Source organism: Sinohyriopsis cumingii, chromosome 4, assembly GCF_028554795.1.
Source record: "Sinohyriopsis cumingii isolate HCF-2022 chromosome 4, ASM2855479v2, whole genome shotgun sequence".
NCBI lineage: Eukaryota > Metazoa > Mollusca > Bivalvia > Unionida > Unionidae > Sinohyriopsis > Sinohyriopsis cumingii.
This window is the reverse complement of record NC_142964.1, coordinates 15,617,306-15,761,484: the sequence shown is the minus strand read 5'-3', so window position 1 is coordinate 15,761,484 and position 144,179 is coordinate 15,617,306. Positions and strand designations below refer to the sequence as shown.

General features: G+C 35.7%; 2 protein-coding genes and 1 long non-coding RNA gene across 5 annotated transcripts; 2 read left to right on the top strand and 1 right to left on the bottom strand.

The window, feature by feature from the left end:
* The first annotated feature begins 42,940 nt into the window (after positions 1 to 42,940).
* LOC149800665 (uncharacterized) lies at positions 42,941 to 92,864 on the top strand. 3 transcript variants are annotated; one of them, XM_089954703.1, is made up of 8 exons: positions 42,941 to 43,025; positions 68,117 to 68,194; positions 70,756 to 70,791; positions 75,252 to 75,357; positions 78,215 to 79,118; positions 80,865 to 81,042; positions 84,104 to 84,157; positions 85,931 to 92,864. In XM_089954703.1, the coding sequence occupies exons 2-8, from the start codon at positions 68,164 to 68,166 to the stop codon at positions 86,053 to 86,055; spliced, it is 1,434 nt and encodes a 477-aa protein (XP_089810829.1). In that variant the 5' UTR covers positions 42,941 to 43,025; positions 68,117 to 68,163; the 3' UTR covers positions 86,056 to 92,864. The 3 variants fall into 3 exon arrangements, with proteins under 3 accessions (XP_089810829.1, XP_089810828.1, XP_089810830.1); XM_089954702.1 differs by lacking the exon at positions 42,941 to 43,025 and adding an exon at positions 47,359 to 47,579; XM_089954704.1 differs by lacking the exon at positions 42,941 to 43,025 and adding an exon at positions 67,205 to 67,223.
* A 6,779-nt stretch (positions 92,865 to 99,643) lies between these two features.
* Positions 99,644 to 104,717, bottom strand: LOC149800664 (uncharacterized). Its single transcript, XR_016420542.1, has 3 exons — positions 104,593 to 104,717; positions 102,066 to 102,257; positions 99,644 to 101,219 (listed from the first exon to the last, which is right to left on the bottom strand). It is a non-coding gene; the product is annotated as an uncharacterized LOC149800664 (long non-coding RNA).
* Positions 104,530 to 137,777, top strand: LOC149800663 (F-box only protein 33-like). The gene is made up of 4 exons (XM_089954701.1): positions 104,530 to 104,915; positions 118,951 to 119,639; positions 135,220 to 135,383; positions 136,442 to 137,777. Exons 1-4 carry the CDS (start codon positions 104,530 to 104,532, stop codon positions 136,577 to 136,579), a joined length of 1,377 nt encoding a protein of 458 aa, XP_089810827.1. The 3' UTR covers positions 136,580 to 137,777.
* Positions 137,778 to 144,179: the final 6,402 nt, after the last annotated feature.

Below are 144,179 nucleotides of genomic sequence, written 5' to 3'. Positions count from 1 at the left end.
AAAAGAAATAACCATCAATTTGCCAATGTGTGTAGGTAGAGTAGTGTGAATATAAATAATAACTCTTTTTTTAAAATAGTGTGAGGGTATGTGTTTGTGTGTTTGTGTTTGTAATTGCTCACGTACGTTGGTATGGATAGTAGATTAAAATGATGTCTTTTTTGGTGTTTGAGGTGTATATTTGGGGTTAGATTGGATTGCTTTGGGTATGTAAATAGTCTATTGAAGTGATTTATAAAAAATTTTAAAATAGTGATGGGTAGCATAAAAAAGTGAGTGAGTGAGTGTTTCTTTTAGGTCCGCGCGTTGTTTTTTTGGTCATGATCTAGGTAAGATCAATTTTATGTTTTTTAGGGGGATGCTTTCCTTCACGTCCGCGCTTTCACTATAAATTAAAACTCGTTCGGCAGTCTAGCTACCCTTGTTGATTGATCAACACCAAAAATGAACACGAGATTGGCGAAACTGTTGAACTTCATGTGCATCTGGAATATGCCAGGCGCCTGTTGAACGAACTGGCCGCGGAGGCCATTGTGGAAGAAGGAAGGATGAGAGAGGAGGAACAAAGAAGAAACAAAGAAGAGGAGGAGAGAAGATATAAAGAAGAGGAGGAAAGAAGATACAAAGAGGAGGAGAGAAGATACAAAGAAGAGGAGGAGGAAAAGGAGAGAAGAAGAAATTTCAGAATCCCAGAAACCGAAAATTGGGATTCTGAAGCCACCTATCCTGCCTCTGCTCTCTCCCCCAAAAAAGTAAAAAGTAACTGGGGAACAAGATGTGTATGTGGCGCCAGGCCTGGAGGTGCCACCATTAACCAGGTGTCCTTGAAGTTCCAAAAAAAACAGCCCTTTTCAGGGCTACCCAATACTCAAGAAAAGAAATAACGATCAATTTGCCAATGTGCGTAGGTAGAGTAGTGTGAATATAAACACTAACTCTTTATTGATAGTGAGAGTGTATGTGTTTGTGTGTTTGTGTTTGTGTTTGTAAATGCTAAAGTAAGTTTGTGTGAATAGTAGATTATGGGTTTCTTTATTGTTTCTTAGCGTATGTGGAGAGTATAGTTTGGGTTATATTATATGAAATGAGAAAAGTGGGGGATGTTTTCCTTCACGTCCGCGCGTTGTTTGGTCATGATCTAGGTAAGATCAATTTTGTTTTAGGGGGATGTTTTCCTTCACGTCCGCACTTTAAGTATAAGAACCCACAACGTTCGTCGTTCGCACCATTCTAAGGAATAAAGGAAAGAAAATGGTAGCTGTAACAGAATTGTTTAACCAGTTAAAGGACATTTGGTATTGGATGGTGGATGGAGCTTATGCAGTGGAAAGGATTGAACGTGAATGGAAGTATGAAGTAACCAGGGATTTTGTAAGAAGGCAAGTGACAAACCTAAAATCAGCCATGGATCTGGTGGCAGAGATGATAGAAGAAGAAGTAAAAAGACTAAGAGGCTTTATAGATCCAGAGTATGTAAAGATTGGCCACTTGAAAGAAGCGATGGATAATGTGATAGAAGTAAGGTGTTTTTTGGAAGAAGTAATGGAATGGACAGAGTGGTCCTTTGTCAAAAAAGGCCTGGACCAGATTAAGAAATCGGAACAACTTATGAGAAAAGTGATGGAGGAAGAGGTCATGAAGATAAAAGACAAGTGGAGTAAAGAAAGAAAGGAGAAAGAAAACTTAAAGAAAAAAGACGCATTTGAAAAACTCAACAACAATTGGATAAAGATACAAGAGAAGTTCAGGGCTATGGGGCACCCAGACTGGTTACCAGAAAAAGAAAAGAGGAAGAACAAGGGAATTTTGGGAAAGATTAGGGGCTGGATGAGGAAATGGAGGAAATAAAAGAAGAAGCAGAAGAAACCCAAAGGCCCTTTTCAGGGCCACCCATATTTCTCGAAAAGAGAATGACTTTTCAATTGCCTACCCCTTTTTTTAAAATAATTTTTATTTTAAAAATTTTAAAAAAAAATCCCATATTCAATTCCCTTTGTCCCTAGACAGACCCACACTTTATTCCCCCATGTTCAATTTCCCCTTGTCCCTAGACAGTCCTAAACTCTATTACCATGTAATGCTAATTCCCCTTGTCCCCAGATTGTCCCACGATTTTTTTCCATGTTAAATTTCCATAGTCCCCAGATTGTCCCAGGGGGGATCTGTAATGCTAATTCCCATTGTCCCTAGGGTATCCCTATTCACTACTCATGTTCCAAAATAAGTTTCACTGTCATTCTGACTTGGGCCTTTGATTGTGTAAAGAACATGACAGACGGCTAATATGTCTTTGTAATAATAGATTAAATGTTAGGATCATTATCAACGGAAATAAACATTTTTATCTTAATCTGAGCCTAGGACATTGAAATTCCACATGGAAAAGCCTGTTTTACCTGATGTATGCCATGTTTCATATTATAATTTTTAATAGACCTTATCTTGTTGAAACTTAGATTGTTCTAGAAATGAACGTTCGACCCTCATCCTGGTTCTATGTTGTTTTTTATAGGCTTTTACATGATGTTATTTGCTTGAGAAATTATTCATTATTGCCTTCACGTCTTCAAGCAGAATCAGTCATTGTTGTGTTCATATTTTCGTTTGCATGGAATTAGTTATTCAAAGTATTATTCACTGGAAATGCAAGTGCTCATCAATAATATTCATAGACAGAAACATTAATTTTGAATTATAGTAAATTCAGAAAGAACATATCTGGATTATAATATTATGATACATCAAAAGAATCTTAGCACATTGTCACAATCAAGGCTAATGGCATAGTATCACGTTCGAGACTACAGGCAAATAAACCCATTTAAGACTATTTTAATTGGAATACCACTAGAATTCAGTTGGAACTATATACAGTTGGCCTTGTGACAAATGTTAGGACTATGCGAGATTTAATTCGTTCTATTGTAAGTTCTTTTTTTAATTTCGGCATATTCTTGGGAAATAAATTATTTGTTGAAATTTACAAAACGTTTTTGTTTTCGTTCTTTACTGTTACTTAGGTTAAAACCATAAAATCGTAACAGTACTCGCTTGTGAGCATAAAACACAAACTAATACAACCGATATTTATCGTACACATTTTGTAGATATATCTGATGAATATCGATTGATGCCACTTGAATAACTTTGGCTTGTTGGTGTTGATTTGTTGGGTGGGTTGTTGTTTTATGTTTCGAGAAAAAATTAAAATCATATATCTAACCAACGTTCAGTTGGGTTATATCTTGCAATTGCTTGAGTCAAGTTCTGTGATTTTGTATCCATGATACCAGGTCCAATGTCACGGTCAATTTGAAAAAGCCTCGACACCGACATGAAAGAAAATATTTTTGCTACCAAATTTGGTGTATTGGATGAATGTCAGAAAAGGACATGTATCTTGGATACCAAGAAAATTATGTTCGGGCAGTAGAATACGAGTCCCTTTGAAGGTTATTTTTAATGACTAGTTTTCTCCGATCACAAATGACTTACCAGCGACACTGCACTCTTTCCAGCAGCCTAATGTCATAACTGCCTATAACTCTTATACAACTGAGAAATAAACCCGCCACAAGAAAAAAAAAAAAAAAAAAAAAAAAAAAACACACTGTTCCATAATGTGCCAGTAGATCAGTATATCTGCTCTTAATTTGAAATAAGGCAGCGAAAATGATAGACTCTGATCTACTTGATCATTTTGCCATGGTAGATCTGTGCCTATGATGGTTGCAGTTGCGTGCATGCTTTGCACTCCCAACGACGGTGTTGCTGAAGGTTACAATGTTTTGGTCTAGAGCAGGCTGCTTGAATGTATTGTTATAAACATTTCAATGTTCTCATCAGCAGTGTTTAAAAAAATGCTGTGACATAAAGGACACCTTTCTATAGAGGCATCGACGCTTGAAGGACTACTTTAGGTCTCCCCGTATAAATCTCAACATAACTGAAATGTATATGGAACACCCGTCTATTACTGATGCCCCAAAATGTCCACTCTTATAATTGGTATAGGAAAAGACATTTTACTTTCTCTAAATAAGATAATTGTAACATACAATTTTCAAATTGTAAATTTACACTTGCTTGCTATAAACAGTTACGGGAATGTTGTTTGAAACAGATTTACGTAATATGCTTGTATGTAAATTAAATTCGTCTAGTTATCGTTATCGAAACAGCAGATATATACATACGTGTGCATATAAATTTAAAGAAATAGAAACGACCCTTCCACCACGCGTAAGGGCACTATCATGTATATCTATATTGGTACATGATTGTGCCTATAGTATTTGTAGTTTATTCGTGACTATAAATTGTAATGATCATCTATAGTTCAGATATTAGATAGTTACTTTTTGTACACGGGTATACAATTTTATTTTAAGATATGAAGAGAGTGTAAATTGCGTATCATCTATAAATAGTTGTTAAAGTAGGTGTTTACGACCATTAATAATAATAATAATAATACCTGTTTACGAGTTTGGGGTTGTTTCTCATTGGAGAGGTATGTTAGGTGTTGTGAAATATAAGAGTAGTAAGATCTGTCATGTGGTGTATATTGCGACATATAGTCGTAATAAACTCTTGAAGGTGTATATAAGGAGAGAACTGAACAATCAGATTCATTCCTGATATGGATTCATTCATATTTTGGAATATTATTACTGTGTTGAAACCAGTATGCAGATGTGTTTAATTTGTCTTTAGATAATTTGACAGGAGACTTTTTTTTAGAATTCTTCATTGGAATTACAAAGTGCTCATTGGACTAGAACATCATTTTGGGACTATTGTGCATTATTCAAGGGAATTCCGGAAAATGCCATTGTGATACGTGCATTAAAAGGATCTGAAGTTCTTTCGAAACATTCGATTCTTTTGGAGTTGAATAGCACTTTGTAGGATTATTTTGGATTCAGTTCATAATTATATAGGTTCCTCTTACATTTTAATTTTACAACCTTGATAATTAAATTACTTGTTAAATTTTACAAAGCTTTTTGGTTTTGCTTTTTCGGTTACTTTGTGACCATATTGTCGAAATAGCACCTAGTAGCAAAAGACAAGTGTCCTTTACCTTGATTGTCCCTTGTCAAATTCTGATTTTTCACAATAGTTTTACATGAAACATAATGGGGGCTAGTGTTCGATGAAGAACACATAAACTCCACAGAAACACCACCCGAAACTGTTCTTCCTACAGATCCAAAACCCTTTTTCGTGGAGTGTCATCTAACCACCAACAATCAATCCCTGACCATGATTCTGGATTTGACAATGCAGGTATTTACAAACTGATTTTTATCTGACCAGCCAAAGGCATGTTGCCAATGGTTAACAAGACACTTCATATTTCCATTTCCTTTCTTCAAAACTTTTATGTCGGCATAAATCTTTATTAGTTATTTTATCGATCAGTCAGTCAATTTATCAATCAATCAGTGAATATGTTGGGCAATTAGTCGGTTTGGTTTGTGGCTAAAAATCGAAGCTGACACATTGCGATTTGTATGGTGTGTGTAAGGGTAATTTGATGGTATAGGTAGTGTGTCATTGTATTTTTGTGAGATTTCATCCCCTGCTCTTACACTTTCAGCTAGCACAGGGAATTTTGGTTTGTGTATGTATGGGGTATAGGATTGTACTTAATTGTTGGATTGTATAGGTGGTGTGATGGATAATATTTTTTGTTGCTGTAGTAAGATGGATAGCAGGTAAGAGAGATTAGATGTGGTCTGAATTAACCTTTGCCCGCTAGGTGTGTGTGTGTGTGTGGAGACTACACAAGACGTTTTGGATGTATGCATCTATTATTTGTTTATTTGGACAACTCTATCTTAAAACCCATTACCCATTAATAATAATAATAATGAGGACTTTGTATAGCGTCTAACCTTTAGAAGCTCTAAGCGCTTTACAACATTAGACAACACCTATAAGATAATAAACATATAATAATATTATTACAAAAACAAACACCATGAAATTAGAAAAACATTAAAAAATAAAAAAAACATGCTGAGAATATACCCTTCCCATGTGACTACACAAACCCATTTGTCCCTTTAAACCCTTATGACCCTATAAACCCATTTAACCATCTAAATCCTTATGACCCTACAAACCTATTTAACACTATGGAACCCATTTGACCCTTTAAATCCTTTTAAGACTATAAACAATTAGCATAGCATTTGTCATACCTTCCTAGAGTAGCGCTATTGAGGTCAACTCGATCACTGTTCATTAGTTCCCGACCGTTTGAGGCCAGCCCCTTGTTCCCATTTTGAGGTTATAAATCCTCTTGAGACTACAGTAGATTCCCATGTGAGGCTATATTGCCGTTCTTGTGTTAATTCCCGTTTGAGCTATAGTGCCATTCCGATTTTTATTTCCCGTTTGAGGCTAAAGTGCCATTCCTATGTTAATTTCCCGTTTGAGACTATAGTACATGGGTGCATAACCTCCGGCGTGTTCTGTCCGGCCCTCGGCGCAAGTTAAAACACAGAAATCTGGCCCGTGAACATTATTTATATTAAATAAATCATTATTTGCGGCTCTCGAGTGGTCTTAGAAAAAAATGCACTCTGTCTCTCGGCCGAAAAAGGTTGTGCACTCCTGCCTTAGTGCCATTCCCGTGTTAATTCCCGTTTGAGGATATAGTGCCATTCCCATGGTAATTTCCCATTCGAGGCTATAAATGTTTACCACCATTTCCCTTATCTAAGGTCATATGAGGGTAAGGTCAGGCCAGACCCTAGGATGTGCGGGTCCCAAGGCAGCACGCGATGAGTGCGGGCCACCAAGCCAAAAAATAAATAAATTGCATTGCCTGAAAGCCCGGGCCCAAGGCGGTTGCCTCGTTCGCCTTGCCTTAGCACCGGGCCTGGGTATGGTGGCATATATCACTATTTATTTCTGCTGTATGCCACAGATTATGACAGAAAAAGACCTAGCTCTGTTTGTCTTAGGATTCGCTTATTATTATCTAGCTACTAACTGATATAATAATCCAATAACACAAAACGCCAAATAACAAATAAAAAACAACAACCCCCACAAAAAATAACACAAAAGGCGATTTCAGTGACAGATCACACAAGCAATTCAGCTGATAATTATAACCAATAACAGTACAGAACCAGTCAGTATATGTCAACCATAATGCATATTCACAACCCCACCCCAATCTCTCCTCTCTCTCTCTCTCTCTCTCTCTCTCATAATGAAACTTGCTGCCACGTTTTGTGTTTTTTATTTCAGGCAGGTAAGTGAAAAGTCGAACTCGATGTTAGCATAACTGGTGGCCTAACTTCATTCACACCTTCGATCAATGCGATATGCTTATATGGAGACGGAGAAAATTGTACGTCTTGAACTAGTACATCAATAGAGAGGAAAATGTAGGCCTAGTGTTCTATAGAAACATGGAACTTAATATTTAATTGTTTAAGTATCTCACAGAAAAGTACTTATTTCACCTTTTAAAAATACAAAGAAAACACCAAACAATAAAGCATACATTGTGATGCATTGTACCAGTCTGTATATTTGTCATGTCTCCTCTATCACTGGTCAGAATTTCTCTCGGTGTACTAAAATGCTGCCCAAGTAGTACCAACGTGCGAGAAAAGTATTATTTCCTAGGAACTCCAAACGGAAGGGTATGGCCTTTGGTGATGATGACAGGTAGAATTCATGGAAATTGTATTTTCCATGACGTTAAGAAATATTATTTAGATAATCAGAAACATATTTAGATATTCAATTGTGCTGGAATATGACCATTGGATCCTCACCATTTATAAATGTAAAAAAGTATGTCTTAATCGTTTAATGTAACCTTTTTGAACGCTCTTGTATTTATCGTAATTCTCTATTATTCTGCGCATTGTACCCGTGCTATAGTGGTCTTTGCATTTATGATCGTTTCCCAGGACCGCTATTAGCCACTGTATGATCGGTCGCTTGACATGCGTCTCCGCGAACGAATTCCTCTTGGCGGTTGTTAAGGCTGCACAGACTCAATATTGCAAATGACGTGTTTGTGGCTTAGAGGTGAGTTTCCTGTCGAGTTTGTACTATGTACATGTCTTTTCAAATCCATCCTCTCCACATCGGTAAAGTTAAGTAAACTTGACCAGTAATGCTGGAGGAACAAATACGCCAAATGCAACACAATTCGGTACGCAAACGATGTCGATTGAACATACAATGTTGCATTCCCTTCAGCGTCTGTACTTTACTCACTAAATTCCCCTTTGGTAATCTTCTCGAATTTACCGAGAATGTATAACTGGTAACTCAACAGAGTTTTACCGAGTTCTTCCAAGTTCATTTACCCATGTTGGGATGCCTTTATTATCATTATTATTATTATTCCAATCCGTGTTTCTTGCAATAAATTTAATTACTTTTGATAGCTTTAACCCATTTGGAGTTCAGTGTATTACGGTGGTAGTGAAATTCCGACCTGGCCTAGTTTTACAGAGCTCCATCGTACATGTAAATGGCGCTATGCCGGTGTGTCCCAATGACGTAGGGGGAATCTTCCTTCTGTTTCTTAAACTGGCATGTACTTTTTACATAGACTGAAGTGAGGTTTTCCATGTAGTGAACAAGTTTCTTGCGAAGCAATTGTGCACATATTGAAAATTCAAGTGAAAGAATTCTAATTTGAATGAAATACATGAATAAACGAGTCATTTAACCTTATTTCACTCTTTCTCTTTATTAGTATCCCTCGAGCCCCATATCTTAGTCAATGTTATTGACTATTTTTGTAACGTCATCTCCTAAAAGTTTTGGTGCTCTGTGTGTACCACTTTTTGTGATGAGCATCCTATTAGTTTGAAGACCATAACGCCGAAAGCGTTATTTAAAAAAAAAAAAAAGAACTAATGAAACTGACTGATTGCGTTAGAAGGATTTATCCACTATCTGGTCGAAATGCGGATAGGGATTGCCTTGTTTAATTTAATTCGGTTATATCAAAGTTGATAATATCAGGGTTTGCATTCAGCGATTTTGATGGCAATATGAATCTCTTGACCCGAACAGCCACGTGTTCTTAACGTCACAGATTGAAATTCCCGTCTCTGATTTCTGGCTACAATGAAAGAAACGATTTATTCTACTCATATTCTTAACTTCATGGAATCAATTTCCCGTTCCCGATTTCTGGCGATAATGAAATAAACGACTCATTCTATTTCTTTTCCTATTTATCTACCATTTATAACTTGTACTTTACATAAGCCCCACAAAATACCTTAGGCGTCCGCAGGGGTTGGGGACGAGGGGTTGTTTCTAAATATGTCCCTCTAATTTTGGCTTATCCCCCACCCCGATTATTGCCCCCCCCCCCCTTAAATTTATGCAGACTGCCCTTGCAGATTACAACTCCACGTTTTTCCATCCATCCTTCCATCTATCCACCCATTAACCTACATATATGTCTGTTGTTTTTGTTCTAGGGTTTAACGCCATTTTTCAGCATAGGATAGGCTATACATGGCGGCTAGTATAACTGGTGGAGGAAGAACCCTGGAAAACCCAGGGAAGAACCACCGACCCACGAGAAGCTACTGGCAGGCTTTCCCACGTACCCACGCTAGCCGAGCCTTGGACTCGAACCCACGCAGACAGAGGTGAGATGGCAGTGATCCGGCCATTCGGCGCCCCTACATATATGTCTGTCTTCTATCTTCAACTATGTTGATACAGATAATGAAGTGACTAGTTCAAAACCAAATAGGAGGTAATGAATCAAGTAGAATTGATCATGCAGATGAATTCACTAAGTTACCTTCCCGAAATCCCTTAAACTACTATAAGTTGTAATTTGATATAAGAACCAGCATGTCTCCCGTTCTGGGTAAACACAATATCCTTTTTTGAACAGTCTTAAGATTTTTCTCGTAACACAGGATAAGGTTACCTTATTAATAGAAATTCGTATTGTCTTTGAAACGGTTTTAAATATTTATCATTGACAGTATAATAAATGGTTCATGAGTTTAATACAATTGCCTTACGAGGAGGCATATATATATATATATATATATATATATATATATATATATATATATATATATATATATAAGCAGCAGAGAGGGCGAACAGACCATAGAATTCCGACAAACAAATAAAACAAACAAAAAAAATAAAATCTGTAGAAAGGTCCAGATTTTCACAAATAAACGTTTCCTGGGAGGTTTTTATTTTTTGTTGAAACCAACCCCATCAATAAAACCTTAGTTTGAAAAGGTAGCTGAAAAATAAAGTACTCTACGTGTTTATTTATTTTTTTGTTTAATTACTGGACGACCAACGTTGGTAGGCACCCTCTCTGCTGCTATTAATTAAAAGATTCTATCAAGACCCACACGATATCTTGTTCTTGGATCATGTAAATTTATTGTTATAAATCCATGCGGAGTAGCTTGCGCTCGTGAGAAGAAATTTCTGAATTTAATTATATCCATGTCACCACCACACCAAGTTTGATGAATATTTCGCAGCGTGTGTGTGTCTACGCCATTAAACACAACTAAAATATTGCAATTGTCTCTAATCACCTTCGGAATTTGTGTATATCGTTGAGTAACACAGATCACATCTGTATTTTTATGTCTACCGCGAGAAAATATTCTGGCTGGATTTGATTGTTTATCTAGCATCACATCGTCGTATACAACTAGATTATTAATAAATCCGTCTAAAACATCTACGGATGGTGCTTCATCAATATCGGTTATAAACTCTATAACATCATTACCTTCATCCAGTAATCGCGCGTTTTCATTGAAATCTTTAAGTACATCATAACATCGTTGATCATCAGCGGATGGTGCTACTAAATACAATTTATCCCATTTCAACCATCTCATTATTAAATTAAGTAATAACTGCGTCTTACCCGATCCAGATGGTCCTATGATAATCATTCTGATGGAATTCGGTAGCGCAGGGTGGTGTTTAACTGGCTCTCGTTTTCTTGTCGCTGAGAAATCAATTATATCCATATATATATTATATCATGAATTTATATTGTTTACGCTGTAGAGTTAAAACTCCAACTACTGATTTAGCTACGGTTACAACAAAAAATAAAAAATAGCGTATGGTGGAAAATGTTCTGTGTGCGGTAGGAAGAAATTTTCGTTTTTACCTAATAGGCGCGGTGGTGATATTGCTAATTTGATGTCAAAGTTTCCAGGTACTCCATGGGCTAAATACAGCGGAGAAAAACTTCTACCAGGATATAATTATTGCGGTCCTGGTACCAGACTTGATATCAGGCTCGATAATCAAGATCAACCAAAACCAGGCGAGGAACCAATAAACGCTATTGATCGAGCTTGTCACGCTCATGATGTAGCTTATAAAAGTAAAAATCTACAAGATAGACATATTGCGGATGTGAAATTAATTCACGCGCTAGATTCTATAAAAAATAAAAATATCAAAGAAAAATTAGCTAATTGGTTAGTAAGATCCGCGATGAAAAGTAAATTAGCGTTTGGGGCTGGTAATATATAAATGGAATCGATTTATTATTCACCAAGAGGATACTGGAGAGGCAAAGCAGCAATTGGTAAACTTGCTGATGCAGCAGCGGTTAAACATTCTACTGCTAAAACGTGGTTATCCAAACAAGCAATATGGCAAATTTATCTACCACCACCGAAACGAATTCAGTACGCGTATTTCGATGTCAGTGTTCCTAATGAAGTTCATCAGGCAGATATTCTATTTTTACCGCATGATACTGTGCGTGGAAAAACGTACAAATACGCGTTAACCGTAGTTGATGTTGCAAGTAGATATAAAGAAGCAGAACCGTTATCGACGAAAACATCATCTGAAGTAGCCGATGCGTTTGAACGAATTTATCAACGAGGACCCGGACCACAAGGTGGTCTGCGATGGCCACAATTATTACAGGTTGATCCTGGTAAGGAATTTCTTGGTCCAGTATCATCGTTGATGAAACAACATAATACCAAAATACGACGAGGTCATACTGCAATTCACCGTGATCAGGCACTTGTTGAGCGATTTAATCGAACACTCGCTGAGCGGTTATTTGAATATCAATACGCGAGGGAATTTATTCAGGATAAAAGATCTCGCGAATGGGTTGCAAGATTACCAAACGTGATAGCTGCATTAAATAATGAGATTACACGAACAACCAACATGAAACCCATTAGCGCAGTCACAAAAAAAATATACCAACACAACGAAAAGATGTTGAAAAACAAAAAATATTGGGTGATGTCACAGTCAGATATTTATATGAGCCTGGTGAACTTGAAGGTGGTAAAGCGAGAGCGACTGATCCTATTTGGAGTGTTACCACACACAAAATATCCACCGTGACAAGATCCTCAGGTAGACCTGCAATCTACAGATTAGATTCGGCTGCTCCTCAACGTGGATTTACACGTGAACAACTACAAATAATCCCCACGGATACACAACTACCACCGCGATCACTTAACTAGCACTAGCGCCTCTACGTGGATTACATTCGAGACAGGTCAGCATGGTATTTTCTCGTGTATGACCGCGACTATTATCTTTTCTGTCTACGGTAAATTGTCTTGAATCATTACTCGAATACCGCCATAACATTATACAATTGCAACTTGTGCAATGATTATTCTGCTGCTGTTTTAACTCAATAATAAATTCAACATCAAGATCAAATTCGCGTTTATTTTTTTTATCAGATTGTTTATATCCGATTAATTTTTTTCTTATTATATCATCATCAATGATGTTAAATTTATCAACGATTTCAGGAATTATAATTCTACGTAATTGAGATATCTTTCTGACCCACGATACCGCTAAATAAACTAAATTTGACCACTCGATACGATCGTCTACAATCCAGACTCGTGTGTCAGAAATAGTTAATCCCTGAGACGAGTGGATCGTCATAGCGTATCCCAACACCCATGGAGATTTGTCAGCGTGTAATGCATCTTCGACTACACTGATATCAACGGCGACAATATCATTTAATACGAGATTTTGTTTTTCAGTCTGTCCTGGAATATCAACATTAATATTCTGTTTTCGTGTATCTGATGGTCTATAACACAACGGAACAGGAAATTCTGAATATTTTTCTTTATGTAGTTGAAATAATTTCTGTTGTAAAGCGTCTCTGATTATTTTTCTGCTTGCTACTATCAAATCGGTGGGTCTCCATAAATTTAAAAAAATCACTCATTGAGGTCTCTGAGATTACTCCACGTATTATTTCACACTGAATTTTGTTTGATTGTAATCTGATTAATTTTTTAAACTCCTTTAAATTTGCATCGAGAGCTCTATGATCATCATCTATTTCTTCGTAATAATCAACGAAATTTTTTAACCAATCATGTGGAAATGGTCCAACAAAAGGCGGCGGTTGACCATGATCGCCACACATTATTATAGAGGGATTTTTCGTCAACAACCAATCAAGAAACGTTTTTAATGTATCCAATGACACCGTACATATCTCATCCCAAATAATTATTTTAGGTATATATTTTTCTCCCATTCGTTCAGGAGTCCATGTATCCCCGCGCCACCGAAAGAAATTATGATACGTGCACGATTGTACTTGCCGTTGTTTCAACTCGCGTGCAAGTCTATGTGTGGGTGTCAGCACGATCATATCTGAATTTCTAAAAACATTAATCGCTCGAGTCGTTTTGCCGCATCCACCAGGTCCATTGAGATATACTGTCTTATATCTAGTTATTGGATCACTCAACGATGGCGCTTTCGACATTTCTGATATTTTATTACCCTCACGATAAAAATCTCTCATTGGAACATCTGCTGATTATGTATAATTGTGTAATATTTCCTTTTTTATTCTCCACGAACCCCATCGTTCATCATTACTTGTGAATTTCATAACAGATTCTAAATATTTACTCGAAATGTAAAACGAATCTGTTGCGACTCTGACTGCGGTCTTGGGAAATCTATTAATCATCGATAATAAATTTATAGAAACATAAGCCAACATGGAGGATCTTAGATGAGTATACTGTGGGGAGACATCATTTATGTAACTAACGATCGTACCCAATTTTGTTCCGTCGGATAAATAAACACTTTCTCGATTTACAAATATATTTCTCGCTGTTGTATCAGCGATTATAAAATCGTACTCGGCATCATCTAGAATTAATCGTGCGTGATGTCTTTTATGATCATATGCACCACCTTGAGTAAATTTACCTATAATGTTTCTACCGAGATCTTTTGCGGTTTTGAGTTTAATCTCGAGAATTTTAGGAGCTTCTTTGATAATATCATCTTCGGAAACATCAGGACATTTTTCCGTAAACTCGCTAATAACTTCATCGAGATTGATATAATCTGGCATGGGCAACCAAACTTCGATCTGTGCATGATATAATATAATCGCTTCACTGACAACCAACGATGTCAGTACCGCACAATCTAGCATATATCGTAATAAAACTATAGGCACCCAACGTTTTTCACAAAAATGTCTGCCAAACCAAACATAACAAATCTTGTGAAGATTTTCGTTAAGCTCGAATGATTCAACACAAGCGAATCCAGTCAGATCAAAATCAGGTAATGGTCCATTAATTGCCACTCGCGTCATCTCGTTTGTAGGGTGACCGAATCTTTTAAAGTACACAGAACAATCTCCGTATCCTAGAAAACTTCCCGGATAACATGGAACCATATCAACCGAAATAACATCATTGTAATTATGTTTGGTATTCCATAATCCACCGTGTCCGTATTCGACGTAACTTGCGCGTACGTCCTCGAGTAAATCAAATCGTGTTGGTTTCCATGAATTTCTTTCTCTAGCGAAATGAGCCGCAACAGATGGACCGGTAAAACAATTAGTTAGTAATTTATCGGTATTTTCGCGAAAAACTTATCCGCGAGATTTTTCATCTCGTCATGGAGAGATTCTGTTCGATATATTTCACCATTTGGTCTAACAAACTGATCAAATTCACCTTCCTCATTACTTTTAAATAACCATACCGATACAGGATCGTTTTTACTTATTTCGTTGATAAAATCAAACATGTCTGCCCCAGAATTATCTGGGGGGTAAAATCTAACAGTTCGATCACGTGGAAATATTGTTACTGCGCTGGTCCATGCGTGCGCGTTATGATCAATAATATTTATTGAAGCTCCTTTCGATTTATATTTCGATTCGTACAATACCTCTCCCGTTATTGTTGATACTGCTATTGGAAATTTTAATATTTTTCCTAGTTCAGCAACATCTTTTATTGTAGCACCGGTATCCTTAACTGAATCAGCCCACGAGTTTATCTTTTTACGTCTTAAATCAGTTAATCCGTTTCCACGCATCGCGTTTGTAAAGTGTTCTATTACTCGTTCGGCTACACAATTTAACCTTGAAAATTTCATGGGTGCCAGCTTATCAACGTTGGGTTTTTTATTTATCTCATAAATTCCATAAATAACCGCTGTTACAGGATACGCTCGCTCATAATACGGTTTATTAATACCCGTCAATAGACCCGGTCTGGAATTTTTACTTAATATGACAGTTTTATTATTACCAAGGACAGGATCATATTTGTCACGGATAATCCAACTACCTGTTTCTGTTAATACAATAAATTTTACTTTGAAGAAATATTTTTGATTGCCCTCGTATTCAGTGATGTAGTTAATGATAGTTGCCGCTCGCTTGTCATTCATTGTGGCGTCCTTGACAGTACTGCGAATAATCTTGAACGTTAACCATGTATGAGATGCACCATCTGTGTACAATTCTTTCTTGGCGTCGTGAATTTTCGAGATCAGACTTTAATTTTTCGGATCAACCAGATCTCGTACTGGCAAGTCAGAAGATAATCTGTCGAGGTTGAATTTGTATTTAACAGGCCTAGTTTGGGATAATTTCTCAAACTCGTTCATATAATTAAAACAAATATTTAAATAAAAAATATTATATATACAATGTCTCAATGCAGATGGTTGATGATCGGTTCAGTAAATCGATGCAACAAATCCTGTAGAGGTGAATTTTGTTGGATGCACTTACAGGGCATACGGCGGGGGAGTCTAGGACCAATACCATGTCTGCGGTGTGGTATTGGAGTGCGAGGCAAAACAGAATTATGTGGAAAGTGCGGTGGAAAACGGTTCAGAGAGCTTAAAAGATATTATTACAAAAAAATATAATAATAGTGAAAACGCTATAAAATCCGTAGAGGATTATATATCAAGATTTCAGACAAACAATGATTTAAACAAATATTATTATTATAATGGAGCAAAATATATTTGTCCCACATCCCACAATAACAAATTACGAATCAGATCGTAATGGCATGATTAGAAATTGCATGTTGAAGAGACCGGTTGGTACTGTTTCTAATACTGGCTATCTTAGATTCACTGTTGGGAAGAAAAGGTATCTCTGTCATCGATTTACGTACGAGTGTTTCTTCGGAGTGATCAAAGACGATCTTGTTATTGATCATGTTGACGGAGATCCTCAAAATAATAGTTTATCCAACCTTCGTGTTGTCACGCAAAGCGTGAACTCTGCATGTGGTAATACTGGAAGATGTAAAACAATCGGAAAGAGGGCGGTAAATTCCACAAACACAGAAACTGGCAAAGTAATTATATTTCGTTCGATATGTTCTGCTGCGAAATACTTTAATATTCACCCGTATTCAGTACAAAAAGTAGCAGAAAATATATATAAAACCGCTTTCTCCAAAAAATATAAGCAGAAAATCATCTTTCAGTATCAATAATTATCATCACCACATTATTTAATATTTATTAACTATCATCACCACCTTGAATTAATTTTTTTAATTTATGTCACAGTATTTCCTCCATACACTACTGAATTTTTGATTATATAAAAGGGAAATTACTTCGTAATATATAGTTTTCTTCGTAGATTTTTGATTTTTTATGATCGTAATTAGTCAGTTTAACTAATTACGTCGTAATTAATTACTCGTAGAAGTATATTTATGGTTTTTAAATATTTCCCATCATACAACATTACGAGAAATCAGGGCAATTTTATAACCGCTGTTATTGATCCGCAAGGTAGCTGTATATGCTGCATTTACAATCAGCTTAGAAACCGTTGTTATGGTGTACAGGTGTATTTCACAATCCGTTATTGATTTCGCAGGTTTTGCAGTCTGTATAATATAGATATATTCAGAAACCGTTATTTGAATGCAGAAATAGTTGTTTAAATGTAGAAATTATTATTATTCAGAAACCGCTATTTCAGTATAAATATATTTGAAATTAGTTCCTTAGCTATATATTAACTTCCGAAACATATGTTTCTAACAAGATTCGATGGCTCAATCGGTACCGTATTGGACTGTGACGCTCGCGGTCCAGGATCGAATCCCCATGGCTGACAACTTGTCGGTGGTGTACGCATAATTGCGATTTTTTTAAATTAATTGGGGCTCCGCCAGCCCCTCTCCGCTCTGAGAACACCATCCTACCATGTCAAACGTGGTAGATACATGTTTTTGTATTTCCCACGGGTTGATTATTTGGTGGGTGTGTGTTCTGTTGAGCGGAGAAAATGGCCTCATTTCATTCATTACATCTCATTACATCTCATTACATTCATTCATTCATTACATCTCATTACATCTCATTACATATGTTTTATTCATTACATCTCATTACATACTTAATGAACCTGCTAAAAGACTCGAATAGAGGTTCATTCATAATATATGTTTGTGCCGTCATTCATTGCATACTTAAACCTGCTAAAAGACTCGAATAGAGGTTCCATTTTATAATATATGTTTGTGTCGTCATTCATTGCATAATCTGAGCTCGCTAAAGACTCGATAGGGGCTCTTCATTCATTAAATGTTCTGTGTGCCTGGTGAACTTGGTAGAATGCGATAGCAATCTGCGAGTTCTTGGCTGTACTGTAGGGGTTCTGTAGGGATAATTTTTTTTATTTTAAAGATTTATGTATTATATAATGAACCATGAAAATATCAAAGACATTATTTCTGCTATCAAAAAACTAGAAGAAAACGGAATTAATATATCTGATGAACTAAATCCTGAAAAAATAATATCTGATTTTGAAACATTAGAAGAGCTTAAGAATGAAAATAAGTACGTTCTATCATCTCAATATAAGTTCATAAAGCGGATTCAGGCAGCTATGTTTCAGTCACTGGCTATGGTGAGCGATGATCAAGTAAATAAATTTGTTCCTCTTTCTGTCGCAGTAGAAAAGGTCAGATCGGGATTATCCAGCGAGTATCAAACGAAAAAGACAATCAGTACCCGCATAAGATACTTAAGAAAAATTATGTCAGCGGGTAACAACCAAAGCAACTCTGTCTGAATTATTATCTATTTATTCTGGGATTATATTTATTCTGAAATATTTTATTTATTTCTGAGATTATATTTATTCTGAGATTATATTTATTTATTGTGAGATTATATTTATTTATTCTGAGATTATATTTATTCTGAGATTATATTTATTCTGAAATATTATATTTATTCTGAGATTATATTTATTCTGAAATATTTTATTTATTTCTGAATTATTATTTATTTATTCTGAGATTATATTTATTCTGAGATTATATTTATTCTGAAATATTATATTTATTCTGAGATTATATTCTGAAATATTATATTTATTCTGAGATTATATTTATTCTGAGATTATATTCTGAAATATTATATTTATTCTGAGATTATATTTATTCTGAGATTATATTTATTCTGAAATATTATATTTATTTTGAGATTATATTTATTCTGAGATTATATTTATTCTGAAATATTATATTTATTCTGAGATTATATTTATTCTGAAATATTATATTTATTCTGAGATTATATTTATTCTGAAATATTATATTCTGAGAGTATATTTATTCTGAAATATTATATTTATTCTGAGATTATATTCTGAAATATTATATTTATTCTGAGATTATATTCTGAAATATTATATTTATTCTGAGATTATATTTATTCTGAGATTATATTTATTCGGAAATGTTTTATTTTTTTCTGAAATTGATGGGTTAGTTGATACTCAGATTTATGTAAAATGATCAAATTTGCAATTTTGATGGGTTAGTTGGTACTCAGATTTATTATATTTATTCTGAGATTATATTTATTCTGAGATTATATCTATTTCTGAAATTGATGGGTTAGTTGGTACTCAGAATCATGCAAATCAATCAATTTTGGGTTAGTTGGTACTCAGATTTATTATTTATTTTATTTTCTGAATTATCCATTAGATCGTCGGGTAAAGTTGCCTGATTCTCTAATTGATTTTAATTGAATAAAATATCAAAACCAGTAAATATCAGTAAAATTAGCTCAAATATCAGTAAAATTAGCTCAAAAATATGTAATTTTTTTACTGATTTACTGGTTTGTACTGGTTTTGATATTTTATTCAATTAAAATCAATTAGAGAATCAGGCAACTTTACCCGACGATCTAATGGACAAAATCACCCAAGATGGGTAAAATACCCCTCAAAAACACGAAATTTGTTGATTTTTCACTGAAATTCAGAAAAAATAAAATATTTCTGATAAAATAAAATAAAATAAATAAAATAAAATATTTCTGATAAAATAAAAATAAAATAAAATAAAATATTTCTGATAAAATAAAAATAAAATAAAATAAAATATTTCTGATAAAAAAAAATAAAAAAAATAAAATAAAATATTTCTGATAAAATAAAATAAAATAAAATAAAATATTTCTTAATCCGCTCCTTATTTTATTCATTCTGGAATATTATTTTTTAAGTTGATCGACTTTAATGCAGGAATGTGCATAATTTAGAATTTGATCTCTGCTACAAATGATCTCGATAATATGTTTTTGACGGAGCTCATCTAACTGTTCTTGTGTTAATAAGAAATCCTCACTTCCGTATTCATCAATAACTAAATTAACGTTAAATTGCTCCATGTTTTGTGAAAACGCTGTTCGGATGGCGTTTTCAAGTACTTCTTTGTCGTGTATAAAAACCCTCACGTGCTGGTACATTATATAATATTTACTTGATTAATTAAGATTTCACATACAGATTTATCACAAGTTCTTCTCCACGTATGTCAATTAAGCGATTAAGGTGGTCTGTGAGCTTAAAATTTATTCGTGTTAACATATTATTGTGACACCGCAGATAAACAGGATTAGTTTGTTCTTGCACGATTAAACTTCCGGGGGAAACTTGTGGTGTAAATGTATATAAAATATAGCCTTGTTGAGCCTGATTTGATCTTCCGAGATCTATTTGATAGCTGCCATCGACTACGTCACAAACCAGATTGACCACGATCGTGCTGGTTATATTAACGATTTCCGGAGATACGTGTCTGCCGCCGCCATGTGGATCATTATTATATCTTAAAACAGTTGGAGGTGGTGCTAGTTTTTTCCACGCATCAAGTATTTTAGGAAAGTTCTCATCAATGACATCATTGACAGATCTTTTTAGTTCATTCGCATTATATCCGGAGAATTTAAAATTTGGTAGATCAGCTTCTTTTATTTTATACTTATCTAAAAAAAGCTTTTTGCCATGGTGGTCTGCTTCAGCATTAATTACTGCATTAATTAATCGCTGGTTGAGATATTCCATGTCGGAAACAAGTTGATTTAATATTTCTATACGCGTAATGATTTCTTTGCGTGAGCTTGTTATATCAAAAAGATGTTCTTGAAAGTACTGTTGTAGTTGCTCTAGTTGTTGTTTATGATGTTTTTTAATTTCTGTAAATATTTTAGTAAGTTCAATTGTGCTAATACCAATTAAGGTAACTATTCTGGATTTTGTTTTTTCAGAGTAAAATGTCCAAGAAAATATATCTCCATCAGGTAAATAAAAAACCGCATCATCACCAGCCTTTGAATTTTTTTTTTGCATCGATTAACGTTTTTTTATACACTATATCAATTTCGTGATATGATTGTCCATCTGTGACATAATCGGATTTTTTCGGTTCTGGTGGTATCGGTGTTATCGGTGGTGATATTTCAGGCCAACCTAGTACGGATCTTATCGTGGATTGATAAATATCAACGACGTAATCAGGAGAATGTATCTCAACCGTCGAAGATAGCGTCGGTTTATGAACGTTAATTGATATTTTTGCTTCTTTTCCGGTTATTGATTTTATTCTACGTTGAAATTCCTCATTGATATCTTCAATCTCATAACTACCAGTGGGTATTCCAACATCTATCCAGTCAGGAGTACCATCTTGTTTGTTCTTGTTAGCAAATACGAGCGAATTATTTGCTGGTGTACCATGAAATGATTTTGATCTGATATTTGGCCAGCTGTAATATACCCGTAATTGAGCTAACACTATTTCTTTTACTGGAATTGCAGTAGGAAAATTAATACTAAATTCAGGATTAGATGAACTTACCGAGATCATCGTTATCTTTGGCGGAGTTGTGTTAGTCACGATCTGCTGGAGTAATTCTGTCATTATTAATACTTGTATCTTTAATACCGATACCTTCGTCGTATATTTTAGTCATGATTGAAAACTCGAAATCAGATATAATTCCATCACCGAGACTCGCTGATAACAACGAGGATAATTTCGAGTATGCTACCGTCGCTGTGTGTAATTTTATTATGTAATCGGATAATTTTTCATTCGTGCAAGTACATATTTGTTTTGCGATGATATTGAGCACACCTGCAATCGTTGTTGCCGTTGAAATACAAATAGTTACAGTTACTGGTGCCTACATTGTCACCGCTGATAATATAACACCCGTTCCAGCAACAACAGCGGATACTGAATAAACAATCACATCAACGATAACTAATCGTCGTCGATATTTTTTTACTTTTACTGTATATTGTTCGACTTGATCTTTCAACGCCGCCTGCTATTCACGCGCTTGATTGTACCTGTATTGTGCACCATCCATATATTTTTATGCAGTAACCAATTGAGGTGTTTCAGCTACAAATTCCAAACACCACCAGTAAGATGTTGCGGTTAATTTCTTATCAGCTGCTTCCAGGATAAATATTTCTTCGGTTCCGCTATTTAATATAACAGATACAACCCCGGAAAACCTGTCGGTGGAATGACGCCATGGAAACGTTGTAAATATTTCAAATCGCGCAGCACTGAACACGGACAACCTGTACACGCCAGTGACTGTTGCGGTATATTTGATAGTTTTATTTTGCTGCGACCATGTTGCAAATCCCGATGATACCGTGTACACGATGTTTGTAATATGTCCGGGAGTTATTCCAGCTGGAATTTTAATTAAACTGGTTTTGTTAACGATCTCAGGAATCCCCGCTACGATGTTTTGCTGTGTTTGTTTAATCGTGTCTAGGTTAGTTTTGATATCAACGAGTTTCATGTCAATGGCGTGCGGAGTGCCGAAGAATTTATCTATAGATTCGTCGGTTTTTTGAAAATTTCTTCGAAATCTTCCAAAAGCGCCAACGTGAATATCATACTCGGCCCGCAGCGTGGATAGTTTTCCATCCACGTTGTCGACGTATTATTTTTTTGTTGCTGCGTCTTCGTCGGATGTTGGATCTCTTAAAACTACTATTTTATTTCCGTTCATGCTGAGTTCACCCGTCATTGTGTCGCCGGTGTTTGTCACACGATTAGCAACGCTTCTTGCAATTTCATCTCTGATAGTTTTAAACGATATACTTGAATCCCTGATTCTGCCGCTGTCAGTAAACACAGGAATATTATCTGTAACTGCACCGAGTACTCGTCGAACTATATCATTCCATCTGATATTGCTCGTTTTTAGTTTACCATGTCGATCCTGAAAAATAACAACCTCATCTGGGTCGACTCCAGCCAGGTTCATGATATCAGCAAGTTCATCTTTAGTCGCATACTTCGACAGATCAACATCGCCGGATGTTCTCTTAACACGTGAGAATCTTCTTCCGTAAATATCAACCATTATAATAAGACCTGTTGTTTAAAACGCTTTACGCGAAACGAATCGGTTACTTGTATAATCATGCAGGACTTTATGTGGTGGTTTGGATGATTTTGATATAGCGTCGAGTACATTAATTACTTCACGGCTACATATTGACGGATCTGTCATTGTTTGTGTGGGTAACGTTGAATACCAAACTTTGGAACCTCTGGTTCTTGCGTGGAGTGGTGCGACATACTTGATAAATTCAACGGGTGGAGCTAACCCGTACGAATCAAAATAAACGATTCCAAGTGGATCAACCGCATATGATACCCAATGAGTACCGGGTCCTGAATTCGAGTCTAGATTAATAATACCGGTTTCGAGTTTGTTCGGTTGTTTCGGTAATTGATCTCGCATAAAAACACCTCTAAAGGCTTTTATTTTTAATTTTTTAGCGGCATCAAGTAAATCAAAATTTGATGCTGGAGTATCTAACGTGGAAGCCTCAGACCTCTTCCCCAGCGAGATCCGGGTAATCTTAGACCGCGTCCCTTTTTTTGTATCCATTTCCAGTTGCTTTCTTTAGAGCCATTTCAGCAGCTGTTCCAACAGCACCTAACGCGGCTGCTTTTGCTACGGCTGGAGCAGCAGCAGCTATTAACGCTGGAATAGCCGCAAGAAGTGGAAATATACCACCGGTTTTAACCATGTCTTTGATGGCGCTCGCGGAAAGATGAAATTGAACTCCAGTTTTTGATTCTAGGGCTTTATTGAAATGTTTAATCTGATTATTTGTCAACGATAATTTGTTTGGACCACCACTAATCTGATCTCGTTTTAGTGATATTTTAGTTCCGCATTTGTTGGCGGTTTTTGATTGAAGCTTTTTTACCTGATCAGGAGTCAGAGTAACATTAACATGACCATACGACATTTTTATATAAATAATATTTTTCTAAATAACATGATTAAATATTTTCCACCGGTGCATCAACGACTCTCATTCGACCACTACCACCTTCAAGTAACATGGCTTTATCGCTAAGTATGACCGCGATTGCTCTGTAAGGACCATGAACAACTGGTGGACCAGCCGCGATTTGTGGCAGGGCATTAACACGAGCTCGAAAGTGTATATCAACGACAGATTGTTTGGATAAATCAAGATGTTCTAGCGAAAAATAATAAATGGGATATAAACCTGTAAAATCTAGTTGTGATATTTGCAAACCAGTATCTATATTTTGATCACGTCCCATGAATGACATTAAACGATGATATGCACGCGCTACGTGATTTTGATCAAAATTTAACAATATATCTTCAGCTGGTTCTTGATATCCATTTATTCGTAAGGAAACTTCATTAACTTCAATATTGTCAAATATCATATGTGAATGTTCTTGATTATTCGTCCGAGCATTATTTTGCAGCGCAATAAAAATGTCGTGGTGCAGAAACACCTTGCTGTGATGCTATATGCCATGTAAATAAGCCAACAACAGAACTTTGAATAGCATCTGTGGTTACTGTTAACCATGATAGCAATGATTTACCGCCTTGATCCATAAAAGAGAGTAATTTTTGTTCCTCAGTAATTGATGGTGTCATTACTGGCATTCACAACGAAAGTTTTGATATATTTACTTTACCATCAGCAACACCAGCACCTCGCCAGATTGCATCATTATCATCACCTTTTCTTACGAGTACAATTGTGTGTTTAGCTCCAAAGATGACCTTTCTAACATTTCTGCAAAATCCAAAGATGTGAGATAATGGAATTGCACACGAAAAATTTCTACTATCTCCCGACAATGCTGCTCGGCGTGTTGCAAACCCTGAGTTGTAAGTCGCATTAACACTTTTTATAATATCAAAATCAGCACCTGGTCTGTCTGCGTGTTCAAAATCACCTGGTTGTGGATTAACTGCAGTATTTTGTGGTGTCAGTAATTTAGTATACTGAACATGATCAGCGTGGTTAGTAATATCCTTAGCAAACATCATTGTTGGACCAGCCGATCTTGTAAAGTCGTCAGAATATCTCGCTAGACCAATTATTGTTGTAGCAACATCAACATCCTTCTGAATTGATTCAATATTTTTTCCATCAATCATGTATGTGGCGCTATCAAACAACGCCATAATCCCGTTGTTGACAAAACCAACACGCAAATTGATACCATATGGCGTATTAGCTACAACATTCGTTACAAGTCTACCTTCTACTTCAATAAACGCCTCAGCGGGCAAGAAATATCTACTTGTATCATGAACCTGTAATTCGATTCTCCCCCGCTGATTTGGTTGTATTGCGTCATAAGAATAAAACTGATAATCACGTATAGATTCATACTTAAGGACAGGTGCCTCCATATCAAATGCTGGGTCTGATTCGCGCTTGAACATTTTTATTATAATTACCATTTTTCAAATGATGATCATCGTCGACGAAGACCGCTTCCTGCTATTAAATTTGCTGTTATATTTTTTTCTGCTTCTTCAGATATCGCCGCTAGTTTTTGATTTGCAGCCTGATTTATTATTTTACTTACGTCTGCGGGCATCACCTCAGTACTTGCCAGTTTCACCGGTGGTTGTTGTTTTCGTCGCAATAATCGTGCTAGTCTTTCTTTGATCGCCGAGAACGCCTTACCAGCAACATTGACAATTGCACTAGGAGCTTTATCACGAACAATATCGATAGCTTTCATCGATAATTGTTTTGCAACAGGTACTGCTTTTGGAGCTATCCTTGTAAATAATCCCTGATTAACATCACCAAGTCCATCTCCGTAAGTAGCTCTGTAGATTGGTAATCGTGAGTTTACCGCTCTGACCTGCATGGGTTTACGATGATTATCATGTATGATCATCTTATTTTTATTTACCATTTATTTAACAACTAGTCATCAGCAAGTTCATCGATAAGTTCTCGGTAAACGCCGATATCCATGATACCACCTTGAAATAATCGCCGACAAATATCAGATACTTCATTAATTATTTCTGGTGAATTATTTCCGGCACGTTTTCCTCCTATGAGAACCTCTAACCGTGACACATCATTAATGATGTTATCAGGACAAATAAAATTATCTCCCAGACCACTGCCAGTAGCTCCTTCGTCTGATTTCTTAGATGGTGTCGCTCTAAACATTTCTTTAAGTTTCGACATCAGCGGCGAATAAGAAGATTGTTTTTGTTCTGTTTGTTGCAGAGGTGGAGGAAGCTGATACTGGGAGAGTTGTTCTTGTTCTAGTTGTTTCAGTCTCCCTCTATAAAGTCTTTTTACTTCTACATTGATAATTTTATATTCTCGACCTTTAGCTTGTTTTTTTTGTTGTAATATACGCGATATATATATTTAATAAGATTATCATCATTTACTTTTTCATGACGGGGTTTTAAAATACTAGATTTATTGAGTATACTATTTAATATTACCTCGGGTAATTGTTCTTTTTTAGTATTTCTAATTTCTTCAACAACTCCTTCCCTAAATTTTGCAATCAATTCCGCGTTTACTTCTACTAGTTCGGGTTCAGGTGCATGCTCTTTTTGCACGTCGGCGACTTCAGCACGAAGTTTTCCAATACTTTCAAGTATTTCCTCACCAACAGGTGGAGGTTGAGCCGCATCTATATCAACTGGAAGATCTCGTAAAATCTTCTTTGTTTGTTTAGTTCTTATTGATATTTTTTCGGTTTGTTCTTCTGTTTGTTTTGATACCGGAAGAAGATCCACTTTGATGACTGTTGTAACTTTCTCAGTAGCTGCAGTGACGGGCTTAAACAGTTTTTTAGTGTCCTCTTCGTACTCAACTCGTGCTTCTTGCCGCGCTTGCAGATTTTTTCTAAATGAATCTCGCACGGGAAGAAATTTTTTATTTGCTTCTAATCGTTCTCGTGCTATTCTTGCAGTATGAGATTCTGGATGTACCATTATTTTTAACATAACAATTTTTTAATTAATATAGCAGCAGAGAGGGCGCCTACCAACGTTGGTCGTCCAGTAATTAAACAAAAAAATAAATAAACACGTAGAGTACTTTATTTTTCAGCTACCTTTTCAAACTAAGGTTTTATTGATGGGGTTGGTTTCAACAAAAAATAAAAACCTCCCAGGAAACGTTTATTTGTGAAAATCTGGACCTTTCTACAGATTTTATTTTTTTGTTTGTTTTATTTGTTTGTCGGAATTCTATGGTCTGTTCGCCCTCTCTGCTGCTATATATATATATATATATATATATATATATATATATATATATATATATATATATATATATATATATGGTTCATTTAGCATATGTGATATGTGATTTTGGATTTTTAACGTAGCTTTAACAATTTTTCAGTCATATCGCTATGAGGTCTGCAATGTGTCAGTTTATAGTGATGTCTAGCACTGGGACATCATGCCGCAGACATGTAGCATGATGTCCCACCCAGTCAAATTATCCTAACACCAGGCCGACCAGTCATAACACTAGCCTCTTAATGCTGAACGCCCAGGGAGGCAGCTGTTAATACCATTTTTGTAAGTCTCTGGTATGACTCGGACGGGGATCTAACCCATAAGCTCCCGCATCCGAGGCGGACGCTCTAACTAGGCCACTGGAGCGGTCATTTAGTGTATCATAATCTGCATAATGTATATTCAATAGTGGTTCCCCCTTATTATCTGTTTGATAGAAGAGACTGTCGTACTTTAACCGATCCGCAGTCATATAAAACAAATTCAATAAACCTCTTAAGGACTCAGCTATTAGTATACAATAGATCCTTCTGGAGAAATGTATAGCATTATATCTTTTACAATATGAAAAAACATTGCATTTAAAATGTATGAGCGCACAATTATCAAACTCGGGAAATATCCATCTCACTCCACATGCTTTCTGTAAATTGTCTTTAACAAAAACCGATACCATCGCTGTTTCTACCCCAAAGAGACCGCGTTGTTCTTCTATGAATAAAACGTTTATATCCATTTAAAAGTTATAAAATGTACCCCTATTACTCCCCTGTTTTACATAAACCCACAATCAATGTCAAATTCAGAACCATACTGAAGGACACTACACATGACGGCTTATATTTCGAAAGACGTTCAATGTTCCTTACTAAAACATTGATGCTAAATGTGCTGGCTGCATCAGACTTTTTGTCAAACTTGGGCTTCGGTCGACGTACTATGAATTTTAAGCTCCTCTCACAGTCCATATTAACCCGGTTCTGGCCTCACTGGTCAATGTAGACGTTACATGTATGCTTCGTGAGTGAACTAATTGACCGCTGACACAATTACCATGCCCACGGCCGCGCTCTTGCCACCTGCCAGGTGCAAGACCACGAACACTTTGTTTACCAATACAATGCAGGTCAAGATTGTCCTCGTCACAACTAGATATCGAGCCATCATCAACGACTAGTTTGTCGTATTTCAGAAATGCAAAATGCTTGTTTTCATCAGCCTCGTTTCAATATTGAATTAATGGCTTCCTGGTAGCACGCACTCTATGTGTAAAGTTCCCAGATATCCCATGAGTCACACCTCTCCCAAGTTGTTCACGGGCTTTTCGCGCACGTTTATCTTGACCTTATAGATATTAAATTTTATCGGTCTGGCTGAATGTCTCCTGACGGCAATCTATGGAAACGCTCAATGTCAATATTCTCTGCGTGCGGCAGATCAAGTTTGTCCTGGATAAAGGAGCTAACCTTGGACTTGCAGCTGTCCCAGTTTTAGTTCGCAAGGCCCTGAATTCCATATAAAAACAAATTGTTTTGGCAAGAAAATCCTTCAAGTTTGTCCAAATGGCTATCCTTGTCTTAATTTTATCTTTCATGGTTATATTTTTACATCGTAGACTCTAGTTGTATCTTTCGTTAAAACATCACTGTAAGCCTTCAAATCAGTAGTAACAAGTTTCATATTGTCGCTTGTGGCATTCGGTTGGTCAGTTTTCGCATTCAAAATCTATCGTGAAATCGTAGTTCGGTTTACTAATCTCCCTGGTCATACTTTACTTATTACTTATTAGAGCTTTACTGAAATCTGGCGATCCATGAATTTCTTTCATATCTTCATTTGAGGTGGCTTTCTAGTCACACGTCTATCTTAAGCATTACAATAGTTTTGACTGTATAGGTGTCCGTGCGATGCGTTGCGGGCCACGGGTTAAACGTCACGATGCCGCTCATACTAAGAAATGACAGAACTAAGAAAACTCTCAAAGTCAGCGTAAATGCAAAACTATGTTCCTGTCAAGGTCTGCAACTTTTTCTTCCCAATCACTCGCTGAAGATATACATCAATCCTCGCTGTCCAGAGTAAGATGTTTGTCTACACGAAATAAACATCGTAATTCTTTATTATTCCGCGCATTGTGCCCGTGCTATAGCTGTGTTCTTTGCATTTCTGATCGTTTCCGAGGACCTCTATTAGCCGCTGTCTGATCGGTCTCTTGACATGCGTCTCCGCGAGCGAATTCCTCTTGGCGGTTGTTAAGGTTGCACAGACTCATGCCTCAGTACTGCTAATGACGCTGTGTTTGTGGCTTTTGTACTGTATACATGTCTTTTCAACTCCGTCCTCTCCACATCGGTAAAGTTAAGTAAACTTGACCAGTAATGCCGGAGGAACAGATACGCAAAATGCAACACAATTCAGTACGCAAACGATGTTGATTGAACATACAGTGTTGCATTCCCTTAAGCGTCTATACTCGACTCAATAAATTCCCCTTTGGTAACCTTCCCGAGAACATTTAACTGATAACACAAGAGAGTTTTACCGAGTTCTCCCAAGTTTATTTACTAATATTGGGATGCCTTTATGATCATTATTATTATTATTATTCCAGTGCGTGTTTCTTGCAATAAATTTAATTACTTTTAACAGCTTTAACCCGTTTGGAGTTCAGTGTATTGTGGTGGTAGGGAAATTCCGACCTGGCCTAGTTTTACAGAGCTCCATCATACATGTAAATGGCTCAATGCCGGTGTGTCCCAATGACGTAGGGGGAATCTCCCTTCTGTTACTTAAACTGGCATGTACTCTTTACATAGACTGAAGTGAGGTTTTCCATGTAGTATACTCGTTTCTTGCGAAGTAATTGTGCACATATTGAAAATTCAAGTGAAAGTAATCTAATTTGAATGAAATACATGAATAAACAAGTCATTTAACCTTATTTCACTCTTCCTCTTTTTTAGTATCCCTCGAAAGCAATATCTTAGTCAATGTTATTGACTATTTTTGTAACGTCGTGTCCTGACAGGGGTTTGGTGATCTCTGTGTGCCACTTTTTGTGATGAGCATCCTATTAGTTTGAAGACCATAACGCCGAAAGCGTTATTTAAAAAAAAAAAAAAAGAACTAATGAAACTGGCTGATTGCGTTAAAAGGATTTATCCACTATCTGGTCGAAATGCGGATAGGAATTGCCTTGTTTAATTCGGTTATATCAAAGTTGATAATATCAGGGTTTGCATTCAGCGATATTGATGGCAATATGAATCTCTAGTTGGTTCGTCTTTTGACCCGAACAGCCGCGTGTTCTTAACATCATAGATTGAAATTCCCGTCACCGATTTCTGGCTAAACGACTCATTCTATTTCTTTTCCTATTTATCTACCATTTATAACCTGTACTTACATAAGCTTCACAAAATACCTTGGGCGTCCACAGGGGTCGGGGGACGAGGGGGTAGTTTATAAATATATCCCTCTAATTCTGGCTTATCTCCTACCCCAAGTATGACCTCCGCCCTTTAAATATATGCAGACTGCCCTTGCAAACTACACCTCCACGTTTTTCCATCCATCCTTCCATCTATCCACCCATTAACCTACACATATGTCTGTCTTCTATCTTCAACTATGTTGATACAGATAATGAAGTGACTAGTTCAAAACCAAATAGGAGGTAATGAATCAAGTAGAATTGATCATGCAAATGAATTCACTAAGTTACCTTCCCGAAATCCCTTAAACTACTATTAGTTGTAATTTGATATAAGAACCAGCATGTCTCCCGTTCTGGGTAAACACAATATCCTTTTTTTCAACGGCCTTAAGATTTTTCTCGTAACACAGGATAAGGTTACCTTATTAATAGAAATTCGTATTTTCTTTGAAACGGTGTTAAATATTTATCATTGATAATATAATAAATGGTTCATGAGTTTAATACAATTGCCTTACGAGGAGGCATATATATATATATATATATATATATATATATATATATATATATATATATATATATTGCAGATCCTAGCCTCCCGCGTCTACCCAGAATCCCAGTGTGGATTTCGAGCCGGCAGGTCAACTGTAGACATGATCTTCTCAATACGTCAGCTGCAGGAGAAGTGTCGCGAGCAGCGGATGCCCCTCTACGTTGCCTTCATAGACCTGACGAAGGCGTTTGACATGGTTAGTCGGAGTGGACTCTTCAGACTTCTGCAGAAGATCGGCTGCCCCCCACGTCTGCTTGCTGTCATTATGTCGTTCCACGAGAACATGCACAGCACAGTGTGCTTCAATGGCGCAACATCTGAAGCATTCCCAGTCGTTAGCGGAGTCAAACAAGGCTGTGTCCTTGCACCGACGCTCTTTGCCATCTTCTTCTCCATGCTTCTCCAGTACGCATTCAAGGACTGCAGCGAGGGAGTGTACATCCATACCAGGGCTGACGGCAAGCTGTTCAACATCGCCCGTCTCCGTGCTAAGACTAAAGTCACAGAGGTACTCATCCGTGAATTGCTCTTTGCCGACGATGCAGCCTTGACATCACACACGGAAGATGGACTTCAGCAGCTGGTATGCTGCCTCTCCCATGCATGTAAGGAATTTGGACTGAGCATCAGTTTGAAGAAAACAAATGTCATGGCACAGGACACAGACTCCCCTCCCTCTGTCTCCATCGATGGGTACAATTTGGAAGTTGTCGAGAACTTCACATACCTCGGGTCAAACATCTCCAGCTCACTCTCCATTGATTCTGAGGTGGGCGGCAGGATTGCCAAGGCAGCAGCAGTGATGGCCAGACTTAACCAGAGGGTCTGGAACAACCCCAACCTCACAGAGAAGACCAAACTGCGTGTCTACCAAGCGTGCGTGCTCAGCTCACTTCTCTACAGCAGCGAAACGTGGACCACCTATGCAAGACACGAGAGGAAACTCAACAGCTTCCACCTGAGATGTCTGCGGCGCATTCTGTACATCCAGTGGCAGGACAAAGTACCCAACACAGAGGTTCTAGAACGCGCCAACATGAACAGCATGTTCTCCATACTCAGCGAGAGGCGCCTTCGCTGGCTCGGCCATGAATAGAGAATGGACCCAGGCCGCATTCCCAAGGACCTGTTATATGGGGAGTTAGCAGAAGGTGCACGACCAACTGGACGACCACATCTGCGCTACAAAGATGTTTGCAAGAAGGATATGAAGACAGCAAACATCAATGTCAACGACTGGGAGAGCTGTGCAAACAACCGTTCCAGCTGGCGTCTAGCTGTCAGGCAGGGAGTTCAAAACGCAGAGGAAAAGAGAAGAATAAAGCAAGCTGAAAAGAGAGCTAAAAAGAAGGAAAAGCAAAAGCGTACTTTGGAGCTATGCCATCGTCTCTCGTAGACGGACGGATGCCAAGATATATATATATATATATATATATATATATATATATATATATATATATATATATATATATAAAACTCAACTTTGAACCAGGTCGCATTTGATACTTCTTTGAACACGCTGTTCTTGAAGATGCTAGGTAGGTGTAATGGGGGTTGTTATAGGTAAATATCGGAACTGAGAGTCGAATGCGGAGGTGTAAATTGAGCACATTGCTGCAGCCTATTCAAACACCTAAAATTACCATTTGTTTTACTACTACTAACTACTACTCAGAGAGAGAGAGAGAACTAAGGGAGATAATAAAGATGATCCTACCTTTATCTTGTACTAGTGACCACTCTTTGTATGGACCTTTTCTCTCTCCCCCCACCCCCACCCCGTGGCCTAAGTGGTTAGAGCGTCCTCCTTGGATGCGAGAGGTCGCATGTTCGAACTCGGATTGAATCAAGACTAAAGACATAAATGTGGTACTAGCAGCTGCCTCGCTTGACGCTCAGCTTTCGGAGGTTAGTGTTGGGACTGGACGGCCTGGTGTCAGGATAATGTGATCGGGTGGGACATGATGTCACATGTATGCGACATAATGTACCAGTGCTGTCTCTCCAAATCACTCTCTCTCTCTCTCTCTCTCTCTCTCTCTCTCTCTTGTAACTGATTGTAACGTTAAGGCAATTTCCAAATATTTTAATAGAACAATAGTATCGTTGAAAAATTATTACATATCATTATGTGTTGTAAACTTTTTATATATGGACATCATTTCTTGTCCTTCTCTCTGCTAAGTTGCTAATCCGTCACAAATTTACTTACCCAGAAAGAAAAAAAAGAAAAAGATAGGGATCGCAAAATGATTTGATAGCTACTGGCTTATTCACAGAGTGTTACATTCGGGTTCAATAGACACACAAACACCAAGTAAGGGTCCTACTACTTTATGTAAAATAAAGCTAAAATCTTCACAAGATCTAAAAAACCAGTTTTGCTTAGAGTACCAAGCCTCAGCTACATAACTGCTTGCTCTACCACTCTGCTCTTGTTTGAGTGAGGGTTAGAGATAAGAGCTCTTAATTAATTTAACATTTGTGCCTTATCCAAGTGCATTAAGGGCTCAGTTAGCCATGGGAAGATAAACAACAGAACCCTGCCTGTTGACAGTCTCTGGTATCAAATATCCAGAATGCTGGGATTAATGTTCTGGCCAACTGTCACTACTAGCAATTAGAATCTAATACAGGCATTCCTACTTATAACACAGAATATGTATGTTGTTACGACTCTACGGCCTGAAACTAAGCAACAGAAAAGCAAAGCCAACAAGTTTAGTAATATGCAACAAATAATAAATTTTCCTAGAATATAATGAAAAACTGATATAATCCAGAATGTTCCGGAATGAATTCACAATAATCTTAAAATAAAGATTTAGTCCAAAATGGAGTGATCACTTTGCTCTTTCCGTCAGTGGAATTTGCCAGAATCCTTTCAAAATGTCAAACTTGGTGACATTTTACATTTGCAGTTTGTTAATGTGGTCATCGATTCTTGGAAATTAATCTGTTTTGGTGATGCTGTTCACTTTTAGTCAGTACACATGCGAGAAATATTATCTGGCTTCGGCACTCCAGTTACTTTTTCTTGGTTCTATGAAATCATTCTCCGAAAATACCGAATTTCTTTTTTGAAACATTCCAGTTTGAGAGGATTCATCCTGTAAGGATGCTGTTTCATAGGTGTAGAATCTTTAATTTCAACGTTTTGGTGGATTGTATTTATTGGTCTTGAAATATCTGGAAACAAGTTCTCATATTCAGGAGTGTTAACCTTGTAATATATAGCACTGCATTCATTTCAGCAGTATAGAGACCATACTTTTTAGCCAAAGAACGTTCTGAGGCATGGGCAAGATTGACAGAACCCAATTACCAGGCTGAAATCTCCTTTCTGTTCTATTTCTATAATACCTTAATTTAATTTTACATGAGCAGAGTGAAGATTAGTTCTTGCTAATTCACAAGCCTTTGACAACTTATATTTGAAATCAGGGACGTAGTCAAGCAGATTAATTTCTAAATCTTCGGTTGATAGATGTTTCTCTTTAATAACTTCAATGGTCCAGGGACAGAATGTCCAAAACCTAGTCGAAAAGGACTAAAATCTAACGATTCTTTAACTTCAACTAATATGAGTTGTCTGAAACAATCTTAGTCTTGATACAACCGTCTTGGCTGAGCACCAATTATGATTGCGACATAGGTTCGAGTAGTCTCTTTTTTAACAGTTCCCTAACATTTAGTATGACTCAAATACCAGCTCACAACCCTTCAGGGTACAATCCTTGTCCACACCATAATCAACACCTTGTTGTATAGAATAGACAGTGAAATGTAAATATGTAACTCTTCCAATCATTGCACTCTGTAATAACACAATCCAGTACTCTCTTTGTCATTTCAGGTACACACCAATTTTCCTAGAGTGAAGAAAATAAGAATCAACGAAATTTACCTAAAAAGGGGATACTATGTTAGTAACATCAAAACCGGAACTTGATTGCAATGGGGTGGTAGGTGGTGCACCGCCTGAGAGTTATATATATTTCTTTTAAATTTCAATTGCATTTATCTTTCTTTTCTACGAATTTGCATTTCTCTTTCCTCTTTCTGCATTTGCAACTGCCTCTCTTCTCACTCTCTGAATTTGTATTTCTCACTCCCCTTGTTCTCTTTATATCTGCATTTCCCCCTCCTTTTCACCTCTCTGAATTTGTAAGTTCTCTCTCTCTCTCCCTCCATTTGCATCATTTCCTTCTGAAACTCAAGCTTCCTGAAATTTAATTCCAACCTGAACTTTTGACTGTCATTCTTTTAATTTCCTAAAAAAACCTAAATCACTTTTATGAAATAATTTTATTTTCAACCAAATACTGGACCAAAATATTCTTTATCTCTTGCTACGCCAAAGATGCTTTTACTTCCGAAACGGAATAATGTCTGGCAAGCTCAAGCAATGCGCCCTTTTCGAAAGTCTCTAAACCTTCCTGTTTGGGATCTGAACAAAGTTCTCGACTTTAGATGACATTGTGAAAGCTTGTTAGTTTCACTAACGATTTCCCAAAAATGTGAAATTATAATCATTACCAGCGACAATGAAAATTAAAAAAAAAGTCACTTTAAATTTTAAAAGGAATTTAAAAATTTCGCTGAAACATTTTGAAAAAAGTCAGATCCTGAATGAGCGCCTCCAATTCAGTTACGACTTGATTTTCTTAAACTAAGTAAAAGAAAAAGCAAAACCAATAAGTTTAGTAAAATTCAAGAAATAACCCATTTCCCTAAATACAAAGTTATAATTTAAAAGGAACTTATAGTATTGTGAATTAAATCGCAAATAGTCCTGAACGTTCTGCCACAAGTCCAAAAGTATAGAGTGTTCCGAATAGATTCCAGTATTAAATGTGATGATGTGCCGATAGTCTTGGACGAGCTGAGGTGCCAACAGTCTTGATGTATCACAATTATATAATCCAGAATGTCCTCAAATGAATTCGCAATAATCCCAATATAGTGATTTAGCCCAAAATGTCAATGATCACTTTGTAATTCCAATGAATACTTTTAAATAAATAATCCCTCTCAAATAATACTAAAAGTGATTCCAATTGATAGATTTTAAATTATGAATAAATAATAGTGTTGTTCATAAGCCACATATAAAAACTAAGACACAGTAAGATGACCCGGATGTGGATCATTTTCCCGTCAAATGTTTTATCAAGTTCTCTCCTAGAACATTCTAAGGCTAGACCGTGAACTCAAATATCAGCAAACAACTTATTTATAACTTACAGACAAGACAGAAAAGATTGCCACACCTTCTAGAATATTCTAATGTAAAAAGTCCATGTCAAAATGTTTAAACTAATGTCATATCTATAATCATGGACAAAAGTTAACCATACTATTCAGATGTACATAACAATGCATATAGAGATTTGATTGTTCGAGAATAGCCTATACACATGCAGATTATATATGTATAGACACTTGACAATTAAATCCGTGCCTGGCCTATATAACGTAAGAGTATAGATGGTATTAGCTTTTTAACTAAAACTACCTTTCTCCTATACTCTGAGTATGGAAGTGTAATCACTTCATAACTAATTCTGCGAATGACCTATAAGCAGAGTACAGAGGTATAGATATTTGATCATTAATTCCACGACTGGGCTACACTATCAGACTATAGAGGTATAGACACTTAATAACTAATTCCATGAATAGCCTATACTAACCAGAGGATGGCGGTATAAAGACTGATAACTAACTCTCACGATCAGAGTGTAGAGACTCGACAACTAATCCCGCGATTGGCATGCATAAAGTCATAGTACAGAGACTTGATAACTAATTCCGCGACTGGCCTATACACAGATCACAGAGGTACAGAGATTTGATAACTAATTCCGGGACTGGCCTATATACAGAGTATATAGGTATAGAGACTTGATAACTAAATCTGCAACTGGCCTTTACTGCTTGACTATATAGGTATACTTGCTAACTAATTCCATGATTGACCTATAAGCAACCAGAGTATGGAGGTATAAAGACTCGACAACTAATTCCGCGATTGGCATACACGAAGTCTGAGTAAAAAGACTTGATGACTAACTCGGCGACTGGCCTATACACATAGTATGAGGGTACAGAGATTTGATAGCTAATTCCGTGACTGACCTATACACAGAGTATAGAGGTATAGAGACTTAATAACTACTAGTAATTCCGTGACTGGCCTATAAACCGAGTATGGTAATGTAGAGACTTGATAACTACTAGTAATTCCGTGACTGGCCTATACACAGAGTATAGAAGTATAGAGACTTGATAACTACTAGTAATTCTGTGACTGGCCTATAAACCGAGTATGATGGTGTAGAGACTTGAGAAATAAATCTGTGCAATAAATGATACAGCACATGCATCCTCTTGAACGAAATGGAATATTTAAAAATATGTGTAACTTTGTCATTTAGTATACATTGATGAATGATGCCTATGGCATACCCTAAGCGACATAAACATGAAATGATTTTGTACTCTGTTTCATTTAGAAGAAACGAAGGTTTGGGCTTTATTGCATGCTCATTTTATGATCTTTTTCATTAAAGACAAACAAACAAACTAAGTTAGAGGTAGACATATTCAGACATATTCTTTCTTTCTTTTTCTGTTAGCGTCGTATTTTTGTCTCGTGGATTAGGGTTTGATTCAGCTTACAGCAAATTGAAAAGGTAAATGGATTCAGGATTTGAAAATCCATTATCATCCTGAACCTAGACACAGTATATGATTATCTATCGAGGCGAATGTCTCTATCTGCCGTTTAAAAAGTTACACAGATTAATCGGATCTTTAAAATTATGTGACATTAAAACGAGGAGAATCCGTAAAATATTACACAAAATCCCCCCCCCCCAACGTTTCCAGTGTCCATTGTTTATAAAATATAATGGCGAAATGCACTATACTTGCACCTAATTAGATGTAATCCCACCTGATGACCCAACCCCAATCTGTCCCTCAGCTTATCAAATTCAATTAATATAATTACATTTCCTGCATCACTTGACCTTGAACAGCAGAGGATAGTAGTTGTAGAGGGCTATTGGGCCTCTATCGGGAATTAACATTAGTCCATTTGTTTACATTGTTGGGCCACAACAGCCTCTAATGGGAAAACCTATATTAAAACTGATGTTGTTGTTGTTGCTGGTGGTGGTGGTTTAGCGCCTATCTCACCACAGGATATAATATACATGGCGGCCAGTGTAACTGATGGAGGAAGAACCCGGGAAAATCCCGGTAAGAACAACCGTAACCGGGGCATCTATTGGCGTGCTTTCTCATATGTCCACATTAGCCGTGCTCGATACTCGAACCCTAGCGGACAGAGGTAAGATTGCTGTGATCGGTAAAGGTGAGCGTTTTAGACCACCAGCCACCTGGAGCTCACTGTAAAAATTGAATAATACTATAGCCTCGAAGTTTATACCCTCCAAGGGTCGAAAGCATATAGGCTAAAGCGGGAAATTAACATTACGTCCTAGGTTTGAGTCCATAGTGACGATACATGTATGCCTGGGAGTGTGAGAACTTATGACCACCAACGGGACTGCTAAACTTAAAGTTTTTATATACAATCGAACACGCACTTTAACTATCCAACACACACCTCTCGAAACCAGCAAGTGATTTGTTTTTAAAATTACAATCCAAACACACACCATATCATTCAGCACCCTCTTTTGATTACAATCCAAAGACACATCCAATCCAGCAAGCGCCGTTTGTCTGAGACTAAACTAACCATCATATCCCTGAATCCTATCTTTCGGTCAGCCGTCGAAACTCCGCCAAAACTTTACATCTGCTCCATTACTTGTCCGAAAGTGAACAAAATTGACACAAAGTGCGAAAGGATGGAGAAAAGAAAACTTAAATCTTTGGATGGTTAGAAAATCCACAGACGGTGTACGAACTACACTTATGTTTATTTCACGGATGATCCATCACTGAAACATGAAAGTCCTGTCTCGTAGTTCACCATGGAAGAGCAATATGAACAAACATAATCAAGACGCATGATTTTGTAAAGTCAAGGCAAACAAGTGGTAGAAATATGGGAGCACAATTACGATCGACGTTTCAAAACCGATCCAAAATTTAGACGCATTACCGAAAGCTACGACGTTGTGAATATCGAACACTTGAATCAACGCGACAGTTTGTTTCGAGAACGAACCAACGCAACACGCTTGCTGCACGACGGGGACGACGCTCAAGGAGAAGAAATCACACATATCGATGTGTCCTCCTTGTGTCGTTGAGTGTGCAAATATGCTCGATTACTTATCGATCACCATGAATTGGTGACAGAACACATCCACGTGGAACGCATTCGTCAATACAAAGGTTTGGTCAAATACAAAGTGTTACCCGCTAATATGTACTGATACTGCGATGCTGAACCTTGCGACCAGAGTGATTTCGTACTCTTCAACATCAGAAATTCACCACAACATATGTTAACCCTATCTAAACCTCGGCGGAACGAAACATATATTTCATTGTTTCGGGACTGTGAATTTCATTGGAGGCGGCGGCAAACTACCGCATCCAATCAAAATCAAGCTGTTCAAATTTGAACTATGTTCGTACATGCTCCTACAAAGGGAGCACACAACTGGAATGGATTCATACATAAGCCATTTTCCACTGCCGGTCCGTGTTTGTACAAATACATCCTTTTCCAAATATACATGTAAATGGCTTCTTTCTGGTACCTTCGAAGATAAACTTAGAAAGTATCCTTTGCCTCCACCATTTTCGGACGACGTGCAGATACCAATTGTACAACCCCAGGTGGGCAGAGCTTATGGTGTAGGGATCATTGTATTTAGAAATAAACAACAAAACTAGCTGTGATTTGTGCATTATGTAAGAGTTATACTTTCTGTTGGGCTTTACAAAATAGTTGAGCCTCTTGGCAACATGTGAGATTATGTTAATTCATATCTAGATCATATTTTTTATTTTTTTTTAAATGTGGTACACATGGCTGAAAATGTGTCTGTTGTGACTAGATAACTCTTACCGCTGTCTAGTTCCTGTATAATTATCTCTCTTAAATGCAATAGAGTACCTGGTTTCGTTCTTGTCAAATTGACACTCTAACATTGTTCTCTATGACAGTGTGAGACATGCATGCTGAGGTAGGTTAGAAAGTATATTTATTTCACAAAACATTAGCGTTGAGGTCTATGGAAAAAAATTGGTACCGTGATACCTGTAATACAATGCTGTTACGCGCCATTAGTTAGTTGGCATTGTATACTAAGGGAGACAATTCATGAATTCCAATAGATGTCTTGAGGAAAAAGCACTGAAATATATGTTGGATCCGGCAAGTTGTAGATACGTTCTACACATCGGAACCTTGGCTAGCGAAGATGACCACTCTACTAGCGAAAGCGATGTAGCACGACCTTTTTACTTTTTGACTAGTAAAAGTGATCCCGTGCGTTTACCTAGTCATGTATCTAATCAGTGCGCTCGCAAACCAATCCGAATACAACTAGCTCACCGAGATGCACACATCAAAGAATGCATGGTTCTTGTGACTTTGAAAGACGACTCAAGCTATGCAAACTATGGTCCAGATAGTACCAGATCGTGAGATAGAGGTTGATGTACCTAATCGGGACGAGGAATAATACAGATTTTCCAGTTACGTGGAAATCCAATCGAAAACATAGATGTTACATGTATTTGGTGATGAATATGCCAAAATTGAAAACAAAATAAAGCTTGACAATATTCGGCATAAATAGAATCGTATTCTGGTCTTTATTTAAAAGTTAGAGATCTTGAAATTCCGATCGATTTACAACTCAAACTTCATAGAAAGTATAAATGAGACGGATCATTTGATATGCTTCTGAAGTCTGGGTATTCGAAAACACAGATTTTATTAACAAACTCGAAACAGGTTTCCTGAAACAAATATTAAACATACAAAATAACACTTCGATTGAAGCTAGGCAATTTACCGTTAAATATTGTTTTCAAAATCGAAATGGTGAGTATTTATAAATGTAATGTTATGAAAATCGTCAAACTTGACTATTTGATACAGATGTGTGTGTGTGTGTGTGTGTGTGTGTGTGAGGGGATGGAGTATAGTCTCCGGCATAAGCATTGGTGCTACCATCCGTCATATCTCTCTCTCTCTCTCTCTCTCTCTCTCTCTCTCTCTCTCTCTCTCTCTATATATATATATATATATATATATATATATATATATATATATATCTGATGATTTTATATCCATTTCGGTGATGTAATTTTAAATTGTTACGACCCTATGGTCTTAAACCATGTAGCAGAAAAAAGCGAATCAACAAGTTTTGTCAAATTCAAGATACAATTTCTTTCCCAGCAATACAAAGTGAAAATTTGAAATAACTTGCAGTATTGCATTTAAATCCCAAATAATACTAAATGTTCTGTCGCAAATCCTAAAGAATATCTTGTTAAGAATGAATGTCAATAGTCTTGAATGTGCTGATGCATCAATAGTTTTGATATATCAGTGATATAATCCACAATGCCTCTTAATGAATTTACAAAATGCCAAAGTAGTTTTTAGTCCCAAAACTCAATGAGCGATTTCTAATTCCAATGAATAAGTTAAATGACTCCTTTCATATAATATCTGAACACAACAGTAAATGATTCCACAGACTGAACTTAAACACGGGAATGAACACAATTTTTTTTTTTTTACCTCATCCTACATATACCAATTTCGCTTGACCTAAGACACAATAAAATGTCCAGGATGTAAACCATTCTAAATGGAAAATTCCATCAAATTGTTAAAAAGTTCGCTTATAGAACATTCTAAGTTCGTAAAATGTTTAGGCCGTAAACTCAAATCCAGGTAAACATCTTTTTTTAAATCTCTATCTTCAATTACGGACAAAGGTCTAGCACACGATACATATAAAACGCACACAACAATATGTATCCACATATTCCCCGTGTGCGATACAGGGAATTGGAAGTCAATTCTTTTCTGAGGATGAAAACATTTAGTTCTGGCAAATGTCCTTGTTTTAAAAAATAATTTTTTTTATATTTGTTTTGAAGTAAATGTCGAACAAACAAGTAATGACTTATTCAAGGACATACTTTTTTCTGAGGGAAACAAATCACATGCACTTTCAATTACTTTTTAAATGTTTATTTGTCCCGGTTCATTTAATAATAATAATAATAATAATAATAATAATAATAATAATAATAATAATAATACAGTTATTATCCTGGTTGGTTTAGGTATAATAATAATAATAATAATAATAATAATAACGTTATTGGCATGAAATAGTTCCGTGTTAAAAATGTAAAGTCTATTATAGACAGAGAAAACAAGTGTTGGTCATACAGGATAATTTTTTTTGTATCTATTTGTGTGAATCCTGCTTTTTTAAACCTTGTTTATATACGTGTTGGTGAGACATTATAAGCTTTTTAATATATATTTGTGTGAATCCTGCTTTTTTAATGTTTTGTTTTGAGACATTGATCATAATGCCTTCTGACGTCATTAGAAAAATGCGTGATTCATTCCTGGCAAGATTCTTATTTATTGGGTTCAGCTGTGACGATCGACCAATAGAAATGCGGGTTTCATATGATATCGACGAACGTGAACAGATGTAAATACTTTGTTATGGCAGGTGCTTGAATGGACATACTGAACATTTTCTTTCGTATTTAAAGGTAAAATTTGAATAACAGAGGACACCATGTATTTAGTTACACTCCATAATGCTTAAATAATTATCACAAATCCGGAGAACGAGTTTCTCTGACTAGTGTACATTCATACTAGTGAACTGGTTGGTATTGGGTCTCGTTCACAGGGGTTCGTTACAAAGAAAAATTTGTAGTAGCCGTCCATGAATCAAGGAATGGGGGTTCTAACCTGTTATAGTGTTACAGTTTAGAACCCTCATCCCTTGATTGATGGACGGATTCTCCAAAATTTGTTTGTAACGATCCCCTGTGGGCCCTGGGAAATTCCTGGCCCAATATGTGTCAGTCACTGATCCTTTATAAAGCGCTTCATATGTTAAAAGATTTAGGACATCGTCTAGATTCCAGATACATTATTTATCAAGAACATAAGGATGGGTGTCGAACTGCACTTTAGGTTTACCTTTTTAGCCATCTATGTAAAAACACAGGGACTCGTTACAAAGAAAATTAGTGAATCGAGGGCTGAGGTGTCATATAGCATTGTTCCTGGTTAGACCCCTCGGCCTTCGATTCATTGACGGATACTCCTAATTTTCTTTGTAACCAGCCTCTTTGAATAAAATGCCACAATGAAAGGTCATTTTTAATGGAGGGGGAGGGGTCCAGATGTCAGTCTTAAAGGTAACTTACTCCTTTCTCAAGATGTATATGGTTCTGTTTGCCATAGAAATATTTAAAAGTAATATGGCTGAGTAATTAAATTTGAGAAAAGTATTGGATTCGTTCTTAGAAAAGAGAGTAACTTGTTTTATTTTTTATATTTATATGCCGTTATCCGGTTGTTGCATTTAGAGATCAAGTGGAAAATACAGCTGTGATACCTAATGGACCAGTATTGTTGACAGCATCGTTTGCTCAAAAACCGTATCATAATTTTGTGAGAAATACTGGACAAACCAGTATCATATATACAAGTGATATGGATCAATAATACTACTGGATGCTCGAGACAAGTATTGTCAAATCTAAGAATTCTGGTAACAACTGGATAACTTCATGATCCAGAAACACCAGTATCACCAAGTATTTTCCAGTGATGTTGATTATGCGAAAAATCACATTTTTGGTAGGGCCGAATTGTCAAAATTGGTTGCCTTTACTGGTTACTGTCATCTCTCCTCTGTCATTGTGGGTTGAATCTTGGGTTTGGCCAATGTGGTATGTGAGAAAGCTTGCAGGTGTCTTTGTTAGGGTTGGTGCTTTTTAATGGGGTTTTCCTGGGTTCTTCTTCCACCAGTTAAACTAGCCTGTCATGGTTTAAAAAATGGCAATAAACCTAAAACAACAACATTACTGATATACTAGTATTGTGTGTGGGATATGCCTATAATCTGTTTTATGAGACAGCAGTGATGCTAAATGTACCATTTTAATAGCAGCAATAATTTGCCCATTGCTATTGGGTAGCGTTTACTTCTTTTCATATCAAAAAACATCATTTGTTGTGGATACTTTAACCCACAGAGTGGAGAATTGCCAATAAGACACGGTCCACTCTTGCACCATGCATGCTAATGTGCAGTACAATGATCTTTTTGAAGTATGCCTTGCTAATGTTAGTGTCATACATAATATGACCAAGAGAAAATTGCTTTTTTGTGAGTTTAAAACCTAGAGTGTCTGATATGAGAAGTTGTAGGTTCAAACCCCTCCCAGGTAATACTGAAGATTTATAAAATGGTACCAACAGTTGCCTTTCCATGCACTCAGCTTTAAGAGGTTAGTGTTAGGGTTTGTCAGCCTGGTGTCAGGATAATGTGACTGGGTGGGACATCATGCTACGTGTCTGCAGCATGATGGCCCAGTGCTAGGCATCACTATAAACTGCCACACTGCAGACATCATATTGATTAGACTTGAAAATTACTAAAGTTGCATTAAAAATCCAAAATCACACACAGAGTTTAAATCCATTTTGCAGTTTTCCTTTCAGATGTTTTCTTTTTAGCGTTACAATTATCTATCTCATCTATTGTTTGTATGCCAGTAACCCATGACCCATTTTAGAAATTAGTTCTCAAAAGGGTTACTATATTGAATTCCACCCTTAGTGGTTAGGGTACACCCCTCATATTTTCAGTACACAGCTGGTTATGGGTGAGTCATGTGTATTAAATAATATTGCAACATAGGCCCTACATCAGTAGGAATTTGACCGTTCTGGTGGTATAGTGATTAGAGTGTCTGCCTCGGGTGCAGGAGGTTGTGGGTTCAATCCCTGGCTGAGTCGTACCAAAGACTTACAAAAATGGTACTAACAGCTGCCTCGCTTGGTGCTCAGCATTAAGAGGTTAGTGTTAGGACTGGTCGGCCTGGTGTCAGGATAATGTGATTGGGTGGGACATCATGCTACATGTCTACGGCATGATTCCCCAGTGTTAGACATCACTATAAACTGTCACACTGCAGACATCGTAGCGATATGACTGAAAAATTGTTAGACATTTGCTTAGAATGAATGGTATGCATATACATGTCCATACACATACATGTATGTAGTGACGATCAATATCATGACTATAAAGTCACTTAGAACATAACTTTGCATGGAAATGTGACTCTCATCATGTCTGAATGAAGTCTCATTTCCTTGATTACTGTCACTGTCATTTACATTTTGATGAAGTGTATAACCTGTGCCTACTAGGGGTATGGGAGATGATCCTTGTTAATTATTTAGGCAATGTGTGGTTTGTGTTGACATGATCAAGTGAGTTTTATAATGAATTATGGCCATGTTTGGCAGGTACTGCTGGGAATGGTGGTGTCAAGATGAAGATGTCAGTGGTGATATGGTTTTGGTGATACATCGGCTGTTTTTGTTTTGACACAGTTAAGTCCAAGCCAAGCATCCACTGGCCAAATTTAAAATGGTATTTATTGATGGGAATTAAGTACATGTAACTCTATTTTCATATAATATAGTCTTTATGAGTATTTGCAGAGTTGAAATTTCATGTGTTTATCTTGCACACATACCCATGTTACTATGAGTATTCATAGAATTGGAATTTCATCATGTAGTGATCTTGTACATGTAACCATGTTCCTGTGACTATTCGTAGAGTAGTAATTTCATAATGTATTGATCTCGTACACATACCCATGTTACTATGAGTATTTGTAGAGTTGGAATTGCATATAGTGATCTTGTACACATATTCACTGTTCCAGATCACTGGCATCTCACTGCATTTTGCGTGGGTTTGAGTCTCAGGCTTGGCTAACATTGGTACGTGAGAAAGCTTGCCAGTAGCTTCTCGTGGGTTGGTAGTTCTTCCCGGGGTTTTCCAGGGCTCTTCCTCCACCAGTTATACTGGCCACCATGTATAGCCTATCTTGTGCTGAAAATGGTGTTAAACCTGACAACAACAACATTAAAAATATTATACAATAGACCGGGTCATCAAAAAATTATAATATGTACATGTACCTGTTTTTAATATTTTGACATACAATGCCCTTACAGGTATTAGAGATTGATGGTTAATAGGGGGATGGATAATCAGAGTTCTGCTGTACACAAAATGTGAAGTAGAACGTCAGATTTATGACAAATTTAAGTATAACTGAGGTGGCATAAAATGCAATTTTGTTCATTAAGCCTGCCCCAGCAAGACCAGTATCACATCTTTAAAGGTTGCAGAATTGGCAATGAAAATCTTGTATCCTGGATTCTCCCCGGTTCAAGTTACTGTACTGATGATGTGATTATTGTATACCCTTAACATACATTTGGTACTAACATGACAAGTTCTTATGTTGTTCTTCTTCTTTCAGTTTGATTCCATTCATTACAGTACTGACACTGCTATCTTTGTTGTGTGACATCCTTGACAGTGAGAAATCACACTCAGTTATCATTTACACATATGCCAAGGTTTTGAATCAAGGCTTGGGAAAATTTGCTATTATAATGTTAAAAGTGTTTGTTCTGGCAGATTTGGGAGCCATTGTATTTCTGTTGGTAGAGCATTGTAAATGTAATATAGGGTTGCCAGTTCAATACCCATCCACTCATCCAGGCTCTCCCACTGGAAAGTTCTGTGTGCTCTTTTGAAGAGCACTTAGCACCATTTCCTTGGGATGACATAATGCATTGAAAACACTGTTAAAAAACACCAACAGTCTATCTCATCAGGCATATTTTAGAACAGTGAACCTATGTATAGTTTAGGTGAGTTGGGGTCAGTTAGTTGACATTCGACATATTTTTCTCATTTCTTCATCTGCCCAGGGCACAAAACTACCCAGGATTGATGACCTGACTTGTCAGGTATGCAGTTTGGACAGCTATCTGCATAGGTGTGCGTTAGACTGGACATTTTCACATTCTGCTTTGAACTGAAATGGTGTGATCTGTAGGAATATACAGTAACTCTCCTAACAGTTTTATTTCATTTGTGATTTGGTGAAAATCTTGGGAATTGTGATTGAAACTGATGTATCATATAAAGGTATTTTTCTCTTCCAAAATGAGATTCTCCAACAGTTACAGTTTTGAAAGGAACTCGGGTAAGTTTATATTGTTATTTCTGTTAGCTACAGAATAGGCATGTATCAGCATTCTCATACCAAATCATATTTTGAGTTGATCATGATAACTGAACAAAAAATCCATAATTCTTATGGATTTTTATTTATTTATTTTTTGTTTGCAGTTTGACTCAACTGATAAGCAAGACTGAAGTATATATGGTACTTCTTTGTTAAGTGAGAAATCGTAACACTGTACATGTAGTCATGGGGCCTTTGACGGAACATGTAATTGTCAATCATCAATTCATCTAAAGCATTTGTATTTATTTATTCTTATTCTTATCGTTCTTACCATATATTTTTGCTTATAAGTTGAGTCAAAATGCAAACAATACAGATCCTGACCTGCCGACGCATTGTGCGGTGGCTGATCTGGATCTGTGCAGTTTGGTCTTGTGTTATAAGCGAGTATACGATGTACACTTTATGGGAAAATTTAGGCACTTGTATGAAATTTGTTGAGTGTGTGTGTGATTTAGATTTTTAACATAGCTTTAACAATTTTTCAGTCATATCGCTATGATGTCTACAGTGTGACAGTTTATAGTGATGTCTAGCACTGGGGCGTCATGCCACAGACATGTAGCATGATGTCCCACCCAGTCACATTATCCTGACATCAGGCCGACCAGTCCATACACTAATCTCTTAATGCTGAGCACCAAGCGAGGTAGCCGTTAGTACCATATTTGTAAGTCTTTGGTATGACTCGGCCCGAGTTCAAACCCGCAACCTCTCGCATCCGAAATTTGTTGAGAATGAATTGAAGATGTGGGCAATATTCAAGGTATTTTGAATTTATGGTTAAGAAACTTCATTTGAAGAAATCCAACTGGTTCATTTACTCATAGAGGAAGCGTCGTGATGCAGTGATTAGCATGCAAAACTCAAAGCCAAAATGATGTGGTCTTGAATAATTTTGGTATCATTGCCTACAGTGATTTATCCCTTAATTTTGAATCCTACCATTGTATCATCATTGCCAACAGAGATATGTCCCTTCTTAAGGCACTGTTTAAATTGCCAGAGCGCTAAATAACATTGCTGTGTATTGAGTAAACAACCATACCAAGCATACTATGTAGTGAACAAAATATATTGATTCTATTTTTAACATAGATGTTGATCCCTATCCTATTGTAGAGCAAGATAATAGGTGTATCCAAAAGTGATTTTTATTTTCTACATTTATTGTTGTTACTAGAAAAGTTTGGGACAGACAGATAATTTTTGTTATTTGATATTGAACTCAATCTAGGCTGTGGTCGGGTAGGTTGAAATGTATACATGCTCGGGTAGCCTTTAAGTAGATCTTCTTCAAGTGTTCTCTTATTCTCGCTTAAAATTCCTTTGGATTTATTACATACATGTATTACCAGTTTTGTGATTGGGGAGTAAATAAACAAACATTACCTGTCATAAACTATTCTGTTTACATGGAAGTATATTTAAGGTTTGTAGAGATTTTGGATTTATTCATTTTTACATGGATAGTGCAGTTGACAATGTTGAAAATCAGTACTGTATTTACAAATGATTTACCTGTGGAAATTTTTTCTGGCCCTTTGAAAGGCTGCTTCATCGTCATCAGTTAAGCATGAATAAGGTCAGGCTTGTTAGTTTTTTAGTGTTTACAAAAGATATTATTCCATGAGAACTGAACTTACGTGCAATTTGTGAACCTTTGGGGTGTGTTCTGTTGATCTCAAGACCTCTTGTACATGTATTTTGTTTTCTTTTTTATACAGTTGGAGGTATGCTGTTACATTATAGGGTAACTTAATATGCCAGATAGGATTTTTAAGGTCTTTTTTAAAAAGGGATTATGTGGTTCAGAAGAAAAACTCAAAGCTATCTTAACATTCTTTTAAACATGGTACTGTCATGTCAAGGAAATGGAAGCCATGTGCCTTTCTCAATGATATAACCAGTCAGCCAACCCAGTCTGGTCTGGACAGGTGTCAAATAAGTAACCATTGGATTATAAGCCAGACACTCCCAAGCAAATGGAAACGAATGCATCTACTTTCCTTCTGATAAATGATATTTAAAACTGTATATAAAATATCATCACTTGAAAAGGTTTTAGGATGGAAGAATGGAATGTATTTGAATATAATACTTGGCTGTTTACGGAAGTGTGGCCATATTCTTTGTAGTGAGGGTTATTGCTTTTTAGTGTTCCAATGGTACGTCCTCCTGTGATCTGTTTTGTTACTGTTCGATGAATGTTAAGACCATCCATTTTATGGAGAAATTAGAGAGCTATGATATAGATTCATCTAGTCTGTTCTGTCAGCGAGGACAATCATGCACAAAGTATATATATGCTTCATTGTATTAGCATTTAGAAATTTGGACGAATCTAAGATCCTTTCATTAGCACTTAATAGACAATTCTTGGAAACCCCATTCCCTGACAGAAAATCAAAACTAAGAGGATGACATGAAATAATGTTATGACTCATCAGATGGAGAATTGGAAAGTTGTACAATAAAATGGAGGGAAAAAAAGGAAACTTGAAAGGGGCCCCATGCTCTTTGGCAGACAAGATAACTTATATACAAATAATCAGACAATGTCATCAAAGTGAATATGTAATATTGACAGGCATCTGTCAAACATTCACATATGATCGTTGTATAATTTGATGTAATGTATATCCAGGAAACAAGGCTAATTTGTATACAGGTACATGTACATGTGTTTGGTATTCATATGTGTTAGTTGGACAATCGGAACTAGATTTTAAAGCTATCGATGTTGATATTTTCTATAGGAGTTTGCATTCTATCCATTGTTTTCATTTGGATTTAATCTCTTTATTTGAGATAATGCATTAGACATATTGATGATTGACAATTACATGCACTGTCAAAGGCCCCATGACTACATGTACAATGTTAAGATTTATCACTTAACAAAGTACCATATTTACTGACTTATAAGTTGAGTCAAACTGCAAACGACAAAGATCCTGATTGACCGTAGCATAATGTGCCTGCAGATTAGGGTCTACACTCTATACTGTTTGTTCTATTGATTACTCCTTACAATCTGCACAGATCCAGTCTGTGCAGTTTGACTGGTCTTTTAAGCAAGTATATACTATATTTGTCATAACTAAAATCAGTTATAATCTGGAAAGAATTTATAGTCAAACTAAAATATCATAGGTCATTGTTTGTTACCCCACATAGCACCAGTATATTTCAAGATTGGCAGTTTGTGTCTGCTATCAGTCAATAATTACTGTTGCAAGGTTTTCTCAAAAACCTCCTGTCCAGTTTTAAAACAAACTTGGCACAGATCATCATGGCTAAATGCCTGTGAGGTTTGTTTACAAATGATGCCAATCCACCATCAATTATGGCTGCCATTACTAAATTTAGGAAAAAAAACTTTTTAAAAACCAACTTCACTAAATTTGGCCACTGCAACTTAAAAAGAGATTTTTTAAAAATTATTTCTTCCCCAGAATTGTGAAATAAAATTGGACCAAATATGACAGAATGCATCTTGGCATGAATTCGTTTCACATTTGTTCAAATGATGCTGATCTCCCACCAATATGGCCACAGTTACTAAAAATAGAAAAACTTTTTAACTGATTTGTTTTGATAGGAAGCATCCTAACATGAACACATTTCACAGTGTACTGCTGATGTTAATCTGAAATGGAATATAGCTGCAATTACTAAAAATAGAAAACCTAATAAGAATTTCCTCTACAAAAGTACTGCATAGAATTTGACCAAAAGTAACATAGCATACTGGTATAAAGTTGATTCAAATAAATTTTGATCTGCCATCAATAATAACCACTGTTACTAACCTGGGGAAAGCCTTGAAACAAATTTTCCAAGACCACTGAATAAAATTTTACCAAACTTGACAATGGTTCCTGATATGAAGATTTAAAAAAAATATTTATACAATTTATGCCAATGTTCCATCATGTATGGCTGATGCTAGTAAAAATAGCAAACCTTTCAGTATTATCTTTGAAATAACTATTTAACAGAACTTGCTCAAATTTGATACAAAGACTAAACATCCTAGCTTGAACAGCATTTTAGATGTATACACAAAATGCCAATTATTACATGTTTGACATATGACTGCAATTAGTAACAGTTTAAAAATATCTATATAGCTTTATGTGAAAATCAAATACTCCACAAAATTTCACACAAAGTATTCTGGGATCATAACAGTCTTTCAGTATCTGATAAATGATGATGATGTGGGATTAAACATGGATGTAGATACAAAAACAAAAGAAACCATGCACCAGTTGTTTTCATAACATATGAAGTCAATAGCCTTGGAGAAGATTCAGTACAAAGCATCATGCTATCCCAGATTTCATAGCTAACTGCTTTTACATTTGGTTAATAGGCAGATATGTGAGATGAGTGATCTCAAACCCACTTGGGACTCTTTTTGTTTTTAGCTCTACTGGTTGGCCAAAGGTACCAATTTCTCATTGCCAACCCTTGTAATTTTTCCTCCATGGTAAAAAAAATAAAAATAAAAAACCACATTAAATATTTGTTAAGATAAGAAAAACCCCAGGGCATACCCTAATTTTAAAACTAGTGCCATAGGAAACACATTTTTGTGGTGGTGGGTAGGTGGGCCTTAATGATTTTTCTAGGGACTACAATAGTATGCAATAAATGCTCACTGCCGTAATAAGTGTAGTGATACCAGTCATCTTTAAACAAGGAGAGAATGATGAAATAGTTGTGGTATAGATAACTGAGTTTGAGATTCGCAGAAGATGAAAACAATCAGAGTTATTGAAGAAGAATTAGTATAAAAAAAATTAATTGCAATGACTAATGCTTCTTCATGTAGTCTATCTCCACATTCATTAGCCATCAGTAGCTTTAAAAATTAGAGATATACACCAATTCAGTGATTTACATTGTTTTTAGAGAATTATGACGAGACAGTTCAGTACATGAGCACAATGTCAGTGTTATTATATTTTATTTTCTAACCTTTTGTGAGTTCTCCAAAAGAAATTTTAAGTACTTTTAAAACTATTTGGCTAAAATCTAGACATATCAGGATCAATCTAGGAGGAAATAATACTTCACCATACGCCAACGGATTTTGTCCACTTTTTTATGTAACCCAAGTTACTAGGTACAACATGAATAAATCATATATACAAGTGTCCTTTTGATTTAAAATTCCTGACCCTTTCCTGTTTTGTACAACCTATTTATAAGCTTGGTATTTGTGACATTGTCTGTCTGGCCATTAACACCTCTTTGTCCAGCAAATTACTTTGCAGTGGTTGGAAAGATTTTAATGAATTTCATCCAAGTATATACCATGACAAAATCTATTGCATACCAAGGCCATGCCCCCACAAATTCAAGATCTTGGAAAGGGAAAATGTTATTCTGCGACTTGTATCTTTCTATAAAGTATAACATTAGAAGCACTTAAGTTTGTATAACGTGTTTCTGCGTGTGGTTTTGATTTTAACGTAGCTTTACCACAATATTTTTAGTCATATCGTTACGATGTCTGCAGTGTGATAGATTATAGTGATGTCTATCACTGGCACATCATGCAACAGACATGTGGCATCATATCCCACCCAGTCACATTAACCTGACACCAAACTGACCAGTCCTGACATAATAATGCTGAGCGCCAAGTGAGGCAGGTGCTGGTACCATTTTTATATGTCTTCCATATGATTAGGTCAGGGTTTGAACCTTCGACCTTCCACATCCAAGGCAGACTCTCTAACCACTAGGCCACTGGAGCGGTACATAACATTTGAAGCACTTTAGATAGTATAACATTTGAAGCTCATAAGATATTTGTATGCATCTGTGCTCAAATATAAAACATGACTTGACAGTATGTCATTTCCTATAGACATACCTGCGGCTGCAAAATCATGGGCAAGACAAGGGAAATATAATTCTTTGTCTGGTATAATGAGTATAATTTGTGATCTACAAGTTATTTGTTATTTGTTATTTTAGGGTTTAACGCCATTTTTCAGCACACGATAGGCTATACATGGCGGCCAGTATTAATGGTGGAGGAAGAACCCGGGAAAACCTCAGAAAGAACCACCGACCCACGAGAAGCTACTGGCAAGCTTTCTCACATACCCACATAGGCTGAATCCGAGACTCGAACCCACGCAGACAGAGGTGAGATGGCAGTGATCTGTAACGGAGAGCGCTTTAGACCACTCGGCCACTCGGGGCCCCTGTGATCTACAAGTACTAAAGCTACTTTAATAAAACTTTGACATAGTATACATAATGATTAAGCCAGTAAGTATACATAATGACTAAACCAGGGAGTGCATCTTAACTGAACCATGGAGTCGGCAATTCTAATGCACTTGGTGAACATTATTTTCTTGCAAATTACCATGGCAATTGCATAATTGTGAAATTTAAAATAGAACATTTATGGGGGCATAATAATTTGTGAAGAAAAATACTGATATAATCTTATTATTAAATGTACCAGAAGATTTCATTAGCTCTACTGGTCATACCAGAAAATTGTCTGGGATGGTCTGTTGCCTATCGTTTGTCTGTCCATTGACACAAGTTGCTATACCTGCTAAACTACTTGGTGGATTGCTGTGAAACTTTAAATATGCATTCATTCTGTGGCCATCTTCAAAATCTTGCTATCACTACTCCTGAACAAGTATTAATATTGCCAGGTGTTTTCACAGAAGACTACTTGTTATGTCTAGTTGGTCCTTAATGAAAATGATGCCAGTGTTCTGTCCAATATGGCCACAATGGTAGCTATCTTTAAAATCTTGTTATTGCTAATTCTTCTGAATGAAAAGTAATATTGGGGGGTGCTCACCAGTTTTTATGTACTTTTGAGAGAGTGATGTACATAAGGTGAAATTGTTTGCATTTAAAACATGCACAGTGGAGAGAATGTTGGCTTACCTCTATGCTACATTAATGTAATGTGGATGGTATTTCTTTTGATATTGTACTTTTGGAAATTGTACATGATCTAAGCACACTGCTAACTAAAATGACTGCTCCCGTGTGCTAAAAAATAGCCTGAATTAGTCTAAAGTACACTATGCATAGCAGCCATTAAAATAGGGAAAATGAATTTTGCCAGACTAGACAATACCAGCTGCTGAAAGTGCAATGAATGAATTACCAAATATATAAAATGTAAAAAAAAGTTATTGGCTCTTTTTATACAATTTACCTCTGATGTTCATGAAGTGAAAATGACCAAGTGGAGCTGTCATTTTTTTTAAGGTGCGCATCTGGAGTAAGGCCAAGCTGTATACTCTATAACCCATATTACACCCATCAATCATACACTAAAATAAAGGGAATTAAAGGTTCTTTGAATTATACCTAAGATATACAAGGTCGTTTTTTAAATAGCCAGCATAACCAGTGAGGAAATCGGGGAAATTCTATTTCTTTAAAATCCTAACCCTATGCAAAATATGAAACTGTAGAGCGCCACCTTAATCTTCTGAATGAAAAGTAATATTGCCATAGTGTTTTTACCAGAAGACTTCTGCATTGTATAGTTGGTCCAAAACTTAAAATGGTTTTGATCTGTTGATCCATCATAAGATTTTTTTATCCTACTCCTCCAAAATCGATGATTGTATCAACAAGGTTTTTTTTTAAAACAACTTGTGATGTCTGGTTGGTCCTAACGATGCCATTCAGTATATCTGCCATAGTGGCCATCTTTAAAACCTTATCACTATTTCTCCTAAATGAATGGTCACATCAGCATAGGGTTTTCACTTAAAGACTACCTGGTCATAAATGAAATGGTGCTGATCTGACTTCTAATATGATAGCCGCAATTGCCATGCTAAAAATCTTCTTATCACTGCTTCCCCCTTGATGGTTGGTCATATTGATTGTTCTTTCATTGAAAGGCTTCGTATGATGTATGTTTGGTTTAAAAATGTAAATAGTGCCAGATCCACATCCAGTATGTTCACCATGGCAGCTAATTTGAAAATCTTGTTACCACTGAAGATCATCAAAGCCAGTCTCAGTGCTTCACTGATAAATTGGGTATTGGTCTTGTGATAAAATCATGCATGATCGAAATTCTTTTCAATCAGTAGAGCATTAGTCCCTATGAGGGACTCTTGTTTTGAATCTGGGTTTGCTGTTTTGTTTGAATTCAATAATATTCTTCCTTGATCTGTTGCTTTCCTCACAACCTATTTACTGTACTTATACAAATCATTTGTAAAAAATTTAATTATGGTATATAATTTCACCCAAGAACAGCAATTTATTCCACTCAACTGTTTTTAAAAATTAATTATTGATTGATTGACAACAAGCCAATTTATTACCGTGAAAATGTTTAACACTTAAATTTGCATAAAGAATTTGGTTGAAATATATCATATAAAACAGTCAATAAATAAGGAAATATTGTAAAATAGTCTTATTAATTTGCACACATATTCAGCTGTTTTTTCATATTTTGAAATTTTTTAAACAGTTTCAGGTTATTTAACATGTGATGAGGAATTTGCATCACTGAAAAGTATTTCATTATCTGAAATACTAATTGAAAATAAGGCCTTTTATATGATGAGAAATTCATAAGAATCTTTATGCTTATATAAACTAAATCATTTATTTAAAATGTGAAAAATAATTTCATGTGTATGTCATAAAAAAATTTTATTTCCATATATGTAATACTTTCTCATCTATGTAAAAACATGTACATGTCAGATAATTTGTTGATTTTATAATTTGTTTTTTTTGCATGAATTTCATTTTCAGTTGTGTGAAATTAACGTTAGGTGTTTTCATGTATGTGGAAAAGTATTTTAATTTTAAAATGGCTTGCAGTTCAAAAATTTCACTTTTTCTTTTACTAGTGCAGGAGCTGCTTTTTATTTTCTTATTTCATTGTTGATGTCAGAATTTGTTGTCATTGTTGTTTGCATTTTGTCATTTCAGTATAAGCAATAACTGCTGACATAAAGCTCCGTTATATTGGAGTTTGAAAGGCATTACCATGGACAGGCACATTTTGTTTGATTGGTATGAAACAAAATGAATGATATGAGTATTATATGGATAGACAGATTGTTGTGCCCATATAGTATTCTCTTTCCCTTATTTTTTAAAAGTAATAATTAAATCTGTATATATGTGTGTAAAAGGAGCAATATTTGTATTATTCCTTTAACAGATCCCATAACAACATTGCTTCATAATTTCCAATATTATCACAGATTTTGAAAATAGAGAAAAAATGTAAGACAAAATTTTGACTTAAGCTTCACTTCTACATCTTGATTTTGTTTTGTTTGGTCATATGGCATTGTGTTCAACGTATGGTGGGAGGGGCCCCGAGTGGTCTAGAACACTGACCATTCCAGATCACTGCCATCTCACCTCTGTCTGCATGGGTTCAAGTCCAAGGCTCGGCTAGTGTGGGTACGTTGGAAAGCCTGCCAGTAGCTTCTCGTGGGTCGGTGGTTCTTCCCTGGGTTTTCCAGGGTTCTTCCTCCACCAGTTATACTAGCTGTCATGTATAGCCTATCTTGTGCTGAAAAATGGCGTTAAACTCTAAAACAACAACAACAACGAAAAATCAAGGTGTGGTGGGTAAGTAAAAATTTATAATTAATGGGACATGGTCACTTTGCAACTTGTCCAGTTATCGCCACTGATAAGTCTGGACACATAGGTAGCTGACCTCTGTTAGGAGTGAAGGGTCTCAAGTTCAGGTCATGAAGCTCAAGCCTTAGTTTTGATGACTATAAAGCCAAGCTTGATTTTCTCGCTGGGTATCAAACCATTATTATGAAAAGAAAGAAACTCAAATGACAAATAGCCACAGGATAATTATCATATATTTATACTAGGGTTTTTGGTAATTGTTGATATTAGTTCATACACTGGGCACTTTGCCTCTCTGTTTTCCCTGATAAACTAATCTGGCAATAGGATAAAGGCCATAAAGCTGAATTAGGATCTGCTAACTTGCATGATTAAGAATAAATTTATTTCCAGTTTTGTAATCACTGTGTAATACATTTAATCAGTCTGTGATGAAAACCTGTTACAGTGTGATAGTTGCCAGTGGACTTGAATGTTGTTTTAGCATAGGTAAACATCAGGTTAGTTTGTCTGCTGACATCTGTCATTATTAACCTTTCACTTTTACTGCATGGAGACACAGTTTCAAGCTTAACCTACTAGCCTGGCATGGTTAATTATGATATGAGGAAACTAGCTGAAAATAATTCTATTCTTTTTTATGTAAGATTGTGTTGCTGGCATGAAATTTGTTTTCTTGTCCACTTAGCAATGATTGGTATTCACCTGGTCATGGGAGTATTTTTTTCAGAGTTACCGCTTCTAGGTCATTATATTGACAGGTAAGTAGACATCATTATTTAAATAGGACAGTATACATGAAAATGTAGAAAACATGGCAACCCACTATTACAGAAACATACTTTTTAAACAGTTATAGTTACATACAGGTAATGATATCAGCTTTGGCCATAAAATTAATTTTTGCTATTTGTGCATCTTCGCTAGCCAAGGTTCCGATATGTTAACCCTAACTACACATTGGCAGATCGATCAAATGTTTAATTACTTCATGTCTGTGAATTTCACTGTATGTGGTGTCAGGCCACCACAGCCATCAAAATTGACTTGTTCAAATTTGAACACTGTTCTAACATGATCAAGAGAAGGGGAGCACACAATTGAAATGGACTCGTAAATAAGCATTTTTCCACTGCCAGACCATGTTTTGTACAAATACATTCTTTTCCTCAAGTTCACCTATAATGGCTTATTTCTGGTACATAGTCATATGTTTTATGTTAAGCTTACAGAGTATCATTTGGAAATAATTGCCTATACCATTTTTGGCAGATGTACAAAACACAGATATTACATGCATAATCAATTGCCTTTACCATTTTCAGCAGATATACAAAGCCCTGATGTTACATGCTTTTTGTTAGTTGGCATTACATATTAAGGGAGACAAAAATGAAATCCAGTAGATTTCACATAGGGACAAAGCACTGAAGTGTCTGATCGATCTTCCAAGGTGTTGAGAGTTGACATATCGGAACCTTTTGTTTGCAAATAGGTTACTTGCCCAGAATTTGATAAAGATAAAAAAGGAATATTTGAAATTTTTGTTGTTGAATTTAATTGGGCCCATCATCAGATCCTTTTGCCCAGCATATCTCAGGATCCTTTTCAGTCTACTTTGTATCCTTATCTTTTCACATGAGGTGTTCTTGTACTGATGACTCATCGACTAAGCAGGATTTCATGCACATCATCATTTAGAGGAACCATGGTCACTAAATGCCCATCTTCCAACTTTGGTTTCTGTTTAAGGTTCTTTGGAGTACAAGGTAGTGAATGGAACCCTTTGAGACACACCCATCACTAATTGCTTCTAGGCAGGTTCTAAATTATTAATTTTTCTATCTTGGACTTCAAATAATTACCAGCTGTCAACATTTTTGTGAAACAGTACTATGCATTCAACAGCATGTATTACCTTGCTAATTCTGAAAGTTTGGTTCCAGTAATTCTTCATTTTTCTGCATATAGGTGCCAAAAAAATCTTTGCTTTTAATGTTTTAAGTTTAGCTTTTTATTGACATTTATGTCTTTATAATAGGAAACTGCCAGTTGGTGGTATTTTGTGACTGAACTTTCTTACTTGGTGCTTCATTCTTCCTGCTGGTCAAATGACATAGCAGTTAGGTAATCAAATCACATGCCATAGTTATCTTAAACATGCCATAGAATTCTAGGCCAGGGAAAGTTATAAGTACCTATCATATGATTTTAGTTTTGTAAATCTTGCACATCATATCTTTGTTGACAGTCACAGAGTAATGAGGTTATTGTATTTCATAGGTATCCGAAACATGCGATAATATTCTATATGAGGAACATGCCATTGTTTGGTATCTTTAATATCACTTTAAAGTTTGTACATCTTGCACGTGATATTGTTCAGACATTCATTACTTTGGCATCTACTTAGAAAACAGTAATTGATCCTTGACTGATTATAGCTGTTATTATGTAATTAAAATGTTATATGATTTTATAAGTTATTCCTGCCAGATGGCAGGTATATGGCTTTTTACTTATCTCAAATACACTATCAAACATTTGGATAATGTACATTGTTCTCAATTATTTTGTATCATATGGCACAGCAAGATGAGTAGGTTATTTAGTGCCAAGGGATAAAGTGCCTCGACCCAAGGAAATAGCACCGTAGTGGGGCCATTTGTTGCTTATTTAAAATCTGATATGATCTCACTTCATTCCTATTTAAACACAGTAGCTACCAGTGTAACTCTGTGACCTATAGTAGTGTTGCATTGTCAGCTACTTGTGATAAATGACTGAGAAGCAGGAACTTGAAATAAGTCAGCTAGGATCAGTACGCACATTTTCAGATTATGGGTTACTCTGCGAAAAAAGGAAATATGTCATTTTAGGTAATAATGGCTTTCTGTACTTGTGGTTCATATATTTCGTCACTTTGTCCCGAATACATTCTATATTGTAATTGCCTTTCTTATGTAAGAATGTTAATTATTTAATTATTTTAATACATTTGGGATGGGTAGCAAATAATACATAAAAAGGCTGTATCCCTGCCATAGGATACTGCTAGAGGCTCAAACATTTTTTTAGTCTAGTCTCTATTTTAATAAGATTAATTAATGTTTGCTGATATAAATTTTTTATGTACATATATTAGATAGATTCATTTAAGATCTGATGTCATATGACTATTGTATAATTACCCTAGTACTAGTGGATCCACAGTGAAACCCATCAAAGTTGAAAACCCTTTAGAGCAAAATTTAATTTTCAGTTTGAGAGGTTTTCCATTTACTGAGGCAATACATTAGAGAGAATATCTGTATTGGTGTGTGTAAGAGTGAAACAAATTTAAATGTTTTAGGCATTTTTTAATATTAAATGGAGAATTAGCTAAACACTGTGCATTCCTTCTATAAACTGTTTTGTCTGTCTCAATCAACCAAAAGCATGGTATTTAATTTAATGTTCTCTTGATCATTTACATAAATAAATAGCATCAGTCACAATTAAATTTCAAGTGGAAGATTAGCTAATAAACAAATATACATAATCTTTATTTTCGATAGGCATATTACTTTAGGACATTTCCAGGTCATTGAATTATTTATAAACCGCCTTGAGTATTTTGCTAATCATAACGATCTGGCGCAGCATGTCATATAGGTGCTGTATTTACTTAACATATGACCATAGGCTATTTCTAGACTATAATATAAGTTTTTGATGGAATATAATAGCTAAAATACATTTCCAAATTTGGAGGGAATTTGTGATCATTATGAGTCATGTCTTTGCGCAGAGACATGCTAATTTAGTGCATGAAAGTTAACCACTGTACATCATGTTAATCATTTATATACATTAATACATGTAACATCAATCACAATTTGATTATAAGCAGAGATAATCTCCCTTAATGTAGTTTCTATTACCATATCCCCTTGGAACTTTCCAGGCTATTGACTCACCTGTAAGCCACCTGTTTTTACTAACCTACATGTATCTGATCCAGCAGGTGTGTAATTAACTTAACACATGACCACAGACTATTTCTGGATCATAAATATAAGTGTTTTATGGCATTTAGTAGCTAAAATACATTTCCGAATTTGGAGGGAGTTCCCAGTCATTATAGAGTCAATTTAGTGTATGAAATGTGAACACCGTACCAGTGGTGAGAAATAAAACAGCCTTATGCATGCATGTGGCAAGGTGCCAATATGTTATTTACCTATATAGATGCACAAGGATGTTTTATTGATCCTGATCTGCTGTTATATAATGTTCCAGTAGATCTGAGTTGATGTTTTGTCTACTGATTGATCCTAACAAAATGCACAGACACAGATCTGCCAGTTCATTACATGATGGCAGATCTGGTTCTATGCATTTTGCAGTCCCTGTTGAAATGATCATGAACTGAAAATGGTCAATTTATGAAATTTTGAATTCATCAACTGTTCATGAACCAAGACTTTACAAACTGTTCTTGAACAATTCATGAATTTTAATATTTATTTTTTGACTCTCTTCACAGTACTTTTTGTATGTTCTGTAATTTTTCTATAAAATAATTTTTTTAAAGATATTGAGTCATTTGTGTTTAAACAAGTGTACAAACGTATTTAATTTTGACGCATAAAGGAATTGGCTTGGTGGTTTCTCCAGACTAATGATCACTTTCCCAAGATTGACTTCTTGGATAACTCGTCTTGTGTGAAGATCTTCAGAGCCAACAATTTTGTCATATCCTGCCGTTTGTTCTACTGAATGTCTCCATCTGTGACTTTGTCAGCTGTTCCAATAGATTACTGTTTGAATCTTTCACATTGCTGTCTCTACTTAATTTCTCTTTCATCTTAGTCAATTACAATTGTCCAGTTTTCAGATTTTCTTCCTTAACCTACCAACTTCACCCTCTAGTTATATTACTTTGTTATGGTCTGAAGTGAAAGAAAGATAAAGCTGGTTTATTATTATAACTCTGATTATTATTGTACCCTACTTTATTTACCTGGAACAATTATGTTCCAACTCAGAATTAATGAATCCTTTCGACTTTGAAAAAAATGATTTTATAAATCTGTACTCAGGTTACTGGGAATCAGTATGTATTATTCAGAGATGTTTGCCACTGTTTTCATTGCCCTTCTGTTTTAATTGTAGCCAACTAGCTGTATGGATAGTATAGTCACAGGGGTCTGACATTTTTATCAATAAAATGTGATGAACATTTGTACCAACACCATTACACTAAATACCCTTTATCTTTATACATATTTATAATACAGAAAAGGTTATTTCATGTTATCACAAATTTTCGCCATATTTCATTGATGAAACAAGTCCCTAATGCATCTACTCTGACTCCATATGTTGGCTATTGCTTCCGGTTTCATCAGGTTACTATTTGCATCTGTATTGTTTTGTACAATTTGATATATAAGTAAACAGTTGCTTGTATTGAAATTGAATGGTGGGGTACACCGCTGTTGGGCTTTTCTGTGCATATTAGGTTTCCATCACCAAAATTGGCGTAAAACGCATACTGAATTAAACTGATTGAAGAAAGTAAAATACTGCAATGCTTATCATTTAAAGGCAGTAATAGTCACAAATGCTAATTTTGGACATATGGGATACTACCCTTGTGTTTTCATGACTCATGGTTTGGCTGCCTATTCTGCAGATGGCTTTGAAAAGATGTAATGTTAATGCATGGCTCTTTGGAAATGAAACTACAAGTTCAAGGTCATGGAGTGGGTCTACTTGTTGATTACTTAGAAAATCACATTTTCATATGCATTTAGAACAGAAATGTGATATTCTTGTACACTTTACATTCCTTAATTAAAGGACATCATCCTTGATACAAATTTGATTTTCGACCCAAAACAACACATGATCCAATGTTTACAAAAATGACGTATCATTGTGCAGAATTACCCAATGTGCAGAATAGGCAGATACAGTGGTATGAATTAGAATTAGTAGGAAGCAGAGTAATGTTTAATGATTTTCAAAAATTCTAAGAGCAACTCAGTTAATGTATGATATTCACATAACTTCTAATGAACTGATGAATGACCAACCCTAACCATAACCCTCACTGGATTTTTTGCTGATCTTGATCTCAGCAAGGTAACCGTAATGTCCCCCCAGCCCCACCCCGAAGTTTGCTCTTATCAAATTATTTTCTTTAATTCTTCATAATCTGTTCTTGGCACTTCTGTTGACTTAAATGATACTAAAAAGGATTCTCTCTACATTTAATGCGAGTCCATGTATTTGGTTCGAAGTTTTTACATGTACATGTGCAGAACAAAGCTCTTTCGTTTGTATTAAAAGGAGGCTCAGCTGCTGAAATGATGTGAATATATTAACCAATCATGTTGCATATTCTTTCACTTGCATCCAGTGAGGATAATCATTGTTTACACGTTTTGTTTTGTACATCAAGAAGGTAACTTGGAATGCCAAAAATGTCAAAGACTTTGTTTCTAAGAATTCTATTTTATGCCATCTGCATTCGTTTTTAGAATGTATCTGTAGATTTTAGAACAATGTCAGTGAAAGCTTTTATTTACATTTTGTACTTGGGGGCCAGAAAATATTTACCCAAATTAGTCCGAAACTACTTGCATTAAGAATACAAAATACCAGAATAAAAATTTCAAAAAAAAATTAAACAGTATTCATATGATTTTTTTTATACCTTTGATTTTTGTAAATCCTTGTGGGGAAGTTTGTATAATGAATTTTCATAAACATTTTATAAATATAATGGTATAGAAATGTCATGAACATTCTCAATAAATATCTTAGTCATGCATCAAAATTCTTGAATTGTTTCATGAACCAAGTTCATGACATTTCAAGAACTTGTAAGTTATTGTAATATCTCATGTAAGTTTGTCATTATGTTCCTGAACCTCGTGCATGATTCATAAAAATGTATGAAGTGTTCATGAACTTAGTTGAGCAGTTTTCATGAATATTTCTTCATGAACTTAAATGGTGAACTGATCAACAACATTCATGAACAGTTAATGAGTGTTGAAGTCATTATTTTGTTAATGCATGGGGTTGCAGCTGATGTATAAGCAAGCAGAGGTAAAAACAGTTCAACCTGTAATTATCCTAATCCATAATTAGGTTGGCTGAATCAGACAAGGTGTTGTCTCAGCAAACAGCCTGGTTTCCAGTTTGGCTTAACACATTTGAAAACCAATACAACTTTTTCATGATCTTGTGTAAGAGTTGTCTCCCAAGCTGGCAGCATACTGAGGTTGTGGATACAATTGTCTCTGTGTGTGTGTGTGTGTGATTTAGATTTTTAACATAGCTGTAAAAAAAATTCAGTCATATCGCTACAATGTCTGCAGTGTGACAGTTTTTAGTGTTGTCTAGCACTGGGGCATCTCGCCGCAGACATGAAGCATGATGTCCCACCCAGTCACATCCTGACACCAGGCCAACCAGTCCTAACACTAACCTCTTAATGCTGAGGCCCAAGCAAGGCAACTGTTAGTATCATTTTTGTAAGTCTTTGGTATGTCTAGGCCGGGGTTTGAACCCGTGACCTCCCGCATCCGAGGCGGACGCTCTAACCACTAGGCCACCAGAGCGGTCGACTAAAATTTTAAAGCCACTGTCTGACAGCAGTGAAATGTTAAAAGTATGTTATGTCATTATACTTGGTTCTTGTATAATTTGAATTAATAAAACTAGAAATGATGATCTACTTATAGTATATATTCACATACAAGTTGAATCAAACTGCCAACAACAAAGATCCTGATCTGCAGTAGCTTAATGTGCCTGCAGATCAGCATCTGTGCTGTTTATGCTACTGATTACTTCTAACAAATGCACAGACCTAGATCTGCAGGTGCATTATGTGATAGTATGATCTGGGTCTGGGCAGTTTGCAGTTAGACTGGACTTATGAGTGAATATATACAGTAGTACGCATAGCCTAGTTGCTACTTGTATTTACAGGGTTAAAAGACAGATTTTGCACAAAAAAAAGACTTTTATCTGCATTTAAGAAATACAATTCTCATTTCAAGGCTGTCTGTAAAGGAAATTGTGAGACGTTATACAGAAACTTAATATACATGTAAATCTATAATCTACAATGCATTTGTTTATAAAACATCCTTCTTGATTTCATTATTTTAAAATACAATAGACATTTCAGAAAGCATTAATTAATAGACAGGAATTTAAAGAAATTGCCACTTCAGCAGTGTAAAGTTTTATTCTAAACAATGTGCTTTGTCAAAACAACTGTATTATACAGAAAATACATTTCATGTTAACAGATAGTATTTATCATTTTATATATTCATCATTTTGGCAGAGCCTATATTATGCTATGACTCAGTGTGTCCTGTCAACTTTTCCTGTTCTTAATGATCTACAGCATGTACTTCCAACAGACTTTGTGGATAGCGCACTTTGGCTAGAAACAATCCTGTCAGTTATGGAGTCATTAGTTTAAAAAGATCAGTGCCACTCTGAGCTAAAGTAGCAAAATGGTTTCCATATAGTAACCATAGCTCTACATTACAAACCTGGGCAAAACATTGTTTATGGCATGCCTTTGGGGTAAGAAAAACTCCAAGTTTTGTGGTCAAAAGAACAAAGTTGTTTTTTTTAACCACATGTCTGTCATGGTCCATAATTAGTCACATAAATAGTCATGCTGCTGACTGTATCAGGGAAATAACTTATGGTGATTATCTAATGTAGTTATCAACATTGAATGGCCGTTAAAGGTAACTGTATTTTGAACACTTATGACATGTTATTGTTCTTGAATGCTACTTTATTGTTGTTCGAGTTACTATAATTAATGAACAGTACAAAAGATTCCAAGAACATTTAATGTTTAGTTCAAGACATGTTCATAAAGTTAATGACTAGTTAATAAAGTTCAAACAACCTCAAACTGCTCGGGTGATTGAGTGGTTAGAGTGTCTGCCTCATAAGATGGAGGTTGCATGTTTGAATCTTGTCCATGCTTTACCAAAGACCTATAAAATTGTTACTGATAGCTGCCTCACTTGGCGCTCAGCATTAAGAGGTTATTGTTTGGACTGATCAGCCTGGTGTCAGGATAATGTGACTGGGTGGGACAAGATGCTACATGTCTGCGGCATGATTCCCCAATACTTGATATCACTGTAAAGTGGCACACTGCAGACATTGTAGCAGTATGACTGAAAAATTGTTAAAGCTGTGTTAAAAATCCAAAACACACACACACACACACACACAACCCCTCAAAGTTCAAGAATAGTTCATAATTGAAGAATTTCACATGGAAGGATTTACTGCATAATAAAATATTGAAGTTAAGTTGCTCATCAGTCTTTATACATGCAGTCATAGCAGGATTCTATATGATTTTGGGTACAGTATCAACCAGCTGGACCAGGATCCACACTGAAAATCAAAACATCTGTGTCATTGATTTATTTGTTTACAGATTAACTTTGTTTCAGCATAAATGTATTTGTGATTTATGTATTGGAATGTTCTTACTTAAGAGCTGTCGGACAGCTGTTTTCTTTCTTGATTCAAGAAAATAATTTATGGCAGAGAAAATGTAATTATCATGCAGTATTCATGTTGTGGTTTTCTACTCAAGTGTATTGGGTCTCTGACAGGCTATAGTTACATGTATGTATTTTATGGGATCATCATGCAGTATTCAGGTTGCTGTCTGCTTTTAAGTGTATCTGGCCTGTGACAGACAAGGTTATAGTTAGATGTGTATGTATTGGACCATCATGCAGTATTCAGGTTGTTGACTGACTGCTTTTAAGTGTATCTGGCCTGTGACAGACAAGGCTACAATTAGATGTGTGTGTGTTGGACCTTCATGCAGTATTCAGGTTGTTGACTGTCTGCTTTTAACTTATCTGGCCTGTGACAGACAAGGTTATAGTTAGATGTGTATGTATTGAACCATCATGCAGTATTCAGGTTATATTGTTTCCACTGACCTTTCCCACCCTATTCCAGCATAATAGTCAAATTGTATAAATGGAGTGGGAAAGGTCAGAGGAAATCCTTGAATTAAGGCTGTGGTCTTCTCATTAAGTGTTCTGTGACAGATAGGACTTAAGTAATACAATTGTATACATAGATACATACATACATATATATATATATATATATATATATATATATATATATATATATATATATATATATATATATATATATATATTGATTGATGATTATTATGCAGTATTCAAGTTGTGCTCTTCGAATTAAGTGTATTTGGTCTGTCACAGACAAGTCTACATGAATATACATTGTGATGGACATCATGTTGAGCTTGACAGGTGTATATATAAGATAGTACCTCCACCTTTATATGTACCAATGTATGTGTCATGTTGAACATTGTCTCTGGAGATTGTAAATGCATATGTAGGTGGGAGGATAAAGCTTACTAAAAATTTTATGTGTGCTGAGTATAAGTGTATCTCAGCTGATCGAATCATATGCAAGTTCCTATGTGTTAATTATGAAATAAATTTGTCAATATTTTGTCAATGAATCCATCTAATCAAAAACTTTTTGTTTAAGTTGACAGACTGTTCTTGTTTGAAATTTTATACACCATACATTTTATTAGTCATTGGGTATTTTTAAATTCTAACTGATTATCATTTAAATTTGAAAAATACCCAATTAGTTTATTAAAAGTCTAATTTCACTCAATTTAAATTTTGGAGTGACATGATACAATAAAAAAGGTCCTTTAATCAAGTTTACAGTTATGGCCACACATGTAATGGGTGTATTGTATTGTTTTTGAATTTGTTCTTGCTTTTCAGAGCGTGACTATTCTACAAGACAATCAGTGACAAGTTCCAAAGACGGCATGTCTGATCCATTGGAAATTGCCCTCCTAGGTAATCATAATTATCCTCTTTGATAATATTAACTATTTACATCATAAAGCAACTGATGGGGTGCTGTCTTGCCTGTAAATTCAACACAGTGTTATTTAGGTCCTTTCAAATGTTTTTTATAATGGGCATGAATATAGGCAGTTTTTGTAACTTTGAAGTTTGTATTAGCATTGAGTGTGCAGTTAGCATTAAGTGTGCCATTTGAGGATATCCCGGAGCATGGTTGAGGGGAAATGAGAAAACAGATAATACTATCCAGGTCAGAATCATGGACTATTGAAGAATTGAAAACTCTAGCACTTGCAAGCAGCAATTTACAACTTGCATCAACGAAGAATAGAAAATTCATGACTAGAATTATGAATGTAGCACTTGCAAACTGCCACGTACATTTTGTATCAATGAAGATTACAATATACATGGATAGAATTATGAAAGTAGCATTTGCAAGCAGCCATTTACAATAATGCATCAAGGAAGATTAGAAAATACACTTATAGCCATCTTGGTGACCTGGACCTATGACCTATTGTCCTCCAGATCAGTAGGTGCCTTTTTTTCTCTCCAAAGGCAAGATATTCACCAAGTTTGATCATGGTTTGTTGCAAATGACTTTTGTTATTTTCTGGAACTGTTTTCCTTCTTTGAATCCCTCAGATCTTGACATTTTTCTATTTACCCGCAAATTGAATCGGTATCTTTCTTGTCTCAAATGCACGCCATTGCATTGTTCACTTTTTTCAATGATTTATTTCAGAAGCTTTGTGTAGGATGTGATAGAGGTGTGTTTTTACAGAATATATTTCAGAAGTATTTGTATTATTATATGCTGATGACGTATCTAACTGTACTGACACTGTAAATTTACTAAAGCAATAAATTAATGTTATTGAATATTTTTTTATAAAACTAGAATGGAGGTTAATGTAGCAGAATTATTGTTTACTGGAATGTTTACTGGTACTCATTGAAATTTAGTATTATAATTGTCTGAAGTATTGAAACAGTGTCATTCCTGAAATATATGGGTTTGTTTTTCTCTTGAAAATTAAGTTGGATGAAGGCTAAGAAAATGTTGGTATCTCAGAATATAAAAAGTCTGTCAAAAACAACATACATCTTTTACATAAGACCAGAAGCTGTACATGCTTCGTGACTTTATTAGATCACCTGCTGTTCCCTTATACCAGTAAGTACTAAGTTGCTAAAATATCTGGAATTCAAATGTTACTTGATAACAGATTTGTGTATCTTTTATCTACCATGCAGTGTAGCTTTTGGGTAAATGTACTTTACCCTTAATGATCAGTAAGAATTTGCTTTGGGGTTGGCATTGATATAAATTTGCTGGATGGTTGTGCTTTGATGTGGAATTGTTTCTGAGATAAAATTCAAATTTGATTAATGATTAGCCGAAAGTCATTAGTTACTTTCAGTGCGTGAGGTACATAAAAATTAATGGCCACAAAAATGAAAGGCAAAGCCTATCTTTCTTATTTAAATATTTACTCTCTACATGCAGTCTTGACATGCAAGTTACTAAATGCAAACAGTGTTAATTCTCCGTTACAGGTTTGGTGAAAGAATAATAGGCTTGATGCACCATTCCTACATGTCATAAGAGTAGGTTTGATGCATGCTACACGTGTGTTTAGAATGGGAGATTTTCTCAAAGAAAGATCATATAAAACAAAAGACCGGTTTGGACAGTGAATGAAAGATTTCATGTATGTGGGTAGAAATTGGTGGATCAGATGGTAAATCTTCAATACTGCTAAATTTGGGGTCATATCTACATAGTTACCAAAGGGTAAGATCGGGAAGGGATGTTGTACGATTCTTAGAGCACTAGTACAATCAGTTATTTTTATTGTAGGAGCTGTAGCAGTAGTAGTTGTTGTAGTTGTGATTGCTTTTGTTCTTGCTATTTTGTGGAACATTTAAGGAGTAAAATTTCATGAAAACCTCTTACCCACGAATTGCACTTATATTCACATAGATACTCCCTGCAAGAGATAAAAGAATAGCTTCATTAAATAACCCTAAGTGGGTTGCTGTTCTATCAATTTCTTCTCAGCCAGTGTCAATCAGATGAGCAGTCTGAGGCCCACTTGGACCTTTTGTTTTCAGTTTATCATGGAAATACTGCTGTAAATTTCAATGCCTTACCAATCTTAAATCACATTATATTTAGAGGTGTATTGGAATTGCCTTTTTTCACTTCTAGAGCACTGTTTAAAGGTGATATATGGGCTCAAAATAGATTTATTTTGTTGTGATTGGCCTGTGAATGAATTTTTTTTATACATGTACTTACAAAGTTCTTAAATAATAACCATTGTGCCAATTTAAGAACACAGTTACACAAAAATTCCTTTTTCAAGCAGAAACAAATTACATGACATTCATTTAGCAAAGTAAACTGTACAAAATAGAAGTTCCTTAATTTAAGCATAATTTGACCTGATGGGGAAAAGAATGAATATAAATTAAGGTATGAATATGGGGGTGGGGGTGGCATATATTTCCAGGTTGTATACAATTTTTGATTTTTATTTCAGTTCATGGTGCTAAGGGATTGAAGGGCAGAAAGGCAGGTGAGTGTGTGCAGGAGGTTTGGAATTGGGAGGGGTGGAATGGAAGGGCATCGATGTTGTAGGATAGAGTGGGTGACTGAGAAATGTATTCAGACATTACTCCTTTGTATCTGATCTTTAATTCATTAGTACATTCTTGAGATGCCAGACAATATGGATTCAGGTGAAACTGAATGTTTACATGCACATAAAGTGGTGCATTTTATTAAATCAATTAGTTAAATGTTAAATCAAATTTTGTTGAGGTGAATTAGCATGGGTTGCCCAAATTGTCAAACTGTAGTAGGACTAACGGTGTATTACATGCCTTAGGCACAGATAAGATTGATGCTAGGAACCGCAGTAAGATAAAAGCCTCAGGCTGATCCTGATCTTTGTAATTTGTATGCAAAGATCACACATGGACTGCTGCTTATTGCACATTAACACATTTTTATGTGATGAATGATAGATGTGAAATACCATAAATATATTAGCCTTAGATCCAATGAATGGGTTGATACTTACATTGTGTTGTATCAGTGGAGTGAGCCATCACAAATAAGTGTATTTTTAGGAGACTTTTTTGTGTCTATTCTATGTTTCATATTCATATCACTTATTAATAATTTTCATTTTCGACTGCTTAAATTAGTAGAAGTATCTGATGTTAGGTAAACTTGTCAGGAATGAAAAGAATCATCATGAAAATTGTATGAGTTTACAAAGTGTAAATTTTCAGCAGTTACCATTGCCACTGTTTAAATGGTTCAGTTGGGTAGATCATTAGGCAGTTACAACGTACTGATGTTTCATTATTCATGATAGGTAAATGGACTGTTAATTATCATTTCTTAATCTTGTAATGTTGAATGGCATTGAAATCACTAGCAGAACATTTGTCAGGTTTTCAACTTAAGTTTAAGATTTCCACTATTTGGTATGGTGGAATGAACCCAACACTGATGAATCAAATTTTGTACATGTATGTCTCATCTTTAAGGTAAATTTAGACATGTGATAAAATTGGGTCTGGTCGGGATTTTACCAAAATAACTTAGACTTATGTCTGGATTACAGCAATTAAATTGCCCGAAATTAGGGTTATTTATATTTAACAAATAAAACATCTCACATCCACATTTACCGTACGTGCTTGCTTACAAGACTAGTCCAGCTGCAAATGGCACAGACTGGAACTGTGAGATTGTTAGGAGTAATCAATAGAAGTAACAGCACATAGACCCTAATCTGCAGGCACATTATGCTATGGCAGATCAGGATCTTTGTTGTTTGCAGTTTGACTCAACTTATAAGTGAGTAAATATGGTACTTTGTTAAGTGATAAATCTTAATGTACATGTAGTCATGGGGCCTTTGGCAGTGCATGTAATTGTCAATCATCAATATATCTAAAGCATCATCTCAAATAAAGAGATTAAATCCGAATGAAAACAATGGAAAGAATGCAAACACCTATAAAAAATATCAACATCAATAGCTTTAAAATCTAGGTCAGATTGTCCAGCTAACACATATGAATATCAAACACATGTACATGTACCTGTATACAAATTAGTCTTGTTTCTGGGATATACATTACATCAATTTATACATAGATCATACTTGAATTTGATAGACACCTGTCAGTATTACCATATTCACTTTGATGTCAATGTGTGATCATTTAGATATACATTATCTTGTCTGCCAAAGAGTATGGGCCCCTTTCAGGTTTCCTTTTTTCCTCCACTTTATTGTACAACTTTTCTTTTCTCCATCTGATGAGTCTAAATTATTTCATGCCATCATCTTAGTTTTGATTTTGGCTGTGAGTTCTGAATGCTAATCACTGCATATTGTGACAGCAAATCTGGGTCTGCGTAGTTTGTTAGAAGTAATCAGTAGAACAAACAAGATAGATCCTGACTTGTAGGTGCATTATGCTATGGCAGATCAGGATCATTGTTGTTTGCAGTTTGACTCAACTTATTAGTGAATATATATTGTAAATCAGACTCTTATGTTTGTGAAATTGAGGTGTGATCAAATAAATGTAAGAAAATAAGATAAAAAAGACTTCTGCCCCTTTTCTCTCAGTATTCACTTTTGATTAGCAATGTGAATTTAAATCAACAGAGGCAAGAGGATCTGAATTACTTAATTGACTGGAATTGTGGAACACTGACATATTCAGCTTGCCAGATTTCATTAATTCATATTTTTGTGGCCATATGACATGTACCGCAGCTTGTCATTCTGTGTAACTTCCTGTTTGACATGGCTGAATGACTAACTAGAGATATTAATAATTTTCCTCAAGCTAAATATTTAGGCATAAACATCCTGGTTGCTGAATGATCTTCTATTGTGGTCTTTTCACTTTGCTGCTTGCTTCAAACCCAGTACTGTATTTACTCTTGTAGAAAAACAACCTCAAAATTGTGAATGCTTTGTTTGTTAACACATAAATATAGTAATGATAGAAATAATAGAAAAATGGTTTGCCATGGCCAGACCATATGCTTTTTATTACATATATCTCCCACCCCCATGCATCTCCCAAACTCAGCTTGCCAGTGGGATCGCTTGGATGGTAATCCAACAATTGTTAAACATATTATGAATCCTTATATTATGACTGCATTCTCACAGCATGGTCAAAATGAATTTAAAAAACAAATAAAATATCACTATAACTGACCTCCCAAGGACCACATTAGAAGGGTCCCAAAAGGTAGACCCCTATTGCAGATGGTTATCATTTCTAGCAAGATTGGTACATCCATACATAATGGGGGTTTCACAGTACTGACAGTGAATTCACAATATTTCATTTGGCTACCACTTTTGGTAAATTTGTACTCATACCATATCATGAAGACTTCACATACAGTAATTTATCTGTTGAAATATTGAAATAATTCATGTTAAAATAACAGGACAACTTTCTATATCTGTAAATTGAAATGCTGATGAACTGTCATTTTTCTTGTAATCAGGAAAATTACTACATGCTGTTACTGTCGACTAATGGCAAAAAGAGCATTAAATATATTATCAATAATAACTATATATTCCGTCTTTGGTTATACTATGTATACATCTGTTGGTCCAATATTCAACTCTCCTTTCAGTCACTGTCTTTAATGTTTCTACATCTACAGGTCTAATATTCAACTCTCCTTTCAGTCACTGTTTTTATTGTTTCCACATCCACAGGTCTAATATTCAACTCCCCTTTCAGTCACTGTTTTATTGTTTCCACATCCACAGGTCCAATATTCAACTCTCCTTTCAGTCACTGTTTATACTGTATCCACATATACAGGACTAATATTCAACTCTCCTTTCAGTCACTGTCTTTACTGTATCTACATCTACAGGTCCAGTATTCAACTCCTTCAGTCAGTGTTTTTATTGTTTCCATATCCACAGGTCCAATATTCAACTCTCCTTTCAGTCACTGTTTTTATTGTTTCCACATCTACAGGTCTAATAGTCAACTCTCCTTTCAGTCACCATTTTTACTGTATCCACATCTACAGGTCCAGTATCCAAGGATGTACAGCAATACACATATACTGGTGCTATATTTATTTAAAATATTTCATAAAATCTTTTTTGGGAATGGTGAAAACTGATTGGTTAGTGTTGAAAACATAGTTTGTTCTAGGTTCTGAATAGTTAGAAGTGCACCAACTACATGTAGATAAGAATATAGGAGAGTGCTCTTCCCCTTTTCTCTCTCCCTATTGTTATTGTCTTTTCCTTGTGTTAGAGAAGTTCAGCTTGAGACAGATTTCACAGGCATGGTTCACTGAACTTCACTCACAGTACCCTCCACAGGACAAGTTAAATATACATTTGAGTTGACCCTAATTGCAGTTAGACATGCTTTATATATCAGAGCTGCTAAAGCAAGGCTTCTTCCATTATGGCTGCATTGTGTACATGGCTTAGTCTAGTGTACTGCCTGTAATTGTTTACAAATTGGTTACTCAGTATACAAGCATGCACATGTTATATCTGTTGTTAGCCAGTGGACATGTCTTAACACTTTGTCCAATTGCATCATGGACATTTTTTTTCATGTATGTACCAGTATGAAACAACATCACAATCATCCTAGGGATGTATTACATAACACGTAATATTGTTGGATATATTGAATGGTGAGTGGTTCACATATAAATTCATATAAGCTGTCAATGTACTGATAAGGGATGTTGAATTTTTAAATGTTTCTGTTAATCGGAATGGTTGTGATTATTGTTTACTGTGTAAAGATTTAGAAATTTTTGTAAATGTTCCTGTCTTATTTTCCAAGACTGTTAGGAATCAAAATTAAGTCTTTCTTTTTTTTAAACATGTTGCCTACCTTCTATTTTTCAAATGGTGTCACATTAAATCAGGCAAAGCAATTTTCTTGATTATTTTTCCTGTTAATTTCTATCTTTTGCCATCCATGATTATTTCAGGAAGATGCAAGTTCTCTGTGATATTTGGTTTGGGATCCAAGAAATTTCGCACAAATGTAGTGAAGGATCCTGATGGAAATCCAGCATGGAATGAAGAAACTCGAGTGTAAGTCAGAAAATATTTCCTAGTATCCAGTTATTTCAAGTTAAAGACTCCTGCTATTAATGGAAAGAAGCATTTATCAATGGTGGTAATAAAAATAAATGTTTATATTCAGTATAATATACAGTAGAAGGAAAAGTAAATGTTTATATTCAGTACATTATACACTAGAAGGATAAATACATGTTTTTATTCAGTACAGTATACACTAGAAGGATATATAAATGTTTATATTCAGTACAGTATACACTAGAAGGATAAACAAATGTTTATATTCAGTACAGTATACACTAGAAGGATATATACATGTTTTTATTCAGTACAGTATACACTAGAAGGATATATAAATATATATATATAGTAGAAGGTCAGTATTTGGATTCTATACTATAGTATTAACACACCATCCCATTTGTTAGTTTCCCCCTAATGATTTTATATATAGAAGGGTTCAAGAATATAAAAAATGCACAAAACTGTCGTTTCATTCATTGATTTATAATTTCTAACCTGATTGTAGCCACAGGGTCCCAAACAGTCAGATTGTTGGCATTTTGAATCAAACAGGAGTTTCATTAGTAATACAGTAGTCATATTATCATGACTGAGTCTATGTTTTCAAGCAACAAATGTGATGTAGTTCATGTTTGGTAATCTCAATAGTTCCGTACATTTTTGGAGTTTCATCTCTTCAATATGTGCGCACAAGAATTCTTCCATTTTATTTGTTTCATTTGTTTTAGAAAAATTTAAAACTAGATCTTGCAAATATTGGACACAGACAACACAGTTTTTACTGAAGTGGACTATTCTAGAATGAAGATATAAAAAAGTAAGCAGCCTGTCTGCTTGTTTAAATTGGTAATTTCCATTTGCTTTAAAACACCAATAAGTCGACAGTGTTAGGGACCCCTTGGAAAAGTGCCATTCATATTTACCAGCATTACTATACAGGTGCCTTGTATATTTTACATAGTGTATGATGAAATTGATCAGTTAGGACTGAAACCAACAACAGCTTCTATGGATACAAGCAATGGAATCGGACAGTATTGGTTTAGGTGATATCTTTTGTTGGTTACATCAGAATGAATTTCATTGGCTGAAAGATAGGGCTTTCATGAGAAAGCTGATGTTTTCAGCCAGTAGATGGACTCCTTTAAACCTTTATGTGTGACTATGATGAATTTTCCAGGGAATGCATCAGGATGGATAATTTTCTTATAAAACTAGGGCAGAATAATGAAAGGTCAACAAAATGTGCTAAAACTAAACTACACTATGACAAGGTATCCCCCCCCAAAAAAAAATGGGGGGTTCAAAGATTTTTGGCTGCAGGAGTTTCTCTGGCTCAAAGCCAATGATACTTGAGCAGTAACATCTTGTAATATATGTAAGAGATACTCCTCAGCTGCAGACAGAACCAGTGGATTGTTTGCAGGAATGGTTATGACGAGGAAAGGCACTGTTAACACGTGAAAATATTGCAAAGCAAAATACATGTCAGTTAATATTAGATACTGAAAAGGCCAGATCTAAGAAAAAAAGAAGTTGTGGGGGATTTACGCAGAGTGCTCAATAAATACAATGTGAGCTGATCCAAACATTACATGAAACTGTAGCATATGCCATAGCAAGGCAGAGAAAATCTTTTTTCAATGAATTTCTTTGTGATGTTCAAATCCTACTGAAGATCCTACTGAAAAATTCAGGGATAAAATATCTGGAGTTAAATTCATATCCATCCTTTCATATCCGAGTACCAATTCGGCAGTTATAGACGAAAAATGCATTCTTGGACGATTTGTAGACCTTGACTATTAAAGTCCAAATGTAAGACAAGTATCCAGTTTTTTTTGCAGTCAAAGATCCATTCTGCTTGCATTTAAATGGTGCAGTCTAATTAAAGGAAGCATTTTAAAAGTCCAGTCTTCCACTAGTCTTTTTAACTAAGTGTGTCTTTTATATGGTTGTTGTAGTTGTTGTTATAGGGTTTAACGCCATTTTTCAGCACAAGATAGGCTATACATGGTGGCCAGTATAAATGGTGGAGGAAGAACCAGGGAAAACCCCGGAAAGAACCACCAACCTACGAGAAGCTACTGGCAAGCTTTCTCACATACCCACATTGGCTGAGCCCGAGACTTGAACCCACGCAGACAGAGGTGAGATGGCAGTGATCTGTAATGGTGAGCACTTTAGACCACTCGGCCACTCGGGGCCCCTCTTTTATATGGACAAGTAAACATTTTAATTTACATGTCAGTGGACAACTTTGACAAAATTTCTTTATAGGTAACATATGGTAACTTACATTGACACACAGGTGAAAAAGTAGGCAAAAATTAATGTGTTTCTGGTCAGCCGACCATTCCTATTTTTCAGTGCCAACTCTAGCACTTTTTTCCCCCAGGTTATAAGAAGAAGAAAAAATTTAAAATACAAAAGCAAATTTCAAAATTGATTAGTGCATCTAATTGAGATGTTAATTTTTGTTCATGACTGGAAATTGTAATGATCATCTGTAATCAAGATATTAGATAGCTAATTTTTGTATATGGGTATAAAATTCAGTTTTAAGATATTAAGAGTGTAGATTGCATATGATCAATAAAGAGGTATTTACAGTCATTAATAATATTAATAATAAAACCTGTTGACAAGTTTAGGTTAATTTCAGATTGGCTGGTGGGGTCAGGTGGGTTCTTATGGGTGTTATTGGTGTATTTTTTAACAGATACAATGGATGGCTCATACAAAGTATCATGACCTGTTTTACTGCATAAATGTTGGTCAACAAAGAAAAAGTTATCAACATTAGAATTTGCTTTATAAAAATGGATGCTTTTGTCTCTTTCAGTCCTGTGATTGATACACTGGACCAGGTGTTCTTCATTGTCATGGAAAAAGATGATGTTCTAGGACAGATTCGCATCCCTGTAACATCACTACATGGCATAAAGGGGCAGGTAGTGAAGGCAACGCTTCAGCCCCACAAAAAATGTCCCAAACCACAAGGGGAGATAATCTATCAATGCTATGTGTCCAAATACAGAACAGAAGGTGAGGCGCATGTACCAATCATCAAAGTAACCAGTACAGAAAATAGTCATCATCCATCATCAGCATTTTCCAGATTGCGACAAAAGATGGCATCACCAAACGTACAGAGGAAACAGAAAAAGGATGACAAGCAAAGTGGCCGGTCCAACTTTAACAAGAAACTTTCTCGTTCTATTCAAGATCTGTTTTCATTTGGAAAAATGTCCACCACAGACCCAATAGATATTGATGAAAAAGAGAATAAAGTTAATGAGCAAAAATCTAAGAGGAAATTTAGCTTAAACTTTCTTAGTTTTGGTGGCGGTCTGGACAAAGTAGGACAGAGTCCAGTTCTACTTAGTGTAAATCCTAACAGAGGCCATGCAGAGGGTGGTGATCGACTCTGCATAGAAGGTCAGAATTTAGGTATTGATAAAAAAGACATCATTGAACTGAGTATATGTGGATGTAACTGTATTGACACCCTTGAATACGAGTCCCCAAATAGGATTTACTGCACTACTCTGTTGTGGAAAGCAGGAACAGGTAATGTGGTTATTGAGACTTCGAGTGGGATAAGCACGCTAAAAAATGCCTTTTCCTTTTACTTTCCTGAAACAGAAGAACCTAAAGTGTTTACAAAGCAACAAGTCAATGTGGATGCAAGATTGGACAATGTCGAGACTGGATTGGATCTAGATCATTGTGGTGAGATAATCAAGGTAAATGTAATACTTTTTAATCACGCGTGTGAAATTTTCTTATACCAACTGTTAGTAACCATGACTTGTATCTCCTGTCTGATTGGTCTGAATCCAGTGGAGTCAAAACAAAAGGAGTTTCTGTTAAATTTGCAACTGTTGAAATCTCCACTGTTGCCTAGTGACGAAAAACTAGCAAGTTTCACAACATTCTTGACACTAGCAACTTAATGCATAATTTTGCCATTCCATTGTTACGGTGTACCAGTGGTACTAACAGGTGACTGGCTAGGCACTCAGCATTAAGAGATTAGTGTTAGGACTGTTCGGCCTGGTGTCAAGATAATGTGACTAGGTGGGACATCATGCTACATGCATGCGGCATGATACTCCAGTGCTAGACATCACTAAAAACTACCAGACTGCAGACATTGTAGCGATATGACTAAAATATTGTTAAAACTACATTAAAATTCCAAATCACACACACACACATGAATACAAAATCATACTCTTTTGAACTGTTTAGGGAAATTATTGCTGAAAAATGTCTTTTAATAATGTATCTCATGCAATTCTGTTATGCCATTTTCTGTGTCTTGCACCAAGAATGAAGACTCAAAGTTTTAATTAATATGTCACTATAGCAGATCTGTCAACCAAGATAGCAAAAAGTGTTAGAGCTCTTGCCTGAAGATAGATCAGCTCAAGTTCAAGTTGCGGTGGAGCCAAACTTTTCTTCCTTTTTCTTTCCTGTTAACCTACCATTATAGCATCATGATTATCCTTATTCTGCTTCTTTTAATTCCATTTGATAATTTGTGATGGGAACCAGTCATAAAACCATAATTCCCTTTTTTATTCTAACCATTTTTCTCTTGCCAGTGTTTGTAGGAAGTGAGATATTAGTACATTTTCCACGGGCATCATTGTTGTTATCAACAACATTTTGTTAATTTTTTGGTTAGAAATTTCATTTGCATATGTTTTATAAACCCCCGATAGATTCTGTTTCAAATTTATCATGAATCATTATGAAACAAAACCAGTTCAATCTATGACATACTCATTCAGCCCTGTGACCTTGCAGTCAAAGTCTAAAGTCCTGTTTAGATTACAGTTGATTAAAGATTTTTTAATTGCTTATATTTCCTAAACCCATGCATGAATTTTCTGCATTTTTGGGATGAATGATTGTGAAGCTGGAAATATTCATTCTATGGCATTTGCGCTTTCCCCATGACCTGGGGGTCAATGTCACAATCAGAAAATTTGCACTAATGTTAGGTTTTTCATTTGGCTATATTTCCAAAACACTTTGATCAATTTTCTTCATACTTGGGATGATTCATTAGACTGCATAGACAGTTCATTCTGCAGCATGATTTCTCAATGTTTGACTTATGGGATCAAAGTCATATGTTTTACAGCATTGGTTTGATTATGGGATCAAAGTCATGTGTTTTACAGCATTGGTTTGATTATGGGATCAAAGTCATATGTTTTACAGCATTGGTTTGATTATGGGGTCAAAGTCATATGTTTTACAGCATTGGTTTGATTTCGAGCTTGATAAGGAGACCTGAACAAAGGTTCTACTTCGCACTGTATAGCTTGAATGAGATTGCATCCTGTTAAACCATACACATACATACCCTACACATACATACCCTACACATACATACCCTTGACTGAATGGTAGTTATTGAGCTCTGTAAGTTATTTTATATCTTCTAAAAATGTAACTTCTGTAATTCTAATTTTCAGTCTGGTTCCAATACTATGCCACGTATGAAGGGTGGACACGAAACCCAGCTTTCCTCAGACCTAACACCTTCTTTTCCTGCAAGATACAAGAAGAGACATAGTCGTCACTCCAGTGAATCTGTTCTCCAAGCATTCCAAACAAATGGCACTCCACAGAAATGTCCACCAAAACCCTTGAGTATGTAGCAAAATTAGTAGGAGACATACGGTTTTGAAGCTGAACAAACTGATACAAATCCAAGTTCAAGAAATGTATAGCTTTACAAAACTGCAGTGTTGTTGGGCATATTTGTAATTTTTACATTAGTTTGTTCCATTATTTTTTGTATGAGTTCAGCGGTGAACAAGATAACATAAAACAAGCATTTTTATATTAATATGCATTTGTAAAAAAGTACTGAATGCAGACTTAGTGATTATTTTATTTAGAGAGGAAAAATGATTAAGATTCAAAATTACTCATTTCAGAATGAAACAGTTCCAAATTAAGTTCTCAGGAAAACATACTAGGGCTCGATGGTTGTACCGATAAACTAGTAAAGACTGATATTGTACACCAGGTAACTGACAAATTCTTAACTGATTTGGCTCAATAAACTTCCAATAAATGCTAGACTTGTCATCAAAATACGTGTTAAATAAATGGATTTAATCAACGCAGCATCCATTTTCCATATGTGTTGGTCACACTACAAAATTAACTATGTAGAGCTAGTTGTCTTAATGCTGTATTTGTTCGCTATGAAAAGGACAGTTTTCTATTTGTGTTTTCTTAACATTATATAAAGATAAATCTACCATTTATGTGGACCGCTCTGGTGGCCTATTGATTAGAGCGTCCGCCTCAGATGCAGGAGGTCATGGGTTCGATCCCCTCCGCATCATACCAAAGATTACAAAAATGGTACTAACAGCTGCCTCGCTAAGAGGTTAGTGTTAGAACTGGTCTTCCTGGTGTCAGGATAATGTGACTCTGTGGGACATCATGCTACATGTCTGCGGCATGATGCCCCAGTGCTAGACATCACTATAAACTGTCACACTGCAGATATCTTAGCAATATGACTGAAAAATTGTTAAAGCTACGTTAAAAATCCAAATCACACACACACACATACATACACACACACACACACCATTTATGTGTTATATTTTTAGTTTTTTGACAAATGGTTGAGAATTTTGCCATTTAGTTTCAAATTCTATCATTTGGATGCCAAAATTAGCGAAACTCAACGACAATTTACAGGTAAACATGGGTGAGTATGTTTAAATGTGTATCATCAGTGCATGGAGTTTATCATAAGTTTGTGTATCATGATGTGTATTATATCAGAAGTGAGCTCTATACCCACCTAAGTATACACCAATGTATCTCCAGTCTCCTCAAAACTCACACTCATTCACAATATATTACTGCCATACAGATGTGTTGAGTCTTGGATCATGTAAGCCTTTGTCCATCATCACAATACAATAGCCTGATCTTTCCTGCTGGTGTTCTATCTGTGTGCATTCACATTCTTTCAAGAATAAAGGTAAATTAAGTAGACTAAATGTACAGGATCAAACACATAACAGAGCAACATCAGTATTATATTATGACATATGCTAATTTATCACATCATTGGCCTTGTGTTCCATCAGTGAAAGAAAAAGTGGAGGGTCTTCCATCTGTCTGTTAGTACAAGGTGTTGATCTCACTATATCTCCTAAACTACTTAGAAGATTTCTATGAAACTTTATACATATATTCATCCCATGGTCTAGTTTTATCTGAATGAAAATGTGCTACCCTGATCTAGTTGTGTCTAGGTGAAAATGGTGCCACCCTGACATGCAGTGCAAAAATCTTGTTCACACTACTTGCCTTGAATGAATAGACATATAAACATAGGTTTTCACCAAAAAAACTTCTTATGATGTCTAATTTGTCCTAAATGAAAATGATGGTGATTTTACATCCAGTATGGTTGTCACAGAAGCGCAGTGGCTAATTTCACAATTGTATTTCTTCAGAATGTCAGAGATGGTGCCAATACTCAATAGTCAAAAATTTAAAATAAGAAAAAGTCTTATCTTTTAATGACTTCTTTAAAATAGCCATTGGACAGATCATATCCTAGCTTAATGGTCTTTTTGTTTATTGGACAAAAAGCATCTAGCTTAAAAGACTATCATGCTTATTACACAGAGCATGCTAGCTTAAAAGCCTTCATGTTTATGGGACATAAGGCATCCTAGCTTTAAAGCCTTCATATTTATTGGACAGAAAACATCCTAGCTTAAAAGCCTTCTTGTTTATGGGACATAAGGCATCCTAGCTTTAAAACCTTCATATTTATTGGACAGAAAACATCCTAGCTTAAAAGCATTCATGTTTATGGGACATATAGCATCCTAGCTTAAAAGCCTTCATGTTTATTGGACAGCATCCTAGCTTAAAAGCCTTCATGTTTATGGGACAGAAAGTATCCTAGCTTAAAAGCCTTCATGTCTATTGGACAGAAAGCATCCTAGCTTAAAAGCCTTTCGTTTTTATGGGACAGAAAGCATCCTAGCTTAAAAGCCCTTCGTTTTTATTGAACTGATGCTGATCCACCATCAGATATAGCCACCATTACTAAAAATAAGAACATGTAAACAACTTTATTGTTTAAAGGGAATAATCTTTACAAACTTTGAGAGAAAGCATCATGGCAAAAAAGGCCATTTAGTATTGGACAAAATTAATGCATCTTATATGCCATCAAATATGGATGAAGGTATAACGTAAAGAGAAAATCTTGAAATAATCGTTTTGTAATGTGCAATCAACAGCAGTGGAAGAAATTTCGAAAGAAAGCATCCTACTGACCAAGATTCTTGGCTAATGGCACTTTAATTTCACTACTAGGCCTCTTTCTGCCAGGGTGAGCAATGTTAGGCCCATTTGGGTCTCTTGTTGAAGTATGCCATGGTGGAGCTGTCAAGATATTCAGTGGAATTCTTTTTTTAATAGCACAGATAAGTTGATGGTGTCATGAACTTGGGGCAAGCAATTGGACTTTTAGTACCAACGTGTGGCAGCCACATAATGAAGACAAATTAGAGCAGAAGGATTTACAAACTTTATCAGGATAAAACTTGTGCAATAAGTCCTTCTTTATAGTGAGATTTTTTTATATTTCTAAATATTTAAAATGATGGATGTTTTATAATTACAAAGATGTAACAGTATGTAATTGTTTACCTTGTAGAGTCAGCTGAACAGTTGCAAGAAGAAGTTGAAAAACTGAAAGAAGAAAATGAAGGTAAATAGATAGGTAGCATTCGTCCTTGATTGAAACATGTCTGTGCCATCATAACTATCCTCAGTGAAGGGTTATATGCCTGTGCCATCATAACTATTCCAATTGAAGGGTTATATTCCTATGCCATCATAACTATTCCAATTGAAGGGTTATATTCTTATGCCATCATAACTATTCCAAGTGAAGGGTTATATTCCTATGCCATCATAACTATTCCAATTAAAGGGTTATATTCCTATGCCATCATAACTATTCCAATTGAAGGGTTATATTCCTATGCCATCATAACTATTCCAAGTGAAGGGTTATATTCCTATGCCATCATTAACTATTCCAAGTAAAGAATTATATGCCTATGCCATCATAACTATCCCAAGTGAAGGGTTACATGTCTATACCAACATAACAATCCCAAGTGAAGGGTTACATGTCTATACCAACATAACAATCCCAAGTGAAGGGTTACATGTCTATACCAACATAACTATCCCAAGTGAAGGGTTATATGTCTGTGCCATCATAACTATCCCAAGTGAAGGGTTACATGTCTATACCAACATAACTATCCCAAGTGAAGGGTTATATGTCTATACCATCATAACTATCCCAAGTGAAGGGTTACATGTCTATACCAACATAACTATCCCAAGTGAAGGGTTACATGTCTATACCAACATAACTATCCCAAGTGAAGGGTTACATGTCTATACCAACATAACTATCCCAAGTGAAGGGTTATATGTCTGTGCCATCATAACTATCCCAAGTGAAGGGTTACATGTCTATACCAACATAACTATCCCAAGTGAAGGGTTATATGTCTATACCGTCATAACTATCCCAAGTGAAGGGTTACATGTCTATACCAACATAACTATCCCAAGTGAAGGGTTACATGTCTATACCAACATAACTATCCCAAGTGAAGGGTTACATGTCTGTACCAACATAACTATCCCAAGTGAAGGGTTACATGTCTATACCAACATAACTATCCCAAGTGAAGGGTTATATGTCTGTGCCATCATAACTATCCTGAGTGAATGGTTATATGTCTGTGTCATCATGCATTGAAAATTTTGATACTCGGTTAAAAATAGTTAATTCCCTGTTCTCAGCCTGTGCAGACAGTACTGCCATGAAGAATTTGGATATATGAGCCTGGAGAATATACAGTAAAATCGGTACCAACTTGGAGATATATATTTACCCAATCCTTTGAGTAAATGTTCACATTGTCAAGATCATGGAATGATCATATTCATGACATCTTAAAGCATTCTTTCTGACTGATATCAACTTTACTTTTGTTTACCATAAAGGTGCAAAATAGCATGCTTTTTTGTGTTTTAATTTTATTATTAATTAAGTATACCATAGTGAATGCTAACAATGACATCTAGGACCCAGAGCAATGAAGCTGAAGTGGGCTGCATGTCCAAGACTATCTGTTGGTATCAGGCAATATTGGGTTATCCCAGACTATCACCTGTCCTGGATGTAACAGGTTATCAGCTGACATCAGGCTGTCTGGGGCTATCAGCTGTCCCAAGGATAACCGGCTGTCAGCTGATATGCTAAACCTCATTGTAAAGCTTTCACTTTGCTGTGACTTTGAAAATTGAAAAATGTAAAACTAAGATCTCAATAAATGTTGCCTCCCCAACAAAATTTGAAGTTTTCTTTAAGACAGACTGTAACTATATTTCTGTAGGACTTTTATTATGGACATGCCAGATATAATTTGTTATTGAGTTTTCTTTGAAATTCCAGCTCTGAAGAAAGACAACCTAAACATGAAAGAATATATTGACAAGTTAGTGTCAAAATGCATGGAGCACTGTCCTGAGGCATTGATGGCTGATGAAACTGAAAAAAGTCGACTCTTCGTCCTCTGATACTTCAGTGATCAAGAAAACATAACTTTGTTCCTCAGATGTTGAGTCATCCCAACCCAGCTGCATGGAATGGATTGATGCTACTACATGTAATTTAGTTCCTCCAGGTTTTGAAATGACTTTCTTTATGATCTCATTGCTTGGGGTGTAATTTAACATAAAATTTCAAATCATGAGACATCTGCTCAGCAAGCTTGGACAGATAATAATCATTGTTTGGACTTGTAAAGTTAATTGTATTTATTATACAGAAACAAAGAACAAATCCTGGCTTTCCATGCATCCTCCAGGCTGAGCTATTAGGTCAACATGAGAATTGCTATCCCCTTTAGTTGAGTTTGTGTTGACCTCCCAAAATAAATCCTTGCTCAGAAAAAAGCCAGTCTCCCTCTTGCTGAGACTTTCTTTTATTTTTTCATTTGGATTCTTTGATTCTTTATTTCAAGATTTTGTATTATCCTGAATTGATTAACTTGAGATAATCTATGTTGAAGATGCAGTAAAGTCAGTCAGCCATATAATTATAGAAAAATGCTAATGTAATAAAGGAGTCTTGAATAATTAAATCATTAACAAAGTGAAGAAGACACAACAAAGGTAACTGAACTACCTGCAGAATATGTGCCATTGGTAATAGAAATCTGCATGGGTATGAAACAAAAGAGGCAGTTGATTGTTTGGAAGTTTAAGCTGTTCAGATTTTCAGAAGCTAGTTTTCTAATGATTCAGCCCACTTGTAACTACCTTAATCTTTGAACTGAAAAAAGTATTGTAAATTACCCTAATGTTTTAAATTAATATTTATTGGTTTGTTTGTTCTCTTCTCCCCAAATTCATCTTGATTTAGTCCTGCATGTCCATCTCATAAAAGCTCATTACCAGGATTGGTCTAAAATCACTTGGCATGTCCAAATTAAGTTTTTATGCCTATCTAGATGACCTGGTTTCTAGGTTATTAAGGTAATTTTGTCATTGCTAGGTCTACTGGTAATAGAACCAGCAGAACTTAAGTGTAGGCCAGTTTTACATCTTCCATCGGTCTATCAACACCTGTTCGTTATTAGTGATGCTCCTTAATTATTTGCCAGAAAACGTTGCACACATGCATTCATCCCAAGTTTTAGTCTGATGCCATTGTGTGTTGCCATCACATTTTAAAATTTATACCAGAATCAAATCTGTTTTCAACATTTATTACTTGAGTCATATCTTAAGTTTTCAATTTTTTTTACCCAAGTCAGATCTCAATTTTCAAAATTTATTACCTGTCAAATCTCAGTTTTCAAAATTTATAGGATGACTGATGAGTGCACCAGATTCTAAGATCTGAATTCTCACTGACGTAGCTTTGACATAGGCATCTGTTAGCATCTTTTCCTATCACTTGTATGTCAGAGAAAGGCATACGTATGTGAACCAAGTACAGTAAATATCTACCAGTCTTGGTTATTTGTGCTTTTCCCCCAAACCTTTATGCAGCATAACAAAAGCAGAGCTTCTGTTTAAACTAAGGCTGCAACGATATATTGATTATATTGCGATAAGTCTCTGCCAAGATCTTATCACAATATTTTACCATATTGCGATATTTTGCTCAAATTTATGGAGTATGAAACATAATATCTGAACTTTAAAAGATTTTAAAAAGAAAGTAATGGTGACAGTTGTAGAAACTTTAAACTATAAAATTAAATTTACTGTGTTATCACCAGGTACAAGTCAAGTATTTATTTGTCATGAATTTCTATGAACCCTATTTTCATTCAGTTTACTAACTTTTGAATGTGTTTTGTTTTCTTCAAGATGAATCAAGTAAACACAAAGGGATATTAAGTTCTTGTTTTGACATTAAAGACACCACTTTCTTTGATGGCAATTCTTAAGTTCTTTTGTTAAACTTTTAAAGATGCCGCTTTGTTTGAAGGCAATTCTTCCTCAACGCATTTAGCAAAATCAGAGATTCAAAACAAATATATAAAACCTAACGAAAAGCAGAGTTCATTTTATACCAGTATGTTCAAGTGGATGTTCATGGAACGGAATACCAAATAGTAACAAATTCAAATGGAAAAGTAATGTTTGGCACATTTGTGTTGATACATTTATAAATTACTTGTTGTTACTGTCATCAATTTTCACTGGATACCAATAAAGGCAGTTGTAGGTTTTTCTCCAGTATGTTTTTTTCTTCATTAAAGCATATAACTTAACTAGTGTTATCGTTTTATCTAAGTTTTTAAAAACTTCGAAATAGTTTCATTATACAACATGAAATATCGTAATATATCACGACTCGGCTGAAGGTGTATCATTGCAGCCCTGGTTTAAACCTGTGGCATCAATGTTAACTGGTTATGTTATCATAAGCCTTAAGTTGTTTTGCGATATCAACTCTTCTAGGTGTGATATATCTGATGTTTATAGTGTGAAGACAAATGCCTGGCCAAGTTCAAGGCCATCGTTTGGAAAAATCCATCATGTTTTCCACTGACGACTTGCTCTTTATACATGACAAAGATGTGTAAATTGAAATCGTTAATGGTAATGACACAGATGGTTGTAGTAACTATGATACCTTGTATTAGTTAAATAATTTATTCTCATAAGCATATACACCCTTGTTGTGTGTGTGCTACAAATATTGTGTGGTTATGAGCGTTCAGTATTGTAGTGAATTGTAAATGGATTGAAGTGGTACAGGGATCATATTGAATCTAAACTATATATGGTTTGCCGCTATTGTGCTAAATTGATTGACAATACGGCAATGGCATTATGTGATGATATTACAAGTGTTAACTTTCCAATGAAGTTCTCATCATAGACAGAACAGACATTGTTTACACCTTAAACAAATGCTTTGCAAAGTTAATATTATTTGGCCATGGTTAATTCTCAATGCAGGGCAGGGCAGAATGTTTAATAGTACTATAAAGAACTTGAAAACGTTCTGTTTGGTTCACTGTTCTGTGCCCAATCCCTCCAATGGTATATATACATACACACACATGCTAAGGTAAATGGTTTTATATATGTGAGTATTCATGTATTTACATTCTACCTGTTGGCTCAGGGATATAGAATAAGTAGATGTGCTATCCAGCATGTCGTAAGAGATGACTAATGGAAATACAGAGTTGGATTTTTTATCCAGTCTGCACTATTTTAAAAAGTCCAAGATGCTGTTCAGCTGAAACATGGCCAAGAGATGCACCTTTAAACAAAAGGTTGCCTTCATTAGTGTCCTGTTACGAAATGTAGAAGTGCACATCAGACCTGTAGTACATCCCAGTGCTTACAGTGGGACTAGTGAAATTTGTCATTAAAACCAATGTTTTACTGTATGTAGTTGTATCCAAAAGTTTGTTCTTTTGTCAAAAACGTTGCTGGTCATATTCACATTAGGAAATTACTTCTTCTCTGTCAGAATAAGGGAAGCAACTCTTACAGAGGAACTTTTGGGGGGGTGTTCCCTTGGTTAAAACCAATATTGCAGATGTTGCCATTTTAAACTTGAGCATGCAACTGTGAACAGTACCTATAAGGAATCCACTGCAATTCATAATTAATGTTGACTATTCTATTTTTTTTGTCTGCAAAAATGTTCATACACTTTGAGTATACTTGATGCACATTTTTCTCAGTGAATTGTTTTGTATTATGCATTTTTGTTCTGGTCATTATTGTCCATATTGTTTGGTAACAGTCAAGTTTCCACTGGTGTAAATGTGTTGCACTGTTAAATTCAGGTTTAGTACCATACGTACTTGTGGATAAGCTGATTATCTTAGGAAAACATAAATGCCTGGAAGAAGAGGGGTCGGCTTATCTGTGGGCCAAGGTCTAAACTTGAAAGTTTCTAAGTGTTTTTGTTGACTACTTTAATGACTGTAAATCTTGGGACATGAAAACATTTTTTCTGTGACCTAAGATTTATATACATGTTAAAAAAATATATTCGGTGTCACAACACTTACTGAACTGTTATAAACTACTATTGAGTGCTTTTGTTATTATTTTGCATGTGCATATTTTCTGATTTCTCCAACACAAAATCAAATAAAGGTAAATAAAAGCTTCATAATTCAGTGGCCGGTTTGAGTTTACATGGGAAACCATGCTGAACTATAATGTACAGAACTTACACAGTGCAAATCATGCTTAGTGTCACTCAAATCCTTATTTATTCCCAAAAATATTAGATGCAGATTTTGCTTTATTCATTGTTTTGACCATTCTTCTACATAACATTTGAGCTAGTTGTGTAATAGCTGTTTCATTAACACTGAATCACGCGCTCACGAGTTATTCTTTTTCAGTGATATAAGTGATCCTACAAATTGGAGTAATTGTTTTGCAAAGGTACACACATTTAATTGTTCAAGGCACATGACCAGCATAACTGTTAATATGTTCATGAAAGACTGATAATAATAAAGGCTATAATTCTGAATATAGATCAACTAAGATCATCATCAGTATATTTTAGTTTTGTGTTTTGACTGAAGAAAATTGTAATTTTCCACACAGTGGAAGGCTGTATGTTTGGGTGTCACCCATGTTTATAACTGGCGAATGTCTTTTGTTTTCTGACAGCAATACAGGCCAGCTATCATCAAAACCCTGAAACTGGTTTGGATTAAGAGGGAATTTTGACTGGCAACTGTACCAGTATTCAGATGTGTAATTGCCTTTCATGGAGGGTGGGTGGGTTATTAAATCAGGATGCTCTGAACTCTCACTGGATCAGGTATGACACATGAAGATTTGGATTCATCAAGTATGACCATTTTCTGTGAGCCTGGCATTTGAACATAGTGTCTTGATTCGTGACATAGCAGAGTTACTTGGCCAGAATGCCAGTCTACTTCCTCTAGCTTTTATTTTGACATGACTTGGTATAGGGAAGAACTTTAATATTGTTGGGTCACTGATAGTTGCCCAGAGAGTTACTACACACCATTCATAACAGCACAACCTCAGCCCTGGGCATGACCTTGCAAACATTTTCTGGATTCAGCTGTGAATATTTTAATGTAAAGCAGTAGGCATGTGTAGGATCCCACAGGGATCAACCTCATACATGTTTAAATACATAATTTTCAGTTGTGCTAACCTCATGTTAGGAGCTCATCCTTTTAATAGGGCAGGTATCATGCTCATACAAAATGTTGCAGGTAGAGGTTGGGTGTTTTCCATCTCATCTTACCTATTAGTCTTAAGTTAATATGATTTGGTGATCAATTTGGATGGTTTAGAGGAACTATTTTAGAAACTTATGTTCTCTGAAAATACTTACATGATCACATTAGTATCAATTTTTCCCACTCTTCTGTGTAAATACAAACATCCTGTTATAGATTTTGCTCAAGCTCTAAAATGGTACCATCCAAGATATGGGTTGCATTCAATAGGGGAGTTAATCTGTTAGAGTTACTTCCCTTTATATATATATATATATATATATATATATATATATATATATGGCGTCTGAACAGAAAGGGTTTTTGTTTTGTCTCTCAGGGAGGTCTGCATATGGAGGTAGCAGAGAAGAACTTTCTATTGTTAATGTGATTGAGCATTTTCAGAAAGCAGAATTTACAAAAAAGTTTCCAATTCATCAGAGGTTATATGCATGTTGCATACATACTTTATTAGAGTAAGTCCCATTAGTGTTAAGATTACTGTGACAGAGAATGTTTGAATGGTGATTGTTAGTATACTGGATTCATGTAAATAGTTTCATTGTTGACAATTAATCAGGGCATCTATCTCACTCAGTGTACATTTAAAAACTTCTAATGATGTCAAGATCTGTTCCAGATGTATTTGGTCTTCCATAATTTTTTGTCTGTGTCTTTGTTTGCTTATATTTTTCTTTTCTTTTCTCCAATATGTATTAAGTAATTTTGTTGTATCATTTTGAACATGAATATTTAGAAATGAAGGATATGGTTTGACATAGCAAAAGGCATTATTTGATAATGAAGGTTATGGGTGCCATTATAAAAAGCATTATTTGATAAAATTGCTTTGTTTTGTTCATGTGTGATTTTTGCAATTTCTTGATTCTCTGTATGTACTGATCTGTAAAAATGTATCTCTGTACTCAGCAGTAAGATTGTATCTGTATGTGTAGTATATGTTTACATTTTGACTAAAAGTGGTGTTCTATACAATTCTGAAAAGATATTGTATTATTTTCCTCAAAATTTGATGGGTTTTTGTTGTGTTTTTCTTTTTAGTAATTTTTTTTAAAATATCCCTGGTCCAAGGGAGGTAACCCCTGAACACATTCTTGTAGCGCAAGAGTAGCATTGTGAAATTGATGCATCAATTTCAGAAGAATGGTGCAACACTGTCATCATTTATGGTAGTTTGGTTGTCACATTTTCTCTTCACCAATATTATATATAAAATACAGAAGTTTAAAGGAGACACACAAAACAGTTTCATCTTTAAACTTGTGTATTACTAATTTATCTTAATTTTCTCATCAATTTTTCATTATGTATTTTCCTTTTTTGTGGATTTGGAAGACAGCTGCTTTACCTACTTTAATTATGTTGCTATTTTGTAACTGTACTTTAATTCTGTATTGCATATCAACTTGTGTCTGTTATTTTTGTCAAAAAATCTTTACAACGAACATCTCTATTTTGTAAGCATGTTGGTTGTGGTTGTACTAATGATAGATCTCTGAAGTGTGTTATGTGTTTGTTATGTTTTTTTGTTGTATATTCAGTAATCAGATCTGAATGCCTTGATATTGGCTGCCAAATATCTGAATAAACTTGTATTTAAATTTACACACTGTCACTTTTGTCTCATATTGAATGGCAAGACCTCATTGTCACTTTCCCTACAACACTGGTGACAGAATTGTTTGTTACGGTTAAGATACTTTGTGCAAAGATTTTTTAAAATTATTTTTTGCAGTATTTGCCATTTTCATCTGAAATGTTGGTATAATAATATTACTGTGTGCCTAAACTTTGCACCCTGGTATTCTAGTCTATCCTGTCTCACCTGTACGAGCAGAAAGTAAATTTATCATTATCTAGAACTGTATTTTTAAAGGAAAATTAGTAAACCTTACCCCATAAAATATTTGTTGTTGTTTTCGTTATGAAAATACCACATGTTTGAAATTGCCCTGGACTACAAGAGGTAGACGATAATGTATAACAAGAAATACTTGTATGAGACAATTCAAAAAATGGAAAGTTAGACCCTGGGTGGCTAAGTGGTGTTAGGCCCTTGGTGGCAAAGTGGTGTAAGGTACTTGCCTTTCTGTCCACGTGAGTGTGAGTCTCAGCTAGACCAATGTTGGTATGTGAGAAAGCTTGCCGGTTGCTTCCTTTGAATCAGTGGATCTTCCCAAGTTCTTCCTAAACTAAATATACTGGCCATGATCTATAACCTTTTTTTGTGCTGAATAATGACATTTAAACCCACAACAACAAAAAAACAGAAAAGAAACTCATGTTAAGAATTGGGATAGGGTTTTCACCTGAAGACTTCTTATGATGTCTAGTTGCTTTAAAAGAAAATGGTGCTGATTAGACAACCTGGTATGGTGACCATTTTGAAAATCTCGTTATTGCTACTCCTTCAAAAGAAAGTTGTATCGATGTGGGGTTTTTGCCAGAAGACAAATTATGATATCTAGTTAGTCCTGAATTAAAATGAGTGTGATATAACCTCACACACAGCTGCCATCTTTAAATTCTTGTTGCTACTCTTCCTGAATGAAAAGGCATATTGTAATTTTTTGTTTTTGCCAGAAAATATTTTATGTCTTGTAGGTCCTGAATGAAAATGATGCTAATCTGAACATGGTGGCCATATTGAACATATTATCGCTGTTCCTTCAGAATTTATGGTCATACTGGCATAGGACAAAAAACATCTTGTCATTTTTGGTTGGCTGCCACAATAAATATATTGAAAATCTTGTCACTAATTCTACTAAATATTGGCATTGTGTTTTCACAAGACATGTTCTAATAGTGTCCTAATGAAAATGGTGCCAATCGTGTATCCAATATGGATACCACAGTGTCTAATTTGAAAATCTTATTGCTGAAGAATATCACAGATGGTTTCAACACTCAGCAGTTGAAAGAAGAAATGGTCTTATCTTCCTTTAAATTCTGTATAACACCAGACTCATCGAGTGACACTTGGTTTTTGTTGTCATTGTTGTTTTTCAATAAAGCATTATCAAGAGGCACTGTAAAGTTCTGACAAAATTTTAATATAAAATTAGTTGAATTAAATTTTCAACCAAATTAAAGACCAGCTGATTCAAAACTTAAACGTTCAAGATTCAGCAAATAGATAACTTTTATTAACAAAGATAATCTAAGGTTAAAACTATCATTGCATTAAATGTCTCTCACTTATTTTTTAATATTAAATAAGCTACATCAGTTGGTGATATTGAGACTGAATTCAACGTCATTTTGACATAAAATTAATTTAATATTATTTTACCACAAAAATTTAATCACTATCATTTTACCATATAATGTGCAATTCTGTTCATATCATGAGGTCGTATCATAATGATTGTTTGCGACGGTGTGATGCAATACTAAAGATCATCACATAGCAAGGTTATTGAATAATGCTAAATTCATAACATTGTTATATACATGTAGTGTGATGCAATACTAAAGATCATCACATAGCAAGGTTATTGAATAATGCTAAATTCATAATATTGTTATATACATGTAGTGTGATGCAATACTAAAGATCATCACATAGCAAGGTTATTGAATAATGCTAAATTCATAACCTTGTTATATACATGTAGTGTGATGCAATACTAAAGATCATCACATAACAAGGTTATTGAATAATGCTAAATTCATAACATTGTTATATACATGTAGTGTGATGCAATACTAAAGATCATCACATAGCAAGGTTATTGAATAATGCTAAATTCATAACATTGTTATATACATGTATATAACCTGAATCTGCAGGCTGCTTTTGGTATAAAATATTATTCAGCTGGTTTCTTATCAAATGTTGAGGTCGCGGGTTCGAACCAAAGAATTTTTTTTTTTAAAATGGTGCTTACAGCTGTTTCGCTAGGCATTCAGCATTATGAGGTTAGTGCTTTGACTGGTCAGCCTCATGTCGGGGTAATATCACAGAGTGGAACATGATGCTACGTGTCTGCAGCATGACGTCACAGTGTTAGACATCACTATAAACTGCCACACTGCAGACATCGTAGTGATATGACTGAAATTGTTTTAAAGCTACGTTACAAAATCCAAATCACACACACATACACACACTCGAATCAAATGTTGAGGATCCTCTATTCATAGTGGGGGTCAAATGCCCGATATATCAGTTAGTTATTTTGCTATATTAGTATATGCCTTATTGAATTAAATTTACAATAATTCCACTATGGTCTTTTTATTGTTACACTATAAAAGTGTCTAGCATTTGTGCTAATTTCAGATAGAAAGTTACATGCAAGCTGTATTATCATGTACATACATTTATATTACAAACACACAAGAAGCAATGGATTTGTATGATTCTGTTGGGATGCCATTGCTACATTATCCAATACGGAATGGTTCGAGTCATTTAGCAGCTGCTCATCTCTACACATGGGGAGAGAGGCGAAATATCCTGGTTAGGAAAAAATATTAATAAATAAATAAATAAAATAAATGTGCTTTCCAAATTAAATTTGTACATTATCTCCTTTGAAATGACTGTCCTAGTCAACCAAACAGAAAAGTTAACTATGAAACAGTATTTTAATGTGATATTTGAATACAAAACTGGATTTTATTACAAGAATCCATGCATGTCAATCCCTCACAGAAAGCAATGTTATAAACTTTGTTACCTTGACCAGAAAGTTGGAATGCTAAGAAGATTTAAGCAAAATGAAATCTCTTTGATTTATATAGAGACATACATATCATAAACATAAGCAATCAAGAATCTAAGGAAATAAAAGCAAATCAAAATCTCTAACCAAACCTAAAGGCAAATCTTTTACGACTATGTGACCTTGACCTAAAGGTCATATAGACTATTGATTGTTACTATGGACAAATCGTCTTTGTTGAATAGTTATTCATCCCATGTACGAACAGAATCAATTACAGGAGTTAGGAAATACAAGCAGACAAAACCTCCAGTTGACCTGAACATTTTCAAAACTTTTACATTAAGGTCAAATAGGCAAGTGACCGTGTCAACATAAGAAGCTTACTTTGCGTTATAATTATTTATCCAACATATTAACAGAAAGACAAACAAAAATGAAAAACCTTTAATCATGAACCAAATCAAAACTGGCTGCTACTGACTGTGCTGGAAAAGTGAGTACTGTATCTCACATTTCCATTAACATTCTTCGATAAAAATATATCTGGCAAGGAGAATCTTAACTGAATTGGTATACTATGTGTATATTTCCATGGTAAGAAACATATATGTCTGACAACAAACAAAATAATTAAAAAAATAATAGAACTAACACGCTTCAGGTTCTAAGCGAACCTTGCTACCTTGTGAATGTAACAAAATCAACATGAGGCTGGTTTGAGGTCGAAGTTTTCCCAGTTTCCGAGGACCTCTAGACAACTGGTTGTTAACTGAAGGGTTCTGAAATGTGCTAATACCACAAATAATTTTTCATAAATCAACAAATGACCACAACCGCTCCGGTGGCCTAGTGGTTAGAGCGTCCGCCTCGGAAATGGAGGTCGTGGGTTCGATCCCCGGCCGAGTCATGCCAAAGACTTACAAAAATGGTACAAACAGCTGCCTCGCTAGGCGCTCAGCATTAAGAGGTTTGTGTAGGACTGGTCGGTCGGTGTCAGGATAATGTGACTGGGTGGGACATCATGGTACATGTCTGCGGCATGATGCCCCAGTGCTAGACATCACTATAAACTGCCACATTGCAGACATCGTAGCGATATGACTGAAAAATTGTTAAAGCTACGTTAAAAATTCTAATCACAACACACACACACACACACTAATGACCACACATTCAAGAGAGTCCAAATTTACACTTGCATGGCTGTTCTTCTTTCACATTTGTATGATTTTTCAGAATGCTTTCCTTAACCATGCGTATTTCATGCTATAAAACGTGACACACACACATAAAACACAAAATTATTTCCATTTTAAATTACTAAACACACGTGAAAATATCATGAGAATCTTGTATAATTCCCACTCCCTAAATAGAACAAATAATCACTCAAATGTAACAAAAGCATTGCATTAGGACAAGTTAGTTGCATCCTTACATTTTATAAACAGATGGGTAAATACAAATAGCACCTAACCAAGGTTTGTTGTATTATCGACTGCTTGGAAATCACTAGTACAACAGTGATCACAAATGTCGTACTTGTGGTTATGAATCGATGTTGATTAAGGATCAGTCGCCAACCTTAATTACGATTTCCAGACATGATTACAGATCTGACTCAGAATCAATGGATCTGATCTCATACAGCCCCCAGACATGATTACAGATCTGACTCAGAATCAATGGATCACTCATACAGCCCCCCCACCCATGATTACAGATTTGATACAGAATCAATGAATCTGAGCTCATACAGCCCCAACCTTCCATCAAACTAAAGCTAAACCATGATCACTCATCGCCCAAGAAATAGATATAAAAAGATCGTAAACTTCATTAAGTTAAAACACACCTGACTTCAAATAATCAATAGCATGAAATACTACCTGTTTCAGAACACAAGCAAACCCGTTCTAAACATGACTTTGGAATGGTCCATCTATTAATGCTGTTAGCTGCATTTTGTGTACTAAGAACAGTCTTTCAGCAAGTGACAAATGAATACTGATCTTCACAAGCCGATTCTTCAATTTACTAGTGATGAAAACCATAGTAGAATATCCCCGATGATGTGCTAATATCCAACAACTTTCCAAGTAAACTGTAGCAAAAGCTTCTCAATACACAAGTCTCATACAGTTCAAAAATAAAAGCTCGCCCTACTTAACCATGAGGTCAACTCGGGTAGAAAGATCTCGCTTTCTACAGGACAATGGATCTTCCAAACCTACTCAGATGATGCTACCTCAGTGCCCCGTCAAAACAGGACGCATTGCATTAGGTCAAGTTAACTGCATCCTTACATTTTCGAAACAACTAAAACACAAGTGATGTATCAATAGAAAACCATTAACTATCATCAAAACAAAATTAGATTTTAAAAATGTCACATTTTAGTCTTACAATTAACTCCAAATAAAAAATCGTATGACCACGATGTAAATGATACATCAGCAGGGGTGGTGGTAGTTAAATTAGATAGTTGGGGGTCGAGACAGCAGTCGCCAAGCCTATATCCTCCCTTTCTAAACACACACACACTCAAACACACAGAGGAAAACAAAGACTAGGCAGCTTAGAAAAGGCCTTTATCTTTGGAGAGGCGACCTATTCCCTAATCGGCCCGGATTCTGCAGGGGCTTGCTGCACGGGCGAATAATCGTTGTTTTTAGATTAATACGTATTATATGCTAATTCTGCTGGTGTACGTTCACTGTTAGCAGTTGGCCAGCACTTAGTAGCAAGGACCTTAAGATCAACTTCATCGTGCTTAAGACTTTCAATGAACGTTTCAGTATTCTTTGTGAAGCAGTTAAAAGTTTGCTTTTTGGGTTTAAAAAAAAAGTTTGCCGTTTGCGTTCTAGCTTTCTTTCTTTAGTGTAGACCTACCAATTTATGCTACGGCAAATGAGCAATACTTTGCTGTAACTTGGCTTTTTCCGAGTGTTGTCTCTGCTGTAAACTGATGGACATTAAATCTTTCTATAGTTATTTTTGTCGTTACTATTATCTATCCAGTTTGCACATAGATTATTATTTCAGTGTAATCAAAATTTTGTGGCAATCTGAATAATATTACATCTCCACTGTCCTAAGTGAAGATCTGACAGCGACCGCGTAGGGGTCAGGTTCTGGTGACATATGTCATTACCATAATCGCTTTAAAAAATTGTATCAGCCAATCAAATGAAGTCTTATATCTTCGCGTTTGGGAGATAGAAGAGTATACCGGAAGAGCATCAGTGTGTGCCTATTGATCTGATTCACTTTCAAATTTCTGAAAGCTGCATTTCCATTGGCTAATTCAAAGGTCACCAGAACAAGACCCCTACGCGGACGCTGTCAGATCTTCATCCAGAACAGTGGGGATCGGATTTTAATCAGATTGGATTTTGTGGTATAAGCATTTTGCACACGTTCTGACAAGCAGCTAATATTTTCAACGAACTGCACACTGCAGGCACGTGGAGTATGAGTATTACTGTTACAAAAATGGTACCACCCATGCCAGAAGCGTGCTAACAATACGGTGGCGGCGACACACAATGCAGTAATCAAGTTGGATTCACCTTTGAATAATGACTATAAATAAAATATCAGTGCATATAACGATGAAATTATGATATTTTTAAAACTCAATCTTTGGACTATGTCGGACACAGACACACACACACAATCCTCTTTCAACCACCCTACTAACCTTCGCTCACAGCTACAAGTAGTTTTTCTTTTCTTCAAAATTATATATAAAATCATTAAGATAAGGTACAAGTTGACGGCTTTATTACATTTGGGTAAATAAATCAAAATTTCAACTTCAACCCTTGACAACTTGGAGCCCTCTAGAAATGTCGATGCTCCTCTGCCACCGTGTTCCTAATTTTCCCGATCCGGACAGGACTGATTAGTAAATGTGTGGTGCACACAGTAAGGAATCGAATGGGTGTTTAGAACCCAATTGACGGATAATTACACGGTGCACGGTGTGCATATTAACCGAACGTACATGGCCGAATTTGAACATAATCAACCAGTCAGTAGTGCCACGTCCCTCATCTAAAGGAGCAACAAGCAAGACAGCTAGAGAATGAAGTGATGATACATATACGGGCCTTGAATGCTTAGGCCTTAATATTGCATCAGTATGGAGCCTACGGGCCCAGGAAAGAAGAACAATATTTCAGCTGATTTGGTATGAGGAATCCAGCGACAAGAAAAGCAGCCCCCAAGACAGCAAGGCCAGAGAGGAAGCCCGCAGGCACAACAGCGGGAGCGTTCAACTCAGACTCGACTGTGTTTGGAAAACTCATCACTGAAATTAGTACGTGACTCTTGTGTGCGGAATACTACCCTTATCGTTGGATGATAGAGCTGTATGTTTGACAGTAATACAAAGGTGCTGGATTGTGGATGTGTGTTTGTATATTAATCACAACGTGGGTGCTTGGTTGTATGTATGGTGTGATGGATTTTAGATCAAAATTCTAATATTACATCTTCCCTTGTTCGTATAAACTGTCGACCCATTTTCCCTTCACCATGTCAACATTACCTTTTCTTTGTTTCTATAAACTCTTTTGGCCCCATAAACAATCTTTTTCCGATAATACCATTCTTATGTTAAACCTATGGACCCGTTTAACATAGGATTTTCCTTTGTCCCTATATCATTCCAAACATATAAGTCTGTGGACCCTTTTAACATATGATTTCTATTTGTCCATATACCGTTCCCATCATGTTAACCTACGTGCGTAATGTTATTCCTGTGTGTCCCCCTCCCATCAGTCCTCTCATATTACTAATCTGATGCATATTGTTAAACGTATCTATTTTAACATTACATTTAGCATCTGACCCAATACAAACTCATAAAGTCAAACGTACGTACTAATGTTAAATTCTCGCTGACCCCATACAGACCCATTTCGAAAATGAGGTCGTAATCTTAAATGCCACTGGCCCCATTATGGCTGTTTTGATCTATTAGGATTGAATTTTTAGGTGTTTGTATTCAATACAATTTTTACTCTTATAATTATTTCATTTTGTATTCTAAGTTTGCAAATTCTGTAATCAGAAATATTGTAAAAGTTTAGACAGGAAGAGCACTATTTTATCATCAAGTTCTCCTTGGCTGGCGTTTATCGGTCCATTATGGAAAGTGCTACTACAGCCAGTTTTTCTTTGATGACGTGTGTAAATCGAAAGAACAAGTATTGGAAGGGTTGTGAACTATGAAGTTAACGGAAGCTGAAAGTTCCCAGGCAGGCGACAATATCTGGAAAACAAAGATATTACATTTCGGTCGTAAATTTTCGTAACACTCCGGAAAACGGACCTTGTAATTTTTCTTAACGATGAAGCATAGATTAAATTAATCACTGGTAGTCATGGCCTTTTTTGGAAGCAAGTTGTGATTCTCCGCTTTTCCGAAGTATATCAAGCAACGCACAAAACCGTGTGGGAACAGTTTTCCGTTGGATTTCATGATGACAGTTTGCATTTTCTTTACAGGCAAGAACAAAACTATGTATTATATTTTAAACATTTGCTTTAGGAGAGCAACTAAAAGATTTCAATGTTTGGAGACAATTGGATTCAAGTCTCTTCTGAAGCTTTGAAACATTGTTTGCATTTTTTAAAATTATTTAATTTAAATTTTTAAATATAACATGCAATGGATTGATTCAACTTTAGTAAGAATTTATGTTTTCTTGTAATCATAGAAATGTCTGTTTTAAAGACGAGTCGCTGCCAACTTCATGCTCAGTAAAAATATTCTTAAAGTTTCAGAGCAATATATTTTGTAGTTTAGGTCAGTAAAATAATTTTCTACAAAACGAAAGTTGCATTTGTCTGAAATATTTAATTTTGAAGCATTTTGGCATTCGTTAATTTATTCGATATTTAATTCTTTAGATTATATTCTAAAAATACTGAATTCCCAGAATCGTATGAAGTTGATAAGCTTGAGAGAAAAGTGTAATTTTATATTTATTTTTATATCTAAAATTTAACACTTATGTGTACGTATTTCTATATCCGGAATGGGATTTTCTGTGTCTAGTATTCTATAATTTCAATAAAAAACAGTTTTCAACTGGACTTCATGATGATAGTTTACCTTTTCTTGGCAGTTCGAACTCAGTACCTCTCCGCTTCCCAACGATGTAAAATAGCATCATCATCGTCAGTAGTGACTCCTCTATAAAGGAGGCTCGAACTATCTGTCGTCTCTCTATCGATTAGTGTCCGTCAAGAAGATGGGCATGATGAAGAGAACTCTTACCATGAACCATCATCACATCATACTGTACTGAAATTATAGCGAAAATTATTTTCAAAAAGGTTATGAAAAAAATCTTCTCATACCAAATGGTAGAAGAAATTATGAAACTCTCATAACAAGTGGTGGAGATTCCGGATCCATGCCTTACCGATAAACGCCAGCCAAGGAGAACTTGCTGATAAAGGAGAGCTCTTCATGTCTATACTAGTGCAACATTTCTGATTACAGAATTTGCAAAATTACAACACAAAAAAGTATAATACACATTTAAATTATAAGAATGAAAATTGTATTAAATAAAAATTGTTCAGTCCTAACATATCTCAAATTACTCCTTTATACTACTTTTGTTTATTGGATAACACAAATACGGTGGCTCACAACAGTCCTTTCAAGTGCATCGTATCCAAGAAGTGATCCCATGTGCCGGGTAATGAATGAATGAATGAATGAATGAATGAATGAATGAATTCGTTCATTAATAATACAATGACAAAAATAGTGAAAAACTACTTTAAGCGCTTTCGATTCTCACAGAGTCTTTATAGTAAGCAAAATTACAAAACAGAGATAAATAAAGCAATGAACAAACAAGAAAACATTGAATTTACAAAACTTTACATGATTTTTTGTTTGCACTCAATTTATTTTTCTATAGGAAATCAAACCCCGAGAAGGCGCATTATCCACAATTTAGAAGTAATACTTCCAGTAAAGCCACAACCAATTCAAGTTTGGTAAATTCAACATTTATATTGCGATTCCTGGTTTATTATTTGTCCTTGATTTGCCTTCTGACAAAGACTCATTGATACTGCCCTTTGTCAGTTGCATTGTACTCTGTCTGTCTGTCTGTCTGTCTCTCTCTCTCTCGAGTGAATTACGAAAATTATTTTTCACTGGGCTCAATGAACATTGATGATACTATGATCGAGAAATATGACAGGCCGTTTTGTAAATTGCTGGTTCTAGTGCCAAGCATAGCCACTGTCAAGCAGGTGTACTTGGTTCACATCCTACAACCTAACTGGTTTTCTTTGTTAAATAATTTTTGTTAGGATGATCCCCCCCCCCCCCCGAATTGTGAAAGATAACTATGTTGCTGATGCTATTTACATTTTCCAAGCGAATAACACAACACACCTGTACATAAACAGCATACCTTATCGAAAGCGACACTATTATAAATCCGCTCGTTAAACACACATTTGAGTATAAAATAGCAAGAAAATATACTTGTTGCGAGTGAAAAACGGGCATATTTCAGCTCTTGGCTGAAAAACCTAAGTATTCACTCGAGGCTTTGCCACTACGGAATTTTTCACCCACTCATTAAATATATCCGTTGTTCACTCGATCGAAGCAAATGTTTTCACTCTTGCGTCTAATTAGCTTTTTCTATTCAATGTTTAATGTATTAAAGGTATTACACAAATGTGATTCATGTTTGATTACTACTACTGCTACTACCACTAATACTAATAATAATAGCAATAATTATTACGCATATTTTTAAATAGTGTTAGATAGTTCACCCTAGGTCTCACTGGACAGTTTCGTATTTTGACACCTCCTAATTTTTAAGGTAGAAGGCATGAACCTAATTATCACAAGCCTAACATTTATAAGTTCACGCAGAAGCTAAATCTATAATGTGGTTTAGATTTACTTTGAGTTAGGCTTGAAAACAGGTTGGCTTGTTGGTGACTGTCTGTCACAGTTAGATGAGCATTGGAGATCAAATGCGTAACTTGGGCTGCAAATGAGCTGCCGACTTGGCTTACGTATTTATGTGTGTCTGCTACAGAGGTAAATATATAAAATTCTAGATGTTTGAGGGGTGATGAAAAGTATGCTAATTTGTTATAGTACTAGTGAACTTTATTCATGCATAAGGCACATACTGATTCTTTTAGCTGCCTTGTCACAGAAAAATATTAAAAATAGCTATTACTTGTCAAAAAATGAATGTAAAATTTAGGGGTTGGTGGCAGTCTTGGTTCAATATAAAAACCACCAGTTGCATCAGGAATTAACCTGATTACTGCAGTCAAAATCACACATGTATGCTTTCTACAAAAATCATTAGTTTGTTTTTATTTGTATTTTCAGTGTAAAATTATTCTCATTTTTCTGTAATTGGTCATTGTCGGATGAAAATTCACCAGATAATCTGTCCAGTGAGACCTTAGGCAGCTTATGTTGTAGACTGTCTTTCCATGTTTCCGTCTTACAAAATTGTGTTAGAACCAGTCAATATTTATACACGTGACAAATGACGTTTAGTAAATGCAAAAGAATGGCCGCTGGGCCAAGTTGGTCTGTTATGCCCAGTGTACTGATAGTCGAGATATTTTCGTACCTTTCGCTAAAAGACAGACTAAGAGCATCGTCAAGTTGTAAACGCTGGAGAAGCTGCCTTTTTCACCCATCATTATGGAGCGGGGTGGTGCTGAATTTAAGCTACAGCAAGCGGCAAAGGACGAGATTTCTTGTGGAAAGATGTGGGAGATTTTTGCGCCAAGTTGTCATCTGTTTTAACTCCAATAACCCAACGGAAGTGCGCGAATGTTTGAGAATCCTGGAAGTACTTTCCGAAAACAAAGTTATTGCTAGTCTATGCTTGCAACCTTCAAGTTGTCATTTAGAATGGACAAGTGAACCACCTTTTTATGTAACTGACAGGTAAGAAAAACACTGCAAGTCCTCAGCCAATCACAAACAGCGGCTATTATTAGTTTCGGCTTATAAACAAACTGCGCAGTAAAATGTTGAATGCATTTATAGTGGTTGTTGTAAGAATTTATTTTAGGCATAATGGTTTACATTGTAATTTTGTTCTTTTCAATTAAGATCTAGAACTTCAACCGGCATCAGTTGTTTGTTACGATTTGATAAAGTGGGTTAAAATTGTACCATATGGCAGTACTCGATTTGTTTACGTTTTCATCGCATGATACCGTGACAGCAGAGATACATACACCTCATCCCTGAGAATCACTGGGTGGGGGTGGGTGGGGAGGTTGAAGCTGAATACTAAGTTGATGCAGGAAAGCTGCTTGTGAGGTACCAAGTCAGAGCTTCTGCAACTGTTGCCACTAATCTGTTTCATATCCATGTGATGCACAGAAAGAAGTTGAAAGAGTTTCGCCACAGCTGACTTCAGTATGAACTTCTTGTGATTTAACTGCCGTGTTGGCTAGATGCTTGGGACAGGTATTTGTCCACAGGTACAGTACAGCTCACACATACTTTCGGAACCACACGCATCGTGCTGGTGGTGGAGAGAGTAGAGAGGATTAAAGAAAAGAATCTCTACATCTCTACGCTCCTGATAAAGTTGCTGCGGTGGCTCACAGAATTGCTCAGCACACCATGCTCTCATGCAGTTGTTAAGGATGACCACAATGGAGTGAAAATGGTCTCTACCAAAATTTAAAGAAGACCCCGACTTTCCTGGCAGGGGCACCAAAGCAAGAGTCGGTGTGTCTACTTACTCAAAGTGTGCATAATACCAAATAAATGTGCATAAGAATAAAATGATACTGGTAGTCAGATATCAAGTGACTGTGTTTGTGTGTGTATATAATTTTTTTTTTAAGGTGAGTTCAGGACAGGGTAGGGTCCCTTAAGAGTTCTCAGTAATATCTTGTACTATTTCTTCTGACATCCAGTCACAGGATTATAGTGGTGTGATTTAAGCTTGAGATTTGTAATATAATAAGGACACATTGACATTTTGTTTCTTTTTTTGAAATTATCATGTGATGAATGAAATAAAAGAATATCTCCGTTGGTAAGAACAATCTAGCCCCATAAGTTAAATGGCCAGTCTCTTGCAGTACGCATATAGTTAAAACTGAACAAGTATGAATATTCAGCCTTATGACTGGGTCATTACGTGATTCATAAATTCATAATTTGCTTGTTTTGTTGTCTTTTTAGACAAAAGTGGCAGTCAACTGGAATTTAATTGTTTAAACCTGGAGGATTATTTTTCATAAACAGTAAGAAAAATTTACATTGTCCAAGAAAATGTCAATACAGTGTGCCTCTCATCAGGTCAGTGTGCGTTTTTTCAGCTTTCTTTGTGTAAAAGTAAAAGTCAAAACATATCGCAAAATAAGTATATCAGCCTTCTCAAAATGTGCAGAAAATACAGTACTTTTTCTTGAGAAATTAAGGTCACTTGATTCTTGAAATGGTGTCTGATTATAGATTATGCATGACATTTTGGTCTTTCCATACATGGTCATCATTCATTGACTCTTCAAATGTCAGTAAAACTTCCATTATTTATGTCTGGACCATAATTTTAGCTGCATGTATTAAGTGAAATGCACCAAGTCATTCATTTTAATAGAAACATACCTTTCCTACGCTGAAATTGACATCTTACAGTGGTCGCTGCCTTGATTTCTGCTGAACATCTGCTGAAGCCAAGTGTTTGTTAGGGAGAGTCCGTTTAAGTTTCCAAACAGCAGGGGTGGGGGTCAGTGCTTGAAAACTACTTAAATGAAATGACACTATGCCATTCCTTGCTTTACTCGAAACAAACTGACCTTGTGATGAATGAAATAAAAAAAATACCACATTCGGAAATAATAATCTAACCCCATAAAAATTAAATGGCCAGTCTCATCAGTACACATGCATTCAGAATTGAATTAATTGATAGTTGTGTACGTGTATATTGTTACGACTCTATGGTCACATACTTAAGTAACCGAAAAGAAGGAAAACCAACCAGTTCTATAAAACTTAACAAACAGATTAATTATCAAAGTTATAAATAAAAATTGTGAGAGGAACTTAACAATATTATGAAGTGAATGCAGGCTAGTCCTAATAAGGGCCAAAGAAAGTCCTAAGTGAACGAAAGTTCCTTATGAATTTAAATACCAGAAATGGTCCTCCAAGAACCATGATATTGTCGAGATGGCATTGTCCAGAATTCCTTCAAATACTTCTTAACAGTTCCAGAACAATATTATAGTCCAAATAATGAGCACTTTCTTATTTCCATTAAACAGTCCAAACAAATTTTTTTCCTCTTGAAGAAATATCTAAGTACAGCATAAAACACACCTGCAGACTTAACAACAGGAACACAATAAGTGTGAATGACTCTGAAAATCGGAATAAATCTGATAGCGTAACTTTCTCATTATATACATCATATTATATATAGTGCAACTCTACTTCACAATAGACCCAATGTGACATCACACATTATTGATTTTGCATCCATTAAGAATATTCACGTGACCTTGTGCAAACAATGGGAAGCCACATAATTATTCTGCAAATGTCAATATCCCATCAGTCACTGAGAAACTATGCCATAGGCGCCATTTTGCATCTTATTATTAAGATTATTATTACAAATTGTCAACACATACGTAAACATCTATTTATAAATCCTATGTCATTCTATACTCGAGTCAAGTAGGCCAGGCTGAACTGAAGATATTCTGTACACATTATGGCCATGAATTAGAATTATAAGAATTAGATAAAATCATGTACCAGAGTTAAAAAAATATACATAACACCTCCCTTCATAAGAAAAAGAAAGATCTATTTAATAAAGCTTTCTTTTTCCATATTAATCAAATACACATTTGACAAAATTTCAAGGGAAGAGGTCTAATGAATGTACAAAATGCATACAAAATAAAGCAATATAAACTTGTATACACGAAAGGAACTGGGAATTCACAGAGCTTTTTAACCTTAGCTTCTACAGGCTTAACTTGACCATGTCCCACTATATGTCCTAAAAATTTGACATAAGCTCTGCAAAATTCGTTGAGATTAACTGTCAATTTTGCCTCACTCAAGTGAACAAAGAACTTCTAGAGAGTTTCCAGGTGATCCTTCTAGGAATCGCTGTAAATAATGACATCATCAGTGTATGCTTCACATCCATTTATTCCAGATGTTGCCATGTTCATTAAGTGCTTGAATGTGGCGGGATAATTCTTCGAACCAAATGGCATCACTTTGTATTGAGAGAGTCCATCTGGAGTTGCGAGAGTTGAATTTTTTTGTGCTCTATCTGTAAGTGGAATCTGCCAGAATCCTTTTAACAGGTCAAACTTGGTGACATATTTTGCATTTCCAATCCTGTCAATACAGTCATCAATTCTTGGTATTGGAAGTGAGTCTGTTTTGGTGACACTGTTTACTTTCTTGAAATCCATGCACATTAGGAAAGAATTGTCTGTTTTCAGCACAAGAACACACAGCGAATTCCAGTTATTTTTGCTTGGTTCAATAAAATCTTTCTCCAATAAATATTCGACTTCCTTCTTCAAACATTCCTGCTTAACCCATTACCTCATGCCAGCACCTTTGGACACCTCTACTCCATTCTCATGGAAGCACCTTTGGACGTCTCTAACCAATTCATATGATGGCGCCTTTTGACACATCAGCCATTTTTAGTGGGTTTTCATTGTGCCACCATCAGGGAAAACCCCCATTAGATGCTATATCAACTGTTGAATGACTAATACATCGGGTCACGTGGTCACTGTTTATGCTCCAGTCAAAATTTGCTATTTAAAGTAACTGGGTTGTATTCTCCACTCTTCAAAATGGAGGTCGCGGATTTTGTTTAGTACTTGAGTTTTCACGATTAGAACTATGAAAGCTTCAGTAACTTAGGTAAAGGCTCTGATATTGATGTAGGCAGCAATTAGATTTGATAAATTATCAAATTCAGCTGATTTAGCGATGAAGACGCAAAGAACTTGTAAGTTTCGAGTATGAGAAATGGCAGCTACGGTTGGTCATGCGGCTTCACTGATTTGATGATGAATAAGTTCTTTCAAGATTTTAATTAAGTACATTAAAAAAATTCTTTTGTGAAAAATAATTATACAGCTATAACAATCGGATTTTGCTCTTAAATCTTTCCATACATAATATATATGTACCAAAAATGTAAAATGGTTAAAATTGCTGTTAAACATGATATACATTAAACTGCTTAGCATTTAATAGGCAGGCCTATTTTTTTTATGGAGTTGAATAGGTAACAGGTGTTTTATTTATAGTGCACTGCACTGGGTAACTTTGCTACATGTATATCTAAGGGCTAAAATGCCATACACTTTATTAGGCAAAGAGTTAAGATGATTCATCCTGTAAGGGTGTTTTACAGGTTTAGAATTGACAATTTTAACATTGTGGTTGATTTTGTTAGTTCGAGATGGAACATCTGGGAACAAGTGCTCACATTCACATGTTAGCTGCTTTAATTCATTCTTCTCCTCTGGCTGTAATAAAGTTTATTGTCCAGATTTTTTAATATTTCAGAATTTTGAAGACTGCGTGAACCAAAGTCATTATATAAGGTTGTATGTCCTCATTTAAATCATTGTTTGGGACAAAATTTATTGAATAATTTACAAAGCTATCTCAATCAACATACTCTTACAAATTACTTATATAACAGGTGCCAGAGTTATTTCTGTTAGTGCCTCCTTGGAGTATTGAAATCATTTAAATCACCTTTTTAGCTTTATAAAGAACATACTATCGAACTTGAAGAGGATTTTGAAGTTGAGGCAAGAGAGACAGAACTTTATCATCAGGTTGACAAGTTCGTACCTTTGTAGTTTTGACCTGTGTCAGTGTCAGTTTTGAGTGTGTAGACAGAAAATTATTTGTAGCCATTTCACAATCAAAGATGTAATCTAAAAAGTTAATGTCAATCCTTTTTAAAAAAAGTTTTTCTTTAACAACCCCAATAGTCGATGGACAACATGTCCAAAAGGTAGGCAGTTCAGAAGAACTCACACTACAAATAAAACAAGATCTACAATATTTGGAAACTTCACTTTTAATTTACAGCAATTAAAAATGATGTAAGACCTTGGAGTAAGTCTTGACGACTTTTAAATGACTAGCCAAACAAGTTTTTATGTGCTAAACTTAAAATTTCCTGTCTATATGACTTAGGAACCACTACAGAGTCAACTTTGCTAATAGCCCTCTGAAACAAACAGGAGAACTCAGGATCTTTTTCCTGTTCGACGACATGATTATTGTTTTTCACCCTGATTAGACATATAATCTGAGTGTTTAAAAGAGGATCAGAATGAACAGTACCTTTTGATTGATCAGTAGCTGAAGCAAAAGTTACCTCATCGTATATTGTGACTACTTTGCAATAGACCCAATGTGACATACACTGTTGATTTTGCATCAGTTAAGAATATTTACGTGACCTCATGCAATCATTGGGAAGCCACAGAATTATTCTTGAAACATTGATATCCCATCAGTCACTGAGAAACTGCATCATAGGCGCCATTTTGCATCTTATTATTAAGATTATTATTACTAAATTGTCAACACATACGTAAACATCTGTTTATAAATTCTATGTCATACTATACTCGAGTCACCTAGGCCAGACTGAACTAAAGATATTCTGTACACATGGCCATGAATAAGGGTTATAAGAATTTGATAAAATCATGTACCAGGATATACTTAACAGAATTCAATTTCATAACAGTGCAATTACTGATTAGGGACCACTCAGGTGACCAAATGGTTAGAGCATCTGCCTCAGATGCGGGAGGTAGTGGGTTTGATCCCCGGTCGAATCTTACCAAAGACTTTAAAAAATGGTACTAACAGCTGCCTCGCTTGGCACGCAGCATTAAGAGGTTAGTGTTAGGACTGGTCGGCTGGTGTCAGGATAATGTTACTGGGTGGGACATCATGTTACATGTCTGTGGCATGATGCCCCAGTGCTAGACATCACTATAAATTGTCACACTGCAGACATCATAGCGATATGACTTAATTTTTTTAAAGCTACGTTAAAAATCCAAACATCACATCACTGATTATGGACTAAACATGTGGCTCAAATTTAACTGTAAATTCAGTGTTTTCTTTTATGTTGTTTGTTTTTAAACAGAAGATGCTGATATCTGAAATTTAATTGTCCATATATCAGAGATTACCTTCCATGTTTACATAGTTGGATAAATTTACACTGTTCAGAGAAGCTCAACAAGGTGGGCCTCTCGTCATGTCAGGGTGTAGTCATTCTATATGTACAAAATATAAAAGACTTTTAAAATTAATATTTTAATGTCCATATATGTGAACAAAATAAAGCTCACAGACTGGTGAAATGGTATTTGATTGTTAATCACTTTTGACATGTCAGTCTTTCCAAGGTTTTCTTCCTTGATTGGCTGTTCAAATTTCACTTAATAATGCTTACCAGCTGCTCCAGGGTGGAGATGCCATTGGCGTGCCAGTTGAGGCACGGTGGTGATTTGTTAATAATGTATTGCTCTGTCACAGAGCAAAAGTGGAGGGATTAGGTCCTCGGCTGAAATGCATGGGGTTCTGAAAATGAATGTGAGCTGTACTCCATGTCCACTTTGGTCATCTGGATCTGGGTTCACTTGGACTCCCATTGAAGTTGATCCAGGAAGGCACTGATGCTGCTATTATTTTTTATTTAGCTGTTTGTAGTGTATCAAACAGAAGAAAGAACTTAGAGACCTGGGTGGGAAGTACAGTTCTAATTGTTTAAAATCCGGTAGTACATTAAAAGCAATTTGTGAGGGGTTTAAGACTTCTGGAAAGAATCCTTTCTGTGCTATGCAAAAATGACAGACAATCTCATATACGTTTTGGAAAAAAATCTTGATATTGTTGTGAAAAATGAGACTGCAAAGCAGCACAGTTCCATACAGTGAAACAGTGAATAACTTTAAAAACTTTAATAATGGAGGAACATCCTGTACTTGAAGATTTTGAGAACCCAGATGCCTTTCATTCATTTCATTCATTAAGTCGAAGAACATGAAAAAGTATAGACAGTAACTTGTTTGAAAAACAGTTTGCAGATGGTTGAGTGCAGTATCATATAAACTTATTTGGCAGTTATTGAAAAGAGAAATGTAGTTTCTCTATAATGCAATCTTGTAAAGCAGAGAATTTAAATCTAATAATGAACCACTCTAGTGGCCTAAGTGGTTAGAACATCTGCCTCAGATGCAGGTTGCAGGTTTGAACCCTCGCTGAGTCATACCAAAGACTTTTAATAATTGTACTAGCAGCTGCCTGACTTGATGCTTTGCATTAAGAGGTTAGTGTTAGGACTGGTGTCAGGATACTGTAAACTGGGTGGGATATATTGCTTCATGTCTGCAGCATGATGCCTCAGTGCTAGACATCACTATAAACTGCCATACTGCAGACATTGTAGCGATATGGCTAAAACTGTTAAAGCTTATATAAAAAATCCAAAAGCACACAATATAATAAAATGATGATATACTTATTTTCCTTTCTATTCTTTTGAAACCGTGGGACTCACAAGTTTTATGCCATGGATTTTTAGAAATAAGCTAGGGACTTGTGCGTTCTCTGAGTGCAGGACTCTACATGATGAAACTCTGATGAGAATCCCATAAAAGGCTTCTAAAACTAACTGTACCATGATACTTTTTTGGTTTGGAATTTTTAATATTAACCTGGTTGTTCATAAGTTTTTATAACTGCAGTTGAATCAGCTTTTTAACTGAGTATTTTTGTAGTGATCATACTACATGTATTTGGTAAACTGTTCCACATGTTAACTGTTCATAATGAAAATCAACTTTGTAAAATTTACAGCAGGAGCCATTCTTAAGGAATAAAAGCTAACAGCCTCTTCATATAGTTCTCTGATTTTCAGCCAGTTGGAATCTTGCTGTCAGCCCATTGAGTGCCTTTATGAATCTTGAAAACTTGAACCATGTATTTGTGACATCTTATTTATACTGTAATGCTGTTGATTTTCATCCTTGATATAACTGGACATGCCTTTGTTCATGTTGTTTGATGCATGATGATCAGAATGAATTGGTTATGATGTAGAAATTATATATTTGATTCATACATAACTTTCATAGTTGTATAGGTATATTTTTGTGTTTAAAATTATTTAAGCAATGAAAAATATCACAAAGTTTAAAAGAATCCTTTTCCTGTTTTTTAATATTTCAAATATTGCGAATAATGCTTGTATCTTCTTTTTGAGGTCTGATGAGTGACATATTGTGAAAGGCAAAATTCCTATTGATTATTCCATTGGTCTTCTTTGCCTTTCATCCCTGAACAAAGCAGCAAGGGTTATACCCAACAGTATACAGGGAGAGGATTCACCTTGGACACTGAAAACTTGGTCATTGCTTGTATCCATGAGACTGTGATACTCTTTGACTGTCTGATAGTTAGAGGGAATCACTTGAAAGAATATCAGGGGTTCTCCAAAAGAGTTTGAATGCTGCAGTCCAGGACTTTTTCCTTGGATAAATTTGCAGTCCCAAATCTAAAGTCCCAAGAATGATTTTTTCTTTTCCCCATCTAATCATACAGAGCATATGTATTATTATATCATCAATTTGTATGTTGTAAGATTGCTAATGCTCATTCATTGTCAAACACTTAGAATAAGGCCAAAGAGCAGAATATGTGTGGTTCTGTTTACACTATTTATTCCTGCTGAGCCTGTGTTGTTTGTAAGGAAAAAAGCAATGAAAATTATTTGTTTAAAAAGCAACAGAATCAACAATCCTAATGCTGTAACTATGATCAAAGTTTATTTCAGCTTGTTTTCTAGTTTATGCTTCATTTAAATCAGTCCAAACAAACAAACAAAAATTACTTGCCTACCCAAAACAAAATTTTTCAATGTAGCCAGAACCACTTTTTTTCTCATTTGACATTAAAATAAATGGATGATGAATTAAGTTGTGATGTTAAAGCTAGAGGTGCACATACTAAACGTCCTTCCAGCAACTAACGACGACAACCACCCTATACTATGTGAAGAAGTAGAAGCAGCAGTGAGATCACTGAAGAAGAGGAAGTTAGCAGGAGTGGACAACGTCCCAGCAGAACTGATCCAAGCTGGGGGAGAAGCAATGATTAGTGCCCTCACAAACATCTGCAACAAAATTTGGCAGATAGGAATATGGCCATCGCTGTGGACCTAATCACTCACTGATCATCACCCTCCCCCAAAAAGGCAACTTGCAACAGTGTCAGAACCACCATACAATCCTTATCAGTCTTATAAGCCATCCAAGCAAAGTCATGTTGAGGATACTGCTGAACAGACTTAAGCCACTGGCTTGAAAGAGCAGGTAAGTTTAAGAGCAGGGGGCAGCACAACAGAGCAGATCTTCAACCTCAGGATATTGTGTGAGAAGTATCTCCAACACCAGCAAGATCAGTACCACGTCTTTGTGGATTTCAAGAAGGCGTTTGACAGGGTAGAGCATGCAGCCTTGTGGGTGACCATGAGACTGTATAACATCAATGCGAACCTCATCACAGTAATAGAGCACCTCGATGACAAGGCCACCGGTGCAGTATACCTCAACGGCAGCATAGGGGACTGGTTCAGAATGACAGTCGGAGTGAGACAAGGCTGTCTGCTCTCTCACACACTATTCAACATGGCTGATGCACTTGAAAAACCTAAAGGGACAGTCAGCAATTGAGGCAGAACAATCACCAACTTATGTTTTGCCAACGACATTGATGGACTAGCAGGAAATGAGCAAGAATTAGCTAGCTTAGTAGAGACCCCCGACAATACCTCAGCAGCCTTTTGCATGGAAATCAATGCAGAGAAGACCAAAATGAAGACCAACAACACCAAGGACATCAGCACTGACATCAGGGTCCAGGGTACGAAGCTAAAAACAGTCCACAGCTTCAAGTATTTGGGGGCAGCTGTAACAGATGAAGGATCGAAGTCTGTTGTACTCTCCAGGATTGCACAGACAACAGCAGCATTGAAAAAACTGAAGCCCATATGGAATGACAAGAACATTGCACTCAGTTCAAAGGTCATACTGATGCACTCGCTGGTGATCTCCATATCCTGCGAATCATGGACCATAATAGCTGACTTAGTGAAAAGGATACAGACCACAGAGATTAGATGCTTCAGAAAGATCCTTGGTGTCACATACAAAGACTGTGTCACCAGTGAAGAAATACGGCAAAGGATCAGACAAGTCATTGGGCCCCTGAAGACCTCCTGATCACAGTGAAAAAACATAAACTGCAGTGCTATGGACATGTCTCACGATCATCAGGACTTGCCAAGACAGTTCTGCAAGGCACTATATAAGGAAGAAGAAAGAGAAGCAGGCAGATAAAGAGGTGGGAAGATAACATTCTAGAGTGGCTAGGCTTGAAATTTAGCGACTCACTGAGAAAGACAGAAAATCTAGAGGAATGGAGGAAGCGGGCTGTTGGCCTTGTGCGGTGCCCTAACGTTCTGCCAGAGTATGGGACTGATGATGATGATGAAAAACTAAAAAGTATGTCTTTTTAGACAAATCTCAGCATTAGCAAAAGTTGTTCTCAGTTGTCAACATAATGGTATAAATTTAATCCATTATTCCAAGGGTTGTACATATTTTTCTTTCCACTTGGCCTTAGCAATTTCCTAATTGCCCAATCTTCTTTGACTGGCACACCCTATGGTATTACAAAGTTATCCAGCTGAAACCTCTCCAGCACACCATCTCTGCCTTGTTATTTAAAATTGCTGATAAAAATATTAATAAGAACAGCAAGAATGGAATTGTTTGTTCTACTGGCCAGAGACCATAAGAGCTTATGTGATGGTCTGTTGTTTGATGTCCATGCGTCACCACAAGTTTGTTATCAGTTATCCTCTTAAATTACTTGGCAGGATTGCATTGAAACTTTCCACATACATTCATTCATGCTCTAGTTGGTCCCAAATGAGAATGGTGGTGCTCAGACTACCATTATGAAAATGTTACTACTATGCCTTCTGAATGAATGGTCATGTCAACAACATGTTTGCACAACAACAAAAAAACTTTTTATGATGTCAGGTTGGTCCTTAATGATAAGGGCAGTAATCTTGAGTAATAATTTTAAGTAAAACCGACTTCTCATGTCAGTTTAGTTAAACTGATGACCAATATTTCCATCATGGCAGTTATCTTTAAAATCTTGATATAGCTACTCCTGACTGGATGGTCCTATCAGCATAGGGTTTTCAGTAAAAGACTTCTTATGATGTCTGGCTGGTTGTAAATAAAAATGATACCAATTTGATATCCAATATGACAGCCATCTTATAATTCTTGTTATCACCATTGTTTGAATAAAAAGTCATATTGATGTGGAGTTTTCACCAAAGAACTTTTTTTTAATGTTCAGCTGGTCTCTGAAAATGGCAGCAATCTGACATCATTATGGCCATCACAGAACTGCAAGTGTCTTTTAAATTTTCATTATGTAACTTAGTGAAATAAATTGCCGAGTTGTACTCAAATTGTTTGCATCACTTCCTTACTGTTACATAGTTTAGAACCATAGAGTTGTAACACACACATACTTTTAAGATCTCAGATTATAATGTTCAAGTCACTTAAAACCTAATTTTCACATGGCACTGTGAACTGCAATTTGCATTATGTTGGAAAGAAGTCTCATCATCTTGATTCGAGTTCTTGTCTTCTACCCTTTGATAAAATGTGTCTGGGTCTGTCTGGACTTGGAGAGAGGAAGGTGTTACATGTGTTTTATATTTATATGTGGGCATTATACAGCTAGTGCCTGCCTAGAATGCAGGTGAAGGTGTAAAGTGTGGTCTTGCTGGGATTTTCATTATCTTGATTGGTGGTATTGCTTTCCATAATTTGTTGAAGTCTGTCTGGGTTTACAAGGGCTCTATGAGAGGGGTGTGTTTAGGACACTTGGTACTAGTGATATGGAAAATTGGAACCAGTCTGAAAATGGGTGAACATAAAATAGAGTATATATGGGTTTGGCTGATCAAGATTGGTTAATAATGTAAGTTATTTTTTTACGAAAAAGAATCTTTTGAGAGCTTATCCTAGTTGTAAGTGATTTTTTTTTAGAGAACTTGTTTTATTGATGGAATTTCGGTCCTTTAACAGTCTTGAGTTTGGAACACTTGTTACTAAAATTAGCACCTGACTCCTTGGTGCGGAATTGAAGGCACATGTTTCAAACACATGCAGGTCCAGAAAATGCCATGGCTCATCTCTTTTCCTCAGCACAGAAGCTGACATACAGGTTTCATCTATACTGATAAATATAGGTTTGATCATGAGCACTCAAAATTTTCAAGTTATTGAATATTTAATATGGTGTATGCATAGGTTTACTACGGGAACTGAATTAGTACCGTGAGTCCTATAGGCACAGTATAGCTTGTGTCTACTTGAGCAAGTGTTAGATCTATTGTTTGTTTTCACACTGTGCAAGAAATCCTTTTAAGTCTGCTACTCTGAATTAAAATGGTATTTGTTGGTAGGAACTTTATTTTCAGTATGATTTTGTACACATACCCAGCTTGCTCCGATTATTTGAAGGGTAGGAAATTATTCATAGGTTCATTGAGCTGTGTCAGTGATGAGTTATTGCTGAGGTGTATTGTGATACTGTCGTGGTTTTTAGCCTTAATGGTCATAGACCAGAAGAGTTCATGGGATGGTATTTTGTCTGTTGTTTGTGGTCCATAGCACATGTTTATTATACTTAACCTAGTTGAAGGAATGCCATGAAACTTTTACAGGCACATTCATTTTGAAAAAACTTTTTATCACTTGTTGTCAACTTCTCCTGAATAATATCCATATCAACTTGGGGTTTTCGTTAAGGCTTGTGGCCCTTCTGTACATGAAAATGGTGCCTGTCTTATGTCCAGTAGACAACCACATTGGCCACGTTGAAAATCTTGTGATCACTGCTCTTGTGAATAGAAAAAATCTTGACATGGGGTTTCGCCAGAAGACTTCAGATGTTTGGATGGCCGTGATTGTATGCTGTATCATTGAGACATTCAGTATGCCTGCCACAGTGGCCATCTTGAAAATCTTGTTTTCTCTATTTCTCCTGAAAAGCTGGTCATATCAGCATGGGATTTTCACTGAAAGACTTCTTATGACATCTGGTTGGTTGTAAATGAAACTGTTGTCAATACAGTGCTTATGTGGCTGCCAAAAATGGCGAACTTGAAAATCTTGTTTTGACTACTTCTGGTTATTTTGACATTGTGCTTTCATCAAAAGACTTTTCATAATTTCTAGTGGGTATCGAGATATATTCTATTCTATTCTATTCGAAATTTTACCATTCTGAAATTGAATATGGCCGTCATGGTGCCCATCTTGAAAAGCACTGGCTGCATGTACAAGATTAGCTGATTGTTGTTTTTTGAAATTGCTGGTAATAGAGCCCCTGTCTTTTAACCAAAACCATGACTGCTGACAATTCAGTGATATACAATCACATCCATTCATTGCCATGTAGGGTCTACCTTCTGTTAGTTGCCATGGTCATTTTTTTTCATCACGGAAGGGTACAGTACTAAAGTAATAGTTCCGATTTATTTTGGAAAAGATCCACTGTAAATTTTGATAATGGCTTTTTTTAAAATTTCTTTTTGACTAGACTCGACATGAACAGACATTACAGGAAGACTCGATAATATCGATATGCTTTAAATTTTGAGCTCAGATCCCTGGGTCATTATCCATTGTGAGTGTTGAAGGGAATGGTATTTGCAAGCATGAGTCATTGAAGTCACTATTTCTGGTTTGGATTTTACACAAAAGATGTATCTTAAACATGAACCTTTGATTTTTTTAAACTCTCATCTTTGCAGATATCTCAGTTGCATTGAGAAGATAATCAGCAATAGCAGGAAGCTAAAGCACTTGTCTCTTGGATCTGTTGACCAACTTCTGGAACATTCTCACACTGTCCTGGAACTGCTGAGTCGTTACCATTGTGACAGGTTGAAGGCCTTGCATCTTGCCAGCGTGAAGGAAGACTCTGAGAATTATGGCATCATTGACCTAAATGTAGACCTTATCCGTAGTTTCAAAGCTCTTCGACACCTTAGTATTGATTATGACTATTTGAGCAGCTCACTCCTTGAGGCATTTTTTTCCACAGAGAAAGACCAGCTTGACAGACTTTGTATTCACGTTCATGGAATCGAGCCAGACCATGAAAAGATCACCAATGAAACCTGGAGAAAGTTGCGAAATCGACACCCAAAATTGGAAGTGACTATCAATCTGATTCATTCATATGAAGGTGTGGCAAGCCTTCTTGATATTCTTCAACCATGTCTACCACTAACAAACTTCCGGCAATTTTTCTGCTCCAACTTGAATATGGCTGCTGTCGACTTCATTTCTACCCATCACAGTGAAAGCCTGAGGAGTTTCTATGTCATTGATGGGTTCCAGGATGGGTATCCGAATCTGTATATCAGCACAACGGAGGAAGACCCTTTTGTTATGATGGCCTGGCGCTGTTCAAAACTGGAAGAATTTACATTGATTGGTAAGTGCTTACATTGTAAAGTAAATGTGCAAATTCTTCATGCATCCATTTATGTCCATGTCTAGTCAGGGTCGTATTAAAATCTGGACTTAATTGAGCTAGGATGTGATAAAAGTAGGGTGTTAATTGAACATAAAAAGATTGAGTACATGAAACTCTTGTAAAACAGCATTATATACCTGGCTATAAAGTACTTTACAACATGTAACTGTCAGATTAATTGCATAAATCTAATTTGTTTCCACTAGGCATAAGAGGGTTGACTATTTCTTACATGCAAATAGTTTGAAAAGCAAGCAACAAATTGTATCCCATTGCCTCTTTGAGCAATCCCTAAACATTTAAAATTGTTGTATTTTCTGTATGTTGAAACTATTAAAAAGAAATTCAGTGCAATTTTAGTCTTGTTGGAATAATATATACCAGCAAGTATATATACTAGCATGTATATATACTAGCATGTATGCACATGGTTTCATGCACATCTGAACATTCCGTGGTATGTAGTGCCTAGAAAATGATAGGGATTTGCAACACCACTTGCCAGACTCTCAGGACAACCTTAGTTCGGTTTGGGCAAGCTTAAGTCTGTGTGGTCAAGTCCAACCATTGCTGAAAGAAAATTGTTTTAGACACAGGCCCAGGACTGGTGACTTAACAAAATCACATGCCCTGGCTGAAATTCCACAAGCTCAGACTCCAGTTCCTATATGCCCAAATTTCCCTGATTGCTATTATTATTTGTCACACAAATTGCAATTGCTGCAGTTCAAATATAAATTCACTAGGATTTAATTGGTGGGTTTGAAGATAATGCAGATGCCATTAGTGTTCATCACTACACTCACTGGAGACTGGATGGTCCTGGTGTTAAAACTTCTCTGCTGGATTCTCTGAGCAAATCCTGGTCAGAACCGAGTTGATGTATGTTCATATGTTGTTAGCCCCATCCCCCTTATATTTTTGCTTGCATGCCTCACAGAGTAAAACTCCATAAACCAGGAATTCTGAAATTTATTTTTGTTTGGCTTTGCTGATAGCTAATTGCTTCATAAATCAGCATCAAAAATGAATTTTATTTCAGCACAATTCTGATAACTGAAATGATCAGGCTTTGCATTTTATATATGCAGTAAAAATCTGATTTCAGAGAAACGCTGCTGTTCACAAACTTGTAAAAAAAATCTATAATAGATAGTGCTTAACATTCTCATTGAAGGCAATGATAGATAATAACTTTTCTCCTCCTTCGTGCATCTAGCGTCTTTTTGATGTACCTGTATTGGGTTGTTTCACTTCCTGATCTTACCTATTGAAAATTAACAATGGGCTCACCCACTGGAGTCTTCCAACACTTCTCACTTATCAGCCAATTAAGTAATATGTGAAATGGTGGTTTATACCTGACCTCATTGCTTTTTCATTGCCGCTATTTAAACTGCTGAAAGGATAGTTTTACATCAACTCCAGTCATGCCTGTTTACCCTTTATACATATGTGTAACAGACATATTCTGAAAGTGGTGTTACATTTTTTTATTTTGTTGGTATTTTTGAAGAGTACTGAAAATTTTGTTTTCTCAACACATGCCCATCAGTTGTTTAAGAGTACAAAAATCATCTTTTTAGCATGAGATGTAGTGTTATAATTTGATTAAAATCAGGTCTTCACTTCAGGGTAAGACAGTGGTGATCTGATTTTATTCAGATTGCACTGTGTTATGGCAGGTATGTCAATATCATGAAAATACATTTCCACATCTCATCATGAGGCAAATTAGATGGGTTTTTATTTATATAAGCCTGACAGGCACCTCTATTAGAATACAGGACTTGTTTGATCTGAATTTAGAGGTGCCCCTTTGCTTCAGACTATCAGAATTTTTGAGCACTGCCAACAGATTGAGAGATCGATACAAGAAGCTATTTAATATTGGTGCCCTGTGTCGGTGAAAGCTGTTTTACCAGGCTTGGTTCCTAATCCTTTATTTTATGAAAGTTTAATACCTGCAATCATGCCACAGTACAGTACACCTTTAGCATTGATATGTTGTTTATTATTCTGCATATGTGGCCACAAATTGTTTTCAACTAATGTATGTCATTTCCATTTTTATCCTGTATCAGTGCATGTCTCACATTTTTGTTGCAAAAACGTTAGTAAAATCCCATGTTGATATGACCATCCATTTAGGAGGAGTCTTTTAGTAAAATCCCATGTTGATATGACCATCCATCCAGGAGGAGTCTTTCAGTAAAATCCCATGTTGATATGACCATCCATCCAGGAGGAGACTTTTAGTAAAATCCCATGTTGATATGACCATCCATCCAGGAGGAGTCTTTTAGTAAAATCCCATGTTGATATGACCATCCATTTAGGAGACAACTTTTAGTAAAATTCCATGTTGATATGACCATCCATTCAGGAGGAACAGCAATAGCAACATTTTCAAAATGACTGTGGTGGTGGATGTCAGCGCAGCACAACTTTCATGTAGGACCAAATAACCCATGGGAGGAATGTGTGATTACAGTTTCAAGGCAATCCTCCAAGCAGTTTCGGAGGAGTAGTGATAGCAAACTTAAACTAAATGACAGATAAATGATGGACAAAGGACGATAGACAATTCCATAAGCTCCTCTGGCTTATGTCCAGTAGAGCTAAAAAATAAATCTAGTAGTGCATTACGTAACTGTAGATATGTCACAACACTATTTGTTTGCTTTAATACAAAAAAATTGGGTACGGCATTTGCATGTGTACCATTGTTTTAACACTTACCAGATTTTGATGATGGATTATGTACATCTTGAGAGTTTAGGTGGCGCTGTACATCTTGCTGCAAATTTGAAAAATATAAAGTATAAATCAAGCATCTGTAAATGCCATACAGGTACTTCAAATAATTTGTTTGATGAAAACTTTAATTTGGATTCTGACATAAAACTTGAAAATGACGAGAGAAAAAGATGAATACATGAATGAATTAGACATGAAAAATGTATCTTTTCTATGGTCATGTTTTATAATGTGAATATATACTAATTAAAGCAACTTTTGACATATAAGGAATATATGTTAATATTTTAACTTTTCAGTTCCCTTTTAATCATAATATTTGTATGTATACAATTTTTGCTGACATTCAGTTCCTATGTAGCAGTCCTGCCAACCCTTTCAGTTTTGCCTAAGTCTTATAAAAATGAACCTTAAAAGATGGACTTATGGGAAAAAAAGCAAAAACTACGAAAAACTATTGTTGCTGAAAAATCCAGATAATCGATTCATCTGCTATTGATTTGGATCCAGGTTTCATACTGTAATTAGTGGTATTAGTCAAATAACCAGACTAACTTCACAGCAGTACATCAGATGCTTTAAACTGCATGTATTTTTTCATGCAAAGCATTTGCATGATCAAACTTTTGATTGTAAATTTTTTTTTTCTCAAATGGCGTCCAGCAAGCAATGCATGTTGAAGATGAGACAAATTTGGCCTCTCAAAAAGTGTTAATAATCAGCACAGAATAATAAAAAGGAACATTAGATTCTTTATGAACTAAAGCAGGAAGGGACAGAATTATGTTTGGACATCACATGTCAATTTGAGTATGTCTCGTGGTGAGAGATATGAATGTTGTCATCATGTGAAATGGGAACAAAATTTCAAGAATTACGTCAAGTTGAGAGATAGCAACAAACCATTGAGTTGCGTAGGGTTTGGAACTGAAGTTTGTGCAACAGTAGTAGCGGTAAATAAGGTCTACGTGTACTTTACAAACTTTTCAGTTGAACATTATGTTTACCATTGCTGAAAACTGATGAAACTTACCGGGAAAAATCAACTGCCTTGCTGAGACGGTCTCATCAGGGTTGGCAGGTCTGTGTTAGCCTCTGGCAATTTGTCAGATTGCAAGCTGTGGTGGGTTATTTTTTATGGTTGTTATCGATGTCTAAAAGACGATTGACCATGGTGTTATAGGGTGCATCAAGTGAATATTAAAATATGAAATTAATGGACGGAATGAATGGAGATCTAAGCAAATAGAACAGAACAAATGAGCCCCCTTTATACATAAAATATCAATTTAATTAATTATTTAGATAAAAGAATAAAATAAAAGTGTACAAGACTTACCATACAAGCACTTCTACCAGAAAATAACACAAAGTTCTATTATGCACTTTGACTGCTCCAGTCGCCTAGTGGTTAGAGTGCCTGCCTTGGATGTGGGAGGTCATATGTTCAAATCCTGGCTGAGTCATACCAAACACTCATAAAATGGTACTAACAGCTGCCTTGCTAGGTGCTCAGCTTTAAGAGGTTAGTGTTAAGGCTTTTCAGCCTGGTGTCAGGATAATATGACTGTGTGTGACATTATGCTACAAGTGTGGGACATCATGTCCTAGTGCTAGACATCACTTTATACTGCCATGCTGCAGACATTGCAATATGACTGATTTTTTTTTAAAAGATGTGTTAAAAGTCCGAATCACACACACACACACATCCTTTAATGGGATTAGCAGTTCCATTTTACATAGATAAATAACAAATTTCATCATGAAATTGAGTGTTTCAATCTTTGTTTTCATAACCTGCTTACTGGTCACTGGTTACTCGCAAGAATCAACATGGCTTGTCAGGTGTGTTTGACTAACATATGAATACTCTTGTTCCCTCTGGCCTACTCATGTGTCGTCACCTTTAATGGACCTTCTTGGTATTCTAGTCTTTTATACTGGTTGACTACTCTTGCAATCCTTCACTCGTATCAATTGTAGAAGCTTTTTCCTTTTAAAACAAATACTGCCTAATTGTTTGATCGTTTTTCTCACACCATGAACTGAATATACATTACACTGGTGTACCTCAGAATCCAGTTTTAATATTTTGTGGCAGATACTTAATGCTAATTGGTTTCAGGTCATAACCTTGCATCCAGTACAAAGAATGCTGTATATTTGTCTACATACACATGCTTATCTCATCCTATAGACAATTAAGATGATCAAGTAAATTAATGCATTTCTCCTAGATTACTATTTGATCAGTAGCTTAGTCTGCTGTCACTTAATGACAATTTTAAAGGATCCTGCAATGTGAACTATTAATCAATATCGCAAACTTAAGGTCAGACACTTGCACATGTATGGCTGATCAATAAATAGCTGTATAGCCCCACAACACTGCTCAAAGGTTATTACACCAATTCCTGTGTTAAAGCAATTCACATCTCAGTTATGCAAATAGATCAGACAAAATTAACTTCTTTGTGAACCATTAGTGTATGTATGTGTTTTCATTCTCTTATTTGAATTACGCTCTATATTTCTCAGTATGCATATCTGCATTTAACACTGGTTTTAAGCAGTATTTTATTTTCAAGTAGAAACTTCCCAAATAGTATGTATTTATTAACACAAGTTGTCATATTCATGTGCAGTGTATTTTGGCCACATGGCTTAAGAGCACTGTTGAAGTTATTATACATGTACATTGCAATGAATTGTAACTTGTAGGAGTACAAGATTACAGTACAGTAATACCTCGTGCATTCGCGTTTCTGGATTCGCGAATTCACGGATTCGCAAAATTTTCATTGGTACCCTCTACGTACATGTTTTCTTTATTTTATTGAATTGTACCTTCGTTATATGACTTCTGTGACATATGAAGTTTACCTAGTTTACCTTCCTGACAATGACAAAGAAAACGTCAGTCATTAAGTTTACAGTCCCATTTGTTACTTGGTTTTACCTTACTGTGAGTGCAAAAGAAAATGGCAGCCAATGAATTAGTATAGGGGTAATATTAGTATACATGTACCGTACTGTAAATGCGCTAGTGTGGCAAATACCCTTTAGGCGATACTGTACTCTATTTTTACGTCAACCATTTATTTCTCTTTTCAAGGGTAATGTATTAAGCTAACTTTTAAATGAAATTAAAGTGCTTTGGGAGCATGATTTGGGTCATATTTAGGGTTTAAACCCTAGAAATAAGAATTTATTAGCATTTGTAGTGACTCGTACCAAACATTCGCGATTCCTCCTGATCCGCGACTGGTTCTGGAACCTAACCTCGCGAATGTTCAAGGTATTACTGTATTGTAATTGCAAACTGGTGCAGATGCATAGTCAGTTACCCATAAACAATTATTTATTTATGAAAGTTTAGTATAAAATGGCAGTTGAAAAAATTGTGTAAACATGTTTGAAACAACCCTTGTAACATGTACATGAGCAAATAAATGTACACATGTTTTCATACCATTTTGTTCGTCTCAATTTCTTTCTTGCTGATAAAACATTACCTTAACTATTCATATATAAAACAGTTAAGCAGTAAAGTTGGTACATAAATGAACTAAAAGTAATTCAATTTCTAACTTAAGACTTGTATCCAAGAAAAATTATGTATGAGAGCAGAGATGCCAATCGTCCTGAATTGGGCATGATATCCCAAGTTGCCAAACCTGTTCGTGAATCAAGCTGCCATATACAAAAATCAGAACTTTTGTGTAAAAAAAATTAAACCAGAATAACTTTTTTGGCAGAAGTTGAAGCCATATGTGATTATTTTCAGTCCTTTCAGTTCATTTTCAGTAAATTGTAACATATTAGTTTCTGTCATAAAACTAGAGTGTTTTCGGTTCTTTCCTGTCTTTGTATTAATTTGCAACAAAAGACGTTTCCTGCATATAACATGCCATTATAATAAGAACAGTTTGTTTCATTCCTTCCCAGGCTTTTCTGTTAATTCAAATGATTAGTTTTGTGCCATTATTTGGAATGCATCATTTCACTTGATTGTGTTTTCTTCGTGATTTAATATGTTGTTATTTTGTTCTTTTTTTTCAAATTAGACTTATGCAACATTGATGTTTACTTGCAAACTATAATTGGCAGTATTTCTGTAAACATTTTTTATATGATTTGACTTTAAATTGGCAGACAGTGATTTTAAGCTCATCCTCAAGGCTCTATGGAATTAAATTTAATCAAATTCATCATTTAAAAAAAAAAACATCTTTCGTGTTTTAAAGATATGAAAATCCATCCAAAAAATTGAGAACTGAGAATGGAGCCATGCGGTATGGTAAACTGGATCAGGCTTTTGTTATGTGGAAACAGTTTTGGAAAAGGATCTTTTGGTAAAGTTGAAAAGAGCCAGTTGAAGTTAAGAGAACAATTAAAAGAACTGTAAATAGGGTTATATAACTGCATATAGACCTGTTTGTAATGTTTTTTAATGATTTTTTCATTCTTCTGGCCTCCACGTGAAATGTTTATTTGCTGCATTAAGTGTCTAAAAATTTTTTTTACTCTTTTGTCCCAAATTTCCCTGGTTGGCAGCAGACATCTCTGGATTCAGATTTGCCTCTTTGCTGTTGTCTGTATGTTAGGGAGAAAAGGTCGTCTTCTGAATTTGTGAAATTCAGGGGGAAATTACCTTAGTGTTCTCTTGTAACAAGGGTTATCCTTTAGTAGTAGTCACACCTTGTTTGGTGTGTAAGTGAAATTTGGGGAAAAATTTAGGCTTGTACTGTCCATTTATTGTTTGTGCAAGGGAGTCTGGTTTAGGTTTGTACTGTCCATTTATTGTTTGTGCAAGGGAGTCTGGTTTAAGTGAGTCCATAGGTCTGTACCAGAGTAGGTAAGGACAGTAAGACAAGAGTGAGTAGAGAACTTTGTTCTTAAGGCACCATACAAGTAGACAAGGTAAGGACAGTAACACAAGAGTGAGTAGAGAACTTAGTTCTTGTGGCACCATACAAGTAGACCAGGTAAGGACAGTAAGACGAGTGAGTAGAGAACTTAGTTCTTGTGGCACCATACAAGTAGACCAGGTAAGGACAGTAAGACAAGAGTGAGTAGAGAACTTAGTTCTTATGGCACCATACAAGTAGACCAGGTAAGGACAGTAAGACAAGAGTGAGTAGAGAACTTAGTTCTTGTGGCACCATACAAGTAGACAAGGTAAGGACAGTAACACAAGAGTGAGTAGAGAACTTAGTTCTTGTGGCACCATACAAGTAGACCAGGTAAGGACAGTAAGACGAGTGAGTAGAGAACTTAGTTCTTGTGGCACCATACAAGTAGACCAGGTAAGGACAGTAAGACAAGATTGAGTAGAGAACTTAGTTCTTATGGCACCATACAAGTAGACCAGGTAAGGACAGTAAGACAAGAGTGAGTAGAGAACTTAGTTCTTATGGCACCATACAAGTAGACCAGGTAAGGACAGTAAGACAAGAGTGAGTAGAGAACTTAGTTCTTGTGGCACCATACAAGTAGACCAGGTAAGGACAGTAAGACAAGAGTGAGTAGAGAACTTAGTTCTTATGGCACCATACAAGTAGACCAGGTAAGGACAGTAAGACAAGAGTGAGTAGAGAACTTAGTTCTTAAGGCACCATACAAGTAGACCAGGTAAGGACAGTAAGACAAGAGTGAGTAGAGAACTTAGTTCTTGTGGCACCATACAAGTAGACCAGGATGGCATCAGACAGACAGTTAGTCAGGGAATTTTAGTCAATTGGTAAGGACAAATTAGGTTATCAGGGGTCCAGTTAGCTGAATATGTGGAGCAAAGTGTTAGAGAACACAAAGCACAACAAGCATCAGAGCAAGAGGAAGAAAGAAAACAATAAGTAGTGGAGAAGAAAGGGAAAGAGAAAAGGAAAAAGCCAGTAAGAGAACATGAACGAATGTTGCAGTGGAGAAGCTGAGGATCAAAGCTGATTCTAGGAGGGATTTAGAGCTGAATGAACATTCAGGACTCTGCTGTAGGCAATCTGAAGATGGACGACCAATACAGATGACCATGTTCCTTCAATGACAAGGAATAATCATTGACAACTTTTTGATGCAGTTTGCAAAGCTGGCACTGGTTCATCAGATACCCAAAGACCAATGGGCTATCAATGTCTCAGAATTCATGCAGGGAGTCTTGAAAGACATCTACCATAATATGACCCCAAATGATATAAATGACAACTAGCCCTGAAGTGCTGCTGTGGCACTTTGAGCTGTCAGCTGGAAGTTTCCGAAAACTCTTAAGAGTCATCAGAAAGAACTACTGAAATGCATGCACAATATCATGCATGTGTACATTTCGATAAGTGGATCCAAAAGTCGGGTACAGAATTAACATATGAGGGTATAAATGAAGAAATGTTGAAATGGTACTTTTAAGTACAAATTGGAAAGATTTAATCATGCTCCAAACGGAGTACGAGTTCATGACCTTGTACAATATCAGCCTGATGGCTGAGCAGCATGAGAGTGCACAAATGTGTTCAACCATCGAGGGTGGCAGGGACTGACCCAGCATTGGCAAGCCTTGGAAAGCCATGGAGGGGGCACCCTAAAGATGGAATGGTCAGAATGGTGGGAGGCCATAGGCCAGTAATCCCATTCATGATCATCTTCATGGGACAGGGAAGACCCAGGGGGCAGATAAGGAAACCCTGAGACGTAAAGGAGATCTCCTATGCTGCAGCTGCAACATGCCAGGCCATTGTGTAAAGTACCGTCCAAAAACAATTACTGCAGTAACTCAGCATGCTGTTAAGAAGTGGAAAATTGTAGAGTTGACAAACACAATGGTCATTACAGTAAATGGTGAGATGGCAGCCGTGCTGTATGATACCACTGTAGTTATCCGTGCTAGGTTTATACTAAACTTGTGAAGCCTAGAGATTGCACAGGTGATAATTTTTGGTGGATTTCCAGTTTGCTTACAGGAATAAAGATTTGCTCCCAGTCTGGAATATTGACCCGCACGCACCATATGCGAAAGGGCAAATTGGAGAAGCATGTTTGTCAAGGTTGTCTCAAGACATGATCCTAGCTATAGCCTAACTCTCTGACCTGTATTTCTATGCATGTGGGATCTGTTGAAGTGAGGTCTTTGAAGCTAAAGTCAGGGTTGAGCTGCTGAGAGCCATGACTTCGCTTTGGTGAATTTTAATAAAGAAATGTCTCTCTACAAGGTACACAGTTTTGAAAAAGATGGGTCCATAGGAATTGCCAGCTGGCAAAGTGGAGTTTGTGTTTAAAGAGTATCTTGTGGTTTATGCCAGGAAAGTGTCAGTTACATTTAAGCAGGTTAGCGAGCCAAGAACTAAGCGAGCAGAAGTGCTTGGGCTGGCACTTGAAGATCTACTTGGATACATGGGTGTGGTGAAAACCAGAGATAGGCTAGTGAGGGAGTTCTATTGGTCAGGTGTGTATGGGGATGTGCATAGGTTTTGTTTGTCATGTGACAAGTGTAAGTGGATGGCACCCAAGACCTCCCATTTCCCAGTGCCACTCAGAACCACCCCAATGATGGATGAGCTTTTCTTGAGGGTGGCAGTGGATTTGAGAGGTCCAATAAGCCTGCATCATGTGGTTGAAATTTATTTGTGTTAACGATAGTTGATTTCACCACCTGATACCTGGAGGCTGTTGCAGTAAAAAATCATTGACTCGGTTATGGTGGCTGAGGCCTTGTTAAAAGCTTGGTTGAGAGAGGTTCCTGAAGAGATGCTTACTGTCCATTAGACACTTGACTACCACCCATGCATCACCTGCAGTGCAATGGTCTGGTAGAGTGTTTTAATGGGACAATGAAGCAAGCTCTGCGAAAGCTTTGTGAAGGTTGACTCAGGGATACTTTTCACCACTTTAGTTTTCCTGTATCGTTAAGTACCACAGGTTCATTTAGGATTTTCACTTGTTGAATTAGTTTATGGGAGGACAGTAAGGGGACCCATGGCTGTATTAAAAAGTTATGGGCAGATGAACAGGCATCCGAGGAAGTATGTACAACATATCAGTATGTTGTTGACCTCTGCAACAAGCTGGAGGAAGTTTGTAACTTGGCGTAGAAGAATCTTCAAGACATTAAGGCAAGTATTACAATAGAATGATGAAGGAACAACAGTTTGATGTGGGTGACAAAATGTTCTGCTGTTGCCATTAGAGCACAACAGGCTCCAAGTTTCTTTGAGGAAACCATTTGTTGTAATGGAGAAAAGGGTGGACAGAAATACTGTATCTGGAAGAAGACAAAGAGAAACTACCATGTCAAGTGTTATCATGAAAGAGAAACACCCCCAGAGTTTGCAGTTACTACAGTTGTGACTGAAGAACTTGACAACAACAGAGGAGAGGTGGAAGTACTTCCTTGTTGTCCTTTGATGAGGGAAGAATCATACCTGACACATAAACATTAAGATTGACCAATCTGCTAGCCTCGCAATAAATTTGGTAGCTTGTGGTATTTAACCTCTCTTGTTTTGAAGCATGAGTGGATTATACTTGGGACCCACTGGGATAACGGTCCAACAGATATATAGAATCTGCGTTGGGTTTTGGACCGAGACAAGGAAATCCCAGCCATGGGATTACATTATTTGTCTCCCCACGAGGCTTGCTGCGACTGGGATTTCCTTGTCTCGGTCCAAAACCCAACGTAGATTCTTTTTCTCACCCAGTAATTTCCTTTAAAGTAATAAAAGAACTTCTCACTTGTGCAATATAGTTCACGTGCAAATGTTTACATTCGGTGCATTAATAAAAAATATGTTAATGAAGACTGGTGTGACCATGTCATCCTAAGTACAGTTTTTATGCGTGAGTAAAAAGAAATAACATAAAACGTTTCATAGTATTGAGGTATTATATTTAATATATGGATGTTCAGTGAAATGAACAATAAACAGTTTTAAAAAAATTCCAAGAAAATGTTTCATTTTCATCAGTTCTTATTTAGAAAATTATATTGTAAATAATGAAACAATACTGGGCCCACATATCTGTTGTAGTGTATAGACCATTATCATAACAAAAAGTTACATGTAGCATGAGTGTCCATGCTTGGTTTATTCATGGGTAATTAGTGATCTGTGTCACTATCCTATATAATTCTCCTTTTCTTTAGAGGAGGTGAAACTGTTTGTGACAAATATGGACCCTAGCGGATAAACCATGTGCTAAACTTTCCAGTTCAAGGATTCTTTGAAAATTTATTTTTATGTCTTAGAAATATGGCAAATGCTACAGTGAAATCCACTTATGGATTAATGTGTTGACGGATAAATGATCCCTTCTGGCTGGTAAGTGTATTATTTGTCATTAAATATTGTAGATATATTTTTGATTAAACTGTGGCACAATGGATATGCTTAACAAAATTAGAAATATAGCATTTTTGACATAACACATTTCTGGCTGTTACTAAGTTTTCCGTAGTTGTTAAGAGACATGGGAGGCTTTGAAGTGTCTAGGTCTATAGGCTATGTGCATGGATAAGTGTTTTCTGCCATAGTCCATTTCATGCAGTATTGAGAATTTTATCCTATCTGTAGCACAGTTAATTTTCAGGTCAGCATCATTAAATGTAGCTAACAGTATATAATTTGTTTCACATGAAGTATTTAAAACTAGGTAGGTAGCTTTAGCTACATTTAATGACGATGATTTGAAAATGTACTGAGCTAGGCCTGCATATAGGATACAATTGACCATGCTGTGTAGAACGAACTGGCATAATTCCAAAAAGCTTGACATGGTATGCATGTGTCTTTGTCTCTCTCGAAATGTTTTTGTATGGTGTGTTCTCATAGACGGATTGACCTTAAGTTACTATGTTTTTGTTGTATGTTTATTGTTGTTTGATTTTAGACCAACTACATCAGGCACAGCAAAAGACAACAAGGGTTTCTTTTTTAAAAGTAGTTCTGAGCATGTGGACACCTTTACTGAGATAACTAGACTGAGATAAGAAAAGTTAGGTTAGCAAAACAGCTAGATTTCTGTTTCATGGGTGAGAAATGTCGTTGAAGGGTTAAGTGGACGAAATGATTGGGTTGAGACAAACCAGAGACAAATTTTGGGAAATCTTGGGTCATTTGAAATTGGTGTCGTAAAATGGTATTTGCCAGAATAGTTATTAATAAAGGTCCCAGACCAAAGGGCATTGGCAGTAGCTATGCCTTCCCACTGTTTCAACTGCTATCACAAGTTCTGCGAAATTCAGAAATTCTGCTTCTTAGATCATCCTCATTTCCCCTCTGTGGTCCCAGCAGTCATGGTTCAGTGATCTCCTAGACCTCTTGATCAATCAACCCAGGTCTCTACTTCATGGTGTCGCAACACCGGTGATCCCTTCTCCACAACAGCCCACACATTCTCCACCTTTACACCTGAACATCTCAAGCGATCTCTCTGCCAGAACAAGTTTATGGGCTGAGTAGTCAGTTGTATCATTCAGGTCAGGAGAGTTTCTGCATCCTAGGTCTATGATGCCAGTTGGAGATTCTTCTGCGAATGGTGCAGTAGGAAACACGTTTATCTTATCCATCCCTCTTTAACTTCTATTGTTATTTTTTGAGAGCAGAAGACATTCAGTATCAGTTTTCAAGGGCTCCAGAGCTGCCATCTCTAACACACTTAAATTATCTTTTGGCACGGAAATCCGTTCAGATTCACACCTGGCCAAACTTAAGAATTTTGAGCTCTAGAGACATGTCTTCTGCTCCCCTGTGCCCAGATGGAATCTTACTTGTGTTTTATGGTCATTAACTAAAGCCCCTTATGAACACTGAGCAAAGCTTCTTTTCAGGACCTTGCTCAAAAATGTGTTCTGCTTGCTCTAGCTTCTGCAAGGCTTAGAAGTGTGATTCATGCCTTTCCTTCTTCGCCAACAATTTTTTTCGTTAAAATGAAAGGGTAGAAAATGTCTCTTCCTCCCTCATAATGGCTTTGTAGACGTTTTGGCTGTCACTATCTCCAGGTGGATTGCCATGACAATCATAAGAGCATCTCAGTCTCTCACTGATCGAGACCTCTCCTTACAAACTAAACCCTATGAGTTTTGAGGCATTGCTGCCTCATGGGCCCACATTAATCATTCCTCCTTGGAGGATTCATGAAGGCAGTTTTTGGCATTCCCATACTATCTTTTTTTTCCTGGGTCCCAAGGATATGGTAACATGTATCGCAGAGAGATATCAACTTTGGACCTCTGCCACTGTGGTTAGTGTTTTTCATTTTCTCTCTTTCATCAGTTTGACAAGAGTATGAGTCTACACGACTGACAAATTCAGCTATGCAGTAGCAGTAGGATACATAATTGCAGGTATTAATATAGATTTTTTGGGTGTATAACTAATTTTAATTAATTTTAATTATGCAATACTTACCTGCTGCCATTGCTGAATGCCCTCCTCCCACCCCTACTCAGATGTCTTTTGTAATTGTCGCATGAACAGGTATTTTAACTTCTGCGCATGAGGATATGACATACAGAATGGTGTGCATGGGTTTTATACTAACTTTTCTTCACCCTGTGGGAGGACGTATTGACATTAAATGGATGATGAGTTTTCTGGATAATAATGGAACAGCTGTGCAATAGTGGCAAGCAAGTATTGCATAAATAAAATTAGTTTTACCCCCTCCCCCAAAAAAACTATATATCAGCATGGGGTTTACACTGAAAGATTTCTTACGATATCAGTTAGTCTTAAATGAATATGGTGTTGATTCAGCTTCTAATTTAACTGCCACAATGCCTGTCTTGAAAATCTTGTTATCACTGCCTCTCTTAGTTGCTGTGTCATATCCACAATGTGCTTTGACAGAAATACTTCTTGATGTCTAGTCGGTACTAAGTAGAAATGGTGCAAGTTTAATAATGAATATAGTCAACATGGCATCCATCTTGAAAATCTTGTTACTGTTGGACCTCCAAAATGAAAAGTCATAACATGGTTTCCACCAGAAGACCATATGATGCCTTGTTGGCCTCATAAGAAAGTGGTGCTAAGCTGACATCCAATATGTCCACCACAGCAGTTATTTGTAAAATCTTGTTATCTCTGAAGAATATCAAATATGGTTTCAGCGCTGTAGTTAAAAGGAAGAAAAGTTTCTTGAATTCCCGGAAAAGATTCTTAGCCAGTAGAACATCAGTCCTTGTAGGGACTTTTCTTATGAGCAATATCTGCTGTACATTTAGATGCTACATTCACATGCTTACATCTATAAATTAGCCAAATGAACTATACCTGGGCATCTTGAATATGTTTAGCAGTGAATGGGCAACTTGCAGTTCTGATTGTTTGTTGGGTTGATACTAATCTATTTCAGTTCAGGGAAAGCATTAGCTGCCAGTTGGACTTGAATGTAGCCTATTCACTGCATGACATAATGCATGTGTATGCAGTACATCATCAGAGTTGGATTCATAAAGCAAAGAAGACATTTTGTGTAAATAAGGCTGTTAAAATACTTAAATCATGGATGGGAAAAATAGAAGAAAACTCACCTGGTTTGGCCAAGGTAAGTGCCTCAATCCACCACTAAGTTTCCTATTGACTCTGTATCATTCCTTACGTCACTAACAAATCATATAGCCAGTAATCCCCACCTTTTCTGTAAAATGAGCAGGGATAAAAAAAAGTGCAGATCTGGAGAATCAGTTTCATCTGTTTTTGATGTCATTGAAGCAGGGGGGATTCTTGTCACTTGAAGGCCTTTAATTGTTGATCTGCAGAGATGTAAAATCTGTATATTTCAGGTTATGAGGTTTTAGACGATGATGTGGTAGCCATAGCCAGACTGAGAGGCCAGAACCTGAAAACTTTCAACATTCCATACAGCTGTGTGTCCACTGTGTATGAAACTGATGGGGAGAATGCAATGCTCGTAGAGAGATATGTGAAGCCGGAACTTGCTGACATGGTATGTGTGCTTAATGATGGCTTTTAGTATAATCAGGCTTCAGTCTGTATTTCATTATTCTATTTTCATGAGATGCGTGTTGTCAATGTTGTGTTACACATGGGTCATATGGCCTTGTGCAGAAATAGTTTTATGACTATCCGCAAACATTTGGACGTTATTTATATTTTAATATCTAGTAGTACTGTCTTTTCGAGGTACAGTAATTTAGAAAAATTTTATTGAATTGAGGTTTTAAGTTGCCACCATGAGTACATCTTCACGTTTGCACAATTTTTATTCCAATATTTTAAGTTTTATTTAAGATAGCTTTATCCAGTAATTAGTCCTCAATCTGCTACCTGTAAATAATTTAGTCATTTGTGGTTATTAAAGGAGATACACTTTAAAGAAAAGGTACAAAGTCACATCATTTTGATGACTACATAAATAGCTTCGAGCTCATTCCTTTTCATATCACTAAGTCAGATTTAGTTGACAAATTTCTTTGCATTTGTTTAACTATAAGTCTCGGGCTCAGCCAACATGGTTATGTGAGAAAGCTTCCCAGTAGCTTCTTGTGGGTCGATGGTTCTTCCCAGGGTTTTTCCAGGTTCTTCCTCTACCATTTAAACTGTCTGTCATGCATAGCTTATCATGTGCTGAAAAATGTGTTAAACCCTCAACCCCCAACAACAACACATTTATATTTAATTCGTTTTTCTGCAACCTTTGAATCATAACATAAAGAGTAAACATAAAATATGATAGGAGATATGCAGTACGAAGCATTTGTATGATAAAACCTTCCGTGACCCCACAACAAAAGAAAATAAATTAAAGGGACGGTGAGTAGTACATGTACCTTGTTTGGCAGGTTCACCATTTACACAGGAAACAGATCCATCAGTCATGCAATGTAGATACTTATGTTACAGTAGATGCATGGTGCCACTCCCATAAAATTTGGACAGAGTTACTTGGAATAAGGTCAGATACATGTAGACCTAGTATAACTCAGCTGGCTAACTGACACTATTCCAAGTAAGAAATTAAGTTTCATTTTGCCTTCTTATCAGGTTTCCTCCAGCCTGGGTTGGTCCTGGCAGCCTCTTCCTGACAATCAGACCCCGAGGGCAGTGTACGATGACCAAGCAGATGCCGAGACAGCTTACATGAAAATCCTTCACTTGGATCAGGCATGGAAATGTGAATAACGTGAATAATGTTCAACAACATATTATATTCCATCGTCATATCTCTAATGGAAGGAAAACAAGACCAGGGAGTAAAGCTCATACAAGAATTATTTTTGTTTTATTATTTATATACATATATCCCTGGAGGATGAAAGTCAGGGTCAGCAGAAACACAGATGCAAGGATTTGTCTTTAGCTTTGTTGATTGACATTAATAGAGATGCTAATATCATCATAATGATATTTAATACAATGGTGATCATGTCGGTCTGTGTATTTATTATGGAAATGTGATCTCAGTATAGTTTTCTAAGTTGACCAACATGTCCAGATTTGGAATATAGATTTTTAAGCTTGAAGAGGATATACTAGAAAACCAAAACTTGCTTTTCTTATCGTGTTTGCATTGACAGCAATATTATACCTCCATCTTGTACAGCATACAAGTAGATTATATTCACAGCCTTACTTGTTTTACTAGAAGGTTCATTGGTGAGATAAGCCTCCATTTAAATGTATAACTATGGTTTGCATGTACTTGTACATTGATTGCCAAGAAATCCCCAAAATATAACCTGGAGTGGAACCATCTTTATTGAACATCATTGTTATTTATTTAAACATAAGTCGAGACTGTTATTTATTTAAACACAAGTCGATTAGACTGTTATTTATTTAAATACAATTCCATCAGACTGATATTTATTTAAACACAATTCCATCAGACTTCTTTTCTTGTCAGCAGAATAATGTTATCTTTTTACATGATATAAATTGTACAATGCTTCAGTTTTTTTGTAAATAGTTTTTCATGGGTAGGTTTTTTGTGACTTTTCAGCTTGATTGAATAATGTTCCTTGGTTTTAATTTATGTTAATGTACATTCCGATGTGATTTGAAATTTTCAATAAATTTGCCCTTTTTAATTGTAAACAATTTTCTCTAAGAAAAAACCTTAAACAGATTTAGTATAGTTGTTTAAAAGTGTCTACTGGAGTATCTTTTAAGTTTGCCTGTGAACAATTTGATTCAGATCATGTTAGAAAGTATTTTTGTCGAGTAACATATTGTCATTTTGTTTGTCAAGCTAAGCATATGCAACTATTTTTCTTTCTCTTGCCAATATCTTGTTTGATATTACCATCAGTTTTACAGATTATTTGATATGTGTGTCTACATTCTTTCAGTGTTTTTTTTTTAAATAACACTAGATGGAATGACAATTTTAAATTAATAATGCCAATTACATTATATATATATATATATATATATATATATATATATATATATATATATATATATATATATATATATATTTGTGGTACTGAAGAGCTTTATAAAAGTATGATAATATCTAATGCAGCAGATAGTGAGAATTCAGTTAACAAATTCAGGAGCCATTGTTTGCATTAGAAACTAGTTATCATCTGGAGTTTTATTTTCCTGGGAAGAGTTTAATCGAAATTCATTTTTTAAACATGTTTACACTTTATTCAAATCTTGTCCATTTATCTGCAGAATATTTTGTGCTACAGTTTACTTAAGAGCTGATTTTATGTAAAATTGTCGTTTTTTTCTGTGATGTTCTGTTAACTGTTTCTTTAGTAATTAGGTTAGCAAAAAGTGCCTTTCACATTCTAACAATTTATCGGTCTGCATGTTTGAAAATTTCAAACGAGATGGAAGGTGACAATAGTTTTATCATGAACAGGTACAGTGCACACCTGAAGTCAGCTTATAATTACCTTTGATTTTTAAAAACGTTAATCTCCATCTTTTATTATCCTTAAGTCTTTGTTGCTTTTATTTATCTTGTGAAAATTTGTTCTGCTAAGCTTCTATGACAAATTAGATTCACTCCAACTCACCAGGCTATTTCTGCAAGGGATTTTTGTGTTTGAGGTATATACCTTTTTTTGGTGATAAAGACAAAACTTAATACATTAGGTCGTGAAGAAATGTTTATATTGCCAGAAAGTCTGATTTTGAGATTTTATATCTTACATGTGAAAATATTTCTCAGTTTACAAAATTTTTATTTACTTTGTCCAGGTAAGACATTTCAAGAGGCCAAAATTATAGGTCAAAAAGATTATTTCTTCCCTTTTCAATTTGACTGAACGGAGATTAGATTTCTTCCCATCTTAATTCATAACAATGAATTCTCTCACCCCTTCTGAAATAAGTCATAATTTTTCTGATGAAACAGTTTTTCATTTTAATGGGACTGTTATGAAATATTTGTTTGGAATAGCTGACGAGTTTAGCACAATATCTTAACTGTTATTACTTGGTTTAAATCTTCATTTGCAGTCAGTGAGACTTTTTATCAGTATTGGAACTATTTTGGTTTTTTGTTTGTTTTTACATCTTAAATGAAACAAATAGGTCACCTTCTAATAAAGGAAAATTGGTAAAAAAAACCTGTAAATCTTTGGAGGCCATGCTAAAAGACAGTGTTACATATTGTTGTTCATGTGTTGGTTATAGATTTGCAGTTTGTCAGCCATGTTTACATTAGCATTTCTTGAATTACAGTACTTAAAATGAATGCAATCTTCAGCATTATTAAACTTTAAATGGCATTTAAAACTATCCCTCTTAATGGGGATATTAACTTTCTTTGCCCTGCATTCATTGTTGGATTTATTTTGTACATTGTTATTCCTAGCCTGGCCTGGCCTAGCAGATAAAAGGTATATCATGATCATTTTTGTCAGGAACATCATTATTGTTGCTGTATAAACAACACATGTGATTTTATTGCCAACTTTTGTATCTAAAGATGTTGAATAGTCAGTTATACTTAATGTTCTCACTACTTAGATAACGACCTGTGATACTTGCATCCTTGTAATGAAAAGAAAAATGTGATATCACAGAAGATATTTTGTCCTAAATGAAAATTTTATTTTTAGAGGCATAGAGCTATTATGAAACAAAGGATGTAGAGATAAACATAGAATTCCATGCAAGGTAAAACTGTTTTATTGGCAGCTTGAGATTCAGTTCCCAAATTTTACCTCATTGGCTGCCATAAACAATCTGTCTCTTACTTAATGATCAGTATTGACATTTAAGAAACAATTTAATATCAGTGTGTTCCATAGTCAAGCACAACATTCCATTCACATTCATGGAAATAAACATTATGTCAGATCTTGTTTACATTACATTAATGTAAAGGTCAGGATAAAACCAGACTGAAAATGTACCTTGTTCAGATGAATGAATCTAGATTTTACAGGAAGAAATGTGGCACGTGGTTGCAAAACGCCTCTGGTTTGAGTACCATTTCAAATTGATGAACAATATTTTCAGTTCTACAAAGCATCCAAGATGCATATTAATTGTTGTGTAGCATTATATATTATTGAATTATTAGTAGAGCAAGATGGGATTATTGTATAGTACATTGTAGCATAATGGTATTACCATATGACACTATTATATTTAAGCTCTTAAAGGATTGCTCAAATTGCTGACCATATCTTGTTGGACTAAGGGACTGAAATCATTATGTACTACATTATATTTAACACAAAGTTTCAGTTAAATTTTTTAATTGCATTGACAGAGAGATGTTGATTCAGAGAAGTAAAGTATAATCAAAGTTGGGGGCAGCTATTTGATGTTAATTGTTGAATAGAAAGGACTGAACATAAGATCTAGTAAGCAGATTATATAAATGTAAATATTGAGTTGAAACTGTGCTTGGTAAATAGGCTGTAGCTGCCATGTTTCATCTGATGTATTTTTATTATTGGTCAACTTTATTATTGTTGTAAATGTGTGGTAACATGAACATTCTTTGTACTGTAGCCTTTTTTGCCCTGTATGTTGTCTTCATGGTGTTGTATTTATTTGCTCTACAGTCACAAAAAATTGCCTTTACAAGGTTTAAGATGATCTTTAACATTTTATTATACAAAAGCAAATAGTTACTGATATATACTGGTATTATATAATCAAAAGTCTGCAATGTTTTCCATCTGTGATAGTTACAGATCTGTTCTTGGATTGGCAGCTATGATTGTGTGTTTGTAGATCTCCTGTTTTCATCATGCTGTTAATTTAATGTCATGGAATATATTATGCTATTTCATATCAAAAGTCTGAATTCTTTGAGAACATCAAAGAAAAGAAAAATGTGATAATATTGTTATTGAACGTGCAATCCTAATTATCAAGAGCATGTGACTGATTTATAAATAATGTGTTGTTGTAACTTAGTATTCCATGGGCTGAATGATAATAGCAGTTTAACTTTACAGTGGAATTCTCATATGGGCCTGGTCCACTCTAAAAGTAGGTATTTCTGTGCAGGCAGCTTGTGTGCAAGGCATGTAGAAATTTTCTCATTCACACACAATATGCATATGCTCATACCTTCTTCCTGAATGAAATGGTCACTTAGTATACAAGAACAATGTTAATAAAGAGTCATACTGTAGCCAGGTTGGTCAAGCTGTATTATTTTACAAATGTATTTTACCAATGATGTTAGATAGTTGATGCAAGTGCAAAACAGGGTACAGTCTAGTCAGTTAGATAATTTGCATTTTAAAACAAATTGCTTTCATATGGTTTTGTTAATTTTTTTTTAAAATAAGAACTAGGGTTGATAAAAGCCTGCTGATAGGTTCTCAGGTATGAACAGTATGGAAAAACATAATGTACATAAGATGCTGAACTCTTGCGAAGGTGGTTGTAATGCATTAAATATAATTGTCAGTCTATTTTCATCATAACATTTTATATGAATTTGGTTATCAAATGATCAGAAGTCGTTCACCATGCCAGTGTTGTCAAAATTCTATTGACACATGTAGTGAACATATTTTGTGTGCTTCCCTCACCCACTGCTCTTCTTTGGAGAGGTATATAATCACCACTGTAACTCTCAATACAGCCCATGTGACATTATTTTCTTTCCCAACACTGACTTTCGAAGGATTTAATGAGGTTAAACCCAATTTGTCATTGACGTTAATACTGATAAAACGTAATTCCGGTTTCTTCATTTTATTTCCTATCAAAATTTTAATTCTGTCCCTCATCTGAATTGCACCAAATTGGCATGGTGAGGGTGGGGGCATCATGTGAACAGTTAATACTTTTATCTATTTAAACCTTAGAAAATATGTGTTGAAACACTGTTATGATCCAGATGGGGATAAATTTAATTGTATCTGATTTTTTTGGAGAAAAAATCAAAATGGAGTGCTTCTGGATATAATGCTTCTTACAGTTCAATCAACAATATGTTTCTTCAGATGTCTGTGAATGTTTACCATTATTGCTAGATGTAACTTAAGAACCTTTGCTCACATATTTCAGTTTCATATATTTGAAGTTGTTATTATTATGACTTTGTCCCCAAGATTACCTTCATTTGGGAAAGCACAGTAGCCTATAGGAAAACATGCTAGATCATTATTGAGCCTGTTAAACAGGCTTGTACTTGATGTAGTGCACAGACATCCTTCTTGAGAGAAAGTTTTAAGTAAAGAAAGCAGCATTAATATTGTTATCTTTGTGTTTCAAGATTATGTAACAGTTTGCTAATTTTTTTAATTTTTTTTTTTTAATTTGATCAACACACAATTGAGGTATAGAATATTAAATTTGTGTTTTCCATACACGGTTTGGAGAAATTTTTATCTGTAAGAATTTTTCTTATGTGGTGCAGCTTGGCTGAAAAGTTCCATGAAGTCATATGATGTAAGGTGTAACCATTCTATTATTGACCTGCTGTCCTGAATGAAGATGCATGGATTGACCTCTCAAAATTGGGACATGTTCTTCTCTTCTGTACATAAAATTGGGTTAGTTAGGGCCTCTTTGATGAAAATAATCACAGAACTATATAATAAGCTTATACATCTGGCTCTCTTTCTGTCCATCAACAAATTTGGTTCAGGTTAATTTTGCTGGGAATCATTGGATTTTAACAGAAGTTGGTATTAGCTTCATCTTAATGGGACCACTGCAGTTGGATTTGCAGCCTTCTGTCATCAATTAGGGGAGTTCTGGCCACTGATTGCCTATTCCCGTAATTTTGTTTCCACAGCTCAACTTTCCCAGAAACCGCTAACTTAACTAAATTTTGGCATGCCAGTCTGTATTGATGAGATATGGAACAAGTTTGTTATCAAGTGTCCCACAATGTCCTTTACAAATGTTATGCCCCATGATTGCTGATCCTCTTGACATTTTGCCTTCTGGAGCATAATTTTAGCAAGCTTTATTATTCTTCATCCAGACTTGGTAAGTGTGCTTTATACTGATGACATGGGATGAGTTTCATTTCTAACATAGACATTTTCAGAGTTATGTCACCTGATTGTCCATCCTCTCCAGTTTAGTTTTTGCAGCATTAATTAACCAGTGATTGTTGGATTTCAACCAACTTTTGGATGCAGCTTTATACTAATACTAAGATTTGTTGTACAACTTATTTTTTAGTGTTCTTTATTATCATGTAGAAGGGTTATGTCCCCTGATTGTACTTATTTAGTTTCTGCAGCAGAACTTTACAAAGGATATGTTGGATTTCAACTGAGATTTGTATGCACTTATATATTGATGAAACCTTGAATGAGTTCAGTTTACAGCATTCCACATTATCGTTTGGAGTAGTTATTTTTCCTGGTCGCCAATTCTCCTGATTTTGGTTTCCCAACTCAAGTTTCTGTGCTTAAGGCCCTGCTCTGGTAATCACAGTGAGCAGAGCTCTTTGTGATTTACTGAGTGATTGCTGCTAGCTTAAGTGACTTGAAAGTTTGGTTAATAGAAATGTTTTTTTTGTTGTTGTCCAGGGTAGTTGGCCATGGTCAAAAATAAAATTATACAAGGAAACGTAATGGATTGGAACTTTTGTAAAAGTCAGAAATGCATTAAAGAAATAATGTGATTCTTTTAAAGGAATTTAATCACTGTTTTATGGTTCATTTAAACGGATCAGCTTATGGTACTTTTAAGCCCATCTGTGACCAACATATTTCAAATTTAGATGGTAGTCCTCTGCCTGGGAAGGAACTTTGGTAGCCCAGTAAATTTTTGAAACTAATCTATTAGACTTTTCTTTTTAATTTGTTATGAGCCATTAATAAATTATGCTGTCATCTGAAAATACTTTGTTATTATGTTTATCATACAATGAAGTTTTATCATATAGTAGTTGACAGAGTAATCCAAATTAACATATGCTAGCCAGTAGTTCACCGAGTTATCTAAATATGGTTGCCCAGGCCCTTGCATTCTGGTAGCCTCTGAACTCTGGATACCAGATATGTTGGATCCTGAGCTAAGGAAGGAAAGTTAGGCAAAAGCTTATGAAACACGGGTATTAGAATAATATGTGATGTAGGTACTTTTTGTTTTAGTAACTGCAACAAAGAAGTTTGTTTGTTTGTTTGTGCTAATTATGTGTATGTTTGTTTTCTTCAATATTGTGAGATATATTTAACAATGTTTTGTGATACATACGCAGTGGTTTGTAGAACCTTGGAAAATGATTAAATTTGTTTTGTCTTGTAAACCTATTCAGTTTAAAAAGGTTGTTTTTATCCTTGAAAAGTCCTTGATTTTGTTGAAAAACTCTTGCCTTTTTGCC

What these genes read in the sequence shown, in the direction of transcription:
- LOC149800665 (XM_089954702.1), top strand. Translation starts at nt 47,507, where the DNA reads ATGTATCATATAAAGGTATTTTTCTCTTCCAAAATGAGATTCTCCAAC. An exon ending in TGGAATGAAGAAACTCGAGT is followed by an intron (nt 75,358 to 78,214) that starts GTAAGTCAGAAA and finishes TGTCTCTTTCAG; the next exon opens with TCCTGTGATTGATACACTGG. An exon ending in ATGTCCACCAAAACCCTTGA is followed by an intron (nt 81,043 to 84,103) that starts GTATGTAGCAAA and finishes TTTACCTTGTAG; the next exon opens with AGTCAGCTGAACAGTTGCAA.
- LOC149800663 (XM_089954701.1), top strand. Translation starts at nt 104,530, where the DNA reads ATGGCCGCTGGGCCAAGTTGGTCTGTTATGCCCAGTGTACTGATAGTC. An exon ending in CCTTTTTATGTAACTGACAG is followed by an intron (nt 104,916 to 118,950) that starts GTAAGAAAAACA and finishes TCATCTTTGCAG; the next exon opens with ATATCTCAGTTGCATTGAGA. An exon ending in AGCCGGAACTTGCTGACATG is followed by an intron (nt 135,384 to 136,441) that starts GTATGTGTGCTT and finishes CCTTCTTATCAG; the next exon opens with GTTTCCTCCAGCCTGGGTTG.